This window comes from Rana temporaria, chromosome 3 (genome assembly GCF_905171775.1).
Source record: "Rana temporaria chromosome 3, aRanTem1.1, whole genome shotgun sequence".
Classification (NCBI taxonomy): domain Eukaryota; kingdom Metazoa; phylum Chordata; class Amphibia; order Anura; family Ranidae; genus Rana; species Rana temporaria.
Window position 1 is genome coordinate 194,258,005 of NC_053491.1, and position 144,179 is coordinate 194,402,183.

A 144,179-nucleotide genomic window follows, 5' to 3' on the forward strand; every position below is an offset into this window, starting at 1 on the left:
CATGTATTCAAGTTTTCATCAACGAATTCTGCGAACTCTGTATGGGTGAATTTTGGCATGGTCTTATTGACAAAGATACTCTTAATTATCTTATCCCTAAACACCCCAGGACCCCTACGTTCTACACACTGCCTAAAACGCATAAAAAACTCTCACAACCCCAGGGTCGGCCTATCGTGTCGGGGATCGGCTCTCTGACCAATCATGCTAGCAAATTTGTCGACTACTTCCTCATGCCCCATGTCATAAGTCTACCCTCCTACATTCAGGATACATCTGACGTTTTACGGCACATTGAGGGGAGCCAGGTTCCTCCGGACTCCCTCCTCGTGGCGATTGAGGTTGAGACATTATACTCGAGCATCCCCCACGAGCAGGGAGTCCTGACGGCCAAATCCTTCTTGATGGAACAGGATCACACTTCGTGGCCCCTAAATGAATTCTTGTTGAAATTGTTAACATTTATTCTTACCCGGAACTATTTTATTTTTGAGGATCAACACTTTCTACAATGCCAAGGCGTGGCAATGGGCACATCCTGTGCCCCCTCCTACGCCAACTTATATCTTGGGGCTTGGGAGAGGAGGACATTTGCTAATGAAGCTTATCATAATTTTTTACAGTCAGTACTGTGTTGGTACCGCTTCATTGATGACTTGTTCATTGTATGGACAGGCTCCCAGACTTTGCTTGGTGAATTCGCCCACACACTGAACAAAAATTCAGATAACTTATTCTTCACCGTCTTCTTTGACGCTAAACAGATTTCGTACTTGGACCTCCTGATTACAAAAAATCACGATGGCTTCCTGGGCACGGATTTATACCGTAAACCTACAGCGGGTAACACGCTGTTACACGCTTCTAGTGCACACCCCAAATCCCTTGTGCGCAATACTCCGTTTGCGCAGTACCTACGCCTGAGAAGAAACTGCGCACGAGATGAGGATTTCCATGCCCAGGCTGCCTCCCTACGAGAACGGCTGCTCTTGAGGGGGTATACTCCAACTACTCTAAGGAAAGCCTTTAATAGGGCCAACGCTCGCACTAGAACCTCTCTGCTCTACACCGAACCACGCATCCCCAAGAAACCAACCACGTAGGTCATTACTACTTTTTTAGCACACCATGGTCAACTGCGTAGCATCTTGAATAGGCTCTGGCATTTGTTGTCAGACCACCACTCCGGAACTAGTCTTCCGACGTGCTCAATCACTAAAGGACTGCCTGACCAGTAGCCATTACAAAGCTGCTGATGTTCCCCGTCTGGGACCTAGAGGCACATCACGATGTGGGCAATGCCCCAGATGCCCATGGATCCTGGAAGGACATAAACACAGGCTCCCCAATGGAGAAGTTTTCTCCCCTCAATTTTCAGCTAATTGCGGGACCACCCGTGGCATATACTTGATGCTATGCACTTGCCATGCGTTCTATGTTGGTAAGACCAATCGAGAACTTCGACAACGCATTGGTGACCACCTCTATTGTTCGACCAATGGGAAATTGACCACCATTGGCCGACACATAGGTCTTCACCATAAATATAATTCTCTAGTGGTGCAGTTCATGGTTCTAGAGGCACTGGCTGTTGACCCAAGGGGTGGGGATCGAGACAGAGTGCTACTACAACGAGAGGCGCTCTGGATCGAGCGGCTCAATGCCATGATACCACCTGTCCTCAATGAGGTAAATTCTTTCAAATCATTTCTGTAACCTAACCATCTAGCTTCTGCAGAATAAACTATATCCCTTTATGACTCACCAGTCCCAGTTCCTGGTTTCCTCTGCCTCTTTTTCCCTCTATCATGTATTGATTTCCATTATTGTTGTATTGCTTCTGACATTGTATTCAGATCCATGTCTGCTAAAGAATTGCTGCCTGCCCATTATTATGGGTATTTGTATGTTAAATGCCTTTTATTAATTTTCATGCAGGGTGCATGTATGCCCATATGAATCTTATGATGTCTATTGTTAACGTGTACACTGTATAATTATTTTGTATTAATTATTTGTCTATTAAGTTTACCAGCGCTGTCTGTCTCTGCCTACTCCTCTCGGCTCGGTGGGCGCCCCCCGCGGGCTCGTCTTCAATCGGCGGCCTTGTGCCCGCCTGGTCTGACCGTAGCCCCACCCCGGGGCTCGGTCGCACCTGCCCTTGCACTAGCACGGCTATGTCTGAGTTTAAGTGCATTGTGCGCATGTGCGCGCGTGACGTACAGCCGCGATCGCATCATGCGGGCGGTCTAGACACAGTGACGCCGCGTATTGGTGCCACGGCGCCTTGCGATGACGTCACTGTGTCAGGGACATTTAAGCAGGCCTGCCTTGGATGTGTTAGACACCAGGCCCTAGGACTCCCGCTGCTCCACCCAGCAACAAGTAAGTCCACTGCTCCATATATCCTAATGTCCTAGATGGACATCTATGCCTGAGCCTGTTACACCACTGGTCTCAGCACTGAGCTTACCTCTGGCCTTGATCCTTTGTTCCTTACCATGCCTGTTCCTTTTCCATAGGTTGCCCTTGTTGGTGGGACTGCATCAGACCTCACTTCTGAATCCACACTACTAACAGTATTATTATTGTGCGGCCTTTGCAACCACTCACCGCTCATTTGTACACATTGCAACTGGGTCCTAGGGCCCTCATATTTTAGTTATTACTTTTATACACAGGTATTTTTAACATCATCACTACCTTCAGTTTTTGTTTCCCCTTTTTTCCCTCCCTCTCTGGCCGGTCTCGCTACATGTTTATTGTCTTGTATTGTTGTTTTGATGTACCTTATGATTATGTCTGTCTTATTGATAACATGTTAATAAATTTATATATTTTTTATATAATTACTCTTTGAGTTTACCTGCTCATACAGTACCGATATAGTCCTCTTAGCCCTTCCTTTTTTGGTCTTTTGGGTCTTTGAGGTCCCTTAAGTCCTAATTCTATTCTAAGATGGTCAAACACAATGAGCTCCCCCGATTCAACGCCCAACAAAAGGTATGGGCCTGATCGTATGGGGCTTCCAACACCCGTTGGCTTCCTGCTGTTATTGCAGAGACTTTGGGACCCAAGATGTACAAAGTCTGCCTGGAAGATGGTTCCATTTGCAGACGTCATGCGGACCAACTGCGTCCTCATTCTCAACTGCCCGAATCCCTGATGCCGGCTTAGCCACCAGTGTCTCAAGGATCTGCTCCCAGCAAATTAGGATGCACGGAAACTGATGATTGGGGGGACTCTGAACTTTTGAACTCAGCTCCAACAGAGCCCTCCAGCTCTGGTCCAGAGGTCTGTTTACCCTCTGAGCTGGGGGATACCTTCTTGGCCCCCGCCGGGATCCCATTCCGGCCAGCCCTGTTTCCTCCAGTCCCGAATCGCTGGATGCCCGGCCTCAATGACACTGTCGCCCTCCTGACTGGTTTAAATTGCAAGAGCGATTACGAGACTTTCGACGGGGCCGACGGAAGTGATCCGATGACATATTAACCCCGCAACTGTCCCTGGAAGCTTGGTCTCCCATATGGATGTGGCAGAAGTCCTGTAATTCTCCTGTGTTTGGAGGACTGTTATTGGACAGTTATCATTTAATATTCTGTGCCTGTTATTGTTTTGTTGTGTTTTTTTTTGTTTTTTTTTTGTTTTTTTAGGGATGGATGGAAGGTGTTATACCTGAAGGGTTCCACATGTACTGGCACTTTAAGGTTGTCTCCACCTAGCAGTGATGACAAGGGTCAAGGGGCATAGTAGCCATCTTAAAGAGAGTACATGTAAAGAAGCTGATAAGATGTACTGTCCTGAGATGCATGTTGTATTGTACAGATGACCTGAAATAAACATCCATTGTTCCAGACCAGAGTCTTGTGTCTCTCACAACACATAGGATATAACAGTTGTAGAGGGTCCCTCCAGCACCCGAGCCCCAGGCCCCAGATCACCCCCCCCCCAGACTAGGGGGCACCCTCAAGAGCCATCAACAGCCTCCTGAGCACTCCTTCTCCATCTTCCAACTGACAGCCCCTGCTGGCATGATTCATGATTATTTATGAGGTGCCTTCTTCCTGACAGCCCATTTTGCTGGAGATTGACTGGGACCCTCATCAATCCTCAAGCAGATCCTCCTAGACTCCACCCTCTACTTCTGGAAACTTCTCCAAGCTTCCAGAAAGCAGGGGGAGTTACCAGAGATGCTGCTTGCTGTGTCATCTAGCCTCCCTGAGTCACTCAGCCCTGACCCAGGTCCAACCCTGGCATGGCTCTTAGATAGGCCAAATTTTCCTACACTACAACTATACACATTAGCACACTAGAGAGTGCTACATATGTTTTTCACTTACCTTGTTCTGAAGTCTCCACAATAATCAGGGAATACCTCAGACATCAACGGGGTTCTGGCACACAATGTGGGAGGATTACCTGGGTGCATTTCAAGTAAATACTGCAGCACACGTTCATCAAAACACTGGCGACAGAAAAACCTGTTAGGCTTCATATACACTGACAGCTCCTAGAAGCTCCTAAACTTGAGTTTAGGAGCTTTTGGCTTTTTTGCCAAAGCTCCTAAACACAACATAAAAGCCTATGTGTCAATGTACTTATAGGCTTTTAGCAGTGTTTAGGTGCTGCCGTGTTTGGGTGAGCTCCCTCTCCTTAACGTGGAAGAATCCCAAGACAGGGACGTTTTACAGCCACCATGGGAAACTGCAAGTCATGGCAAAATGTTCCCACAGTTGCGGTCAGGGTAGGCTAGTGTACATGTAGCCTATAGGTGTGCGCAGCCTATTGCATTAGTGTGTGCACCCCAAAGCTCAAATACACATGCCTTTCTCTGCAGCCTCAGCTGCACGGTATAGTGAATAAATGGGAAGTTCTCTGTGCTGAGCGGCTCCTGTTCATTTACCAACTGAAGCATAGTAAACACAGTTGAATAAATACAATGAGTGTGTTCACTGTGTTCATTTTGAAAAGAAAGGGGCAGTGTGCAGAGGGTTCATTCAGAATTTGTAGCATTTAGAAAAGAAAGGCAAATGAAAAGGATGGTAAATCATGTATTTACTAGCCCCTTCCTCCACTCTCCATCCTGAAACATTCCCCGCAGCAGCTGTGGGAAGAGGAGGGAAGCCAGCAGCACTGCAAGGCCGGGGGGAGGGGGGTTCAACATGGGAGGAGCCCGGGTGGTAGGGGGAATCAGCACTGCACATAGTGATTAGGGTGTTCCTGGGCACACCTGGCACACCCCCTGTGCACGTCTATGATGTAGCCTTAATGTTTGCCACAAATCTCCAACGCACCAATCTACAAGTACTGAACATCCTAGACTGATGATTTTGGGGTTTCTATTTTATATATTGTATTGTTGATCACCTCAAAATAGACAATTCTAATACCCTGTTTTACTCACTGAGGTTGTCAAACATATCAACCACAAGCAGTAGAGACACATACACCAAATTTTGAAAACTAGAAAAATTAATCCCCTTTATTGCAAAGCAATCACAATCTTTAAAAAATGGAGTTAAGAAGGTCCCATATCATAAAAACACATATTGTTGACCACTTTCTGAATATTGGATATGCCTCCAAACTCTACATGTATGCATAAGGACAGATGTATGCAGAAAAATATATAAATGAATGACCCATAAAGTAGTGTAACCAGTGGAAAAGCATGACAGTAATGAAACAATTATCATTTTGAGAAGCGCTCAGCAATAGCAACCTACATGTTTTGTTCACCACTAGTTCCTTTAAAACTATTGTAAAATCATTAGCTACATGCAGTGGAAAGAAAATATAACACCAATAACTATGTAACTATGAGACTCACTTTTTGACAACATTGCTTAATAATGTTTGCGGTCAGGAATAGATGAGAAATGTGAGCTGTCATATACCAATCCCAAATGACGTATAGTTAGCTTAAGCCAAACATTCGGTCAATGTTCAGTTCGCTAAACACATCAATAAATATTATTTGACTTAATCAAATTTGTAAAACGAAGCTATTCAAATTAGGCCTATCACTAATGTGTTTATTTTTAGGCCGAGAACTTGCCAAGTCTTTGATTGCACAAGAATGCTCGCAGCTCAAAGCATTTAACTCCTAAGTTATCACTGTTTATCAGTTCATGTTGTAGTGATCATGTAAAATTAATGGGTGGATTCAAAAAGAATTTGACCCTGACATCCAACGTCCCCTAGAACACACACATTTCAAGTGAATACAAAAATTTCAGTGCAGTGTTTGAGAAACAATTTAACTTATGTGTGCAGTTGTACCTTTATCAAAATGTCATAATGGCTTGCGGCCAGCAAGCTAACATTGTTAGCATTTTACAGATAATTTATAGATGGAGGGTATTACTATTTCATAGCTACTTGTGGAACAACTGTTTCTTCTAAGGTCAACGATCCAGTAAAAAAAGGGTTAACAGTCTCATTTTACACAGTATGCGTTGCCAACAAAGCTGCCATTTTTTTTCTTATGGCACGGCAGGAACTTTCTTTTAAAAATAACTTCACCTATGAAACATTCATTTCAATGTGTGACAAACCAGACTTTACTTACCTGCACATAGCAAGTACATAACAATCATTTATGGAAATTAAAGGCTTCAAATAAGGTATTTAAAGTGCTAAAGGGATTTTTCCGTCCTTGTATCTGCAATTGTTTAAGTTGTTTATGAATAACTGATCACAAGCAAGAGACATAATAAAATATGAATTACACTATTCTATTTGCTAAATGCACATTCTCTACTATTTTAGTAAAGTCCCTCCAGTAGAAACAGCAATCGCAGCAATGGCAGCTTCCATATTTCTGCTTTCACAGACTCTTTTTAACTCGTTAAAAAACGAATGCATAAGCAAATAATATACAGGTGAAACACAAAACATTGGAATATCGTGCAAACGTTCATTTATTTCACTAATGAAACTTAAAAGGTGAAACTAATATATAAGATAGACTCATTACATGCTAAGCAAGATAGTTCAAGCCGTGATTTGTCATAATTGTGATGATTATGGCTTACAGCTCATGAAAACACTAAATCAACAATCTCAGAAAATTTGAATATTGTGAAAAGGTGCAATATTCTAGGCTCAAAGTGTCTCACTCTAATCAGCTAATTAAGCCATAATACCTGCAAAGGGTTCCCGAGCCTTTAAATGGTCTCTCTGGTTCAGTAGAAATTACAATCACGGGAAAGACTGATGACCTGACAGTTGTGCAGAAAACCATAATTGACACCCTTCATAAGAAGGGAAAGCCTCAAAAGGTAATTGCAAAAGAAGTTGGATGTTCCCAAAGTGCTGTATCAAAGCACATTAATAAAAAGTTATATGGAAGGGAAAAGTGTGGAAGAAAAATGTGCACAAGCAGCAGGGATGACCGCAACCTGGAGAGGATTGTCAGGAAAAGACCATTCAAAAGTGTTGGGGACTTTCACAAGGAGTGGACTGAGGCTGGAGTCAGTGCATCAAGAGTCACCACACACAGATGGATCCTGGACATGGGCTTCCAATGTCGTATTCCTCTTGTCAAGCCACTCCTGAACAACAAACAGCGTCAGAAGCGTTTTACCTGGGCTAAAGAAAAACAGACCTGGTCTGTTGCTCAGTAGTTCAAAGTCCACTTTTCTGATGAGATCACATTTTGCATCTCATTTGGAAACCAAGGACCCTGAGTATGGAGGAAGAATGGAGAGGCACACACTGAAAGATGCTTGAAGTCCAGTTTGAAGTTTACACAGTCTGTGTTGATTTGGGGAGCAATGTCATCTCCTGGTGTTGGTCCACTGTACTTCATAAAGTCCAGGGTCAAAGCAGCCATCTACCAGGGGATTTTGAAGCACTTAATGCTTCCTTCTGCAGACAAGCTCTATGGTGATACTGACTTCATTTTCCAGCAGGACTTGGCACCTGCCCACACTGCCAAAAGCACCAAAACCTGGTTCAATGACCGTGGGATTACTGTGCTTGAGTGACCAGCAAACTCGCCTGACCTGAACCCCATGGAGAATCTATGGGGCATTGCCAAGAAAAAGATGAGCGGCATGAGACCGAACAATGCAGAAGAGCTGAAGGGTGCTATTGAAGCATCCTGGTCTTCCATAACACCTCAGCAGTGCCACAGGCTGATAGCTTCCATGCCACGCCGCATTGAGGCAGTAATTGCTGCAAAAGGGGGCCAAACCAAGTACTGAATACATATTTATGCTTATACTTTTCAGAGGTCTGATATTGTTCTATGTACAATCATTGTTTTATTGATTGCATGTAATATTCAAATTTTCTGAGGTTGTAGATTTGGGGTTTTCATGAGCTGTAAGCCATAATCATCACAATTATGACAAATGAGTCTATCTATTAAGTTACAATAGTGAAATAAATGAACTTTTGCACAATATTCAGATTTTTCGAGTTTCACCTTTATAATTAGTGTGAGATGCCTGGGTTTATGACAGCTTTAATTTAAAAGTGTGTATGTGATTATCTGTGCACAAGTGTGTGAATATTTGTGTGAATAAAAATAATAAATTGTGTGAATAATAAAGTGTGAATAATAATAGCCAATGTCTGTAATCTAATGTTGTATGTGTTTTTAGCAATCATCAAATAATCTAAAAAAAAAAAAAAAGAAACAACTATCAACCATATATAAACAATACAACAGTAAGAGTCCATTTAATTGTGAATGTAGTAGTTCCACATGACTTGGGATGTATGTCACTCCCAGGCAAGTGCTGCAAGAATGTGCAAGTAGACAAACCTCCACCACAGTGAATTCCTTATGGGCAAACTCTCACCTCTCTGTATTGACCCCCACAACAAAGGATAAGGTGCGCTGCAGCACTAGATGGACTCCTTTCCTTCTTAGCCAGCAAAGACTATGACTCTTGGAGAAATTCAGCAGCTCAGGTGGGTAGATGGATGGATGATTCAGTGTGCATTTACATATTAAAAGACAATGAGAACCTATATAGTGCTCACTGTTATTTTATTTAAATAGCTGGCCCCCTGATGATGTCATTATGACAAAAGCCCTAGGGGCGTGGCCAAGGTATGGCTTCACGGCACTGAGAGAGAGAAAGCAAGCTCACAGTGGAAGCTTACATTGAAGCATCCGACCCATTGCAATCCACCCTGACTGCTGCAGATGGTAACTTTTTCAAGCTGTATAGGGAATGTCTGGTCATAATACATGTGAGTAGCTTTCTATTTTTATGCTTTAAATAAAATAACAGTGAGCGCTATATAGGTTATCATTGTTTTTTAACATATAAATACACACTCCATCATCCAGTACTCATTGTTATTTTATTAAAAAAAATATTGTACCTCAATGTAGGGAAGGCATTAGGGTAAAAAAAGTTTTAATATGGATTAATAAATGAAATGATATGTAATACATATAGTTCAAGAATCAGGGTATGTAATGGAATGAGTACTTTGTCAGAAGTATGTAAGCCATCAAGTGCAGGGGTCAGGTGTGTGTGTAATGCATTGAATGCAGGGGTCAGATGTGTGTAATGCATTGAGTGCAGGGGTCAGGTGTTGTTACCTACAGAATGCAGAGATCACGGTAGTGTAAATTTTCAGTTTTAAATACATTAGAAAACCGAAAAATTAGAAAAATGTACACACGACCGAGTTTCTCGGCAAAAAACAGCAAGAAACTTACTGGGAGATATTTTTTTGCTGAGGAAACCGGTCGTGTGTACATTTTCGTCGACGAAACTGTCGAGAAACTAGACGAGCCAAAAAGAGAGCAAGTTCTCTATTTCCTCGACAGGAGTCTAAAATTGGCTCGTCAAGTTCCTCGACGGGCTGGTTTTCAAAGAGAAACTTGAACGTCTGTATGCTAAGAAACCCGCGCTTGCTCAGAATAAAGTATGAGACGGGAGTAAAAGTAGCATTTGTAATGGAGATAACACATTTTTCAAGCTGTAACAGACTGAAAAGTGCAAATCGTCTCTTTACAAACTTTTACTTAACACGCAAACACATGAGATTAGCAAAACCAGCCCCAAGAGTTGTGCCAGTGGAATCGAACTTCCCCTGCCGTTGTATGTGTTGTATGTCACCGCGTTTGAGAACAAGGAGATTTTGTCTTGACTGTGTGTACGCAAAGCAAGCTTGTCCAGTTCTTCGACAAGCCTAACAAGGAACTCGACGAGGAAAACGATGTGTTTCGCCCGTCGAGTTTCTCGGTCGTGTGTGCGAGGCCTGAGGCGCTGAGCTGGCAGGGCGTCAAAAAAAGTCCTGCAAGTCCAGCTGATTTGCAGCGTTGAATACATCGCTCCTAAAGCGCCCCTTCCCATTGAGGCGCTTTTTTAACGCCAAAGCGTCGGAAAAATGCCCCAGTGTGAAAGGGGTCTTAGCGGAGCTTTACCAGCGTTTTTCGGGTGCTGGCAGTGTGAAACGGCTCTGAAAGCACTCAGGCTTTCACATTGGGATTGCAGATGAGGCTTCTTTCAGGCGCTTTTTTTGTAACGCCAAAGCGCCTGAAAAACACCCATGCGTGAAAGGGGTGTTAAATGCTTCTCAATTACATAAGCATTTTCTTTGCGGTTTATTGAATGGTTTGTTCTTTAGTCCTATTATAAAATATTTTTAGGTCATATAGATTTGTTATTTGACCTAATTTTTCTATTTTTCAAATTTATTTCAACTGAAACAGTAGCTAAAAAAAAAAACTAATATTTCCATTCACTCTGTATAAATGATGACTTAAAAGGCACTTGTGCAATTAAATTCAGAAGCTGAATTGTCGTTATCTGACCTAGTTATCAGATTCTTTGTGGGTGTTTGACTTTTCCTAGTCAAATACAAAAAGAAGACCGGCATTTATGATCAGCACAAGTAGCAGCTGCAAGCCTTCGGATGTTTCTGTAACTGCTGTACAAGTTCTTAATACAAGCAGAAAAGAGGCTCATTAATAAATACTTTGTCATCACAGGATTTATTGTTTTGCCAAATCCACATTCTTGCACTCTTAGGACCATATATAAATACTTCCGGTTTCTCCGGTTCCTGTAAGCATTCCTGCTTCACATCTACAAACTGTACAAGAATAAAGCAGCAAGCGACAAGACTGAGGATCGATAAGAAGGTGAAAGTCTGACCTTAGAATGGCTTAACAAACCTGGCAAAGGATATAAAGGAAAAAATAAATAAAAACTACAGAACAACTAAATGGACAGCATTGAAGAACAGAAGTTGGAAGGACAGTGCAAAATTAACCAAACTGAGTGACTGTTCCCTTGCTGTTACATTTCAGAATGTCACGTACCTTGTGATTCTAGAACATGAGATTGGCTGCTACATGTGCTTGCCTGTTCCTGATGCCTCTGGCTTTCATGCAAGGTGTAAGCGACTGTATGGTTAGTAAAAGGGCACCGTGTCATAACCTTTTCAATTTTGAAATCAAGGTAAGTGAAAATAACTTCCATCTTTATTCCTCCACTTCTCGTATTCTTTTGCAGATTTTGTTACTTGGTTAACATTGTGTACTTTTGCTTTCAGGTCATGCCTACCCCAGCGAAGCGACTCCTCATTTTCAACAACCACTTTGATCAACTCAGTGTAAGTTCGATTTCCTAATAAGTGAACACAATTGAAAAGACAGGTGATTTCTTATAATGGAGAAACACAATATGGCATGACTGCTATTGTTTCTAATGTTTTAATGTATTTCTTACACATCCCAACTACTGATGTGTGCAAATGTCTATTACAATTAGTGTTTTATAGCGTTTAGGCACTTATGTGATTCTGTGATATGCTCCCTAGTCCCTACATCAAGTGAAGGTACTTTGTGGATTGCCTGTTTAAATATGTGCGAATTATACAGTGCCCATTGAAATTTTTGAGAAGTGATTGGAAATAAATAGAACTGATTCACATTGACAAGCAAAGGTGTTGCATGACCACTATACTTGCCATAAATTTGCATATCATTTCTGGGAACACGTTGCAATTTGTCAGATGAATACTTGCATGTAATGCTTGTATTATCTATATGCATTGTAATATAGATACTTGGTTCCCAGTTAGTGTGTCTTCCACTTGTTTCTGAGCAGTTGCTTAGTACACGTGTGCCAGCTGAACGGTATACATTCTATTATATACATATAAAAAACAATAAAAAGCAGTTTAACTAATTGAAACCACTTAAATATTTCATTCATTTGTATGAATATTGATTCTTTGGTGCTTTCTTCCATACTCTGTGGCTCACTATTGCTTGTTGTACTTAAATGCTATTCACAAATTGCCAATGTCTAGGAAACAGAACAATATGAATTCTGGTGTTTTTCATTTATATCTTCTTCTTTTTTTTGAGGTTATACTGGTAGAAGTGGGGAGGACTTAAAAGGAGGTCTGTGGCTGGTTATCCAAAAAAAGCCATTCATTATTACTGAAATCTTAAAGGCTAGAATAAGTAGCTCAGAAAGAGTATACAAGTAAATCAAAAAATAAACTTCAAAGCTTTTAACAGCTATTAAAACATACTTTTTAACAGATCTGACTATGGAATGTGTCTTCTTTTGCTGATGCCTGGGGTGAAACACTCAATCCACCTGTAGTGTTTAGTCTCAGGTGTGGTTTTGTTTGTGTATTGATAGCTATATCAAAGTGCTGTATTTTATATGCTTATTAACTATACCTGTTTAGAGATCCTGCCTTAAGTTGGAGTGTCCTTAGCTCAATTTAGTGCATTTGCAGCTGGGTTGTAGCTAACTTGTGTTTTGTTTATGTTTTTTTGTGCTTAGGGTTTTTCCAAAGCTTTGGACATTGGCTATTTCTGCCTGCTGCTGTGGAATTGTCTCCAGTAGTTAGTGTGAGAAGTAACAATGTATTTTGGTTGTGAGTGTTTAAATTAAATTGCTTTGGCCAATCAATGAATGTTTTGTTTCGGAGATGAGAGCTGAAGGAAGTGGCTAAATATTTGGAGCAAACTTCTAGAAGGGTATTTTCAAACCCCTTATGGGCTGATGGCTGGACAGAATGCCACAGTGAGGAGGTCTTAGCCCCTGTCAGGGGCCTGAGTCAAGGCCCAAAAAATCCAGGAAATTCTGTGTTAAAGTAGAACTATAGGCAAAACATTTGTTTTTATTTTGGATAAAGCAAGGGAGGGTTATAACCCCGTCAGATTTTTTTTGTTGCCATCGTTGTCCCATTGCAGAGATTTCTATTCACTTCCTGTCCCATAACCAATCAGGAAGTGGGAGGAAATCCCTGCACATTAAGGGAATTCCTTGGGGGCACCCAGGTCACCAGAACTAGTGTCCCCATTGTAAGATTTCCCCTCTATTACTTTTCTGGGGACAGCCCAAAATGTTTTATTTTATTTTATGTTCACCTTCCATGATAATTGTAAACGGGAATAATAGAGAGGGTGAATCTCAGACAGCAGGAGCTCAGACAGCAAACAAAAAAACTGACACCTCTTATATACCATCTCTACTGTAGAAAAAATAAATAAAAAAAAAAAGTTTTGCCTTTAGTAATAGTTCAAGGAAAGAGAACCAGGAAGATGGCTGACTGTCTGGAGCCTCTTTAGAGGAGTATGCTAAACCATGATTAAGCACTGATTGCAGTGTGAAACGCGTAGGCTGCTATCTCCATTTTTTTGCTGTACTTTGTAGTGCATTTGCCATCTGTTTTAAAATAAAGACAACCTAAGGTTTTTTTTTGGAAGTGCGGCTGTCCATTCTTCTAGCCTCTACATTTAGAGGAGTATACTGCGCTGAAGAATGTCCACATGAACTTGGGAGTTGACAGATAGACATTGTATGGAGACCTCATTACTGATCTCTCATTACTCACTATCTGTGGCTGCTTGCATAGGGTTAGATTCCTATTAAGAGGCTGCTGTTAAAGGAATGGGGCTAACAAATGTTGTTCCTAAAGGATCTATTATAATTGGGAGGATGCTACTGAGCAAATTAGGGCCATCAGTAGTTGCTGTTAGTGGATATGTTAGTACTGGAACCACTAACTCTGTTACTTCTGGGAGGCTGCTACAGAGACATAAAAGCACCATTCGTTTTTTTTTTCTTTTTATAAAAAAAAGTCTAGGATATTTTGCGATTTTTGGATATTTTGTGCCCCTAGCCCTCCCTCTACAGGTTCATTGTGCAAATAAATATTGAAAAGACTAAAGTGATTGCCACTCAGCTGTTTGCTTTACTCCACAAGAAGCCAAGAAGATGTTAATATGATAGCCACACTGCCTTAAGGGAAATTCCACGCTGCCTAGGTGGGAGGAGTGTTACACCTGTTTTATGTACAGATTACTATTTTTATTTTTTTATTTATTGACAGGTCATTGTTAACAGTTATTTTTACAAAGCTTAATAGGTGAAAGGAATCCAGGGTCACAGCATACAGAATGTTTTTTTCTGCCGTAGACTGCATTTTGTAATCTTCATCAAAGCAAAGTGGCAAGGGGACATACCTGTGTTTTCAGCTTAGCTTCAGGCCATATCAATTCTTAATGCTGCATGATTGATGTTGGTGCATTTAAAAGTGTGGCTTTAAGTAACAACTTTTAAATGGATATTATATTTGCTCTACCGATTTCAGTTACCCTATAATATATTTTAATTTTTAAGTCATATTTAATTGTCCTTTTAAAATATTTCAGCTTAACAGCATCAGTAGCAGAGTACATGTTAAAAGCTTTAATAATGCAGAGTGACAAGAGGACATGCCTTCTTTGGCGTCAGTTTCACCTCAGGCAACATCAAGTCATTATATTTTACTGATGTCAGTACATTCATGCAACAGAGATTAGGTTAATGTTCAAACTATATTTGGAGCAACTACTGTATATGTGTTTTGTCAAAGAGGCTCTCAGTATTGGAAATTAGTCAAAATTCAACTGTAATTTTGTAGACATTTTGTGGCTGGTCAGTGTGTATGTGTGGGGTTTCAGCCAGTTGCAGAATTAAACTGTGTGATCCAGGGGAAAACTGAGACACTGGTGCACACCAGGAAAACATACATCTTGGGGCACACCTAGCCGATTAGTCAAATTGTTCCACATGAGACAACTACACTTTTTATCCAATAACTATGCATTTATTTTAGATACCATAACATGTCACAAAATAATTATATTTTTCATTGTATTTAACACATAATAGTGCAAATTTGTGGCAATGCTGCATACAAAGGGGTGGAAATGTTGGTTCCTCGACAATATTCATGTAATGGGGGTTGCTAGTCAGCAGACAAGCAAAATGGGCACTAGCTAGATCAGTTCAGTGACTTTCGCACATTGGAGCTATAACTGGCCACTAGGAGCTTTTACTCACACTACCTTGTTCTCACTCCTCACTTCCCTGTGGCCCCAGTAACAATGCAACAGTGAAATGCCAGATGCTAAAGGACCCAGAAATTCTGGAAAAACTCCACAGACAAAATTGCAGCCAGAGGAGGCTGAATACCTGTCTCCAAACCTCTTCACTGAAGTTGTGTACACTCCCTCCCTAGATAGCATGCCTTGTTCACTGGGCAATGCAAGAGAAGCAAGGGAGATGGTCTGGGACACCGCTGTGGTATCCAAATTCCAGACCATGCTACAGGCTGAGCCTTAGGCCGCTACAGACAGACTAACATATAGCCTCACACATGAAACCCATAAACCAAGAGCCTGCACAGACAAAGTGAAATCTAAACTGGATAATGTTATCGTGGTGCTGGATTCCCAAGAGAAAAACTTGGACATGTTGGGGTTTATTTACTAAAGACTGTCCACTTTGAAAGGAAACTTTCCCCAGAACTTAGTATATGAGGTAAAGCTCTTCTGACATCCATTATTCAACCATGTGCAAGCAAAAATGCAGTTTTACTTTCCTTGTACATGATTGGGTATTCCTTAAAAGGTGACATTTCAGTACATTCACTAAACTCTGGGAAAAATTGTCTTGCAAGGTGCACCTTTTTCTTGTAAAGTGAACAGCCCATTTGCCTTTAGTAAATGGGCTCCAATAAGTAATAATTTCTCCTTGACCCTTACTAAAATTGAAGATCATTAAAATAATGTTAGAAGGGGAAATTTAAGAATAAGGCCGCGTACACACGGTCAGTCAAAACCGATGAAAACGGACAGAAGGTCAGTTTCATCGGTCCAAACCGATTGTGTGTGGGCCCCATCGGTCAGTTATCCTTCGGTCAAAAATTTTAGAACTTGCTTTAAAATTGAACCGATGGACACCTAACCGATAGCTCAAAACTGACGGTTAGTATGCAAAAGCATTGGTTAAAAACCCGCGCATGCTCAGAAACAAGTTGACGCATGCTTAAAAGCATTGAACTTCATTTTTCTCAGCACATCGTTGTGTTTTACATCACCGCGTTGGACTCGATCGTTTTTTTAACTGATGGTGTGTAGGCACATCAGACCATCAGTCCGCTTCATCGGTTAACCGATGAAAACGGTCCTTCGGACCGCTCTCATCTGATGGACCGACCGTGTGTACGCGGCCTTAGAGGTCTCTCAGATTCCATAGATGATCTCACTTCCGCTGTTCAAACAATAAAAATACCCATTGAAAGCCTAGAATTTGATCAGATATAAAATTAGTAAAGAATTCCGTGCTTGGGATAATGTGAACTGCTGCATACCTATAGAAAGCTTTCACCTAGGTGAAATCTGATAAGTTAAAATAGGAAAAAAACTGACAAAAATTATGTGCATAGAAAAACAGTAAACCTGAAATGATTATAAAGTGACGTGTGCTAGCAAAATTGATGGGTAAATTAATTAATTGGTTATTAAATAATAATATCAACTGTGCGTATATAAATCAAAAAATCTATGTTCAAAAAAATCTCCAAAAGTGACATGTGCAGGGGTGAAGCACTCTGGTGAGGGGAGGGGAGCACAGAATAGTTACTGCCAGCACAAATTATTTTCACAGACTGTCACTATTTGGATGAAGCCCATGTCTCTTTTGGAGATTTTTTTGAACATGGACATTTATTGATTTATATACGCACAGTTGATATTATTTATTAACCAATGAATTCATTTACCCATCAATTTTACTAGCACACGTCACTTTACAGTATATTAACCATAATGTTTCAGTAGATGCTTTTTACTAGCACAAGGTATAGTTAATGTGTTTTTTTGCCAGCACAAGTTACTTTATATTAATTCCAGGTTTACAGTTTTTCTATGCACATAATTTTTGTCAGCACATATCACTTAATATGCAATTAGAGTTTATTATTATTTTTTGGGTTTTAATTTGCACATTATCAAATCATTATATATAAGCAGGGCTCCCCCCCCCCCTCGCTTGATACCCATATTTTCTCCAAAGAACAATCCCAACCTCCCTTTTTTCCTGTTTGATCAGATACACCTTGCCCTTAGACAAAACAGACAAGAGGGACCCCCTAGGGACCTAGGGACATTGCAGTAAAGTCCACCTTCTGTCAGACATTGGAAATCAAAATGCTGGCAGCAAGGGATTGCAGGCATCTTATATCTCCAGGATACCCATTTGAAAAATATGCAGATTTAGCACCTGTTATCATATTTAAAAAAATGCATAGAACTCAAACAATACTTGAATGTGTTGCAGACATATGACACTTCTTGAGATTCTTCCTGCATACTTGCAGTATTTGCCACAGTCAATTCCAAACCAATGATTTGTCTGCCAAAGTCTACTCTTAAAGAAAGAGATTCCTTGAAGCAGGTTAAAGCACATCTCCACCCTATACCCACTGTGTCCTGCTTAATTTACCCTATCATTGTGGTAAAGTTTTATATTTCCTGAACCCTACATGTGGCCTGTATAGGCTGCTATGTTTTTGTTTATATTTTCCTACTGTTTGGAAGCCATGATTGTTATATATGTCTGTAATCCAAAGAAGATTTTCTTCTTATATCATCTGTATACAATTCCTATCCTGTTGCATTACTAAACTAGCCTAACAGTAGGGCCTGGACTGCCTGGACTGGAACTTTTGCTATCTTTGCATTCTTTTAGAGTATTCGCATTTGATATAAACTTTATTTATTTTTTTGAGCCCAGCATTGTCTCAATTAAAAATACCACAATCAATTCCACCAAACTATTATAAATGTCAATTCGTGCATATGATGTACCAGCTCCTTACCAAATTGACTGACCCACAGAACTGAATTGCGTCTAATAAAGCATTATTTTATTTATAACTCTATGTCTTCACTGTTGAATAAGATTTTTCTCGGATGTCCCCACCATAGGTGTGCACAGTCTATTGCATTAGGGTGTGCACCCCAAAACTCAAACACATATGCGTGTGTGTTCACGTGTATACTGTATTTACTGACATGTCAGTAGGGCAGTGTATGGTGCCAGTAGTTTTAATGAATTTTTTTTTATTGTTTTTTTTTTACAATTTTATAGGAGAAAAAATATATTATTGAGTGAAATATCAGGGGTCTAAACAGGGGGAATATTCACCACATGGGGTGATTAGGGTGTGCCCAGGCAAACCTGGCACACCCTGTGTGCACGCCTATTGTCGCCACATATATCCGCCCCCCCAAAAAAAAAAACATATAGTGTAGTATATTCTCAATCAATGAAACATTACTAATGGTGCTCACATGTGTAAGTGACACCATGCCATACAACACCACATGTCTTGTGTCTTCTTTTTACCCTCATTTGCTTACCTTCTTACCAGACTCATAATCTTTAATAATTTATACCCCAATTAAACCTCCTTTTACAGTCCCACTAATAATCTTCAATATTCCTCACATGTAATCTCCAAAAAAATAAAAAAAACTCACAACAGTGTAATACGTTCATAATCCTTTAAATCACATACATTAACGGTGCACACATTTTATGGGCTTTCAATTGTGCAAAATCTAACTCCTGAGATCCTCCTCACCATGAGAACTTTCTACCACACTCCAAACAAAGGGTTCAGTGATTGTGCTTGTACAACTTTCTCAAATTTCTTCTTGGTGATCTCACTTGTGACGCTCCCCATGCACAGTTAAATATCAAGCATCAGATTCCTTCTGTACAGTTTTCACAGCAGCCAGCTTACCACTCATCTTGTTCCTTGCCAAGCTGGTATGTGGCCATGCTCCCACTCTAACGATCAAAGCATACATGTTCCCAGAGCAATCTTCCATATCATAGATTGTACCTAAATGTCTGAACACTGTCTATGACCAGCTGGAGACCTGTGCATGCTGCAAAGGATAAAACAGGTATGCAGACTGACACGTGGTGAGGATGATCACAGGGGATAGGTTTTGCACATAAAATGTAAACAGTATTCATGTATGTGTTTTGAAGTTTTATGAACGTATTACACTAGTGTGAACTTTTTTGAGGAATTATGCATGAGGATTATTAAAGATTAACAGTGGGACTGTAAGAGAAGGTTTTATTGGGATGTTAAAGATTTTAAATCTGATAAGAATGTAAGCAAATGGGGGTATGAAGAAGATACAAGTCATGTGGTGTTGTATAGCATGGCGTCACTTACACATGTGAGCATAAATAAGCAAATATTATTATTATTATTTATTGATTGAGAGCACACTACACTATATGAGTGTTTTTTTCTTGTTTGGGGATATACTGTATGTGAGGACATCTGGGAAAAATCGTATTCAATAGTGAGCAAACAGAGTTTTGGAAAAAAAATGCTTTATGCATGAAGAGACATTTATAATAGTTTGTTGAAATTGATTGTGGGATTTTTTGTTGAGACATCGCTGGGTTCACCGGACACTTTTGCTCCTTGTTCATATGTGAGTGGGGGTGCTTTACAGACCATGTTCTTAAGATACACCATAATCTACCATGCACCCCTTGAATAACTTCAGACCAGGCTTAGAAAGTTTTAGAAACTTTTACTAAGAACTTCTCATAGCAAAGATATTTCCAAACTCTAACTTCCTAAACTAAAGCTGCCCAGGCGTACCTTGACAAGTCCACAATTGGCATTGTCCAGACACTTAGCAGCATCTTCCGTAATCTGGTGTTCAGTAGGACATCTTGGTGCAGCGGTCCTTCTTGATATCCCATGTCGATTGCAGCTGGGAACGGGCGGGGGGGGGCCTTGGGGCCCAGCTTTCCCACTTTTTATATGGGAAGGCAGGGCCCAAAAAGCTAAGGAAAGGAGTCAGAACCTAGTTAAAGGAGTTCCCCAAGCTAACACTTTTAACCCCCGCTGTGCCCGGGCTGTAAAACTATACAAAATAAACTTTCACTTACCTGCCTACGATCCCCCGTTGTTCCGATATCGCCGTCCCGTTCTCCGGTCCCGGTCTGTTCCACTTCCTGCGGGTCGGTGACTCACAGTGCGCTCAGCCTATCAGCGGCCGCAGCAATGTCCCGTCGCGGCCGCTGATAGGCTGAGCGCACTGTGAGTCACCGACCCGCAGGAAGTGGAAGAGACCGGGACCGGAGAACGGGACGGCGATATCGGAACAACGGGGGATCGTAGGCAGGTAAGTGAAAGTTTATTTTGTATAGTTTTACAGCCCGGGCACAGCGGGGGTTAAAAGTTTTAGCTTAGAGAACTCCTTTAACCACTTCCCAGCCTTGGCAGGCTAACTTATGCCACGTACACACGATCGGTTCATCGATGAGAATGGTCTGATGGACCGGTTAACCGATGAAGCTGACTGATGGTCAGTCGTGCCTACACACCATCGGTTAAATAAACGATCGTGCCAGAACGCGGTGACGTAAAACACAACGACGTGCTGAAAAAAACGAAGTTCAATGCTTCCAAGCATGCGTCGACTTGATTCTGAGCATGCGTGGATTTTTAACAGATGGTTATTTAACCAATGGCGCCCACACACGATCGGTTTGGACCGATGAAAACGGTCCATCAGACCATTCTCATTGGTTTAACCGATTTAACCGATCGTGTGTACGCGGCATAACTCACTGCAACATAATTCCACTTTTGTAGGCAACCTGCCAAAACATCCCCTTTCGTTTTTGCAAGCCATTACGGCTTGCAGACAATACTGGTAAAACAACAGTGTGCACAATTATTAACAGGGATGCAAACATATCATCTTTATGTTAAAGTGACAACATTTCAACATTTTACAGTAAACATGAGTTCATTGCTGGTAGGTACCACACACAGAAGGCTGGATTCAAATACAAGGTTCACTCTCCTGACACCAGGTGCTTCCTTCCAATTTGGCACACCATGGGTTAGGTGCAACTGTGCTATACGAGTTCGACCTGGTCCGTGAATATGTGCCGGCCAATAATAAGTTCACGATAAAGCCGGTGGTACTCCGCCTCTATGAACTCATTCTGATGACAAAATTCTGCTCTGGTATCCTTAGTTTCTCCCATATGGCTTGACTGTAGATTTTCGGTCTTTCTTCCTCTGATTAAGCAAAGCCTTTGGGATGTATGGAAAAGTGTATCCATAGCGGCTCGCAACATAATTGTTAAAATATCACTGCAGCGGCGTCTGGTGATTTTGCTACGGGCTGGTATTGACCCTTGAGGGAGGTAAGTGTCTGCAGGATGGTGTGAAAAGTCCTTAAAGTAGTTAGAACAGGGGAGAATGATAGAGGAGGTGGCAGCTCCTCCTCACTGCTTTCAAATACAAGTATCCCATGTCAATTGCGGCCAGCAGTGGGCATTGGCAGGGGCATCGAAACCAAGCCTTCCCCCTTTGTATAACACAGGATGGGAAGGCAAGGCCCAAAAATCCCAGGAGTCTGAACTTAAACTAACATAAACCCAAATTTTTAGGCAATCTGCCTGCAGGTTAAAAAAGCATGCTTTCCACGTTATTCTTCTAATTGTTGCTTAATAAATAAGCTGTAAATATCTGCCCACTCATTGCACTGCATTAACCACTTGCCGACACGCAACAGTACTTTAATTTGCCGGGTGGTACAATTATGTACATGTACATCATTTTGCGTGGTTGTGCCTGCCATGGGTTAGAAACGCACATCCTGTGACCGCTGTCTCCACACAACACAGTTGATTACAGTTACAGGTAATTGGTAACCAGATATCATGTGATTGCTATGATTGATCATAGCGATCACATGATAATAATGTAAACAACCTGTCATGAATGGCATTCCATTAATGAACAGCTTGCTTACTGTTGTGATCTGTGATTAGCCCACAGAAATTACTTGGTACCTGGCTACATGTACCATGTGATTAGCTGTAGCCAATTGTTGTAATATATAGATGAGGAGTCATATTTATTGCTATTATTGGTTTTGAGGCAAGAGTACGCTAGCTGATATGGAATGTAAATTCTCCTAATCCAAAAGGAATTTTCAACTTGGTTTATCCAGAGAGAGGCATTTATTGGACTTCAGAACAACCAACAGAGGTACAAACAGGGTAGATAACAGGGTACTTGGAATATTCATGCAACAATCAGACACCTTCAGAGAACCCAGTTTCTCCTGTCATAACCTAGCCAAAAGAACCTTCCCTAATATACACATTTTCCGCATTCAGTAAAATATCAAGCAATGTGATTGGTCAGTTTTGTAGCCCCTTTGATCTTCTGGGTGACAGGTAATGCCTCTTGGACATTTTGGCTAAAATGCCATTTTAGTCCCATTTTAATCATCTGCAATTGTTTAAGTTTTAGTCGTATTTAGTAGACAAAAATCTCCAGTACATTAAAGTCGACTAAAATCACTTTAGTCAACTAAGATCATTTTAGTCTACTAAAATCTAATGGGTTTAGTTAAATTGTAGTGCATTATTTAAGCATTTCTCTACAATTTCCAAACTCGTTATATACTCCTGGAGTGAAAAATCGAATATGTTATTATTTATGGTATTAAGGTTTGAATATGCACTACATTATAAGTGTGAAATGCAAGATTTCGGTGGGTGTAAAAAGATGTCTGTTTGCCGACTTCAGACTGTAGGCTTAGTGTGGGTGAGTGCAGGGTGTACCAAAATGGCCGTCATTGAATGTCACTACCGTTACGAAATCTGACGGGTTGCCTAATCTGAGGGAACACGAGCAAGGGAGGGGGAGGGGCAGGAGAGTGGAGGAGGGATGAGTCACAGGAACGCTGCAGGGCTGGATGAGGGAGGAGACAGGAGGGGACTGCAGAGAGACCCATGTGTATTCATTGAGAGAGGAGACATGTTCAGACAAGCAGTGGTGTGTGTATGTGTGTCTGTCTTTCTGTATGTGTGTGTGTCTGTCTGTATGTGTGTCTGTGTAAATCCAGGAAGTGAACAGGCAGCAGATTCAGCTGCCCACGGTTAAAATGGTTGAAGCCAGACTTAGTGGAGGGAGATTTCTGCAGCATATTTGGCAAGTACAGAATCACAGTATATATAAAATAATATGCAAAATGGTTGGAGGGAAGCTTCAGTTTGGCAAATATGTTTTTTATTACAAATAACGTGAGCAGACTGCAGTTCCTCTTTAACATGTGTGATGATATCAGAGTTAATCACTAATTTGCATCATAATCGTCAGAGTTGAGAAGTGTCAAGTTAAACGATTCAAATGCTTACCATTGGAGGAATATGATCGAAATAAAAGAAGTGTAGAGGACAAAGGAGATCATACTATGGAACTTGCAGTTTTAGAGAACACAGAGGGCATTCAGATAAATGGGGTCCCTGTGAAGGGCATAATCAGGGGGATGGGTAGAGATCATGATGCCAAGTTTTAATTACTCTGTGGAATATTGCTTGGACCTACCCAAAAGGAAATGACCATCATAGGAGTACAAATATAATATTAGTGGATGATGAAGAGTGATAATAACTATTATTGTAAAATGAATCTCCGCCGCAATGCGGTTATCTACCAGAGGGAAACATTTATTGGATTCCAGAACAGTCCAAAAGGTACTTGCATAAGATTGAAAAATCCAGCAGAGTATTTGTAAGTATTACAATGAGCAGAGGCCCTCAGATTCCTATTCAAAACATTTATGCCGCGTACACACGGTCGGAATTTCCGATGGAAAAAGTAAGACGGAATTTTTTTATTGGATATTTCGACCGTGTGTATGCCCCATCAGACTTTTCCTTCGGAAATTTCCGACGGACTTAGAAAGAGAACATGTTCTTTTTGGAATTTGGAATTGGAAATTCCGTTCGTCTGTATGGAATTCCGACGGAGAAAAAAACATACATGCTCGTAAATAATTTGACGCATGCTCGGAAGCATTGAACTTCATTATTCTAGGCTCGTCGTAGTGTTGTACATCACCGTGTTTTCGGCTGCAGTCGGAATTTGGTGTGTCCGTGTGTATGCAAGACATCTTGAGTGGAATTCCGTTGGGAAAACCCGTTAGGAAATCCCACTCGTGTGTACGGGGCATTCGCTTCTTTCTGTCATGACAAGTATAGAGGCAATTAATCCATCCAGCATATACTGTATATATCCTATATATATTATGCACGTAGGTTGCTTCAATTCATGCAATAAGGTGTGTTATATTATAGACTTGTGCTTTCATAATTATGATAAATTAATGAATTTAACAGCTAAAAAACTTTCGGTGTTTATATATATATATATATATATATATATATATATATATATATATATATATATATATATTTACACTTACAATATACTACACCAATCACAGATCACAACCATAAGCAAGCTATTCACGAATGGTTCACAAAACTATTGGTTATACCATGATCTTTAATGTATAAGCAATAACAGTAAAAAAATGAAAAAAAAATCCCTAACCACCTCCAAAGTAGTACTGTGTCATTATGATGTCACTGAGCAACTCTAATGACATGATGTAAAAAAAGAGAGTACATTTTTTTTTAAAAGTAAGAAAAATAAAAAAATATGTTTAAAAAATTGAATAACAAATTATAAAAAAAATTTGTTGTACCTGATTTCAAGCATCGGATGTATCTTTCGTGAAACTTTAGAAAAATTTGATGAGGCAGAAAACGCTCATGTTATTACAAGAATGCAGCACACAATATGTGCATCTTGCAGTTGTTCGCTGTTTCCTAATGATAGTTCCGGAATAAAACATTAGTTTGAGCTCTCATTTCTCCCATCATCATATGGCAGGCACATAGCACAAACAGATGTAATCCAGCTTTAGTGATCTAACTTGGCAGCTCCCCAACTGCAGATACTGTTAACAATTAACCTTCAATTCAGCTACTGTGAACTAAGGAGCAATCACTTAGCAGCACTGTTCATGGTTCATGGTTCATGGTTTGAATCCCAACCACTGCAATACCTGCACAGAGTTTCTGCCCACACTCTGGTAGGTTCATTGGCTCATATCTAAATTGGCCCCAGCATGTGTTAATGCCAGTTAGGGACCTTAGATTGTAAATTCCTAGAGGGCAATGACTGATGTGAAGATATAATATATGCTACAATATATGAAAATTGATGGTTCTATATAAGTACCTGTAATAAACCACAAGCCACAGTTTGAAAGTTGCTATTAACACAGTACTCTCTCCCAAACCATATATGACAATGGAGGGCATTTGATTGACCAACCACCAATATTCAGCACTGTTACATCATGGCAGGAAAGGTTGTTGTGAGTCATGCTCCTCATTACCTTAACGACGTACTTGCTGGACACTTATATTATACCCCCTTCCTGACCAGGCCCATTTCCAGCTTTCAGCGTTCCTCACACTTTGAGGTTGGGTTCAAACCACAGCATGGAGCGGCTCACAGCACAAGTCCGATGCGTCGCTATTCACTGTTTCGGGGTTCCGATTTCAGCCTGAATTTTGTGATGAAATGGACCCAAAGATGCCCAGGGCTCCTGTGCAATTTGCACCGGAGTCTCTGCAGAGATGTGTGAACTGGCTCCATAGAGAGCCGGTCACAATCTCCTGCTATGCAAAAAAGGGGAGATTGGCAATAGTGTGGACCCAGCCTGAATGACAATTGCGCGGTCATGCAACACTGTACCCAAATGAAATTTTTATAATTTTTGTCACAAAAATAGAGATTTCTTTTGGTGGTATTTAATCACCACTGTATTTTTTATTTTTTGCTAAACAAACAAAAAAAAGATGTTAAAAAAAAAGGCAAAACGTTTTTCATATTTTGTTATAACATTTTGCAAACAGGTAATTTTTCTCCTTCACTGATGTGCACTGATGAGGTTGCACTTATGGACACTGATAGGCTGCACTGATGGGCACTGATGATGCGGCACTGATAGGCACTAACAGGAGGCACTGATGAGCACCGATAGGTTGCTCTGATGGGCACTGATGAGGCGGCACTGTTGGGCACTAATCAGGAGACACTAATGAGGCTGCACTAATGGATGCCACTGATGGGCACTGAGAGGTGGCACTGATAGGCACTGATGGACACTGATAGGTGGCATTGATAGGCTGCACTGATGGGCACTAATAGGTGGCACTGATGGGCACTGAGAGGTGGCACTGGTGTGCACTGATCAGGAGGCACTGATGACGAGGCACTGATTGGCAGCACTGGTGGGCACTGATAGGTGGCACTGATTAGCACCACTGGAGGGTACTGATTAGCAGCACTGGTTGGCACTTATGGGACCGATGTCCCCCTAACAGAAGCCAGATACTGGCTTTATTCTTTTCTTCACGCTGACAGCGGTAACCAGCGGTAACCAGCTTCTGTTTACTTCCGTGATCTGTTGTCATCGGCTGACCAAGTGGTGAAGGGTACACTGTGACTGGCTCTTTACCCTGCTCTGTGATCAGCTGAGTGCGAAGCACTCGGCGATCACAGGGCGTGCGGGTGATGCGAGAACGGGAGGGTGAACATGGACGCCCTCTCTGTATTTGAGGTCCACGCTGTAGCTGTCTTTCGGCTTTAGAGCGGACGTCAAGTGGTTACAGAAATGTATTTATTTGAGAAAGATGCTGACCCAAGTAGCAGATAAAAGATGGGAAGGGGATAAGAGTATGTTCCGCTGGTGAGGGAGGCAGTAAAGTAAACCTGCACTAAAAAAGTAAAAAAAAAAAAGGCACTATTTCACTGAAAGGTTAAAGTGATACTAAAGGTTCCTTTAGATTTTTTTCTAAAATAACAAACAGGTCATACTCACCTCCACTGTGAAGCTCCTTTTGCACAGTGGCCCCGAACATCCTCTTCTGGGGTCCCTCGGTGGCTCCTCCCTGCATTAGATAACTCCCTTAGAGAAGCGCTCTCTCGAGGGGGGTTACCTTGCGGGCGAGCTCCTGAGTCATATGACAGCCAGTGTATGTCTCGGCCCCGCCCCCGGCACCCGCATCATTGGATTTGATTGACAACAGCAGGAGTCAATGGCTGCGCTGCTATCAATCTATCCAATCAAAGCCGGGACTCCGTAGAGAGGAGAATGGCAGAGACGCGCTGAGGAGACAAACGGGCTCAGGTAAGTTGCCAGGTACAATAAGGTGAAAAAACACAAACCTTTACAACCCCTTTAAAGTCTCTAGCAAGAGCAAAGTTGCAATGGTGAGTCTACAGCAAGAGCTCTTCAGCATGATAATTCCGCCACAGTGACCCCTGTGGTGGGATGAGAATTTCACATCATAACTAAACCAGAACTTACAGCAGAATGAAGTCTGTCCAGTCTAGCAAACTTGCAGCTGAATTGCTTGTTATCTGGGTCATTAGAGTAGTTTTCATAGCCAAGTCTCATGTACAATGAGCAACATATAAACAAGTCACAATTATTTAACCTGATTAAATGTAAAATTAACCGCAAGCTAATTACAACAGGATATAGCTTAGCTACTACCAGAGTTATGAAAAATCGAATGATTTGAAATAACTTCCAACAGTTTGAACCACTGAAAAACATTACCACAGGAAAAGCAAAACTCTCACTAGGCCTGACAGTGCTAACTTGCCAAGACCATGACGCAACACAGGGTTGCACTAAAATTAGAAACAACTCAGTTATAAATATTTGTGTCCACTTGCCAAGCCCATTCAACTGCAGAGTTCCAGTATTGCAGTTTGACGTAAGAGCAACAAAGTTAACTTTATTATAACACCTCCAAATACGGAAAGGTTTTTTCACAGTAAGAGCTGTGAAAATGTGGAACAGACTCCCTCCAGAGGTGGTTTTGGCCAGCTCAGTAGATTGCTTTAAGAAAGGCCTGGATTCTTTCCTAAATGTACAGAATATAACTGAGTACTAAGATTTGTAGGTAAAGTTGATCCAGGGTAAATCCGATTGCCTCTCGGGGGATCAGGAAGGAATTTTTTCCCCTGCTGTAGCAAATTGGATCTCATGCTCTGCTGGGGTTTTTTGCCTTCCTCTGGATCAACTGTGGGTATGGAGTTGGGTGTATAGGATTTTACTGTGTTTTTTATTTTGTTTTTTTTATTTTTTGTGGTTGAACTGGATGGACTTGTGTCTTTTTTCAACCTGACTAACTATGTAAACATATTGGCTATAGAAAAGCATCAACCACAAATTTAAATGTTGCAAAGGAAATTAAACATGGTAAAAATGTGTTTGCCATAATTAACCCTGTCTGGACTGTGCTGGCAGATATCTCATCATTTATAAAATAGATCTGAAAACTGTGTGCTAACAAAGGGTTAAACGTTTTGAAGTTGTGCTACCCCATTGTATGTTTATGAGAACTGGAAAACCCTTCAATGTCAGCCTCCCCCCCAGCCCCACCTATATACTTACCTGAACCTGATTTTGATCTAGTCCTGTGCCTATCTACAACAGCGCTGCTCTGCTCTCTCCTCTCTCACAGGAGGCTCGGCAGCAGCGGGAGCCATTGGCACCTGCTGCTGTCAACAAAATCCTGTGAGAAAAGAACAGAGGGTGGGGCCAAGCCGTTCTGTGTGTGTCAATAGAAGCACGCAGTGTGGCTGGGGATAGTGCCCGCACAAGTGAACCCATAGTAATTGGCTTGCTATGGGGGCACTCAGAGAGGAGGAGGAGCCAGGACCACCGGCAAGGAACCACAGAAGTGGAGGATTGGGGCTGCTGTGTGAAAAAACATTGTACAGAGCAGGTAAATATGACATGCTTGTTATTTTAGAAAAAAAATTATGCCTTTACAATTATACCAAATATGACCTGTTGTAGAGGTAATTTTTAGATAGTGAGGGTGTACCCAAAGGGGAATATAACAGTGGAGGCCTTCTTTGCACACTATTTTTATTGGATTCAGTGATTTTTCGGGGGGGGGGGGGGATTTGTATTTATGCCCTTTGTCGTTTTGTACACTACACAGTGACTATATTTACATTTGCTTGCACGTTGTGATCATTTGTCTGGATTACATTTTCATTGAATTGGACTTGCACTTTACCATTTAATATGCAGTTATTTTGGGGACTTTTGCATATTTTGGGGATTTTCACATTTTTGGTTTGATCACACATGTATATCATTTCTGAATAATTTTTTTTTTTTTACTCTGTGGGGTTAAAAAATACAACAATTTTCACATAATGTCTGCATATAAAATAATATTTTCTGCAGTTGTCGGAGCCATATCTGAACATGAAGGTTTGTTATATTCAGAATTAGTCGCACTCTCATGTCTCCCTGTGCCACCACACCAAGTGTTTCCTCTGAACCTGGTGATTCTGTCACTCAAAGACAAAACTGATAAATCAGATTTTGCAGAAGTAGAAATTGTGGAAGGTTTTTGCCATGATATATTACATGAGTGGATCCTTCTTCAAACTGTTCTTTTTTTGACCTGTAATCTCCTTTGTAAATCAATTTTACATTTCATCTTTTGGTGAACCTCTTCAGTATTCTTACTTTTGGATGACCTTCCTTTGAGACATGTTAGCACAAATGGTTGGTAACACATTAATTAAATGCCTATGCAAAATGTATCAATACAAGTTTTCTCTCAAGTTTTTTGGAAATGTTGATACTTCAACGTAGGTCCCAGTACTGTTTGATGACAAATGACTTTTCTTTGTGTTGAGTTCTGTTTGCCACCTGGTTATGGTATCTACAATAAACCTTATAGGGAAAAAAGGTATAAATATTTTTACCATTACTATGGGCCAGATTCTGAAAGAATTACGTTGCTCCACGGCAGCGTAACGTATCTGATTTACGTTACACCGCCGCAGGTTTACAGCGTAAGTGCCTGATTCACAAAGCTCTTACCTGTAAACTTGCGGCGGTGTAACGTAAATCTGCTTGGCGCAAGCCCGCCTAATTCAAATGGGGCGGGCACCATTTAAATTAGGCGCATGCTCCGTCGGGAAAATTACCCAACGTGCATTGTGCTAAATGACGTTGCACGGACGTCATTTGTTTAGACGTTAACGTAAATGGCGTCCAGCGCCATTCACGGACGACTTACGCAAACGACGTGATTTTTTAAATTTCGACACGGGAACGACGGCCATACTTAACATGGCTTAGAACAACTAGGGCTCAGCCCTAATTTTACGACGTGTATCTCGACGGAAACGACATAAAGTTAGAGCGACGGGTAACGCGGACGTTCGTGGATCGCCGTAACTAGTCATTTGCATATTCCTGCGCCGAACGTACTGCGCATGCTCCGTCGGGAAAATTACCCGACGTGCATTGCACTAAATGACGTCGCACGGACGGCATTTGTTTAGACGTTAACGTAAATGGCGTCCAGCGCCATTCATTTACGACTTACGCAAACGACGTGATTTTTCACATTTCGACGCGGGAACGATGGCCATACTTAACATGGCTTAGAACAACTAGGGCTCAGCCCTAATTTTACGACGTCTATCTCGACGGAAACGACATAAAGTTAGAGCGACAGGTAACGCGGACGTTCGTGGATCGCCATAACTAGTAATTTGCATATTCTACGCCAACCACAATGGCCTCGCCACCTAGCGGCCGGCATAGAATTGCATCCTTAAGATCCGACAGTGTAAGTCAATTACACCTGTCCGATCTTAGGGCTAGCTATGCGCAACTGATTCTATGAATCAGCCGCATAGTTAAGACGGGCAGATCACAGAGATACGACGGCGTATCAGGAGATACGCCGTCGTATCTCTTTTGTGAATCTGGCCCAATGTTTGTATTTTTGGTTTTCATTTATGAAATAGTGGTATGCTTGCGTTAAAAAGGCTCCATGTTTACATTCCTTATATGTTTACATCTGTTGTTCTTACTTTGATAAATTCAACACGTATACCTGTATATTGAATGTAAAAAGACTCCTGGTTGTCAACTTCTGAAAGGCAAGTCTGTACATCATGCTAGGTGACTGTTAACCTAGTAATGACAACAGGATTAGGGCAATGTTACTGGAGGACATTGTTGTATTATATCTTATTTGGTGCCCATTGATTTGGGGATGGCATGAAGAATGGAACTATGCTGCTGGAGGACAATCCTCTGATATTACTGCATGTACAATACTATAGTCTGTGCTGTATTTTTTACTGATACTTGCAGTTTGTGTGGCTAGTGAAAGTGAAATGTGAGGCCCCGTACACACGGCCGAGGAACTCGACGTGCCAAACACGTCGAGTTCCTCGTCAAGTTCTGGGATGAAGCCGCCGAGGAGCTCGGCGGGCCGCCTTCTCCCATAGAACAACGAGAAAATAGAGAACATGTTCTCTATTTTCTCGACGAGCTCCTCGGCGGCTCCATCGAGCCAAAAGTGTACAGACGACAGAGTTTCTCGGCAGAATCCGGGTTTTGACCGAGTTTCTCTGTGAATTCTGCCGAGAAACTCTGTCGTGTGTACGAGGCCTGAGTCAACCTGCATTCATAGTGATTTCCTAAGACCCAACAGTCATTTTTTGTTTGTGTCACTGGCAGGTGTGGTTGCTATGTTGTTGCTGTTCCCCCTTTTTTGTTCTTTTGGGCTGTTTCTTTGCTTTTCTTTAATAGTTGTTTAATTTTTTTCCTAACTTTAGGTAAAAATAAAAATAAACAAAAAAATTAATTCTTTCAATGCAGAAGAGCCTGATTCTGCACTCTCCAGCTTTAGTAAATAAACCCCACTATGTCTCTTCTACATTAAAGTTTCTTTCCTGTCTGTACACCCTGTACATGGCCAAAGTTTGGTACCTGGAAGTCAACCGACCTAAGATTTCAGAGGCTGACGGGGACCTCTAAAACACTGCACTGTTGGAGAGAAGGTGCCACATTAGGAAAAATACACTGCTCAAAAAAAATTTAAGGAACACTTTTGAATCAGAAGTTGAACTATGCTGCTGGAGGACATTACTCTGATATTACTGCATGTACAATACTATATTCTGTGCTGTATTTTTTACTGATACTTGCAGTTTGTGTGGCTAGTGAAAGTAAAGCCAGGTTGGCTTTGGCCAATTATGTGAGGGAGTGAGTATTACCACACTACCAAGAAGTGGGGGATGGGGAAAAAGAAAGGGGGTACGGCTGCGGCACTGAAAGGTGTATCAGACCATAATATATATAAAGAAAAGGGTAGTGCTGAGCTGTAAATAGGGAATGGGGTTCAAGTGTAGAGGAAGTGTAGCAAATCCTTATATGTAAAAAGATACAGTCTGACTAGTGATCAAAATGACAATGTGAAAAAATATTGACATCAAAATTAACGTGCTACAGTGCAGCTAATCCAGCTGACAAAAGTAGGGTAATAAAACGTGACAGTGCTAGTATCATACAGTGTAATACAATAATAATTGGTGTACTGTTAACCAATGGGGTGTACAGCGTGCATAACACAACACACAACAGTGACTGAAATAAGGCTAAGTTAAATGTCCATGCAACAAAAAGCCTATAAGCATAACGAAGGAAAAATCCAAAAATAAAAGTGCAGGTGTAGATGCCAAAATAACGTAAAGGTTTCCGGTGTTCTCTTCAAACCAAGTGAGGATGTCCCCTTACCTTACTGCTGTAAGGTAACAGCATATCAGCCCAAATACACTTTCTGGTCGTGTCCGCATAGGATGTTATCCAGATGGACTGTAATTGAAGAGATAGATCCCTCTCGGTAGTCACGTCCGAGAAATGACAGTGACTCGCACCCAGGGAGATAAAGTGCCAATAGTGCAGTATTGTTTTAAAAAGGTTTATCAACAAAATAATACACTAGGGTACTCACATAGCTGTGATAAAATCAGGCATGTAAAATGAAAGAGTGCGTTCGCCGATGTCACCTCCGGCACCTCTTGGTGGACTCTTGGTTACGCTCATACGTGTATTCGTCACCTCTCGTGACTTCCAAAAGTGTACCGGAGGTGACGTCGGCGAATGCACTCTTTCATTTTACATGCCTGATTTTATCACAGCTATGTGAGTACCCTAGTGTATTATTTTGTTAATAAACCTTTTTAAAACAATACTGCACTATTGACACTTTATCTCCCTGGGTGCGAGTCACTGTCATTTCTCGGACGTGACTACCGAGAGGGATCTATCTTTTCAATTACAGTCCATCCGGATAACATCCTATGCGGATACGACCAGAAAGTGTATTTGGGCTGATATGCTGTTACCTTACAGCAGTAAGGTAAGGGGACATCCTCACTTATTTTGAAGAGAACAACGGAAAACCTACCTTTTCTTCACGTTATTTTGGCATCTACACCTGCACTTTTATTTTTGGATTTTTCCTTCGTTATGCTTATAGGCTTTTTGTTGCATGGACTTAGCCTATTTCAGTCACTGTTGTGTGTTGTGTTATGCACGCTGTACACCCCATTGGTTAACAGTACACCAATTATTATTGTATTACACTGTATGATACTAGCACTGTCACGTTTTATTACCCTACTTTGTCAGCTGGATTAGCTGCACTGTAGCACGTTAATTTTGATGTCAATATTTTTTCACATTTGATCATTAGTCAGACTGTATCTTTTTACATATAAGGATTTGCTACACTTCCTCTACACTTGTACCCCATTCCCTATTTACAGCGCAGCACTACCCTTTTCTTTATATCTATTTTGGCCAATTATGGCTCAGGGGGTTTAGTACACGCCCCACACTATAAAAGGCCGCCTGAAGGTCAGCCTTGTGTAGTGTGTTGCGGTGGTTAAGAGAAGACAGAGAGAGAGAGAGAGTGTCATTTTTTGTAGGTAGATAGAGCAGGTAGGAAGGCAGACAAGTCAGTTAAAGCTACAGTGTGTAGAGGATATATATGCATCCCAGGTGTTGTATATATATTTATACACTGTATAGTTTAGCTAGATCCGCTCTTCCTAATTTACTGACAGGCAGGCAGGTGATTGTGCTACCTGCAGTATTCTCACATGGTGTACTGTCTGTGTCCTCTGTAGTGTGCACCTAAAGCTACGTGGTGTGTGTACTGTCCGTGTCCTCTGCACATTGTGCACCTAAAGCTACGTGGTGTGTGTACTGTTTGTGTCCTCTGCAGTGTGCACCTAAAGCTACGTGGTGTGTGTACTTTCTGTGTCCTCTGCAGATTGTGCACCTAACGTAAAGCTGGTGTTTCTCATATTTACTCCTAGAAGCAGGGATCTGCTCATACTAATACTACAGGCAGGATATATTGCTGCAAGTACTTTCATGTGGTGTACTGTCTGTGTCCTCTGCAGTGTGCACCTAAAGCTACGTGGTATGTGTACTGTCTGTGTCCTCTGCAGTGTGCACCTAAAGCTACGTGGTGTGTGTACTGTCTGTGTCCTCTGCAGATTGTGCATCTAACGTAAAGCTGGTGTTTCTCACATTTACTCCTAGAAGCAGGGATCTGCTCAAATTAATACTACTGGCAGGGTATATTGCCTCAAGTACTTTCATGTGGTGTACTGTCCGTGTCCTCTGCACATTGTGCACCTAAAGCTACGTGGTGTGTGTACTGTCTGTGTCCTCTGCAGTGTGCACCTAAAGCTACATGGTGTGTGTACTGTGTGTGTCCTCTGCAGTGTGCACCTAAAGCTATGTGGTGTGTGTACTGTCTGTGTCCTCTGCAGATTGTGCACCTAACGTAAAGCTGGTGTTTCTCATATTTACTCCTAGAAGCAGAGATCTTCTCATATTAATACTACAGGCAGGGTATATTGCTGCAAGTACTTTGACGTGGTGTACTGTCTGTGTCCTCTGTAGTGTGCACCTAAAGCTACATGGTGTGTGTACTGTTTGTGTCCTCTGCAGATTGTGCACCTAACGTAAAGCTGGTGTTTCTCATATTTACTCCTAGAAGCAGAGATCTTCTCATATTAATACTACAGGCAGGGTATATTGCTGCAAGTATTTTCACGTGGTGTATTGTCTGTGACCTCTGCAGTGTGCACCTAAAGCTACGGGTTGTGTTTACTGTCCGTGTCCTCTGCACATTGTGCACCAAACGTAAAGCTGTAGTTTCTCAAATTTACTCCTAGAAGCAGAGATCTTCTTATATTAATACTACAGGCAGGGTATAATGCTGCAAGTACTTTCATGCGGTGTACTGTCTGTGTCCTCTGCAGTGTGCACCTAAAGCTACGTGGTGTGTGTACTGTCTGTGTCCTCTGCAGATTGTGCATCTAACATAAAGCTGGTGTTTCTCATATTTACTCCTAGAAGCAGGGATCTGCTCATATTAAAACTACAGGCAGGGTATATTGCTGCAAGTACTTTCACGTAATGTGCTGTCTGTGTCCTCTGCAGGCCATTAGTATGTCTGGAAGGACAACAAGGAGAGACAGAGAGTCACGAGCCGATAAAAGAGGGCAAGCAGGCTCTGCGTCTAGAGGCAACAGTGCTGGTCGTGGACACGGTGCATCCTCATCAGCACGTGGCCCTGGGACACGCTCGTCCTTTTTTCCGGCAGCTGGCTGGGTTGAGCCGCAACATGCCGAAGACTTGGTAGAGTGGATGACCAAGCCGTCCTCATCCTCCTCATCCTCTCTCACCCAGGCTCAGGGTACTTTGTCTGGCAAAGCAGCTGCCAAGGCGGCCTCTTCCCTCTGCTCAATGGCATCAGTCACTCCTTCCCTAGCCCCACCATGTCCTCCTGAGGAGTCCCCCGAACTGTTTGACCACAGTGTTGGGTACATGCTGCAGGAGGATGCGCAGCGTTTTGAAGGCTCCGATGATGGTACACAGCTAGAGGAAGGTAGTAACGTGAGCCCAGAGAGAGGGGGTGCCCAAGAAGGACAGCAATCTGGCAGTCATGTTTCCCCAGCTGCAGCATACTGCCAGGTTTTCTACAGTGATGAGGAGGGAGGGGATGATGAGGTCACTGACTCTACGTGGGTGCCTGATAGGAGAGAGGAGGAGGCACAGGCACATCTCCAATGAGGCAGGATGCCCTCCAGGGGCCAGGTTAAGGGCAGCACATCGACTGCATCACAACGCAGAGCTACGCATGTGCAGGGCACTGCTGTCTCACAGCGTTATTCCAAAAGTTCTTTGGTGTGGGCCTTTTTTGAGACGAGTGCATCAGATCGCACTGCTGTTATTTGCAACATATGTCTCAAGCGTATCTCGCGTGGCCAAAACATCACCCGCTTGGGCACCATATGCTTGACCAGACATATGTCGACCTGCCATGCAGTTCATTGGCAAGCGTACCTCAAAGACCCACACCAAAGAACAAAGCAGACCTCTCCTTGCTCCTCATCAGCTGGGATCTCCAACCCCACTATACCCTCAGTCCTCTCTGAAGCCTGCACTGATAGACTAAAGGTGTAGAATTAGGTGTGTCACAGCCAAGTACTTGCATGCAATCTACTGTCGGTACACCGATGGCAGATTGTACCAGGCAAATTTCCCTGCCCCAGCTGCTGCAGCGCCGAAAGATGTTCTCTCCCAGCCATCCACATGCCCGGCGGTTGAATGCTAGCTTAGCTAAATTGCTAGCACTTCAACTGCTGCCTTTTCAGTTGGTAGATTCTGCCCCCTTCAGTGAGTTTGTGGAATTTGCGGTACCTCAGTGGCAAGTTCCCAAACGCCACTTTTTCTCACGGCTCTCTACCAGCATGTGGAAGGCAATGTCCATGCCTCGCTGGACAGGGCGGTCAGTGGTAAGGTGCATTCTACCGCTGACTCATGGTCCAGCAGGCATGGACAGGGACGTTACCTTTCTTTCACGGGGCATGGGGTGACTGCTGGCAGCTGGGAAGGACGCACGACAAGGTACAGTAGTGTTGGAGGTTGTTCGGCCACCACGCCTCCAAAATGGTACTACTGGTTGTGACACACCTCTCTCCTCCACCCCCTCCTCTTCTACTTCCTCTGTGGTCTCTTCCTGTGCTGATGTGTCTTCGGAACCAGCGGTGTTCCGTAGGCGTTCAAGGGGCTACGCAGGTACGCAGGCAAAGAGATGCCATGCGGTGCTTGAGCTGGTGTGCTTGGGGGACAGGAGCCACACTGGGTCAGAGGTTCTGTCAGCTCTGCAGGGGCAGGCTCAGAGGTGGTTGATGCCACGCCAGCTTAAGCCAGGAATGGTGGTTTGCGACAATGGCACCAACCTCCTCTCCGCCTTGCGACAGGGACAACTGACCCATGTGCCCTGTTTTGCTCATGTCCTTAATGTGGTGGTGCAGCATTTCTTGGGCAGGTACCTGGGCTTACAGGATGTCCTAAAGCAGGCCAGGAAACTCGGCGTGCATTTCCGACGGTCATATAATGCCAGTGCTTGGCTGGCAGACCTCCAAAAGGAATACAACCTGCCCAAGAACCGCCTAATCTGTGACATGCCCACCAGGTGGATCTCTACGTTGGCCATGCTGCAGCGGCTGCACACGCAGCAGAGGGCCATCAATGAGTATCTGTGCCTATATGGCAGCAGGACAGGGTCAGGGGAGCTTGTTTTTTTCCCCCACACCAGTGGGCCATGATCAGGGATGCATGCACTGTCCTGTCACCATTTGAGGAGACCACGAGGATGGTGAGCAGTGACAGTGCATGCATCAGTGAGACCGTCCCTCTTATTCACCTGTTGGAGCATACGCTGCGTGGAATAATGGACAGGGCCCTTGAGGCAGAACAGAGGGAGGAAGAGGAGGACTTCCTTACCTCTCAAGGCCCCCTTTATACAGACAGTGTTCCTGCTTGCCAGCCTATCACACAGGAAGAGGATGAGGAGGAGGAGGAGGAGGAGGATTGTGTCAGCATGGAGGTGGAGCCTAGCACTCAGCATTAGCAGCAGTCTTCAAGGGATCAATTACAGTCCCAAGAAACCCATGGACTTGTACGTGGCTGGGAGGAGGTGGCTGGGGATCATGTCATCCTCAGTGACCCAGAGGACTCCGCACCGAATGCCTCAGCAAACCTACGTTGTATGGCCTCCCTGATCCTGCAAAGCCTGCGGAAAGATCCTCGAATTGGTGCTATTAAGGAGAGGGATCATTACTGACTGGCAACCCTCCGTGATCCACGTTACAAGAGTAAGGTTGCGGACCTTATCTTGCCGGCACAGAGGGAGCAGAAGATGAAACATCTTTGGGAGGCCTTGCAGAAAGGTCTGTTCAACGCGTTCCCAGATACTGGGAGGTTACAAAATCCTGGTCCTGGACAACGTGTTGCTGAGGCTTCGGTCAGTCACAGAAGGAGCGGTGGAGAAGGTGGCGGTCTGAGCGATGCATTCAGACAATTTTTTAGTCCGCAGCCCCAAGGTATGACCAGTTCCAGCAACCATCGCCAGCATCTGTTTTACATGGTGCGGGAATACCTAGGGTCAAGATCAGACTTGGACACCTTTCCCACCGAAAATCCTCTGGCTTACTGGGTCTTGAGGATGGATCACTGGCCAGAGCTTGCACAGTACACAATTGAGCTACTGGCTTGTCCTGCATCCAGCGTTCTTTCAGAACGCACATTCAGTGCTGCTGGAGGCTTTGTAACCGATCACAGGGTGCGCCTCTCCACCGACTCGGTCGATCGACTGACCTTCATAAAAATGAATCAGGCTTGAATCACCACGAGCTACCAAGCACCTGATGCTGATGTAACTTGAATATTTTTTTTTAAATGTCAGATCCCTTCAAGACTGCCTATGCTGATGCTGAGTGACTATCCTGCTTTGCTGAGTGACTATCCTTTTCCTCCTTAATGATCATGCTGATAGCTTGTATGAACATTTTTGGTTCTGGGCACCGCCACCAGTGGCTAAGGCCCAATTTTTCTGCCCCTGTTTAACAGGGGCGTGTAATTACAATTTTTTATGCAATACTTTGCAGCAGGTTTATTCCTGCGCTCCAACTATAGTATCTGTGAGGGGTTGCAGTGTTGTGGCACCAGTACCAGTGCCCAAGGCCCAATTTTTCTGCCCCTGTTTAACAGGGCCGTGTAATTACAATTTTTGATGCATTACTTTGCAGCGGGCTCATTCCTGCGCTCCAACTAGAGTATCTGTGAGGGGTTGCAGTGTTGTGGCACCAGCACCATCACCACCACCAACAAAGACCCAATTTTTCTGCCCCTGTTCAACAGGGGCATGTATTTACAATTCTTGATCTAATGTTTCACAGCAGGGCCCATTCCTGTGCCCACCAAGAGTAACTGTGAGGGCTTACAGAGTTGTGGCACCAGCACCACCACCAACAAAGGCCCAATTTTTCTGCCCCTTTTCAACAGGGGCATGTAATTACAATTTTTGATCTAATATTTCACAGCAGGGCCCATTCCTGCGCCCACCAAGAGTAATTGTGAGGACTTACAGTGTTGTGGCACCAGCGCCAGCACCAAAGGCCCAATTTTTCTACCACTGTTCAACAATGGCATGTAATTAAAATTCTTGATATAATAGTTCACACAGCAGGGCATTCCAGCACCCACCAAGACTAACTGTGAGGGCTTACAGTGTTGTGGCAATACCTAGGGCCCAAATTTATGCAGAGTATATACGGCAGGCCCCTACTTTCAAACATCCAACTTACAAACGACTCCTACTTGCAAACGGAAGGAGACAACAGGAATTGAGAGAAAATCTACCCCTAGGAAGGGAAATTCTCTTCTGTAAGAGGTGTCTCCTGTCCACTGATGCTTTATTACCAATCCTTGTTTCACAAAAAAAAACGAATTTACAAAAAATCATTTGTCATTGGGACAGAAAGTGAATTGAAATCTTCTGAACAGATGCACACAGACAGCAAAACACATGTTACAGGGGTGATAACCCTTCTCTATGTTTTCAGAAAAGCTTAAAAATAGATTTTATGGCTGGAGCTACACTTAAAAAAAGTTACAAAAAAAAAATTACAAACAGATTCTACTTAACAACAAACCTACAGTCCCTGTCTTGTTTGCACCGTCTGTATACTGCTGTTTAAAGTATATAGGGCCAAAGGGGCTTGTAATGACCTGGGGGGAGGGGGGGGATCCCATGCTATTTTCCTCAATGATTTTCATCCATAATGCAGGGACCAGACATTACATTAAAGCCGCAAGCAGTTTAAAATTACTTTTTTCTTATAGTAATCTCATTGTGTGCAGGGACAGTTCTAAACACGTGCCACTTCACAGGCATACTATAGACACCCAGCAGGTACGATATTTAAAGGAATTTTTCATTTTTTTTTTCACTTTAAGCATCATTAAAATCACTGCTCCATAAAAAACGACCGTTTTTAAAACTTTTTTTCCATTGATACATGTTCCCTGGGGCAAGACCCGGGTTCTCGAACCTGTTTTACGACAATAACTTGCATATTAGGCTTTAAAATGAGCACTTTTGAATTTGAATGTTCGAGTTCCATAGACTTCAATGGGGTTCTAAATGTTTGTGCAAACGTTCGGTCCGTTCGAAGGTTCTGGTGCGAACTGAACGGGTGGGGGGGGGTGTTCGGCTCATCCCTACTTTTTACAAGGCTACTTTTATTGACATAGAAATTGTTCCATTTCTTGAGATGAATGAATATTGGGTTGGTCATTTTTATTCTAGTTGAATTGCAGTGCATCATCATTAAAAATGGACAATACTTTGGGGTTGATTCACTAAAGACAAATCCAGTTTGCACTACATTTGTAAGTGCAGTCACTGTAGATCTGAGGGGAAGCTCTGAAATGAGGGGAAGCTCTGCTGGGTTTATCATCCTATCATGTGCAAGCTAAAATGCTGTTTTTTTATATTCCTTGCGTGTCTCCCTCATATATACAGCGACTCCACTTTCAAGTGAACTTTCAATGCACATTCAAGTGAACTTTCAATGCACATTCAAGTGCACTTGCAGTGCACTTGTAGTCCAAAGTGGATTTGCCTTTAGTAAATAACCCCCTTTGTTTCCTCATGCTTTTCCTGGAATACGCAGTCTTCAAAGTAGTGTAGCCCAACAGTGCTTCCTTACATAAATAATGCCCAGCTGTGTCTCATCAAATTCCGTTCTATAGAACACGCTTTAAAATATGTGCAGCTACATACTCAAAACCTTTAAAGAAAGAGAATAAAGTGTCATTTTTTGATTTACAAATTCACCCTGCCAGCTCTATCCCTCTCGAATTAAAAATAACTGGTTGTTAAGTAGCAGGCCAGGAAGCCGGCCGTTATGTCCTTAACAACCAATGACTCATCAGCTGTCAGCTGGTTTCTCCACTGACATCTAAATGCAAACAAAAGAATGCCAATAATGAAAAAAAATGAAAAAAAATGCGTGTGGTTCCCCCTATCCATACCAGGCCCACACCATTTTTTTTTAAACGTGTGGGCCCCCCCAAAAATCATGCCAGACCCTTATCTGAGCATACAGCCTGGCAGCACAGGAAAGGGGGGGACAAGCGAGTGACTCCACTCCTAAACAATACCAGGTCACATGCCCTCAAAATGGGAGGTGCCTTGTGGTGGGAGCTCTGCCCCCCCAAAGCACCTTGCCCCCATGGGGATGGGGACAAGGGCCTCTTCCCCACAACACTGACCGGTGGCTGTAAGGGTCTGCGGGTGGGGGGCTTTTTGGAACCTGGAAGACTGGAAGTCCTTTATTAAAAAATGTAAATCTATCGTCAATCATGACGCCCTCCACACCGCCGACCCGAAAAAATAAAAAACCTGGTCCCGACGAAGGCTCTCGCTGTCTGCCAGCTCCGCCGTCTTAAATAACTAAGGGTCATGCCATCATCAACCAAGAGCATGTTGGGTTGGTGATGTCACAAGGGGTGGTGACATTACAGGGTGGCCCCACCCCTTTAATTATTTAAAGTGACTCTTAAGTCCCCTTTTTTTCTCTTTAAAAATAATAAACATGTTATACTTACTTGCACCATGAAATGGTTTTGCACTGTGCAGCCTGGATCCTCCTCTTCTCGGGTCCCTCGCCGGTGCTCCTGGCTCCTCCCTCCTGTTGAGAGCAGCTTGCTATGGGAGTAATCAAGCCGAGCAGCAGCTACGTGTGTCCATTTAGGCACAGAGCCATGGTAGGGCCCCGCCCCTCTTTCATGATTGGCTAACTGACTTTGATTGACAGCAGCAGGAGCCAATGGTGCTGTTGTTATCGTGCACATCGCTTAGCAAACTGACACTGTTATACAAGCAGTTTACATTGTACTTTGTAGCAAAGTGTAATTTCTTCAATGTTGTCACATGAAAAGATATAATAAAATATTTACAAACATGTGAGGGGTGTGCTGACTTTTGTGAGATACTGTATGTATGTATATATATATATATATATAACACACATGTGTGTTTGAGCTTTGGGGTGCACACCCTAATTCAATAGGCTGTGCACACCTATGGTAGGAGCACAGTCACATACAGTATGGAATGGATGGGAAGATATTCCGCCCTTTGTCTGGAAATCGGACTCATATTTATTGGGTTCCCCAGTGGTGAGGTATCCCGCTTGAATCCTTAGCTTTGAAACACTGTTATTGTTATTACAATGGTATCAAACATACCTCATGGCATATCAATAATGGGAAAAAAAACAATAATTGTGAAGACTAGCTGCAAAAGAGAGAAACACCTTTGTTTATCCTGTGGGAGGTGGCAAGGACATTAGCTACAGCAAGGAAACCTTTCAACTTGATCCTCTAAAATATAGGAAGCTGAAAGATGATCCACTCCACCTGTTTCTGACCAGAACCACATTTATTGTGAAGTTGGCTGTTAATTTTACAATGTATATACCTGATTCAGCTTCTACCTTATGATGTCTTTTCTTTATATTGTTATTTTTCCCTTACAGAACACTGAAAAAATATGTCTTTTACAAAAAGTGTTGGAATTTTATATGCTAGTAAATGAAGATGTATGGACCAAGGAACTACCAGAGCAAGATATATGTGAGATGCATGATCTTCTAGTATATTTTAAAGACAACTGTATAAAATGTGTAAGTTCAGTTATTTAACTTGCTGCCATACTGTGCATTTTCATGTATTCTGTTTTATTGCCTGCTATTACAATGAATCCTTGCACTGATTTATTTGTAGGTAGACTTGATGTTTTTGACACTGCCCTTAGGGGGATCTGTTGTCTTTTTTTCTGCCTCTAAACACCCCTGCATATTAGCTTATGTGTCCATGCACATATAGGCATTTAGAGGAGTTTACAGGCAAGGGCGTTTAGAAACAGAAAACCCACTGTCAGCACATCCAGGAGCTATGGTGTCTTGGCAGAAAAAACAATTGGTCCATCTAAACCAGGGGTCTCAAACTGGTGTCCCTCAAGCTGTTGCAAAACTACAAGTCCCATGAGGCATTGCAAGGCTGACAGTTACAAGCATGACTCCCAAAGGCAGAGGCATGATAGGACTTGGAGGGCCGCCAGTTTGAGATCCCTGATCTAAACACATGTTAACACTAGGCGCATTTAGTGCTTGGGCATTAATTATTTTTAATAGTCAGAATACATTTTTTTTCTGGCCAATGAAGTTAATTAAAATCCAATCGCCTGACGTGCTTAAACATTTACAAGCGCCAAGCATTTTTTTCTGCCAAAACACTGCCACTAGGAGGAAACATGTCTACAAGAGATAGCAAATACTATACGTCCAGTGTGAATGAGGCCCTAAAAATTCACAGCAAGGCTTAACCAAATATTAAACACATGAAAAAACTATTTTGAAGACAGGGTTCATGGATCTAGTTTCCTCTTATTGCTAGTGAAGGGCCTTGCCAAATGCAATGGGTGGATAATGGTAAAATGACCCAGTAGAAAACAATGTAATAAAACACAGTAAAGAAAACACCAGTAAAAACCACCAAAAGATGTAGTAAATGATATGGCCTTTCTACTGCTCTTAGGCCCTATCTACACCACTGCCCAATGGAAGGTCAAATATGCAATCTGCTAACATTGGGATGCTTAACCACTTCAATACCGGACACTTTCACAAACCTTGCTACCCTGGCGAATTTTTAGCTTTTAACGCTGTTGCCTGCAACACTGTGTCCATATGAAATTGTTATTTGTTTCACACAAAGCTTTCTTTTGGTGGTATTTAATCATCAATGGATTTTCATTTTTTGGAAAAAAAAAATGTTTCTGTTATAAATAATTGTAAATAAATATTCTCTCTTCATAAATGTAGGCCAAAATGTATTCTGCTACATTTCTTTGACAAAAATAACCCAAAACATTGTATATTATTTAGTTTGTAGGAAAGTTATAGTCCACAAACTATTGAATATATTGTATATCTGAAAATTGATCAATCCTGATGCACTGACGGCCTATCTTAATTCTTGAGGCCCAAAAATGCCAGGACATTACAAATATCCCCTAAATGACCAATTTTTGAAAAGTACAAAGTCCAAGGTATTTAGTAGGAGGCATTGCAAGTTTTTTTAAGTTGTAATTTTCTGTCACAATATTTTGGAAAATGAAGAAATTAAAAAATACATTTTTTTCCACAATTTTTTTTTACATACCGTCATCAGTACAGTACAGCGTCATCATATAGCTGGTGTGGCAGTGATCAGGTGCACTGACTGGTGACAGCTAATCACATGATACAGATGGGCTGTGATTGGCCTGTCTGTACCATGTACCATGTAAACCATTGAGATTAACACAATGGTACACAATGAATGACATGAATGGCCACAGGGATCACATGGTACCCGCAATGAGCCAGTATACTGATCTGTCATCCGCTGTGTCTAGTAGACACAGCAGGTGACAGATCTTGCTGTAATGCAGCTCGTGGGGTGCTTTTGTGAGGCGTAATCCTAGGAGGACGTCATATAGCAAGAGTTAAACTAATCAGTGTACTTGGTAAATCCCTTTTTAAATTTAGAAACCACGTTGGCCTTGCTCTAATCTAACGGTACTGAGACAGCCATTAAAGAGTCTCTAAAAATCAGAAGCAATGGCTTTAAAATATCAGAGCTCAACTCTTTGAGGACATGTGGTTTCAAGCCATCTGGTCCAGGTGCTTTATTCATCTTTATTTTGTCTACATTTTTCTGTACTATATCAGTTTTGAGCCATTGGGTGTCTTTCTTTTCATGCTCTTCTTGCTTCTTTGCTGATGCCTGTGAGGAGTTTTTACTGTTCCCTCTCATTGCTGCTTTCTCAGAACACACTTTCTGCAGCTTGGCTTCCCCCCTGCAGAAGCGGCTGAACCCCCCACCCTCTGGTCCTCAGTCAGTTCAATGCCCCCAGGGGCTTAATCAGTCCTTGTCAAGCTACCTTCTTCTCCCATGCAGGCTCCTGGCAGCTCTCCATCGGTAGCCTTGCAGCTTCCAGGTTTTCCCACAGCCAACTGTCCCCTCTTCTCTCTCCTTGCACTTTTTGTAGGCCTGGTGAGTGGGGTCAACATCCAGCTGACAGTGCAGCCATTTAGGATCCTCTTCTCCTTTCTCCCTGCTGTGCTATCCTATTATGGTAGTGAAAGACAATAGCTGGTGGGGAATGCCTGGAATGTGTAACTTATAAGGACCGTTAGCCAGGGCTACAGTGATATTGGGATACCTCACCACTGGGGAACCCAATAAATATCAGTCAGATTTCCAAACAAAGGGCGGAATATCTTCCCATCCATTCCATACTGTATGTGACTGTGCTCCTACTGTAGGTGTGCACAGCCTATAGCATTAGGGTGTGCACCCCAAAGCTCAAACACACATTCTGTTTAATACAGAAATGTTGGCTTGCGGAAAAGTATGTCCATGTACAGTATAGTATGCACTCAATACTTGGTGGAGGCTCCTTTTGCATGAACTGCTGCATCAATGCGGCATGGCATGGAGGCGATCAGCCTATGGCACTGCTGAGGTGTTATGGAAGCCCAGGTTGCTTTGATAGTGGCTTTCAGCTCATGTGCATTGTTAGGTCCGGTGTCTCGCATTTTCCTCTTGATAATACGCCACAGATTCTCTATGGGGTTTAGGTCAGGCGAGCTTGCTGGTCAATCAAGCACAGTGATACCATGATCATTAAGCCAGGTATTGGTACTGTTGGCAGGTGCCAAGTCCTGATGGAAAATTAAATCAGCATCTCCATAAAGCTGGTCAGCAGACGGAAGCACTATGTGATCTTTATACCATTCCCATTGTTAGATAACAACCTGTGTCTTAGTGCCTGTGATTTTTAAAAGAAAAGCAGATTTCTACCTAAATTTCACAGTGTCTTCCGGCGCTCACGTGACTTCTGTCTCTCTTCTCTCCCTGTCTGACAGCTCCGGTGGGCGGGGCCAAGAACTCACGCTGATGTCAGCCAGGAAGGCAGGGAGGAGAGGAGGAGAGAGCTGGGAGTCATGGGAGCACCAGGAGGCAATGTGAAATCAGGTAAAAATCACCTTTTTTTTTTTAAAAGCACAGGCACTAGGACACAGGTTGTTATCTAACAATGGGGATGGTTTAAAGATCACATTGTTTTGACAGGCAGGGAGAGGAGGAGGACAGAGGGAGACAAAGGAGAGGTGCAGATAGCAGCGGATGATAGAGGCACGTAAACTAATCACAGTGTCAGGGCTCAGCAGCCATGATAAACTGTGGTCAGTTTACCGGGGGGTGGCCATATCTAGGCAGGATCATCCGGGTATTTCAAGAAAAACAGGGGGCCAAATTACACAGCCCAAGCACTGTGCTGTGTAACATGCTTTAAAGGAACAGGATCCACTTGTTTAGGGTAACAAACACTTTAAAGTGTTCGATCGATGTATCAATCACCCATACATGAATATCCACCACCAAAGGAGATATTGCGCTTACCGGAACACATGAACGCACTGACACTTATGTAGATCAGGAGTATGGTAGTTAGAAGGCAGCTCTGAGGGTCTTACGTCTCAACCTGACCACGGGATCACCACTCACCATTTTTTATGTTGATTCCTTTGTGTTTTTCAAAGCTGAGCCACAGCTTGTACATCTGTCTGGGACAAACAGTTTCGGAATTTCTGAACCAACCATTGCATCAGGCAGATGTTTCTCAACTTCCAAGTACTTCTTTTGATTTCAGCTTTGGAAAAAATCAAGGAATCAACAGAAAAAATGGTAAGTGGTAATCCCGCCATGAGGTTGAGACATGGGACCCTTAAGCCGTGTACACAGGATCGGTTTGTCCGATGAAAACAGACTGATGGACTGTTCATCGGACAAACCAATCGTGTGTGGGCTCCATCAGTATTTTTCCATCAGTGTTAAAAAATAGAACATGTTTTACATTTTTCCTATGGATAAAAAAACGATCGAAAAATCGGATCGACTGTGTGGAACTCCATCAGATAAAAATCCACGCATGCTCAGAATCAAGTCGACGCATGCTCGGAAGCATTGAACTTCATTTTTTTCGGCTCGTCGTAGTGTTTTACGTCTCCGTAGACAAGACTGATGAAAGTCAGCTTCATCAGATATCCGACGAAAAAATCCATCGGATTAGATTCCATCAGATATCCTATCGTTTGTACAGGGCTTTAGAGCTGCCTTCTAACTACAGTACCATACTTCTGATCTACATAAGCGTTATTGACCCAGTGCTATGGTATCTGAGTCCATACGTTCCAGTAAGCGCATAATCTACTTTGGTGATTGATACATGGATTTTTATTGCTGTTATCCATAAACATTGTGATTGCACCAGGATTCTTCTCTTTTTTTGGGTGGAATTATTTTTCACTATATGAACTGGACAACATTTTTTTTGCACATTGCACGTTGTGGTTTATACTGAGATATACATTTGTGAGATGTATTAAGTGTTTTTCACCTCACTTCTTAGAGCTACACTTTTATAATATATAAAATAAAAAATATACGCTTTTAGCAATTTATCTCCAAAATCAATAAATAAATATATTTATTCTTCTACTAACACACTATAAATTATAATTAATACTTATATATAAACATTAAGGCCCGGATTCACATAGAGCGGCGTATCTTTGTGCCGGCGTAGCGCATCTCATATGCGCTACGCCGACGTAACTCTGAGAGGCAAGAGCAGTATTCACAAAGCACTCGCTCCCTACGTTGCGCCAGCGTAACGTAAATTGGCCGGTGTAAGCTCACCTAATTCAAAGTAGGAAGGTAGTGGGCGTGATCCATTTAAATGAAGCTTGACCCCATGCAAATGAAGGCCCGACGAACGGCGCATGCGTGCGAATGCTCAGAATCACGTCGAATTTACTCCCTAAGATACAATGGCTCAATGCCTACGACGTGAACGTAACCTACGCCCAGCCCCATTCACGTACGCCCCTTGCGGCCAGCGTAAATATGCGCCCAGGCTCCGACGGCGTAGGAAACTTACGTCGGTCAAATGAAGCCAGATTTCAGGCGTATATCTAGCATTGAGAATCAGGCGCATAGATACGACGGCGCATCTGTGCACTTACGCGGCGTATAGAAAGATACGTTGGCGTAAGTGCTTTAAGAATCCGGGCCTAGCTTTTTCACCACTTTCAACCAGCAGTTTAACATTTACTGACCTCCAGCTTTGTTATTCCCCCACAATGTACCCATACATCATGGGGGGAACTTCCGTATGCCTCCTGTCTCTCATGCTGTGTTTTTTTTGTCAGCAGGCTTGCAGCCAATGATTTTGGCTGTGAATTTTGATTTTGGCTGTGAACCTGCTGATAGCTGTGGCCATCCGCAACACAGAAATCTGTGTAAGTTAGTAAACACAGAATACAGATCTGGCTTCTTCTGCTTTCTAATCTTACTTATCGTTCAGAGCTGAGATGAGGAAGCAAAGCCAGCCGGTCTGTCAGTAAAATCAGTACACATACACATAACCCTTCAGTTGCCCTCCTGATCACCCCTGCCATCCAGCCAGTGTCATTGGTACAATTACAGTGTACATTATTATAACTGTGTTAGTCACTAGCGATGTCAGATACTGTCAGTTAGTGTTCCTCCCAGCCATGTCAGTTAGCACCAGTTACTCAATGACTACAACACTATCACAGTCGCGTTAGAAATGTTATAGGCAGTCAGAAAGTCAGAGCTGCGTTAAAAGCTGTGTAAATTCCAGTATATGTATACCATAGTTTGTAGACACCGTAACTTTCACACAAACCAATTAATATACATTTATTTAATTTTTACCAAAGACATTTTGAAGACATTTTATTTTATTGGATATGTTTTTTAACAGAAAGTAGACCAAATTTTTTTTAAACCCAGTGGTGATCAAATACCACCAAAAGACCAATCACTGCAGCAGACAGAAAAAAATTATATAAATTCCATTTGGATACAGTGTTGTATGACTAAGCAATTGAATTTAAGATAGCAGAGTTCTGAACTGCAAAAATGGTCTGGTCATGAAGGGGGAGTTCAAATAAGTCTCTCTGTGGAGTCTATACCTCTTTTAATACCAACAAAAAAATGTTTTGCTTGCTTTAGAAACTGCAGCTTGACATTCCATGCTGCTATAATCTACTAGAACACTCAGAAACACCCTACTTAAGAAAGTAGTCTTTACCCCAAAATGTTGATTTCCACCTCCACCTGATCCTGAGTGTCCCTATAACAGCTGAAGGTTTTTCCTATCCATGTGTATTTATTATGATTATTATTATACAGGATTTAAATAGCGCCAACAATCGCTTTACAACTTGAGGGTAGACAGTACAAATACAATACACTTACTACAGTAGGAATCAGAGGGCCCTGCTCCTTAGAGATTACAATCTAAGAGAGAAGGTCAAGAGGTAATAACTGTGGGGGATGTGCTGATGGAGAAGATAAATGTACAGCCCTAGATTCACGTACGGCCGCTCTACGCTGCGCGGGCGTAGCGTATTGTATTTACACTACCCCGCCGCAACTTAGAGAGGCAAGTGCTGTATTCACAAAGCACTTGCGTTCTAAGTTACAGTGGCGTAGCGTAAATGGGCCGGCGTAAGCGCTCGTAATTCAAAGTAGGCTGGTAGGGGGCGTGTTGTATTTAAATGAGGCTTGACCCCATGTAGATGCATGGCTGAACGAACGGCGCATGCATGCTCAGTATCACATCGTATTTACGCCCAAAGATACGTCGGCTCAATGCCTGTGACGTGAACGTGACTTACGCACAGCACTTTTCACGTAGAGACATGCTTTATCTTTACGCCGGCGTATGTCTTACGTAAACGGCGTAACTAATTGCGACGGGCGTACGTACGTTTGTGAATCGGCGTATCTTGCTAATTTACATATTCAACGCTGAAATCAAGGAAGCGCCACCTAGCGGCCAGCGTAATTATTGCAACCCAAGATACGACGGCGTAGGAGACTTACGCCGCTCCTATCTTGGCCAAATCTATGCGTAACTGATTCTATGAATCAGGCGCATAGATACGACGGCGGCCATTCGGACTTACGACGGCGTATCTGGAGATACACCGTCGTAAGTCTTTGTGAATCTGGGCCACAGTTGTTAGGTGGGGGCCAGATAGGCTTCTCTGAAGAGATGAGTTTTCAGGGGTCGTCTGAAAGTGAATAAGGTAGGAGAAAATCGTAGAGCATTCCAGAGAATGGGAGAGGCTCTGGAGAAGTCCTGAAGGCAAGCATAGGATTAGGTGACAGCAAAGCTTATTAATTGCTGTCTTTTAGTCCGGATCGCCTCCCTGTTCTAATGAAAATTTATATTATGCTTGTAGCTGAGAGTTTGCTTTTGAATAGGTAGAGGAACTGTGGGGCGATCTTGCGAATGTACTATAATTTATGGTTGTGTCTTTATATGATGCTTCTTTTTATGAATATATGAAATTTGAAAAGCTAGCTGTCTGGAGTGCTGCCTGATAATTATTAAGAGTTCAATAATTTATTTTGAAACCTCTCATGTATTTAGAATTTTTGCTATTTTCATTTCCTTTTTAACATGTTTTTGTTATATTCTTTGTAAAGTTTCAATGATAAAAGTGTTACTTTGCTTGTATACATTGCCTTGAAAAAGTATTCATACCCCTTGAAATTTTCCAAATTTTGTCATGTTACAACCGCAAATGTAAATGTATTTTATTGGGATTTTATGTGATAGACCAACACAAAGTGGCACACAATTGTGAAGTGGAAGGAAAATAATACATGATTTTCAAAATGTTTTACAAATATATATTTGAAAAGTGTGGCGTGCATTTATATTCAGCCCCCTTTCTTCTGATACCCCTAACTGAGGTCTAGTGGAACCAATTGCCTTCAGAAGTCACCCAATTAGTAAATAAAGTTCACCTGTGTGTAATTTAATCTTAGTATAAACATAGCTGTTTGGTAAAGCCCTCAGAGGCTTGTTAGAGAACCTTAGTGAACAAACAGCATTATGAAGGTAAAAGAACACACCAGACAGGTCAGGGATAAAGTTGTGGACAAGTTTAAAGCAGGGTTAGGTTATTAAAAAATATCCCAAGCTTTGAAAATCTCACAGAGCACTGTTCAATCTATCATCTGAAAATAGAAAGAGTATGGCACACCTGCAAATCTAACAAAGACATGGCCGTCCACCTTTACTGACAGCCTGGGCAAGGAGAGTATCAGACAGAGGCCCAAGAGGCCCATGGTAACTCTGGAGGAGCTGCAGAGATCCACAACTCAGGTGGGAGAATCTGTCCACAGGACAACTATTAGTCATGCACTCCACAAATCTGGCTTTTATGGAAGAGTGGCTAGAAGAAAGCCATTGTTGAAAGAAAGCCAAGTCCCATTTGCAGTTTGCGAAAAGCCATGTGGGGGGACACAGCAAACGTGTGGAAGAAGGTGCTCTGGTCAGATGAGACCAGAATTGAACTTTTTGACCTAAAAGCAAAATGTTATTTGTAGCAGAAAACTAACACTACACATCACCCTGAACACACCATCCCCACTGTGAAACATGGTGGGGGCAGCATCATGTTGTGGGGATACTTTTCTTCAGCTGGGACAGGGAAGCTGTTTAGAATTGATGGGAAGATGGATGGAGCCAAATACAGGACAATCTTAGAAGTGTGCCCTGTACACACGATCGGTCAATCCGATGAGAACGGTCTGATGGATTTTTCCATCAGTTAACCGATGAAGCTGACTGATGGTCAGTCGTGCCTACACACCATCAGTTAAAAAAACGATTGTGTCAGAACGCGGTGACGTAAAACACAGCGACGTGCTGAAAAAAACGAAGTTCAATGTGTCCAAGCATGCGTCGACTTGATTCTGAGCATGCATGGATTTTTAACAGATGGATGTGCCTACAAACAATCATTTTTTTTCTATCGGTTAGGTATCCATCGGTTAATTTTAAAACAAGTTTCAAATTTTTTAACAGATGGATAAATAACCGATGGGGCCCACACCCGATCGGTTTGGTCTGATGAAAACGGTCCATCAGACCGTTCTCATCGGATTGATCGATCGTGTGTACACGGCATTATGGTCTGAAAAAGACTTGAGATTCATCTTCCAGTAGGACAACAACCCTAAACATACAGCCAGAGCTACAATAGAACGGTTTAGATCAAAGCATATTCATTGTGTTAGAATGGCCCAGTCAAAGTCCAGACCTAAATCCAATTGAGAATCTGTGGCAAGACTTGAAAATTGCTGTTCACAGACGCTCTCCATCCAATCTGATAGAGCTTGAGCTATTTTGCAAAGAAAATTGGCAAAAATTTCACTCTCTAGATGTGCAAAGTGTCAGGCTTGGAGCAAATAACAGTTCAGGTGTGCCAACTATGTAAACAGTTCAAGAACAAGAGCACATACCATTAACAGGTCTGACATGAGCAGGTCAGCTGGGACTTGTAGTTCATCGCTGCAGATAAAGGTGGACATTAGCTGGTGCTTGTAGTTCACCGCTGCAGATGGATGTTGGCTGGTGCTTGTAGTTCACCTCTGCAGATGGATGTACTACAGTAGAATCAGGCAAAGCGTAGTCCAGGCAAGCTGTGTCATACACAGGTAGATCAGATTTCAAACGGTACCGAACCAGAAGCGAACAAACAGGGTCAAACGAGCCGGGTCATACACGAAATACACAGAGCAGACTGTCAGGCTGATTCAAACAGTGGCACACAGTGGCACACAAAGGTAACGCTATCACGAGCACTGATTGGATGATGATACAGGTGATTTAAAGGTGAGCTGGCCAATCACTGTTGTTTCCCAGGCAAAGGCTGTGTCAGGTGAGTTGTGCTGGGTCCTAAAGGCAGCCCTCAAAATTTCCACTCGCCTACTAGCATTTGGCGAGTGGATTTAAGCTGGGGGCGAGTGATGACAGGGCTGCATGACCAATCTCCCTCCAATCTGTGCCTACACTTAGAGTCCAGATGAGATTGGCGGCCGAAGAGGAAAGGTGCATACTCGGGAAAAGTAGTCTGGTAAACCGCGCACAGGCAGAGCAGTACACAGGTGCTCTCCTTACAATTCTCATTAAGCCATGGGACCTAACAGTATGACCTCTCTGAGCCTGCCCCCCCTCCCCCGGGCCCCGACCAATGTAGCTGGAGAGCAGAAAGTAATGATTGAGGTGGAGGATTGCAAAAATTACCACTCCGGTTCAGCGCTCACTGAAAGTTGCCCTGACATGAGAGCGGCAGCCTTCTAGTTTGTGCAGTTTTCTTCTCCTTGTGCTCTATGTAAGTGTCCAACAGTTTAGCCTGAGCACTGTGAACAGACTGGTCTCAATGTGTGCTGTGCGCTGTCAGTGTGCGCTGTCCTATGGTGTCAATGGCTGTGCAGTTGTGTGGATCTTAGCGCTGGATTGTACTCCCTCCCGCTGTGCTGCAGCTCCTCTCCTCTCTGCCAGCCTGAATAAAAGGGGAAGTGGGGACATGCAAGCGTGGAGCCGCACACACAGGCTCCTGATGATGAGATGAATGGGAGAGAGAGAGAGGATGGATGGGAGTTGCAGAGGACACAGCAAGAGAATGGGGAAGAGACCCAGTTCTAGTGCCTTGTCCCTCTGGTCTGCCCCCAGTGCCCTGTCCCTCTGGTCTGCCCCCAGTGCCCTGTCTATTTTGGTAAAGTTGTTGTTGGTAATATTTAATTTTGTAACTTGATTCTGCATAAAACATTGTCATTCCATGAGATAATTTACAAGGGCGTGTTTACGGGTGCAATTAGGCGCAGGGCAGTGTATGAATTAGGTGGGAAAACTGGTGGCGAGTAACTCTTGAGGCCTGGCTAGTAGCTCAGGACTTGAAATTTTGAGCCCTGCTAAAGGGATCCTAGTACTGACACAAAGCTGGTAGAGACATCCCCAAAAAGACTTGCGATTGTAATTGTAAGGTGGTTCTACAAAGTATTGACTTTATTTGTAAAAAATATTGAAAACCATTTATCAATTTCCTTCCACTTCACAATTATGTGCCGCTTTGTGTTGGTTTATCACATAAAATCTCAATAAAATACATTTACATTTTTGGTTGTAACGTGACAAAATGTGGAAATTTCAAGGGGTATGAATACTTTTTCAAGGCGCTGTATTTGTTAAATGCTTGTTTGTTATTCATAATAGTTTTTTTTTAACATTGGACATGGGCCACATTGGTTTTGCTTAGCCTTTAAAATGTATTGCTCATGGGAATGTATTTTTCAAGAAGTTTGCATTTAGTTGATTTGTAACATTCCTAATTCAATATAATACCCCCACCCCCAGTCTTGGAGAGCATCCTTCGTCATTGAACAATCTGCTCTTTAAAGAAAATGTTTTTATCTTTCCAGTATGCAGTTTGTTTTTACAACCTACGTTAAATTAAATCACTTTATGGTCATTGTTACCCAGATGTTTTAATTAAAATATATCTAAAATATAGTATATGTGTATAGTGTATTTATGTTTTCAGACAGCAGGTAAAACTTTGGATTCCTTTTCACATGTTCACTGATTTATTTACACACACAACTGAATGTGTCAGAGAAGTGACTCATCCCCTTTCTCCCCCTCCTGGCTTGTTCTGTTCAGAGGGGCTGTATAGAGTTTAGTCAGAAAGAAAAAGTCTGAAGGCAAACAGCTTATGCTGCATTAACTTTTTTAAAGATCCATAATGCTCTGTCAAACCAATAGTAAATATGTGTTAAATACCTTAAAAAAAAAAACAGATATAAAATAATAAAAAAAATAAAAATATATATTTGACTAAATCCATTTATGTTTTTTCCTTATGTAGTTTAAAGTGGAGGTTCACCCTAAAAACAAGTATTCACCATTAAATCCAGCATACTGCCGACATGTACAGTATGCAGTTTTTTTTTTTCCGCTTTACATACTGTAGTATAGGTATTTCTTCCCCCAGCTTCTGGGTAGGGAATCCCGCGGGACTGGGCGTTCCTATTCGGGACTAAGTGATTGACTGATGACAAAAGCTTGCCCCCCGGCGCAAAAGGCACGTCACCATTTTCCGAAAAAAGCCGAACGTCGGTGTGCAGGCGCCGTATAGCGCCGACTCGCAGTTCGGCTTCTTTCGGCAACTCGTGGCGCGCATTATGCGCAGTGGAAAGCTTTTGTCATCATGTCAATCACTTAGTCTCAAATAGGAACGCCCAGTCCCGCGGGATTCACTACCCGGAAACCGGGGGAAGAAATACCTATACTACGGTATGTAAAGCAAAAAAAAAAACAGCATACTGTACATGTCGGCAGTATGCTGGATTTAATGGTAAATACTTGTTTTTAGGGTGAACCTCCACTTTAACTTTAACAATATAGGCCCAGATTCACGAACGACTTACGCCGACGTATCTTCTTATACGCCGTGTAAGTTCTAGGATGCGCCGTCATATCTATGCGCCGTATTCTTAAAACCAGATACGCCTGAATTCTGCCTCCATCCGTCCGACGTAAGTCTCCTACGCCGTCGTATCTTGGGTGCATATTTACGCTGGACGCTAGTGGCGCTTCCATTGATTTACGCGTCAAATATGTAAATGACCTAGATACGCCGATTCACGAACGTACTTGCGCCCGTCGCAGTAAGCTACGGTGTTTACGTAAGGCGTACGTCCGGTGCAAAGTTATCCCTCATAAAGCAGGGGTAAGTTATGTTAGGGTATGGACGTCGAAACAGCCGTCGGATTTTACGTCGTTTGCGTAAGTCGTACGTGAATGGGGCTGTGCGTAGGTTACGTTCATGTTGTACGCATTGAGCCGTCGTATGTTAGGGAGTATATGCGACGTGATTCTGAGCATGCGTGCGCATGCGCCGTTCGTTCGGCCATTCATTTACATGGGGTCACGGTTAATTTTAATACAACACGCCCACTACCTTCCAAATTTGAATTAGGCGGGCTTACGCCGGCCCATTTACGCTACGCTGCCGTAACTTAGGGAGCAAGTGCTTTGTGAATACTGGTCTTGCCTCTCTATCTTACGTCGGCGTAGCGCATATGAGATATGAGCATCACCGTCAGTCTGGGGGGAGTAGAGTGTTAAATGTATTAGCAGATTTGAATACAATAACAAATTGAGGCCAAACTCTAGCTTACACTTTATAAGAAGTTACAGCAACAGTTTATTTGTCCTTTTGGGATAAAATTCTTACATAAGTAAATAAAAGCTAATACATTAAATCACCTGTGCCATTGGTAAATGGATTGTCTCATCTAAGAAAACTGATACAGGGGCAGATTCACGTACAATTGCATTAGCGCAGCATATCTGAGATACACTACGCCGCCGTACCTTACCTGGCTTTGTTTCGAATCCAGAAAGAATTTGTGCCGTAAGTTACGGCGGCGTAGTGTATCGCTCGCGGCGTAACAGCGGGGAATTCAAATGAGGCGAGTAGGGGGTGTGTTTCATTTAAATGAAGCGCGTCCCCACGCCGAACGAACTGCGCATGCGACGTCCCTAAATTTACCGCTGTGCATTGCGCTAAATGATGTCGCAAGGACGTCATTGGTTTGACGTGAACGTAAATGGCGTCCAGCCCCATTCACGGACGACTTACGCAAACGACGTAGAATATTTAAAATTATACGCGGGAACGACGGCCATTAACATTGAGTACGCCACCAAATAGCAGCTTTAACTATGCGCCGGAAAAAGCTGAACAAAAACAACGTAACAAAATGCGACAGCCGCTTGTACGTTCGTGGATCGTCGGAAATAGCTAATTTGCATACTCGACGCGGAAAACGACTGAAACGCCACCCAGCGGCCGCCGGAAAATTGCATCTTAGATCCGACGGCGTACTAAGGCGTACGCCTGTCGGATCTAAGACAGATGCCGTCGTATCTGTTTGGTGGATACCAACCAAAAGATACGACGCGCCAAATTTTCAATTACGTGGCGTATCAACAGATACGCCGGCGTAATGTCTTTGAGGATCTGCCCCACAGTCTGCTAGAGAACTTATGCTTTTGAAAAACAACAGACTTGCTGGCTGGATCACCAGATGAAAACAAAGGAAAGAAAGTCTAAAAAGGAAACTAATATAGCCATCACATCTAATGCCGGGTACACACGAGAGGATTTATCCGCGGAAACGGTCCTCCGGACCGTATCCGCGGATAAATCCTCTGGCGGATTTTGATCTCCTGGTTGTACTAACCAGGAGATCAAAATCCCTGCGGAATTCCATCCGCGGTGACGTGTCGCGCCGTCGCCACGATGATGACGCGGCGACGTGCGTGACGCTGTCATATAAGGATATCCACGCATGCGTCGAATCATTACGACGCATGCGAGGGATGGGTTCGGACGGATCGATCCGGTGAGTCTGTACAGACCACCGGATCGATCCGCTGGAGCCGATTCCAGCGGATAGATTTCTTAGCATGCTAAGAAATTTTTATCCGCTGGAAATCGGTCGGCCCGAAAAAAATCCGCGGAAAAATATCCGCTGGGTTGTACACACCAGCGGATCTATCCGCTGGAACTGATCCGCAGATCAATTCCAGCAGATAGATTCTCTCGTGTGTACGGGGCCTAAGAATTGGTAAACTGCAATATATTAAATGCTTGCTTTTGGGTTTAATACTGCTTTAAAGTCCACTGTTTGAAAAGATGTACACTCACCAGCCACTTTAATAGGTACACTTTGGTAATTATTCGTGGCATGGATTCAACATGGTGCCAGATTTGCCAGCTGCACATCCATGATGCAAATCTTCTGTTCCACCACATCCCAAAGGTGCTCTGTTGGATTGAAATCTGGTGACTGTGGAGGCCATTGGTGTAAAGTGACGTCATTGTCATGTTCAAGAACCAGTGGTGAGATGATTTGAGCTTCATGACATGGTGCATTACTCTGCTGGAAGTAGCCATCAGAAGATGGGTACACTGTAGTCATAAAGGGATGGACATGGTCAGCAACAATACTTAGACCGTGGCATTTAGAAGTGTGCCAAGAAAATATCCCCCACACTATTACACCACTAGCCAGAACCGTTGATACAAAGCAGGATGGATCCATGCAATTCTGACCCTACCATCTGAAAGTTACAGCTGAAATTGAGACTCATCAGACCAGGCAAAGTTTTTCCAATCTTCTATTGTCCAATTTTGGTGAGCTTGTGCGAATTGTAGCCTCAGTTTCTTGTTCTTAGCTGACAGGAGTGTCACCCGATGCGGTCTTCTACTGCTGTAGCCCATCTTCTTCAAGGTTCGATTTGTTGTGGGTTCAGAGATGGTATTCTGCATACCTGGGTTGTAACGTGTAATAACTACATAGAATGCTTTAAGATAAAAAACCTTAAGGCTTTAGAACAACTTTAGATACTATCACCTTTCCTTAGTTAAGCAGGAACAAAAATTGTCTCTGGACAGCCGCACTCTGAACAAGTTGTAGCCTTTAAAAAAAAGGGACAGCACTACAAGTCACAGCAACATAAAATAAAACCTGACACTGGCACGTTTCGCACTGAAACTAATGCTTAGTCATATGACTAAGCACTAGTTTCAGTGCGAAACGCGTCAGCAGTCGGGTTTCATTTTATGTTGCTGTGACTTGTAGTGCTGTCCCTTTTTTTTAAAGGCTACAACTTGTTCAGAGTGCGGCTGTCCAGAGACAATTTTTGTTCCTGCTTTGCTAAGTGCATTGCCTGCACCTGAGTCTGCAACGGAGGATATTCATCTGGGTTCCCACCTGGAGCAGCTACTCCCTTTCACCTTTCCTTAGTTAAAGGAGTTCTCTGACCTAAAACTTTTAACCCCCGCTGTGCCCGGGCTGTAAAAATATACAAAATAAACTTTCACTTACCTGCCTACGATCCCCCGTTGTTCCGATATCGCCGTCCCGTTCTCCGGTCCCGGTCTCTTCCGCTTCCTGTGTGTCGGTGACTCATAGTGCGCTCAGCCTATCAGCGGCCGCGACGGGACATTGCTGCGGCCGCTGATAGGCTGAGCGCACTATGAGTCACCGACACACAGGAAGCGGAAGGGGCCCGGGACCGGAGAACGGGACGGCGATATCGGAACAACGGGGGATCGTAGGCAGGTAAGTGACAGTTTATTTTGTATATTTTTACAGCCCGGGCACAGCGGGGGTTAAAAGTTTTAGGTCAGAGAACTCCTTTAATAATTTTCTACATTGCAAATGTGTGTACATTTATTTATTACTCTATTATAATAAATACAAGCATACTTATATTTGCAGTCTAATAAATTACATCATACTGCTAAAAAATGTGTGTTATTTCAATTGTGTTCAACTAATTGCTAGTAATTAGAAATTGTGTTAAATAATATAATTCTATATATGCTTGAAGTCAAAATGAAATAATTCACTGTTTTAATAAAACTGTTGACTAGGAGTGTTTAAATTCTAATCAGCTTTACAATCTTATATTAAAGGAAGCATGTCAAGAAATATTCAAAAATACAACACAGCCAATGAAGGTAAGTGATGAAACACCCTGGTTACAGTATAACTTTGCAAAGATTGCACAGTGATATATTCTCTTACCAGTGGCTTTGTTATATTCTGAGTAAATAACCCAGAGCATGTTTTCAGATCAGGAGTTTTAACACGAATAGGACTTCTATTACAACATTCCCACTACTCCTAGAATACACAGGGCCAGATCCACGTACCCTGGCGCATATTTCCGTCGGGCGTAGCATATCTCTGATACACTACGCATCCGTAACTTACTTTTTTTTTTGTATCCTCAAAGAATGCGCGCCGTAAGTTACGGCGGCGTAGTGTAACTTTGGCGGCGTAAGGGCGCGCAATTCAAATGGATGTGATGGGGGCGTGTTTTATGTAAATACGTCTTGACCCGACGTAAATGACGTTTTTTTTCAACTGCGCATGCGCCGTCCGTGGGGGGTATCCCAGTGCGCATGCTCGAAATGAAACCGGAACAAGCCAATGTTTACGACGGTGACGTCATTCTACGCAAAGCCCTATTCGCAAACGACTTACGCAAACGACGTAACATTTTCAAAATTAGACGCGGGAACGACGGCCATACTTAACATAGGATACGCCTCATATAGCAGGGGTAACTATACGCCCCGGAAAAAGCCGAACGCAAACAACGTAAAAAAAATGCGCCGGCTGGACGTACGTTCGTGGATCGCCGTATCTAGCTAATTTGCATACTCAACGCGGAATTCGACAGAAACGCCACAGGAACTTTAAAAATTACGCAGCGTATCAATAGATACGCCGGCGTAATTCGTTTGTGGATCTTGCCCACAGTCTATTGCATCTCCTTCATTTCTTGGTATCTTTGTGACACACGTGACCTTGATTGCAGCTTTTGCCAATCTCATCTGAAAAATAGACTTGTAATAGCAAGTCTGTTTTTTATGCATTAAAACAAGGTATTGATAAAGCTGAAATCTACATAGAAGAAAAAGTCTTTATTTCACCCTACTTGTTGCCGTGTTCCATAAAATAAAAGAATGGGTTGAGTTTTTTCATTGGGACGGCACCTATTTCCTGTGAAATCCACCAGCCGGGACAGCCGTTTCTATGAACAGTCGTATATCTGTCCTCTTGTGGTTGACGTCACTGGTATTAACAGGCAGATACAAGCATGGTGTGCTGGCAGAGTTTACACAGTCTCTTGCTGCCCAGCACTGCACACATGTCACAACTCTGCCCCACCTGCAACTCTACTTTTATCTCTTTCATTTAACCACTTAAAGGGGTTGTAAAGGTACAATTTTTTCCCCTAAATAGCTTCCTTTACCTTAGTGCAGTCCTCCTTCACTTACCTCATCCTTCCATTTTGCTTTTAAATGTCCTTATTTCTTCTGAGAAATCCTCACTTCCTGTTCTTCTGTCTGTAACTACACACAGTAATGCAAGGCTTTCTCCCTGGTGTGGAGTGTCGCGCTCGCCCCCTTCCTTGGACTACAGGAAAGTCAGGACGCCCACTGACACACAGTTCCTTTCTCTATCTGCAACATAGAGAGCGTCCTGACTCTGACTCTAGTATGGCCATCATTCCCGCCTTGCATTTTGATTTTTTTACGTCGTTTGCATAAGTCGTTCGCGTATAGGGATTTGCGTAGAATGACGTCACCGTCTTAAACATTGGCTTGTTCCGGTTTCATTTCGAGCATGCGCACTGGGATACCCCCACAGACGGCGCATGCGCAGTTTAAAAAAAACGTTGTTTACGTTGGGTCACGACATATTTACATAAAACACGCCCCCATCACAGAGATTTGAATGCCGCGCCATTACGCCGCCAAATATACACTACGCCGCCGTAACTTACGGCGCAAATTCTTTGAGGATTCGAAAAAAAAAAGATAAGTTACGGCGGCGTAGTGTATCTTAGATACGCTACGCCCGGCGGATTAATGCGCCGATGTATGTGAATCTACCCCAGTATGTGCCAGTGGAGATTTCCTCCACCTGAGGCGCAAAGGCATGAGCATGGGACTTGTATGCTGTATTGATATGCCTACACAATACAAACTCCATGTGAGTGCATTTATTTTTATATTTTTATATATTAAAAGTATTACACTAGGGCACATGCGCTTTATTTCTTTCTTTTGTTTCTGTAAGATTGAGAAAGATCTGGGATAACCCTGGGCACTGCAGCTAGAAAGAAGGTGCAGTACACATCTAAAGGTGTGACCACACTGATGCACTGGTGCATCTCATATAATTTTAATATCATCAAAATGTTTATTTCAGTAATTCAATCCAAAAAAGTGAAACTCATATATTTTATATAGATGCGTTGCACACAGAGTGATATATTTTATGCATTTATTTTTGATGATTATGGCTTACAGCTAGTCAAAACCCAAAATTCAGTATTTCAGAAAATTTGAATATTTACATAAGACTAATAAAAAAAAAAAAAGGATTTTTAATACAGAAATGTTGATTTTTAATACAGGAAATTCTAAAGCACTTCATGCTTCCCTCTGCTGACCAGCGTCATGGAGATACTGATTTTATTTTCCAGCAGGACTTGGCACCTGCCCACCAATACCTGGTTTAATGATCATGGTATCACTGTGTTTGATTGGCCAACAAACTCGCCTGACCTAAACCCCATAGAGAATCTGTGGGTTATTGTTAAGAGGAAGATGAGAGATACCAGACCCAACAATGCAAATGAGCTGAAAGCCACTATCAATGGATATACTTTTCAGTAAGCCAACATTTCTGTATTAAAAAATCTTCTTTTTTTATTGGTATTATGTAATATTCAAATTTTCTGAGATACTGAATTTTGGGTTTATGCCGCGTACACACGGTCGTTTTTCGGCATGAAAAAAAACTACATTTTTAAAAACGTAATTTAAAATCATAGGGCCAGATTCACAGAACAGATACGACGGCGTATCGCCTGATACGCCGTCGTATCTGTTGTTCTATCTATGCGACTGATTCATAGAACCAGTTACGCATAGATATCCCTAAGATCCGACAGGTGTAATTGTTTTACACTGTCGGATCTTAGGATGCAATACCTCGGCCGCCGCCGGGGGGAGTTCGCGTCGTAAACCAGCGTCGGGTATGCAAATTAGTAGTTACGGCGATCCACAACGGTTTTTCGCGTTCGCTACGTTGTTGCTAGTCAAGTTTCCCGTCGCAAAGTTAGTCGTCGTTTTTGCTGCCTTAACTTTACACAGCACACGTATGTGCTGTATAAAGTATGGCCGTCGTTCCCTCGTCGAATTTCAAATTTTTTTCTTCTTGCGTAAGACGTCCGGGAATATGAAAGTACGCTACGCACGTCGCCGTTCGAAAAAATGATGTCACTTCACGCAAAGCACGGCGGGAATTTCAAAACGGAGCATGCGCAGTAGGTCCGGCGCAGGAGCGCTCCTAATTTAAATGGCACACGCCCCTTTGAATTACGCGGGCTTACGCCGGAGGCCGCCGGTGTAGGTTTTCATTGCAAGTGCTTTGTGAATCAGGCACTTGAGATGAAAACTTGCGGCGGTGTAACGTATCTACGATACGTTACGCCGCCGCGATTCTACGTGAATCTGGCCCATTGTGTGTGGGCTTCACATCGTTTTTCGGCTTCTGAAAAACGACAACAAATTTTTTCGAACATGCTGCATTTTTTAATGTCGTTTTTTAAAATGTCGTTTTTCGGGTTGTAAAAAATTATCGTGTGTGGGCTTCACATAGTTTTTCGGCTTCTGAAAAACGACAAAAAAAAAATTCGAACATGCTGCATTTTTTAATGTCGTTTTTTAAAATGTCGTTTTTCGGGTTGTAAAAAATGATCGTGTGTGGGCTAAAACGACGTTTTAAACCCGCGCATGCACAGAAGCGAGTTATGAGATGGGAGCGCTCATTCAGGTAAAACTACCATTCATAATGGAGTAAGCACATTCATCACGCTGTAACAGACAAAAAAGCGCGAATCGTCTTTTACTAACACGGAATCAGCTAAAAGCAGCCCAAAGGCGAATAGAACTTCCCCTTCAGAGTGCCATCGTACGTGTTGTACGTCACCGCGCTTTGTTCATAATTTTAAAAAAATTATGGTGTGTGGGCAACATCGTTTTTAATGAAGAAGTTGGAAAAACTTCGTTTTTTGGACATGCTGAAAAATTTCGCTTTTTTTCATGCCGAAAAACGACCGTGTGTACGCTGCATTAATCATCAAAATTAAAAGAAATAAATGCTTGAAATATATTATTCTGTGTGTCACGCATCTAAAATATATATGAGTTTCAATTTTTTTATTGAATTACTGAAATAAATTTATACTGTATACTGTAACAATATTAAAGAAGGATAAATATAAACATTTCCATGTAAGCAAAATTCCTAGTAATCAATGTGATTCATATCAAGTTTAATAAGTAGGTGGAGCCACAGCCATCAAATCACAGCAGACAATTCAATAATAAAATAAAAAATTCATAAATAAGACATACGGGATCAAAAGGGAAAAACTATGAAAAGCATAAACAAATCATGCCTGTGTCACACGATTCATATTAAAAACTATAAAGTTACACTAGATAAATCCCAGCTATCAAAAGCCCAAACACCCTAATGCAGTATGGAACAAATAATTAAATCCACCACATCAAGAACTGTTTATTTTTATGTTATAGAATATATACCGTATTTATCGACACATAACACGCACAGACGTATAACACGCACCCCAACTTTAAGAGGGAAGTTTCAGGAAAAAATCTTTCCACAGCCCCCTGCGTATAACACACAGGCACAGTTTACCCTCCATTTTTAGGGTAGAAAAGTGAGTGTTATACGCCAATAACTACAGTAGTCGTTAGATAGAACGTGCAACAAATGAAGAATCTCACCATCAGGAATGAACCAAAAAAAAGCAAATAGAATGTTTTCACCTAGACAACATAAGGGGTAGCAGTATGACATTGTTGTAACTTTGAACAGGTGTAGAGAAGAGAAGACAGCAGATAAACAGTACAACTTATGTTGGAGGATATGTTTAATCTCTGTGTATCATCTAGGTCCAGTCACTTTACTGGGTATATGTAAGGGTTTACAACCACTTTAACAAAGAACATCACTAAGATAGCTGGAAACCACACAGCAACTGTTAGGACAATAACTACCTTAGTCAGGGGAGAGATAAAATATTGGTGTTAGCAGGGGGAGTGCACTTGTAAAAGCTGTGGGGGAAAATTAATAATTGTTATCAATTGTAAGAGAGAAAATAAAACATTGGTGTGAGTAAAGTGGGTTGAATAATGCATTAGTGCTTGAGTGTGTAAGAGAGGGGAAGAATAACTTGTTCTTCCACTTCTGGGAAGAAATATGCCACTCAGCAAGAAAATCACCCCCCCCCCCCCCAGACAGTAACAGACCTGATCTGGGTCTTGTTCCAGCACTTGACTCCAGGACACAGCAGGGATCCATGGAATGTCATGGTTTTATATATACAGTATCTTACAAAAGTGAGTACACCCCTCACATTTTTGTAAATATTTTATTATATATTTTCATATGACACTTTGCTACAATATAAAGTACTGTATATACTTGAGTATAAGCCGACCCGAGTATAAGCCGAGGACCTAATTTTACCACAAAAAAACTGGGAAAACGTATTGACTCGAGTATAAGCCGAGGGTGAGAATGCAGCAGCTACTGTAAGCGGAAATAAGGGTCAACAATGCCCATTTGCAGCCTGACATCACTGTGCCCATTGCAGCCTGACCTCACTGTGCCCATTGCAGCCTGACCTCACTGTGCCCATTGCAGCCAGACCTCACTGTGCCCATTGCAGCCAGACCTCACTGTGCCCATTGCAGCCTGACCTCACCGTGCCCATTGCAGCCTGACCTCACCGTGCCCATTGCAGCCTGACCTCACCGTGCCCATTGCAGCCTGACCTCACTGTGCCCATTGCAGCCTGACCTCACCGTGCCCATTGCAGCCTGACCTCACCGTGCCCATTGCAGAATCCGATCTGTGTACACAGACGGCCGCCGTGCAGTTTTAAAAAATCGCGCTCCTCCTTGTGCTGTTCCGTGATAGGTGGAACACTCCGTCTCCCAGAAAATACTGTGTCCAGTGTTCAGCCTATCACGATCGCCCTCTCGTTCGTGATAGACGAGAGAACGAGAGGGCGATCGTGATAGGCGGAACACTGAACACAGTGTTTGCTGGGAAACCGAGTGTTCTGTCTATCATGGAACAGCACAAGGAGGAGCGCGATTTTTTAAAACTGCACAGCCGCCGTTTATGTCACAGACTTGGGTACACAGATCGGATTCTGCAATGGGCAGGGTACTGACTCGAGTATAAGCCGAGGGGGTCAGTTTCAGCCCAAAAAAAGGGCTGAAAAACTCAGCTTATACTCAAGTATATACGGTAGTTAGTGTACAGCTTGTATAACAGTGCAAATTTGCTGTCCCCTTAAAATAACTCAGCTCACAGCCTTTAATGTCTAAACCGCTGGCAACAAAAGTGAGTACACCCCTAAGTGAAAATGTCCATTATCTTCCAGCACTCCCTTAACCCTCTTGGACATGGAGTTCATCAGAGCTTCACAGGTTGCCACTGGAGTTATCTTCCACTCCTCCATGGCAACATAATGGAGCTGGCGGATGTTAGAGACCTTGCGCTCCTCCACTTTCTGTTTGAGGATGCCCCACTATTGCTCAATAGTGTTTAGGTCTGGTGACATGCTTGGCCAGTCCATCACCTTTACCCTCAGTTTCTTTAGCAAGGCAGTGGTCGTCTTGGAGGTGTGTTTGGGGTTGTTATCATGTTGGAATACTGCCCTGTGGCCCAGTCTCCGAAGGTAGGGAATCATGCTCTGCTTCAGTATGTCACAGTACATGTTGGCATTCATGGTACCATCAGTGAAATGTAGCTCCCCAGTGCTGGCAGCACTCATGCAGCCCCAGACCATGACACTCCCACCACCATGCTTGGCTTTAGACAAGACACACTTGTCTTTGTACTCCTCACCTGGTTGCTGCCACACACGCTTGACACCATCTGAACCAAATATGGTTATCTTGGTCTCATCAGACCATAGGACATGGTTCCAGTAATCCATATCCTTAGTCTGCTTGTCTTTAGCAAACTGTTTGCAGGCTTTTTTGTGCATCATCTTTAGAAGAGGCTTCCTTCTGGGAATGACAGGCATGCAGACCAATTTGATGCAGTGTATGGATAATGGTCTGAGCACTGACAGGGTGACCCCACACCCCTTCAACCTCTGCAGCAATGCTGGCAGCACTCATACATCTTTTTTCCAAAGACAACCTCTGGATATGATGCAGAGCATGTGCACTCAACTTCTTTGGTCAACCATAGCAAGGCCTGTTCTGAGTGGAACCTGTCCTGTTAAACCGCTGTATGGTCTTGGCCACCGTGCTGCAGCTCAGTTTCAGGGTCTTGGCAATCTTATTATAGCCTAGACCATCTTTCTGTAGAGCAACAATTCTTTTTTTCAGATCCTCAGAGAGTTCTTTGCCATAAGGTGCCATGTTGTACTTCCAGTGACCAGTATGAGAGAGTGAGAGTGATAACACCACATTTAAAACACCTGCTCTCCATTCACACCTGAGACTTTGTAACACTAATGAGTCACATGACATTAAAGAAGGAAAATGGCTAATTAGGCCCAATTAGGACATTTTCACTTAGGGGTGTACTCACTTTTGTTGGCAGTGGTTTAGACATTAATGGCTGTGTGTTGAGCTATTTTAAGGGGACAGCCAATTTAAACTGCTATACAAGCTGTACACTCACTACATTACATTGTAGCAAAGTGTAATTTCTTCAGTGTTGTCACATGAAAAGATATAACAAAATATCTAATAAAAAAAAAGTGAGGGGTGTACTCACTTTTGTGAAATACTATATATATATATATATATATATATATATATATATATATATATATATATATATATATATATATATATATATATATATACAGTACAGACCAAAAGTTTGGACACACCTTCTCATTCAAAGAGTTTTCTTTATTTTCATGACTATGAAAATTGTAGATTCACACTGAAGGCATCAAAACTATGAATTAACACATGTGGAATTATACATAACAAAAAAGTGTGAAACAACTGAAAATAAATTTCATATTCTAGGTTCTTCAAAGTAGCCACCTTTTGCAGCAGATACATCTCTAGAACTGTTAAGAGGAGACTGTGTGAATCAGGCCTTCATGGTAGAATATCTGCTAGGAAACCACTGCTAAAGAAAGGAAACAAGCAGAAGAGACTTGTTTGGGCTAAAGAACACAAGGAATGGACATTAGACCAGTGGAAATCTGTGCTTTGGTCTGAGTCCAAACTTGAGATCTTTGGTTCCAACCCCCGTGTCTTTGTGCGACGCAGAAAAGGTGAACGGATGGACTCTACATGCCTGGTTCCCACCGTGAAGCATGGAGGAGGAGGTGTGATGGTGTGGGGGTGCTTTGCTGTTGACACTGTTGGGGATTTATTCAAAATTGAAGGCATACTGAACCAGCATGGCTACCACAGCATCTTGCAGCGGTATACTATTCCATCCATCAGGACAATGACCCCAAACACACCTCCAGGCTGTGTAAGGGCTATTTGACCAAGAAGGAGAGTGATGGGGTGCTGCGCCAGGTGACTACCTCTTGAAGCTCATCAAGAGAATGCCAAGAGTGTGCCAAGCAGTAATCAAAGCAAAAGGTGGCTACTTTGAAGAACCTAGAATATGAAATATATTTTCAGTTGTTTCACACTTTTTTGTTATGTATAATTCCACATGTGTTAATTCATAGTTGTGATGCCTTCAGTGTGAATCTACAATTTTCATAGTCATGAAAATAAAGAAAACTCTTTGAATGAGAAGGTGTGTCCAAACTTTTGGTCTGTACTGTAGATATATCTATATCTATATATCTATAGATATAGATATATATAGCTATAGATATAGATAGATAGATAGATAGATAGATAGATAGATAGATAGATAGATAGATAGATAGATAGATAGAAAGATAGATAGATAGATAGATAGATAGATAGATAGATAGATAGATAGATAGATAGATAGATAGATAGATAGATAGATAGATAGATAGATAGATAGAAAGATAGATAGATAGATAGATAGATAGATAGATAGATAGATAGATAGATAGATAGATAGATAATTGTGCTGTTATTGACCATAAACGATTTGTGATATAAAATACACAATTAAAAAAGTAAATACTGTATGTAATAACTCTTTTTTGGAGTCTTTAGAACAGCAGTGTACATCCTGAGGCCCCATACACACAAGAGGATTTATCCGCAGATACGGTCCAGCGGACCGTATCCGCGGATAAATCCTCTCGAGGATCTCAGAAGATTTCTATGCAATGGCGTGTACACACCATCGCATTGAAATCCGCGCTGAAATCCTCTGCAGATGACGTGTCGCGCCGTCGCCGCTATTATGACGCGGCGACGGGCGCGACGCTGTCATATAAGGAATTCCACGCATGCGTCAAATCATTACGACGCGTGCGGGGAATCCCTTTGGACGGATGGATCCGGTAAGTCTGTACAGACGAGCGGATCCATCCGTTGGAATGGATTCCAGCAGATGGATTTGTTGAGCATGTCAGCAAATATCCATCTGCTGGAAATCCATCCCAGGGGAGATTTATCTGCGGATAAAGATCCGCTGGCGTGTACACACCATAGGATCTATCCGCAGAAACCCATTTGATGGGATTTATCTGCGGATAGATTCTATGGTGTGTATGGGGCCTCAGGCTCAGAAACCCAGTGGTGGCCCAGAAGCTGTTGACAGTGTGCCAGTTAATATCACATGTACAGTACCTGACCTATTATTGTCCGGGAACAATAGGGTGCTCAATATCTGGTACAGCTTTTATAAACCAAATTAGGGTAGGATTTGATTATGTAGCTGTTCTTTGAAAGTATATTATTGATTAATATAATGGTAATCTTTCCTATATTTTGCAGAAAGGTTGCAGAGGAATATTTGAAAGTAGAGAAAAATCTGAGAAGGTAAGCACTATCGAAAATTTTGGCTAAGGTATTTCATGTTCAAATGCCCCTGCGCTTTAAATGCCTTATTCATCAATATCTGGATCAAGGTCATATTTATAAGGTTGAGCAGAACTGTAGTTTTCTGGGATTATCATGATAACTTTTTCCCCATTCACACCTAAACGTTTTGTAGATTGATGCTACCAAATGTTCAACATTAAAAACCCTATTGTTTTAAATAGTGCTCAAGTGCCTGTCACCCAAGAATTACAGGAGCATTTTTTAAACAGATTTACAGATTTGGGTGTTTTTGGCCTTGTAGATCTCAGTAGAAATGTCTGAAAAATGCACGAAAATGCGTGCTACATATGTTTTTTCAGGTGCTTCCATTATCAAGGTGTAGGGCAGTGGTTTTCAACCTGGGGGTAGAATGACAATTTGCCAGGGGTCACTGAATCCTGGGCTGTTCCTGAAGCAAGCCTTTTCGCGTCCATCCAGCAGGGCTGTTTCCCTGGAGCTTGTGGAAGCCCAGCTTGGCCATTCTTGGAGCCTGCGGCCGCCCACTCAGCCTCTTCGCATTCTGTTCCCGGCATGGTGGAGGGCAGAGACTAGTCGTCAGCTGACTGGTGAGGAATGTGAAGTGGGAAGGGCTGGAGGAGATCTTATCTTCTGATTTCGGCATAGGTGTCACTGGTGTGAGACACAACAGAGCTGGAGACACAGTAACACTACCTGTGATTATAGTTGCCATTAAAAGTCCCCTCTACAGTTCTCAGATCAGCTGATGACCTTGATCAAGAGCACCTAAGTTGACTGATCAGAACTCACCTCAGCACTGCCACGGATCCCAATTCCCCACTGGCACTGCCACTCATCCCAACTCCCCACCCCGCGGGTTAGGGGCACAAATTACTTGTCTTACATTGGTGCTGACAACCCACGCTATGAAAATTATTTTACTGTTAGGGGTCGTGTAGTGAAACAAAAAATCACATACACTACTACCCTTGACTGTAAATCTACTTTACGTTGTTTTGGATACAGAGTGGAAGGTTTGGAACCAATGTAAAGTGTTTTTTGTGCTGATCACTTTCTGTTTGAGTAAAAATGCCATTAGGTAATAAAACACATTACAGACTTGGGGTTTTCCTACTACAATTGATGACACCGGACAACAATTTTATTTTTTTATGTTTTGCTTTCTGAGAAACCTTTGGTGATTATGATAGAACACTTCAAACTGACCACAAATCACGTAGGAAGCTTGAAAAATATGAAATTAACTTTTAATGACTATAATCACACAATGTTTCTGACCAACTGCATGAATTTAACAGGGCTAATACGTGTATTTTGCTGCTGATTTTCATTTGTACTCAGTATCTGGTGCATCTCTCTGCAGTGTCCAACAAAAGCTGTCATTGATGAATTTCAGTTGCCCTGATACAGTTTTTACATTAAAGCAATGCATTGACTGTTACTGACTGCACACAGATTTTCAGGAAAGAAGTCCAAGTGTGAATGCAGAAAATGTATCTTTACAGACACTTTGCACTTTTTGACAACCAACTGAATGTATTTTGATGCTCTGTAGTTTAGTTGCTAAGAAAACTCTTATTGACATCTTTGAATGCTTTTTCAGGTGATTTTCTATAGCCCCACTAGAAGAGCTCTAAACCACATTGACTTTGGAATGAGCCGATGGTTTGGTCTGAACTTTCATTGTTTGCACATTTGGATGACCACCCAAACTACTGCCTGTTTGGCCCCCTGTTCAAAGGAACCATTGCATTATATATAGAAGCAATATTTTTACAACTTCTATATTTGACAACTTCCTGCTGTCAATGATTCCTGAGGAAGCTACATCCCTATGAACCATTGACATCACTGGGAATTCCCACCCTTTTAAGCAAAGGGGCAGAGATAATAGTTGCATCACTGCCAAAAAATGGCCAGTTGAAATGATACAGTATATGTGCTAGCAAATTACATTCATTGCCAGTTAAAAAAAAAAAAGAAGAGCACAGACCCCTCCAAATATTCCCCAAAATACAAAGAAGACCCTTGGAGGGGCCTCTGTGATTTTTAACAAAGAAGCTGCCAAATCACATATAATTTGCTAGCAATATTAAACACTTTTTTTTCTTTTGAAATTACAGTACTGCTGTACATTAAAGATGCACCCTTCATAGGCAGGATTATGACAACTTCAGACATGTTATTTAAAGAAATGGGACACTTTTAATGTTTAATTGTAATTATTTAAAAAAATCACCGCTCCTGGGTGAACGGAATTTATTTTATTTTATTGTTGCATTGGTACATACTCTCCAGCATAGCCAACAGGTATTGAAGGGTATACATTGCCATTGTGTAATAAGACTGCCTTAAGGCATAACACGGATGAATCAACAAAAATAAGGTATTCTAGTGGGTAATGCCCACAACCTAAAACTGTGAATAAACTTTAATTGTCAGTATAGAAAATTAGGTTGTTAACCTAGGCAAAGAAATTTGTTAAATCATCTTGGTGGCTTTGAAAGACATAAATGTACCTGGTGATGGCAAACGCCATTCTTGCAGTCTTTGACCCAGTAGTTCTGCTTTTGGTTCTGACTGTATTATAAGATGAAGCTCACTAGACATACACAGTTCATAATCAGGATAATTGGCACTGCCCCTGCTTGGCTGATGCATTGCCGCATCTTTTGTCTGTTTCATTTAAGCAACATTTCTCTGGTGGCTTCGGTACTTGAATATTGTTGTCATTTGGCACTGGTCTCATGGCTGAAGGAAGATTGGGGTATTTAGCTGATTTCTTATTTTTAGCAGAGAAACCAGTATTTCCCCATAAGATGGACAGTGGGATATTTAGAAGAAAACTGTGTAACTTTGAGTTTCCAAAGCTAAGAAAGGATTTCATCCAGCAAATAAATGTCTCAATATAGAATATGCATAGGAAGAATGATTGAAATGATTCCAATCAGAAATACAGGAGAATGAAGCACTTCATTAATTTATGAAATTGAAAGGTTTTTGTGGTTGGAAGATGGCAGGCTTCACAGTGATCATACAATTATATTCAAGGAATAAAAGTGGGATCAAAAACAAAATCTGTTTCTCTTTCCCCTTTACATAGACCAGCAGCATTCCTCTATTCTATTGGACAGAGAGATTCTGCAAAATTTAGTAAATGTGACGTGGGACCAGGAGATCTGGTGCATTTATTGTGGAGATGCCCAAAATTGCTAAGATACTGGGATGATATTTTTACTAAAATAAATTAAGTATACATTATAATATATTCATTGGTAACGCCCCACTTACATTTTTGGTTACATTGATATCACTAGTTTAGATAACCCAACTTTTACTGTGGTGCAGATGTCTCTTTTTAGCCCATAGAGTATTAAAATGTTGATGGTTAGCTAATAATACTTCCACTATATTTAATTGGATTACAAAAGTATTTGAAAAAATTCCATACAAATAAAGATTCCATATAATTTAATATGGAATTGATGGCATGATATTGGAGAAGGGTGATGAACACATTACATGTGCTAGGACAAGGGATCGTGAATGCTATAACCCTGAGGAATTGTGAATGCTATAACCCTCCATTAGGTTAGAAAGAACTAAGAGGTACTGCTTGGTGAAGTGGATAGGGATTTACATAATGTGGAATATTACTATTCAAAATTACCAAGTTCCAATGTAAAATGCACAGTGTGTATATCTATCTTTCTGTGTATGGCTTGAATGTTCTTAGGTTGATTATTTGTTTTGTGAATGGAAGGCCCTAGAGTTAATGCCCTCACTCTGGTGTTCACAAAAATATATAACATGTGTGGCCCAATAGCTGCTCCCAATCTGCCCAGATCATCTTTACCCAATAACCAGAAACCTACTGCAACCATGAGCTTGTTTTTTTTTTTTCTTCTTCTTCTTTTTAATAGGTTTTTATTGAAAAAGGTTTTAAAGTACAAAGGGAGAGGAAAAAAAAAAGAACAAGAAAAACCTGCCACTGCAGGTATACAGCAGGGAAAATAATAGAAACAACATAAACAATAAGGGTATGCGCCTTGCAGGGAGAAGAAGGAGTCTATAACATTATTATAAAACTGTACATGACAGAAAACAGAGCTTAGAATATTGCAATCACCAGGTCTTGTTTGTGAACCATTGTGTCCATGGAAGCTATGCCTTCTCAAAGACCTTTAAAGGAGTAATTTTTTACAGCTAATAGTTTCTCAAACGTATAACGCAAGTTGACAGTTAAGAGGACTTTAGAGAGTTTTGGCGCCATCTCTCTCTTCCAATGTCTTTGTATTACAAGTCTGGCAGCCAGTAAGATACTGCCATGAGCTTGTTTTAAATAGTTTACTCCTTGGATGTACCACACTCATCCAAAAAGTCAAACTCATTAAAATGTGGCTTTTTAAATCTTTGAAAAAGTGTTTTCAACCTAAGGTACTCTTCTTTGGCTATTAGTAGAATTCATTTTATTACAAAAAGATTTGTTTGTATTTTTCACTTTAGATTTATACTTGTGATATCTTAAAGGCTAAGTTCACCTTTACATAAAAAAATTATAATAAATGCAAATCCCTTTGCAGATATAAAAATGTGCATTTATTATTTTTTAAAACAGGAACCTGGAAGGCATTGCACCCACCATCTGCAGATCGCAGGTGCCATGTCAGGCTCTTGCACACACTGCCTACAGCTCTATTGCCTGTACCTTTGTATGGGCTGTCATTGCAGAGCTGTAAGCAGTGTCAATGAACTACTGGCGTGCTAATCAGCACACTTACAGTTCATTCAAATTACAAGTAGATTTTCCAGTGAATGATGGACCTTGTACTTTATTCATTCAAAAGAAACTGTGAGTGAATGATGCAGCTGTGATGGTCGAGCCCTGCACAGCTGCACTACTTTTAAAAAATGAAAGTGGATGTAGGGAGAGAAACCCCTGCCCACTGTCACAGGGAGGGGGAAGTGGGGGAAGAAGGAGCTAGAACATGTTACATGTTCCACTCTGAAAATGGATGGAACATGTAACCTGTTCCAAAAGTCCTTGAGGCCCCGTACACACGACAGAGTTTCTCGGCAGAATTCACCGAGAAACTCGGTCAAAACCCGGATTCTGCCGAGAAACTCTGTCGTCTGTACAGTTTTGGCTCGATGGAGCCGCCGAAGAGCTCGACGAGAAAATAGAGAACATGTTCTCTATTTTCTCGTTGTTCTATGGGAGAAGGCGGCCCGCCGAGCTCCTCGGCGGCTTCATCCCAAAACTCGACGAGGAACTCGACGTGCTTTGCACGTCGAGTTCCTCGGCCGTGTGTACGGGGCCTTAGGCTTTTGAACAGTCCAATATATATATATATATATATATATATATATATATATAAAAAGTTTTTTATACCTGTCTATTTCCCTGGTAGGTAGATTCACCCTCTCTATTTGTTCTGATGACTATTGTCACCAAGACAAAAAGTGATGGGAAATCCATGTTAATGTTTTCAATAGAACAAGGGGTGAGGGTAAATCTTTACATGGGAGTGCCTCAGATAGTGACAGCGTTCTCTCACTTGGCAGAGATTTCCCTTCAATTCCTGTTGCACTTGCAGGACAAAAACAGGGACCAAATAAGTTTTAGCTATACATACACTTTATTGGCACACCAGATGTCACTGTTCTTTATGTTCAATATGGTCATAGTGAACCATATAACCATTTAACCATATAACATGGTTATTTGTTCTAGTGCATGAGAAGTTTTACAACGGTACATTTACTGATTCTGACGTAATCGGCCAGATTAGGCTATGATCCTTCCTTGTTTATGAGTAGCTTTAGAGATTATCTGTACTTGCCTTAAAACTAATGGATAATCAGAAATAAATTTCATTTCCAGCCAACAGCACTGACAGACAGTCAGTTACTAACTAAACATTCTACAGCTTTATAATTCCTTAGTAGCTCTGAGAGTATCAGAAAATATCCTCTAGGTCACTAGGGCAGAAACAATAAAACTCATGGGTTATGAGGTTGCATTTCATAAAACCCTTTAACATTTACATTTACATCCAGTGTATTAGCCCTCAATATTAAATGAAGCCTAACTTACCATACCCTTGACTTCCAATAGATAATTGACCGGTCCCTTAGCTGTAGCCACTGATTGAGAAAAGTTTTCCAGCATGTCCTTTTTTACAAAAGTAAATCAAGTGATCAAATTCTTTTGAGCGGGGATAGCCGCACATTAATAGAAATTCAACCAGTCCTGTAATTATACAATTGAGATTTTCAGTATTTTATTGTAAATAATTTGGAAAAATAATTTTTTTACTTTAACATTATGGAATATTGAGATCAATGACTTGAATCTTGTGTCTGGCAGGGTGTCTGGATCACCACAGTAGCTTAACAGAATTAAAAATCTATTGACAGTTCCCATATACAGTATGTCATTTAAGTGTGTATTTTTAGTTGTTTGTCTGAGGTTCAGTTTTAAAGGATGCCTCAAAGCTCTCATATAGATCACTTGAGTTTTAATTTTTTTAGACTTGAGTTCATGTAATGGCCTAATTAGTTTGTTTGTAAGTAATCTATTTCCTTTACTATTACATAAGGCAGACAAAAAGTATCTATATCATATTGTTTTTTTTTCTAGAAATGTTACCAAGCAAATGATAAGAAGAGAAAAGGAAAAAAGGTAAATTATGACAAGACACTAACATATTATATTTTCACAGATAATAAATATTCTGAAATGTTCAGAGCATATAAATAATTGCAGATGTGTTAAAAAAAGAATCAGTTATAAAGTACTTTTTGTTTTATAAGCCAGAGGAATAGCCAAGAGAAGGAAAGATACCATTCTGTAAGAGCTGAAATTCTATGGTGGAAGATGGTGTATTCAGGGTGATGTGCATTGTTAGTTTTTCGCCACACATAGCATTTTGCTTTTAGGCCAAAAAGTTACATTTTGGACTCATTTGACCAGAGCACCTTCTTCTACATGTTTGCTGTGTTCCCCACTTCTCGCAAACTGAAAATGGGACTTCTTATGGCTTTCTTTCAACAATGGCTTTCTTCTTGCCACTCTTCCATGAAGGCCAGATTTTTGGAGTGCACGACTAATAGTTGTCCTGTGGACAGATTCTTCCACCTGAGCTGTGGACCTCTGCAGCTCCTCCCGCCTGTCAGTTTAGGTGAACAGCCATGGCTTGGTAGGTTTGCAGTTGTGCCAAACTCTTTCCTATTTGGGATGATGGATTGTAAAGTGCTCCGTGAGATGTTCAAAGATTTGGATATTTTTTTAGAACCTAACCCTGTTTTAAACTTCACCACTTTATTCCTGACCTGCCTGGTGTGTTCTTTGACCTTCATGATGCTGTTTGTTCACTAAGGTCCTCTAAAATAACCTCTGAAGGCTTCACAGAACAGCTGTAATTATACTGAGATTAAATTATACACAGTTGGACTTTATTTACCAATTAGGTGACTGAAGGAAATTGGTTACATTACATTTTAGTTAGGGATATCAGAGTAAAGAGGGCTGAATACAAATGTTATTTTAACAAATGACAGTTGTTTATGATACTCTGTGCTTTAGCAAACTAAATGCCCTTTAGTTAGAATCGTCATCTACAATAAAATAATATATTTTACTTTATTGGGTGAGCTTGAGCGATTGTTTATTTTCACTGTAGATTATTTACTCTCTCTCCAAAAATCCATTGGTTTTCTGTAGGAACCTCCAAAACCTAGTAGATTCTGGTAGAACAGCATAGTTGTCCACTGCTCTATATTCTTGACGTAAATCCCCTCCAATCACATCAATGTATTTCATTAAAAGGTTTAGATATCAATAGATTTCTTCTGAAATTTTGTAAAGTTTCAAAATAGATGACAGTAATCTTCTCTGCAAAAAAAATCCCCTGCATATGTCACATTCTAAATATACAGTATACAGCTATTAAAAAAAATAAAGACCTAACTCTCAAACTGTATCCTGTATGTTATCCTATTAACGATGAAAACTGTAGACTGTAGGTGTTAAAAGCTTAGGCAGATGCAAAAGGAAAAATGACAAATTTGTTTCTGTGGTAAGTGTGGGTAGGGATAGTGGAATCGTTTGATAGGTGACCTAGACTCACAGTTGTAAGTTATCTCCGTAGGCTAAGTATTGTTGGCAGTGCAGACATTTTCCTGAGGGTACCAGCCCAAAGGGGAGTCAAAAAGCTTTAATTTCTAATGTAAATCTGATTTTCCTTTGTTTTTTACAGAATATTTGCAGGAAAGTATCACAAGACGAAAAACAATCCAATGGGGTAAGTGAAATATTAAATGAATAAAACGTTACATTTAGTGCTGTATATTTAATTTTTGTTTTAGTATACAGATAAAAGTGTTCTCCTAAAATTTCCTAAAATCATGTGTATTTCAACTCTGTGTTTCAGTACATTTTCCTAAGTTTTACAAACGTATACAGTACTTTTACAACTCTGAACTCTGGACACAAAAACTTTTATTTTGTTTTCTTAAATCTTAATTTCGTTTTTTATACATATAGTTGAACTTAAAATAACACAAATACAATCTTATTTACATATAAATGATAAATCAGCACCTAGAAAAAAAAGCACTAAAGGACACATTTTCTCTCTTTTCAGGGTACACAGATTATATAAATTGTGTATTTGTTACCAACACTTTTAGCCTCAGTTTACACTGAGACTATTCACTAGCGCTGCACTTATTATCCACACAATCAATCTTGTCAAACACTTTCTCTGCATCCAAGGACAGAATCAGGCAGGGGGTTCAATGTACTATCACCAATTGATAAGGGAGATATTTTTTTTTGAGATTTATCTCTACTTTTTCTGCCTGGGATATAACCTACTTGGTCTCTGTATATTATTGCTGATAAATATGTCTTAAGTCAAAAATCTTTGCAAGGAACTTAATATTTGGATTTAGCAAAAAGACTGGCCTATAGCACAATGTAAGGTCCTTCCCTTCTTTGGCCAAAAAGTACCACATTGGTGGCCAAAGCGTCTCTAGGGATATATCCCTTCCTTGTCAGGGCACTCAATGAAGTTGGACAAGAAACGGTTTAACATAAAACCGTATGATTTTTTTTACTGTTACAGCAGTAAAGATGTGGAACTTTTCCACAATTAGTGGTGTTGGCAGGAAGTGTCGATAATTTCAAAAAACGTTTAGATGTGTATCTTATTAAACACAATATACAGTGATATGGAAAGTTACAGTATATAGACATAATTACACACCCACACAGGCTGAACTGGATGGACTGGTGTCTATAGTCAACCTTGCCAACTATGTAACTATGAATTATAATACAAAGTCATATAAAGTAAGAGGGCATCAGAATATATATATATATATATATATATATATATATATATATATATATATATATATATATATATATATATATATATTATATTATACACCTTAATGAAACCAAATGGCCCAGGACTCTTCTTACCAGTTTGAGATTTTATATATGAAAAATTAGTTCTCCCAAATGTATGCTTGAGGGTTCTGGCCACATTTATTCCCCTGCTCGTAAAACCTGTGTGCTAAGAATATTCACCTACACTGAACCAGTAAACCAAACAGTGGCGGTGCATCCATAGAGGGCGCCGCCCCCTCTAGCTCCTGCACCGCCACTGAATACAATACACAGATTCATGCATTGCATGAATCTATGTATTGTTGCTGCCGCCCACTATTCAGATGTCCGGCCCCCTGGTGAGCGCCGGCCATCTGAATAACGGCAGCTGATAGGCTTTGCGATTACAGCCTGAGGGCTGTAATCAGCTTCAAAATAGTTACCAGGGGACGCACAGGGGGTGCGTTCCCTGGCTAACACTGACAGGCATCTCAGTCAACCATATTCACCGGTTTAACGGTAACCTGATTGGCTGAAGCATCATCGAGGGCGGGAGAAGACATTGAGGGACCGTGGAAGGAGGATGGCTGACCCCAGAAAGGTAAGTGCCAGGCGGGGGGGCAATCTGGCAGCATTTACAGGGCACAGTGGCTATAATTGATGGGCACAGTGGTGACAAATCGATGTGCACAGTGGTCACAATTGATGGGCACAGTGGCGACAATTGATGGCACAGTGGTAACAATTGATGGCACAGTGGCTGCATTTGATGGCACAGTGGCTGCGTTTGGCATGGCACAGTGGTGACAATTGATGGGCACAGTGGCGACAAGACAGTGGATGTGTTTTTGATGGGCACAGTGGCTGTGTTTGATGGGTACAGTGGCTGTGTTTGATGGGCACAGTGAGGCTGCAATTGTTTTGTTTTTTCGTTTGTTTGCGCCCCCCAAAAAAATTGAGCACCAGCCGCCACTGAAACCAAGCATCTGTTTCAGCTGAAACCTAAGATTCACTAAGCTTTGCCCATTTTGAATTTCACCCCATTTTATGATGATGTTTAAAAAGAGTAACTTGATGTAATAGCTCATACATATCAGACCTAAACTGTTTTTTCTTTAAGCAGAAGCCTATGTAATGAATGCACCCCCGACTACGGCTTCCCATGACACACTTTTAGATACCTCTCCAGAAACACTTTTAAGAGTGGAACAAATTTTCTCAGTAACAGCCGGGTCTTCCAAAAGACTTCTTTAGTAAAAAAGGGGTTTTATAATACGCTCCATTGGAGTATGATTGTATAGTGATAGGGTAAATCCTCAATGTTGAGCCTCTGTTTAAGTAACGTTGATTAATTAAAAAAAAAATTATATTTGAGAATATTATTGGTGCACCATTGAAAAAATAAGTATAGTCCTTTGCTATAGCATACAGGACCCACCAACTCTCCACCAATCTCACTTGTTGAAAAGATTTGCAAAGATGTTTTCTTGCAGCCCCTGACAGAGTTGCCTTTCCATAGGTAGTAGCCAGTAAAGTATTCAAGCTCACATTAAAATCACCTCCTACTACTAACAACCTGAAGGTAAATTCACTTACTAAAGCCAATCTGTCCTGATTTAGGGGCATATATGTTGGCAAACATAATGAGAGACCCATAAAGTGTGCTCCTAACCATCACACGTATCTTCTGAGCCTGCAAGATGATTTAGAGGGATTAAAAGAAAACATTTATGTATAGCCATTGCCACCTCTTTTACTAGAGAAAAGAAAACAAAGGCGCACCAGCCTAATGTATTATCGTTAAAAGATTGTAATAAATTAAAATGTATATACAGGGCCTACTCACAAGTGTAGTAGAAAGAATCGCAATAAGGCTTAATCAACATTTTTTTTTTTAAAGTGTATTTTGTGCATGTACTCGAGAGAGGAGCCGGACTGCAGGAGTTTGGGAGTAGGCAGGCTTCCCCTAGCGGCAATCTGCCACCTTTCTCCATGCCCCGGGTGGCAATGGCGGCTGCGTGAGGGGGTCCTCCCACACAGCCCGCCCTACCTGCTCCACTTTGAAGCCCAACGGGGCAGAGGGACTCCCTATAAGGGAGTGAGAGGATCTAGCCCGCTCAACCAGCCCCGTTAGTCCTTCGCTTCTCTTTTTAGAGACCGCGTGGTCAAAGTGCGTGCATGTTAACCCAATTTCGAGTGCGTGTAAGTGTGGTGTTTTTTTTGTGGGAGGGGGGTGGGCGTACTAAGCGCAGGCTTACCTCGCATAGCACACCCACCGGGAGCCGGGCTGAGACCACCAAACTCAATTCACATGCAGCCGAGACCGGGATCTGAACCCCTAGCTGCAGAGGTGAATGGCTTGTCAGCGCAGTGCCAATCGCGTTGAGCCACCGCAGCTCCTGGCAAGGCTTAATCAACATAAGCTGCAGTGAGAAGACCTCGAACCACACTCTGACCGGTCATGGAGAAAGTGAAAGGGGCCACCACTTCTGACACGTTCCGAAGCTCTAAGCCTCTTCATCAGAGCCCAGCTGGCTTAGAGCTTCGAAACGCAGCAGCCGGCGGTGACCCCTTTCACTTTCTCCATGACTGGTGGGAGTGTGGTTCAAGGTCTTCTCACTGCAGCTTATGTTGATTAAGCCTTACTGTGATTCTTTCTACTACACTTGTGAGTAGGCCCTGTATATACATTTTAATTTATTAAAATCTTAGAAACAGCAGCAGTGGCTGGCCTCTACTACAGGAACCTTCTGCAAAAAAGGAAATGTTTTGTCCTAGATTACTGCACAGAGCAAAAAAACAAAACAAAACACAACGTACACAGAGATTTAAATGCCTCACGTATTTAGAAATACTGCAGCTTTAAAAGGCTTAAATTGTAGCCCAAAAACAGAAACCAATTATATTGCAGCTTACCAGTCCTCAGATGTGGTGGCTGCATTTGTTAATTTTCAGGCTTTTTTCCTTTTTTTCACCTGTGATCCTGCAAGTAACATATTTCCTGCCCTAAGATGACAAAGCCCACTCACTCCACTGTATCTATAAAGGAAGAAATAAACACCTTAGGACTACAATACTGTCTTCCTCTCTTCATCTCCATTACATGGGAGGAGGGGTAATTAGTAGTTTATGAGTTTAATTCACAGGAACTTACAAAGGACACTTCTATTTTGGCAGGATCAAAAGGTATTCTCTGTACTTGCTGAAAATGTTCTGAAAATGTGCCTAAAAATGAAAACTAATGCAGCCACCACATCTAAGAACTGGTAAGCTGCAATATATAAAATGTTGGTTCTTGGGTTTAAATACACTTTACTGCTTTATCTTATACTTTGGTAGATAAAATAATCATAAATGAATTGCTGTAAAAAAATAGCTTTGTATTCTGTTTTGTTTACAGACACATTGTACAGAGCTAAAACAGTCAAAAAAGGTAAGTAAAACCAAATATGCAGCTTAAAAACTGTAGAAAACATTGTGGATGCTAATTGTTTATATTATTTTATTATATAAAAGGTTAAGTTATATAGGATTGCATTTCCACTTTTACTAGCAAGGCTACACTAAATTACCAAAACTGCTAGTAGTTAAAGTGGAACTTCAGTCATTTTTTTAACGTTCCATCTATTAAATCTTCTGCCCTTGTTGTTTTAACATTGGATAGTAAAACATTTTTTTTCTGCTAGTAAATACCTTATACAGCCCACTTTCTATTTCTTGTCTGGTCATTAGCCTAGGCTTATGACATCATGCACAGCTCTCTCTCTCTTATTCTTGTGAGTATTTTCATAGAAGGGAGGGGGTGTGAGGTCACCTGCAGTCAGGTGACAGATGCACACCATTGGGGTTAGGAATGCATCACTAAGGTAGTGGACCCTGTGGCTGACTGCTGCAGATGGAACACTGGGTGGCTAAGGAAGGCAGGTCACTGGAGCACTAACATGGATCCCACAGGGAGCTAGAGCCTAAGATTCCCCAGGGCGCAGAGATCCAGCAGGTGTTCACCAGAGCCTCTAGTGGTGAGGATGGACTGGGCTGCAACTGGATCCAGGTCGTGGCCCCCAGAGTCCCCCAGCTCACGCTCATAGTAGGCTATAGAGGATAGAGGAGAAGCAGCAGCTCAGGATACAATAGATAGTGATGGGATAAGCCAAAGGTCGGGGTGACTAGCAGACAAGGATAAACAAAGGACATGCCAAAGGTCAAGGTCACAAGCAGACAGGGAAAATCAAGAACAAGGTAAGATCGGTAAAACAGAGACAGACGTAGCACACAGCAAGCAGAAACTCAAACACACAATGGCTTAACAAACACTGTTGATGAGCACGGCTGGCCTGCGGTGCACAGGTTATAAAAGAGCTCCCTGATAGGGCCTGGGGTGGGGCCATGCTAGAGGAGAGATTACTTAAGCAGGCAGGTGAGAGTGGCTGGCCTCTAAGGTGAATACATGGAGGAGGTAAGCTGACAGACAAACATTTCTGCATATCCATGACAGTATGCATGAGTCATAAGAGGGCCAATGAGAGCTGCAGGGCTGCAGAGTTAGAGGTGTGCCTTAGCGATTCTGTGTAAATCCAGGAAGTGAACAGGCAGCAGCTTCAGCTGCCCACAGTTAAAATGGATGCAGCCAGACTTAGTAGAGGGAGATTTCTGCAGCATATTTGGCAAGTACAGAATCACAGTATTTATAAAATAATATGCAAAGTGGTTGGAGGGAAGCTTCAGAATGGCAGATGTTTTTATTACAAGACTGCAGTTCCTCTGTAATATCTGATACTTAGGGATGAGTGAATCTGCCTAGGTTCAGTTTCCAAGAGGTTCGTCAAATTCAGCATGACGTCTGTGAACCCCAAACTTGGTGTTGCACCCCACTAAAGTCTAAGGGAGGTAAATCTGTTTAATAAATTATGGCCATTTTCAAAGCTAATAAGCAAGCTATTGTAAGAAAAAATAGCATGGGGAGCTGGGCACTGCAGGAAATGTATATGCATATCATTTAAAAAAAATATGTTTAGAGAGGAGGTATTTTCATTTAGCTTCAAGGGCAACACTTAAACTACACAAATTCTTTAAATAACATGCTTAGGGGATGAATAGGATACCTCAACATTGAGACAATGTATTCTGCAAATCTGGAAGCTTTGTACTGTCACTTTACAAACCAAATTTGGTTGCTCCCCTAATATTTCACCCAGACCCTTATCCAGGTATATCACCAGGGTGGCCATGAAAGGGGGCAGCGAAACTGCTGCATTAGTTGCACCTCAACTCTATGCCCATGTCCAACCTGAATCTCATCCCTCCTGCTAGTTCTTAATTACAGAGGCAGCAGAGGGTTCAATTAAAACACAGCCCAGTAGATTTTCATTTTAGCCTGGATGGGCCTTAGTCATAATTATCTATTAGAAAATAAAGCTGATTACAATACCCTAGACTGGTGTGAAGGGAAACCCATCAATCAGTTCTATAAACAAGAAATTAAGGGCCAGATTCTAATAGAATCGGCGGCGGCGTAGTGTAAGCCATTTACACCATGCCACCGCAACTTACTGGAGCAAGTGCCGTATTCTCCAAGCACTTGCTCCGTAATTTGCGGCGGCGTAGTGTAAATGGCCCGGCGTATGGCCGCGTAATTCAAAGGGGGCGGCTTGTATTCAAATTAAGTGCGCCCCCGCGCCGATCGAACTGCGCATGCGCCAGGCAGAAAAATAGCCCAGTGCGCATGCTCCAGCTCACGACGGAAAACGTCAATGACGCCGACGTGAGCGTCATTGATGTAAAGTCGTATTCGTGAACGACTTAGTAAAACGACGTAACCGACAGAAAAAGACGACGCTGTCCCGAGGCCATACTTAACATGACATACGACGGACCTTCGTAAACGTACCCCTCATATAGCAGGGGTAAGTTTACGCTTACGGAAACGTCGTAAATTCACTGCGTCGACCGCGCGTACGTTCGGGAATCTCGCGTAAATAGCTAATTTGCATAGACGACGGGGAAAAACGACAAAACGACACCTAGCGGCGGGAAAAAAAATTGCATTTAAGATCTGACAGCGTAAGAGCCTTACGCCTGTCAGATCTAATGGATATCTATGCGTAACTGATTCTAAGAATCAGTCGCATAGATACGACGGCCCAGATTAGGACTTATGACAGCGCAAATGGCGTTGCGCCGTCGTAAGCCCTTTGAGAATCTGGGCCTAAGTCTACATATACAGGAATTAAGGAAACTTTGTAAAAACATATAAATAAAACACACCTACAAACATTACCTAAAAACAGCTGCTTAAAAAAGCTCTTATACTGGGTTTAGCTAAATGCCAATCTCCGAAGCTTTAGCTAAACCCAGTATAAGAGCTTTTTCAGTTCCATTGTGGGCTGGATCAGTTTTTTCCCATAGTCAATATGGCGTTTTTCTATTGCCACTTCCTTGGTTATTTATAGCGGTGAGTCAGTGTACAGCCCATCCCCATTGAAAACGTCAATCTATGCCGAAACGTGTCTATAACGGCATACAGAGACATCACCGCGTTCAACGCAAGGAGGAAGGGCTCCTATAGTGCCGGCCGGCATTTGTTTTTAAATGCTCGTTATTTTTGGATGTTTGTAGGTAAGATTCTTATTTTTTATTAAAACCCATTTAAAACGTTATCACGCTATGGTCCGCTCTTCTTAATTCAATTTATCATCCACTGACGAAACGTACGATATGGGCTAGCTTTCTTATGATCTGATGACACTCTGTTGAGGCCTTTGGAATACTCAGTGTCTACATGCTGACGGAATACCATTATACTGCTGGTTTTATCTGCTATGTGGTAAGCTGCTTTCCATGGGGTGGCAGTCTTCACGGATGCTGAGTGCACTTGGGTGTTGTTCGTCTTGATTTTGGTTACCGAGAAATGTATTCAGCATTAATTCTGGACATTATAGTTTTTTCCTTTTAAAGACATTTTTATTTATTTACCTATATGGTTACATTTCACTTTTGTGACCTGTAATTTGTATTTTTGCACTGTTATATTTATCTTAGCCTTGCTTGCTAAGTATACATTTTTGGTTGGCGCAGTTTTTCCTCATATTTATATTGTCTGTGTTTATATCACCTAATTGCAGCCTTCTGGTTTATCATTTCCTATTATATTTTTTATTGGGTTAGCGCAGTTTTTCTTGCACTATGATTTGAGAGTACTTTGAGAAAATTTTTGCAAACTTAGAAAATATCTTCTCTGTGTGTGATTGGTACAAAAATAAAAGTGACTCCTGTATCTTGTGGAATTTTTTAGAGTCACTTAATCCACATAAATCTTTGTAAGTATTCATGGGAAGGGAAGGAGCAATTATCTCAGCTACAAATTGCAATAACAATCCATCAACGGCACATATTGAAAGTTAAATTCAAACTATCAAAAGATGTATGCTCTGAAGCTGCATCCAACCCACGCTCCACTATGTTGGTGCTCGGTAACAGTCCTTTCATCAAGATGAATCTAAACCAAGAATGTAAACAAGCCAGAATTCAAGATAATCCTTAGATGTAGTTTATTGAAGGGTCAAGTCACCCATAAAACAGATATAGCTTATGCATTTCAACCTGAAAGGGTTTTACATATACAGTAGATATCCTTTAAAAAACACTGCTGATTAAATTACCATTGCCACAAAATGGTGGAAAGAGTAACCAATCAACTAGCTCTATAAAAAAAGACTCATATAGGAAATAAGCAAACTTTGTAAAAAAATATATAAATAAAACACACATATGAAAATGACATTAAAACAGCTGATTAAAATTCCCTAGCCATGCAATAGTGGTAGAGGCAACCAATCAATCCGCTGTATACAAAAGAAACAAAACTTTCTTATAGGAAACAAGGACATTTTGTAAAAAAACATCAGAACTCGGGCCCGCCCCTGGCTGCCGTGTCACTGGATTTGATTTACAGCAGCGGGAGCAAATGGCTCCTGCTGCTGTCAATCTATCCAATGAGGACCCGAGACAGTGGCTGGAGTTACTCTGCTCGTCTCCATCACTGGAACAATTGAGCTACAGCACAAAAGGTTCTATGCATGAAGGTGAAAAACCATGAGGGTTTATAACCCATTAATATGTAAGTTTAAGTCCCAACTGTTGCTAAGCCCCAAAGGTATTCTGCTATGTAAAATATAATCTCTGTAACAATATATAAGTAATGCGGCAGAGGCTTATTAGAATATGATGACCCTCAATTGAAAGAGTTTTCAAAAATGGCTTTCATGTAAAGCTCCTCCAATCTCCCAGCACCATTAGGCAGGTATCACTAGATTACCAGATTAATTTCTGGCTCCAAGAGCTTAGATTCACATATCAAGCATGTAAAGAATAAACATACCACCCATAGTGTAAAATCGGATATTGAAATCTGCTAAAAATTACAGTTACTGCATCCAAAAAGGTAAACAGTGCTGTATTCAACACAAATTCGGATGTCACCAGAAGCAAAGATGGCTGCCTTCTGGCGCGCATGTGTGGGGAAGTATGGCCTGGCTCCGCCCTATGCATTTTGTCATATGTGACGTCATTAGTAATTCAGGGTGCATGCCAGTAACCATGCACTTTAACACATATAAAGACCAGAAGAAAGAGGATTGGCTCTGATTGGGCAAGCGTACAGTAATCATTATGCAAATAGACAGTTACTATAGGAACTCTAAGTGCCTCTGAAAATAAATCTGTCGTATCTCCAAGGTGCCTTATAATCTCATTGCCCCCCTCCCCCACACTATAGAAGGAGCCCTTCGGTGACCAAAAGGAAAAATTACCACCAGAAATTAATCTAAATAACAAAAATAATTTAAAAACAATCCCCATGTGCACATTATGACATACAGGTAAATTAATTAAATAATATACACAGATCCTAATTCTATTGTAAAAAACGTAATACAATATTGAACATATACAATCTCTCAAGAATATACAGAAAACAATTACGGCCAGATTCACAGCCGAGATACGACGGAGTATCTCAGATACTCCGTCGTATCTCTCAGAGTTTCTATGCGACTGATTCATAGAATCAGTTACGCATAGATATCCCTAAGATCCGACAGGTGTAATTGTTTTACACTGTCGGATCTTAGGATGCAGTACCGTGGCCGCTGCTGGGGGGAGTTTGCGTCGTAAACCAGCGTCGGGTATGCAAATTAGGAGTTACAGCGATCCACAACGGTTTTTCGCGTTCGCTACGTCGCCGCTAGTCTAGTTTCCCGTCGCAAAGTTAGTCTTCGTTTTGGGTGCCTTAACTTTACACAGCACACGTATGTGCTGTATAAAGTATGGCTGTCGTTCCCGCGTCGAAATTAAAAAATTCACGTCGTTTGCATAAGCCATCCGGGAATACAGAATTACGCTACGCGCGTCGCCGCTCGAATAAATGACGTCACTTCGCGCAAAGCACGGCGGGTAATTCAAAAGGGAGCATGCGCAGTAGGTCCGGCGCGGGAGCGCACCTAATTTAAATGGCATACGCCCCTTTGAATTACGGGCTTGTGCCGGAGGCCGCCGGCGTAGGTTTTCATTGCAAGTGCTCTGTGAATCAGGCACTTGCGATGAAAACTTGTGGCGGTGTAACGTATCTACGATACGTTACGCCGCCGCACTTCTACCTGAATCTGGCCCTACATTACTAAGTTAAAAACTAGATTAATATAAATATTTTCATATGTAAAATATTTTTTTATTAAAATATATATATGTTTGTTAAAAATACATCTCCAATATTTACTGACCTGCACAAGACTGATACTACTTAATTCTCATGGGATAAATATTAACTGGTATTAATACAATAGGACATACGGTGTATAGGTTCTTAAATCAGAAATCTATTTATTTTCTGAGCGAGATGTTTCTCTCCTAGCATTATATTGTTTCCAGTGGGAAACATAGTTTGCTATTACAATAAACATGGTCCCAGCAGGATTTGTTTATGATGGATGGAGTAATGTTTAGACTAGTGCTGTCAAACGATTAAAATTTTTAATCGCGATTAATCGCATTAATGTCATAGTTAACTCACGATTAATCGCTCTAATTTATGACGAATTTCCCCACAAATATCGCACAATTCTGCAAGTGATTATAATTTATTATCGCTGTTTTCTATCTGATCTAAAACCATTTTTGACATAAAGGGACACTTTTGGACAATCTACAGTTTTTCAGGCAGAAAGAATAGTTTTTATTTTATAAAAGAACATGTAGGGCACTGGGCAGACCACTAGGGACAAGGGGGGTGTGTATTTTTTACATACAGTACTGTAATCTATAAGATTACAGTATACTGTATGCATTGTGTTTGTTTACTTTTTTAAATTTGGCGCCGTTCTCCGCTCCCGTGCGTCGTAACGTCGCAGGGAACGGAGCTCGGCGTCACACAGGCACTGTGAATCGAGCGAGGACCCGCCGAGCGAGGAGGACCCGCCGAGCGAGGAGGACCCGCCAAGCGAGGAGGACCCGCCAAGCAAGGAGGAACCGCCAAGCAAGGAGGACCCGCTCGATCACACAGCGGGTGGCATCGCTGGATCCAGGGACAAGGTGAGTAACTTGTCTGTGAATCCAGCGAAAAGGTAAGCCGCGCCGCGCCGCTGCACACTCTGCATGTCCACCCGAGGGCTCCTGCGTTAATCGCGCGACAAAAATATTGACGGCGTTAACATGGGTTTGCGTTAACGCCGTTAATATCGCGTTTAACGCACAGCCCTAGTTTAGACACTATGGGGGTTATTTACTAAAACTGGAGAGTGAAAAATCTGGTGCAACTCAACATAGTAACCAACTAACCAATCAGCTTCCAGGTTTTATTTTCAAAGCTTATTTGAACAAGCTGAAGTTAAAAGCTGATTGGCTACAATGCACAGCTGCACCAGTTTTAGTAAATCTCCCTCACTGTGTCCTTTGAATCCCTTGTTATTATTTGTCACATGTTCTTTGAGACAAATGCCGATGTGGTGGGGCCCGCATATTGTAGGCCACAAGGGCACTGTAATATGAAAACCACATTTTTGGAACTGCACATTATAAATGATTAGAGGAATAGCTTGACGAAGTTTCTTCTGAAACCAACACTTTGGGAGAATGTTTGTAGTATCAGCTTGCTGATGTCTTCTATGAACTGTATGCCCTGGCTACAGGTTTAAATCATTGAACATTGAACATTGAATAGAGGGAATGAGCTACAATGAAGGAGGTTGATACCCACAAAAGGTCCATTGCAACGTTGTTATTCACTAAGCCCAAAACCCTTTAGTCTAGTTAGAGTGAAATAACACAGCTGTGTGCTTATAAAGGATTGCAGTTTGACCCACCTCATCTTTCTCACCAAACAAAATGAGAACGAGAAATTGTGATGTTACTGTAGTTTTTATAATTGTTAATCAGCTGTCATCTACCTTTACAGAAAGTTTGCAAAGGAATGTTTGGAGATAAAACACAATCAAGAAAGGTACGTGATAAAAATTACACCAGATAAATGCAATGTGGGCAACATTTAAAAAAAAAAAACAGGGTTACTTTGATGCTGAAACCCACTGATCCGTAAGAGACCAAATGAGACACAGGAAACAGGCTTGAGTGTGTTCATAAGATCTCTGATTATATTAAAGCGGAGTTCCGGCCACAATTTCACTTTTTAAATATAAATACCCCTGTAATACACAAGCTTAATGTATTCTAGTAAAGTTGGCCTGTAAACTAAGGTCTGTTTTGTTAGGTTGTTACAGCATTTAGACACTTTATAAAATAGAAATTGACTGGGGCCATCTTAAGTGTGGGCATCATGAAGCCAGACTGTATGACTTCCTGGATTTCAGCCTTGCAGATCTCGAACATGCTCAGTGCTGCACAAGCAGTGTCAGATCAGGTTTCAGCACCTGTGCTGTCCAAGTCACATGATTCTTTGAGACTGGGGAGTGCACAGACTCCTGGAAAGTTACACACACTACATTCCCAGGAGTCTGTGCAGTGTAGGTTAGGAAGCTTAAGCACCTAGGTGCAGGAAGTGGGAAGATTAACTATTCTGCCTAGCAACAACACTTTGAAGGCATCTAAAAAAAAAAAAAATTTCGTAAAGGACTAATGACATTTTTTTAAAACTACTGATGTAATGTTATATTTATGGGTGGAACTCCACTTTAAGTACAACAGTGGCTTATATACAAGTAAAAGAAGGGAGGGGCTGTATTTTAATGTATATGTTTTCTAAAGCACACCACCACCATGTGCAAAGTGTAGCGTTAAAGCAGAAGGTGAGGAGGCAATATGTCTCCTCACCAACTGTCAAATGCAGGTCATCAGCCAACTTTGGTGCTCTTCATCAAGGTCATCTGTTGATCTGAGAGCTGTAGTTGGGACTTTTAATGGCAACTATAATTACAGGTAGTGTTACTCACTGTGTCTCCCGCTTCATTGTGTCCAAATTTGTGGTGTCTTGCAGCAGTGACAATTATGCCGGAAACCAGAGATAGGGTGTCCTAAATCCCCTCCCACTTCACACCTCACCAGTCTCTGCCCCCCAGCCATGCCTTGAACTGGGCAGCCACAGGCTCCAGGAACAGCCGAGCTGGTCAGCCACAGGCTACAAGGAAAGCCCTGCTGGGCAGCTGCGAAAAAGGCTGGGAGAGTGGTGCAGGATTCAGGAACAGCTCAAGATTTAGTGACCCCAGGCAAATCGTTTTTTGACCCCCGGGGGGTCATGATCCCCAGGTTGAGAACTACTACTCTAGGAAGACAGGTGTTTTAATGTCATAATTTAGTGAAAATTAATTATGATAGTTTGGATAATTTTAGCTATGGCCCAGAACTATAAACTATAAATAAAATTATAAACAAAATAAAATATGAATTTATCATGAGCGTTCACATTCTTGTGCTATCCATATGTGCAGGAGTCTATTTATTTTATTTTCCGTATATTTTGTTTTTCAGTGCAGTAACTACAAAAGGAATATGGATTTAAATGGAACAGCAATAATAAATTGTCAGCTGAGCCGTTTAAAACGTGAAAAGAGAAAGGTAAGTTATGCTCCAGTATTTTATTTATTTATTTATTTTATGTACTTATATTGCGCTGTCAATTTACCCAGTACTTTACATATATATTATACATTCACATCAGTTCCTGCTCTCAAGGAGCTAACAATCTAAGGACCCTAACTCACATTCATACATACACATAGTAGAGCCAATTTAACCACTTAACCCCCGGACCATATTACTGGTCAAAGACCGGAACACTTTTTGCGATTTGGCACTGCGTCGCTTTAACTGACAATTGCGCGGTCATGCGACGTGGCTCCCAAACAAAATTGGCGTCCTTTTTTTCCCACAAATAGAGCTTTCTTTTGGTGGTATTTGATCACCTCCTCGGTTTTTCGTTTTTGCGCTATAAACAAAAATAGAGCGACAATTTTGAAAAAAATGAATATTTTTTACTTTTTGCTATAATAAATATCCCCCAAAAATATATATATATATAAAAAAAAAATATCCTACATATTTTTCGTAAAAAAAAATCGCAATAAACGTTTATTGATTGGTTTGCGCAAAAGTTATAGCGTTTACAAAATAAGGGGTAGTTTTATGGCATTTTTTTATTAATATTTTTTTTTAACTAGTAATGGCGGCGATCAGCGATTTTTTTTCGGTACTGCGATATTATGGCGGACACTTTTGACACATTTTTGGGACCATTGTCATTTTTATAGCGATCAGTGCTATAAAAATGCATTGATTACTATAAAAATGCCACTGGCAGTGAAGGGGTTAACCACTAGGGGGCGGGGAAGTATGTTCCCTGGGTGTGTTCTAACTGTAGGGGGGGTGGACTCACTAGGGGAAATTACTGATCGCTGTCCATATATTGTATGAACAGACGGTCAGGCATTTCTCCCCTGACAGGACCGGGAGCTGTGTGTTTACACACACAGCTCCCGGTCCCTGCTCTGTAACGATCAATCGCGGATGCCAGGCGGCGATTGTGCCCGCCGGGCACGCGCACGGGAGTCAGGGATGAGCGGGGGGCCCTAGTGGCCGCTTTAGGCAGCGACGTATAGCTACGTGCTCTCGCGCAGGGGAGCCGACCTGCCGCCGTAAAACGACGGCGGCTGGTCAGCAACCAGGCCCGGATTTACTCCCTGTGCCGCCCCAAGACCGGGTCCTTCAATGACGCCCCCCCCCCACACACACACGCGGGGCCAAGTGATACAGTCGGCGGCTATAGCCACCGACTGTATAACGGGAGCAAGAACTAACCCATATGCGATAGAGCTCGCATCCATATTTAGCACTATAACATTTAACTGGCTGCTTGCTTCTTCTTGGGCCTGGCACAGTGGCACACACACATGCACAACATGATGATCAATCATGGTCATCAATCATACCTGCTAGTGTGTAATCCCGGCTGGCTGCTTCTTCTTTTTCTGGTGGTGGTGGTGACGTCACAGTCTCAGACTCCCGCTCCCGGCCTGGGGGAGATACCGGCCTCTCACAAAGGGTCTCTTCTCCTTACGTGTCACTGTCCCCAGCGGAGTGTTTCCTTACATCTCAGGTGTCAATGTCCCCAGCGGAGTGCTTCCTTAAATCTCAGGTGTCACTGTCCCCAGCCAGCGGAGTGCTTCCTTACATCTCAGGTGTCACTGTCCTCAGCGGAGTGCTTCCTTACATCTCAGGTGTCAATGTCCCTAGCCAGGGCCGGCCTTAGGTGTTCAGGCGCCCTGTGCGAGCTAACCCTGTAGCGCCCTCCCAGACCGCTACGCAATATACTACCCACAGACCACTACACAATACACACTGGCCACCACACACAGACCACTACACAATACACACTGACACTACAGCATTGGTGCATTTTACTATAGGAGGCATTGGTGGACTACAATGCCCAACATTTTAGTCCCACCAATGCCTCCTATACTAAAATGCTGGGCCTTGTAGTCCACCAATGCCTCCTATAGTAAAATGATGGGCCTTGTAGTCCACCAATGCCTCCTATAGTAAAAGCCATAGCATTTTACTATAGAAGGCATTGGTGGGACTAAAAGGCCCAGCATTTTACTATAGGAGGCATTGGTGAACTACAAGGCCCAGCATTTTACTATAGGAGGCATAAAACATTACACACTGACTTTCTGGCTGCTTTCTCCCTCTTCCCAGACCAATACCTACTCCCCCAGGCCAGCAGCAAAAACTCACGAGGGAGAGGAGTCTCTTACATCTTTTTTCTTCCTACTGCCGACACCTGTCACACTGCACGCCCGTGCCACCCCGACAGGGACATGTTCATGGATCCATTCCACTGGAGAGCCTGAGGAGGCGGACCACGAGCGTACAGTCGTATACAGCTTGCAGCGAAGGCCTGCCCCGCTCCCTGCGATTGAGGATAGGCCAGGCCAGCCCCGCCTGCCGCACATGACCACTTGACCCAATCACAGGGCGCCAGGGGAGAGAGGAGGAGGTGAGAGAGGGTGGGGTGAGGATGAGAGAGAGAGGGGGATTAGAGAAAGAGTGGTGGGTGGGAGAGAGGAGGTGAGTGAGGGGCTAAGTGAGAGAGTGAGAGTGAGTAAGGGGGTAAGCTGACACAGAGGAGGGGGGTGACAGAGGAGGGGTGTGACCTGACACAGAGGAGGGGGGGGGGTGACCTGACACAGAGGAGGGGGGTGACCTGACACAGAGGAGGGGGGTGACCTGACACAGAGGAGGAGGGTGACCTGACACAGAGGAGGAGGGTGACCTGACACAGAGGAAGGGGGGTGACACTGAGGAGGAGGGTGACCTGACACAGAGGAGGGGGGTGACCTGACACAGAGGAGGGGGGGTGACACAGAGGAGGGGGGTGACAAAGACGAGGAGGGTGACCTGGCACAGAGGAGGGGGGGTGACCTGACACAGAGGAGGGGGGTGACCTGACACAGAGGAGGGGGGTGACCTGACACAGAGGAGGGGGGGGTGACCTGACACAGAGGAGGGGGGGTGACACAGAGGAGGAGGGTGACCTGAAACAGAGGAGGGGGTGACATAGAGGAGGGGGGGTGACACAGAGGAGGGGGGTGACCTGACACAGAGGAGGGGGGTGACACAGAGGAGGGGGGGTGACACAGAGGAGGGGGGTGACACAGAGGGGGGGGTGACACAGAGGATGGAGGGTGAAACAGAGGAGGGGGGTAAGCTGACCGAGCAGATGAGCCCTCAGGAGACAAATCGAGTAGCAGGACTCCACACATGACCAGCTCCGCAGGGCCATTCACAGACCCCCATGTCTGCTTCCTGGCCTGCCCCGCACATCGCACGTCCCCCGCGGCAGGCGGCGAAAATTAGTACATACAGAGCGGGGGGCGGCCGCGAAAAGCCAAAGAAGTCGCAGCTGGAGTGGCGCCGCCCCTTCACCCACTGGCGCCCCGAGGCCTGGCCTCGGTGGCCTTGTGGGAAATCCGGCCCTGTCGGCAACCAGTTAAACAGGCGCCAATTAACCTACTAGCATGTCTTTGGGGTGTGGGAGGAAACCCACACAGGCACAGGGAGAAAATGCAAACTCCAGACAGGTAGTGCCATGGTAGTATTTCCTTTTTTTCTAATCTCCTGTCTACAAGGCTGAATTTTTGCTGTGGCTTTGACACCACTTTTCCCCCTAAGTTCATTATAACTTTTGTCTACCAGCATTGCGCAGCTATAAGATCATTTGTTTATACAAACCACACATTTCCTTTGATTTCAATTGTTCATATTTATAACACACATATAATAGTTAGGCTAAGGATTTCAATAGTGTAAATAAGATGTATGACCTTTCAAATGTTGTTTTATTTTAGCTAAGCATTAAAAAGAGATCAGCTTGAAGTAAAAATAAAGTTAAAGTGATTGTAAAGTCTTGTTTTTTTTTGTTAAAACATGTCATACTTACCTGCTCTGTGCAGTGGATTTTCACAGAACAGCCCAGATCCTCCTCTTCTTGGGTCCCTTTTCGTTGCTCCTGGCCCCTCCTTCCTGTTGAATGCCCCTACAACAAGCAGCTTGCTATGGGAGCACCGAGCCAAGTCACAGCTCCGTGTGTTACGTTGTCTGATACGCCGGCCTAAGTCTTTCTGAATCCTCCTATATATGTTCTAAAGCAGAAATATATTAAATAAGAATATTTAGGTGTTCTAAAGAATGTCTTCGGAGAAGTGACAGTTGAGAGCAACGGTTTTGAGGAATGCAATTGAATTGGTGATGGGTGATGGTGGAAGGGACAAAAATAATAAAGGATGCTATGCTTGCCTTCTATGGAAAATTCAAAAGAATTTACAAAAGCGATGTTTACCCAAATCATCACTGCAATCTAAACACTAGCAGTTACCACTGTTGCAAACTATAATTTAATGTTTGGAAATCTGAATGCAATGTGTATGGGAAAGGGAATGCAACAATAATATTTGTATAACCCTCATGATATGGGTCTAAAGCCTCGTACACACGCATGGTTTTCTCGGCAAGAAGCAGCAAGAAAACTGCTGGCAGAGCATTCTTGCTGAGTAAACCGTGCCTGTATACGAGGCTTTGAGGTTTCTCATCAAGAAAACAGCCCAGAATCTCGAAGAGAAAAATAGAGAACCTACTCTCTATTTTATCGTTGTGAGATTCTCTGCAGTGTTTTCCTGCCGAGAAACCCGAGCGCGTGTATACTTACCTCTCCATGGAAACCCGTGACTTTGACACATGCGCGGTAGCTTCCAAGGCATAGGTAGGAAGCAAGATGACGTCACCGCGTTCGTGCCATTTAAAAGACGAGAATCTGGGCCGTGTGTACAGGGCTATACTCTATGTGATGGACAAATGTATTTGAAGTAAATTATGAAAGATTATTATTAATTATAAAATCAATTGATCAATCAAAAATGTATTATTAAGAATTAATTTTATAAAAATGTATTAATTAAAAAATTATTATTTATTGGTACCTGCATGTGGAATACATGTAATGATGCGCACATACACACATTCTCAAATGTGCACAAGTAATGGATTACCAAAAAATTCATAAATTACTACACCATAGTGGTAACTGGGGAGAGCCTAAAAATGAGCCAACCATGGGAGGGGGAGGGAAGGAAAGAGAAAAAGGAAGGAGTTACCTAGACTATTTCATAACCAATTCTTACTTATGAATGCCCGCAACCCCCAAAGGAAGACCAAACCCGAGGGGATTGCATATATAAGTGGTTAGATATATAAAAAAAATAAAAAATTTAATCGAATTATCGACTAATTTCGATTAATTATAACGCACATACAGATCCAACTACTTTTAGCTGATCTCCTTGCAGGCTGATTTCCAGTGCAGCTACCAACCTCTGGAAAAATAGATAGCAGGATACAAAAAACACACAAAGGCAGCGCTCGATGGGAATAGCATTAAAACTTTTATAGTTTTCAAGTAGGTAACAAAAAAAATATTGCACTTGAGATAAAATCAATGTAGCTACATAAACTGTAAAAATGGTGCGAGTAATACCAAACGGTAGCCAAAGCAGTCATAAAAACATGTAGCTAAGTATTATACTGGTATAAAAATGTGTACAACGATGCTACTGCTGAATCCAGATAAGGAGAGGTTAACATCAGTTTGTCGGCATGTAGATGTCCCGTGAAGGGAACTATCACAACTCCCAGTAGATGGCTGTAGAATCCCACATTGATAGAGGGAAGTGTAGCCCTTGCGTGTGGCAGATAGTAAGGTCCCGCCAGCATGCAGATATGAAGGCACAGCAAAGGAGCCCTTTAGATGGACACGGCAAGCCCCGCCGGTGTCCATGATGTCACCGGATCTCTGACAGAACTCCCTAAAGGCCGGAAGCCGGCAGGGAGGTGAGTACCAATCAAAAGAATTTTGATCGATCAAAAAAATTTTGATCGATCAAAAAAATTAAAGGTTAATCAATGAATTAATAGTTAATTTCCACAGCCCTAATAAAAAACTAAAGTTGTACTACTCTTAAATATACATATGAGCATATTTATATAAGCCCATACATATTCATCTAGGTAAGATATCAGATGATACCTATACTAAAGGACAGTGGCAATCTCAATCCCTTCATTTATACCTCCTGGCGAGAGAACATCCAGGCTGTAGATCCAGTATGTTTCTCTCACAAACACTTTTTTTTAATGTTCCACTGCAGAGAGGGATCTGTAGATTTGCTTAATGACCCATACTCAAAGTCCCTTTGTGGACCCATGGTGAACCTCTGCAGAATGTCACGGGACATGAGGGTCCTTACCCGCCTCAATGAAACGTCTATGCTCGCCGAACCTCTGCCTCAAGAGTGAAATGGTTCGGCTGTACCGTCTGATTTTTTCTCAGGCGGTAAGAACGGTAGGCATGTGCAAAAGGGAAAATTTTGTTTCGTTTTGTTTCGTTTTAATTCGTTATTTAATTAATTTCGTTAAGTTAGGTTCGTTACATGTGTTAAATTCGTTTTCGGAATTCGTTCGTTTTCGACCGAATTTCGAAAAATCCGGTCGAATTCGAAAATATTTCGACCGTTTTCGGAATTCGTTCATTTTCGACCGAATTTTGAAAAATCCGGTCGAATTCGAAAATATTTCGACCGGATTCGAAAACAAATAGTCTCTTTTCGAATATAATTTGTTTTCGAATTCGATTCGAAAAGATTTTTTTTTTTTTTAATTCCGATCGAATTTCGTCCGCGGGTTTTCGATTCGGAATCGAAAACGTTCGTTCGGATTCGGTAAATTCATTAATATTGCAATTCGGGAATTCGTATGCATCCGAATGTCCGAATAATGAAAAATTTGTCCGAATTTCTATTCGGAACGAAACGAAATGCACATGCCTAAAGAACAGTAAGATAGAGAAACACCAGGGAACATTGGGAAGGGAAGGACGTCTCCTCCTGCCACTTCTGAAAGCGATCCAGCAGCTCAGTTTGCTAACTGTTGACATTTGCTGGTGTCCTCAAACAAACTGTTTAACCATCAAATGGCGAAAGTCATAACTGATCACATGTGCATCATGGTAAATAGAGACAGAAGCACCTTCCTTGGCTGAAAAGGGTAGGAGGGTTTAGTTCCCCTTTAAGTAACAGTGTTGTAATAATGTTTTTATTGTGATCAGTCTAAAGTTATGGTTAGTGTACAGCTTTTCAAAAAATATTTCAGATTATAACATACAATTAAAGGTATAACAGTGTGCTATGTATATAAACTTTAATATAATTTTTTTTTTATTCCAGACACCTTCAAAAGTACAGGAAAATTTTTTCTTTGAACTTGATATACTCCAAGAGTTTTTACGTTCAGCAGAAAGAACTGTTTCCAGAGAAGCCAATCATAATGGAAGATAAAGAACCTTCACAATATTTGTGTTCTACGTGGCAGTAGTAATGGAATGCAAAAAAAAAAAACGGTGCCAAAAGGATTCCAATGTGGTATATCAATAACATGGAAATGAGGCTTGAAGTAAACCTCCAGCCAAATCGTTTTTTGTTTTGGATAGAGTGGAGAAAAAGGAGAACCTCTGCGAGAAGTGGGAGAAAATCTCTGTAAGGTGACAACAGTCACCAGGACATGAAATTAGGGTTAATCTCCCTCATTGAGTATACATAAAGTAGTAAATACATAAAAGACGTTCTAACCACGAATCTACATAAAGGTGTGACTATCGTTCTACTTTAAGGCCCAAATCCATGAACATAAAAAAGTCACCCTTACAGTGCAACCCCCCACACACACAGCAAGGGTTAACTGTTTGTTGTCTAAGTGTAGAGGAAATAGAAGAAACTACTTATCTTAATCCTCACTCCAGCAGGACCCCTCCAGTGCTGCAACTGGTCTCCTGCAGCTCAATTGTAAGCTAAAATCAGCTCCGGTTACACTCCTGCCTCTATGTATAATACAAGGTTTGTGTCCCTGTATGGTATGTAAGGATGCTGAGGTTCCTCCCACTGATATGAGAGTTGGACAAAAAAGAAGAGGGCTGGAGCTGGCTGGAGCAGGATGTAGGGTAAGTGATAGGTCATGTAAACATCTTACACATAACAAGCATGTAACCCATGTAGTGTGGGAAGAGTCTACTTTTTTTTTATTATTATTATCATGGAGTTAGGCTTTAAAGTAAAGCTATTACAAACCCTGGCAATTCAAACTAAGAATATGATAAAAAAAAAAAGCTGGGGCTGTCTTGTGGTGAAAACCACATATCAAAAAAAGCCCTCTCCAAAGATTAGCTATCGCTCTAGAAACAAAAAAAAATAAAAGTCCGAAGCTACAAATACTGTAGCTGCTGGCTTTTAATAATAGGACACTTACCTGTCAAGTGATCCATCACAGTCCTCACCCGAGCTGGCTCTTCAGGTCCCTAGGGCCAGAATCTTTAGTGTGGCAAGCTGACTGTGACAGCTTGTAGATTCAAAGCCAGATTCTCACTGCCCATGAACAAGCCGCTCTGTGCTTTGTGAATGGTCCCGTAGCTTTCTGGGACCTGTGATGTATCCCAGAAGGCTGCGGAGGAAAGGGAGCTGAACTTCCTTTCGAATCGCAGTGGCGATCCAACTGGAAGTGGGAGCATGTACCTGTTAAAACTAGGTACCCGATCCCCCAAAAAGTGTCAAAACTTTAAGGGGGTGGGGAGGAGGCAGACAAGCGTAACTTCCTTTTTTTGGTGAAGTTCTGCTTTAACAGTGAGGCCATCAATCAAATTAAAGAACCAATATGGTAACTTGGGAGAGAGGAAGTCTTTAAAGTTAAGATGTGCATATAATGTTAATTACCTATAAGCCCTTTCACACACACATATGCTTTTATGATGTGATTTTCATGTGTTTCCGCTGCTTTTTCTGGTTGTCTGACTCCCTGCATGCACCCGTGAAACATTTAACTCAAAAAGCGCACCAAAAACACAATTACATTTTTGACTTCCATTAATTTTAGTGTGGAGATGCGTTTTTTTGCTTTTTTTAAAAGTGCACCAAAGATGTAACATGCAGGACTTGTCAAACGCTCCGCACCCACAGAGCACTGATGTGAAGCATTTCATAGTATTTCTTGCATTTTTATTGCACTCTTAACAAGCTAAAAGTGCAGCAAAAGTGCACCAGTGTGAAAAGGGCCTTTAGGCTGACCATATACAGGTATTACACCATTTTCTTTCCTTCAACCACGGAGTGAATGGAAGAAACTCATTTGATTCCCCCATCAACACAATCAGTATTGATGGAGGACTCCCTCCCACTGTGTTATCGTAATTGGACAGTGGAGGTTTTGCTGTCGTCAGAATACAATGAGCACTGCTGCTAGCTATAGACTTCGGCAGTGATCATACAAAAAAAAAGAGGCAGGCTTGTTGTACAGAAGTCGAACGATAGATCCACTTCAGTACAAACAATTTTCCCATCGATGTATTAAATTTGGTTTAATCTCTGTATTTACTTATCACTTGACATGCCGTTTTCGCTGGGGTTAACATTTGATAATGCGTCTTGTCATCATATGCTCAATTTGTATTGCCAAAGTTTGTGCCAGGGTTATTTTAATGTAAATCCATCTTCATGCACCTACCACCTGTCCAAGGAAACAGATGACTGCACAAGAGTGTTGTACTGAAGATGTTGACTACTCCACTGGACGATCTGATTAAACTGAATTCTACAAAATTGATACGCCTGAAAACTGTTTTACAACATTACCTTAACTTCTGCCATAATCCATAAGGAAGCTCAATAAGTTATTTTACAAGCAAAATATGTTAAAGTGATGTTGTTGCTTTGTTGTTACATTCCTGCAATGCTGTATTTAAGAGCTGTTTATCTACATGGACAATTGGACATCCATTTTGCAGAAAACCAACACATGGAGCAAAATGAAGACTAATCCAGCATTAGAAGAAGCTATTTTATTCACAATTTATATGAAAATAATTATTTATATTTATTATCAGTATTACAATATAGCCCCATATTTTATTACATTTAGTTGTTATTTTGTGATACACCAACAGCACTAGTGATGGGGAAATCTACTTGGTTCAATTTATGGGAACCTTGATTGGACTTTTAAGACAATAGGCAATGAATTGACAGATAGGGATGAGCCAAACAGCCCCTGGTTCGGTTCCCAGCAGAACAAAAAATTTGTGCGAACACCGTTAAAGTCTATGGGACACGAACATGAAAAATCAAAAGTGCTAATTTTAAAGGTTAATATGCATGTTATCGTCATAAAAAGTGTTTGGGGACCTGGGTCCTGCCCCAGGGGACATGTATCAATGCAAAAAAAGTTTTAAAAACAGCATTTTTTTTTTTCGGGAGCAGTGATTTTAATGATGCTTAAAGTGAAACAATAAAAGTGAAATATTCCTTTAAATTTCGTACCGGGGGGGGTGTCTATAGTATGCCTGTAAAGTAGCACATGTTTCCTGTGTTTAGAACAGTCTCTGCACAAAATGAAATTTCTAAAGGAAAAAAAAGTCATATAATACTACTCACAGCTATAATGAATTGTCGGGTCCCGGCAATAGAGATAAAAGTAATTGAAACAAACTGCATGGGTTCCCACCCCCAGTCCATTACCAGGCCCTTTGGGTCTGGTATGAATATTAAGGGGAACCAAAATAAGTCCTTTATTAAAAAAAAATGAAAAAGAAAATTCCAGCAATGTAATCCATTCTCGAGCGATACGGAGAAAAAAACTGTTGACTCGATCCTGCCCACATTGCGTCAGAGGGGGATGGGGTCACCTGTACATGTCACTGGGTAACCCCGTGTTTCCCCGTTGCATCAGAGGGGGGTGGGTCACTCGCGCACGTGATGGGTGGCCCCGCACTCAGCTATATAAGAGCGGTCACGGCGGGAGAGCGGCATTCCGCCGGTGTCTCCCATGGAGGCAGGATCGAGTCAGCGTTTTTCTTTTTTTAATAAAGGACTTGTCCCAAGCTGTCTACTGTGGTTTTTAACATTTTTGGGCCTGGTAATAGACTGGGGGGAACCCATGCCATTTTTTTCAATGACTTTTATCTGTATTGCCGGGACCCGACAATTCATTACAACAACACCCCAAATTGTTATGTTGACTCGAACATCGGGCTCATCCCTATTGACAAACAAAGGGTACAAGAAGACACTGACAAATGCAAAACATTTTTTTTTTAATAAAGTTAGATAGGGAGCGTGTCCTCTATTTAATGCAATTTGACTTACCCAATCTTCTACTACTGCAGGCTCCTCTGTGCTACTAGACTACAAACAAGTCATCAAAATATTTTACAGACTCCATGTTCAGTATGTAAGCACTTTTTATTAGCCCACAGTTTATTGAGGAGAGACCAGGCAAAAAAAAATCGTTTTTTACACTATTTTATGGGGACAATAACCACAAATATTATGGCTTGAAAGAGCACTGGAATGTGCCAAAATAGGAGACAAAGAGCATGATACAGCCTGCAGCAAACACTAAAAATGTTACAACTGAAGAGCTGCATAAACATTATGTGTGACACCTTGACAATGATGGAGCAGAATATACACTGCAATGATCCTGCAGCAAAATTCCTAAAAAAGTGCTGCTACCCCAAAATAGCCCTTAAAGATAAACAGGATGAGATAGAGACTTATGTGCTTGGATAGCCCCGGTACTCTGGCATTCAAACATCCAATGGAAGAGAAAAAAATCCGGCACCACTATGTCTCAAAAATAAACATATACGATTTATTAGATACATCCATTGAAAGGAAAATATACCTGTAATTATTGACGTGTTTCAGCCTCTTACATAGGTCTAAGTCATAACCACAAAACATTCATGGCTGCCCATCAGCTCGACTGCTTACTAGGCAAGCTGGAGTCATTATTCCATCTTGAAACCTAGTAGTTAAATTGGTCCTCCATTGTAAGTATCTACATATGTACTTGACCTCATATACTCATTGGGGTTGCACTCCCTGTGACTGATGCCTGCAGCCAGGACTGGGTGATATTCATGAAGAAGGACCCAAAAGCTTCAGTTAGGCAGCCACCACCACCACTAGGGATGAGCTTCGAGTTCGAGTCAAACTCATGTTCGACTCGAACATTGCCTGTTCACTGTCCGGCGAACATTTGGAGTGTTCGTGGCAAATTAGAAAAAAAGCCGCAAAACACCCCTGTAAAAGTCTAGAAATCTAAAGTGCTAATTTTAAAGGCTTATTTGCAAGTTATTGCCATAAAAAGTGTTTTGGGGGACCTGGGTCCTGCCCCAGGGGACATGTATCAATGCAAAAAAAGTTTTAAAAACTGACGTTTTTTTCGGGAGCAGGATTTTAATAATGCTTAAAGTGAAACAATAAAAGTGAAATATTCCTTTAAATTTCGTACCTGGGGGGGGGGGTGTATAGTATGCCTGTAAAGCAAGCGCTTGTTTCCTGTGCTTAGAACTGTCCCTGCACAAAGTGTAATTTCTGAAGGAAAAAAAGTCATTTAAAATCACTCGCGGCTATAATGAATTGTCGGCTCTGGCAATACAGAGAAAAGCCATCCATAAAAAAAAATAATGCGTGGGGGGTCCACCCAAATTCAATTACCATGCCGCTTCAGGTCTGGTATGGATATTAAGGGAACCCCACGTCAAATTGTATAAAAAATGACGTGGGGTTCCCTCCAAATATCCATTCCGACAATTCATTATAGCTGCGAGTGATTTTAAATTACTTTTTTTTCCTTCAGAAATTACAGTTAGTGCAGGGACAGTTCTAAGCATGGGAAACAAGCGCTGTTTTACAGGCATGCTATACACCTCCCCTAGGTATGAAATTTTAAAGGAATATTTCACTTTTATTGTTTCACTTTAAGCATTAATAAAATCGCTGCTCCCTTAAAAACTGCAGTTTTTAAAACTTTTTTTGCATTGATACATGTCCCCTGGGGCAGACTCGGGTCCCCAAACACTTTTTAGGACAATAACTTGCATATTGGCTTTTAAAATTAGCACTATAAATTTTAAAACGTTCGAGTCCCATAGACTTTAATTGGGGTTCTAAAGTTCACACAAACTTTTTGTCTGTTCGCAGGTTCTGATGCGAACCAAACTGGGGGATGTTCTTCTCATCCTAACCACCACTGCTCCTCACTGACAGGAGAATCCAAGTCAGGTTGGTCATGAAAATGGTTATTGCCACTCTCTGGAAAAGATGTTAGGAGATTCTGTCTGCCATGTATCTGATAAGAGAAATGACGAGGTCAGCCTCTCTTGTATCTCCAGATCAGACCCCCACTGGAAGTTGGAACAGAGGGTACTTTAGTTTTAGTCCCATTTTAGTCTTCTGAAAGTGTTTTAGTTTTAGTCTGAAGCCCTGTACACACGGCCGGGAATCTCGTCTGGAAAAAAACGTCCATTTTCCTGACGAGATTCTTGGCTTTCTTGCTCGCCGAGTGTACACACGGGCCATTCAAAAGAACCACCATTCTTTTGAATGGCAAGAATGTGGTGATGTCATCGACTACGACGAGCATGCGCTTGTCACATTCGATGCCGTTGCCGCCATCTTGCTACACCCTACACTATGCCTGGCAGGGAAAGGGTTAACACTAGGGGGCGATGAAGGGGTTAAATGTTCCCTAGTGAGTGATTCTAACTGTAGGGGTAGGGGACCCATAAGTGGAGGAGACCGATCTGTGTTCCTCTGTACTGGGAGCACACATTGGTTTCCTCACCACGGACAGGACGTGGATCTGTGTGTTTACACACACAGATCCACAGTCCTGCTGTGATTGCGGGCAATCGCGGGTGCCCGGCGGACATCGCACCTGCCGGGCACGCGCACCGGGTCCCGGGCAATGCCGCGCACCCCCTGCACGGCCGGGAAGCCCAGGACATCATATGACGTCCACCCAGGATGGGAGATCCCATCTGTGGACATCATATGACTATGGGCGGGATGTGAAGAGGTTAAATAACCTGTGTGGCACCAACAGGAATTGTGCATGTGCATGCACAGGTGAGCATTCTTGTGCGCATGCACGCACCTGATCACCGTTCTGTGGGAAATACCACGCACATGCATATATCTATGCACAACATGTCTCACAGGGATTCCTTGACAGTGTCACACGCACATCCTCTAGGTGTTTCGCTTTTGCTCCCCTGTTATGGCAGGGTAAGCTATTCCATTTTAACCCATACAATGTGAATCCAAAAAAACGTGGGCCAACCAGTAATGGTCCCTTTACTTGATGGTCTGAATCCAGGAGTTCTTTTGCAGGCACCAGAACATGAATGAACCCAGCTGCCACAAATTTCCAAGGCAGTGGAAACTGAGTTTTTGGGGTTGCTGAGGACAACAATGTGCTCTGTTATCACACAACCAAATCCCTATGTGACATCTCCCATTGTTTGCTGCAGGATGGCCAAGGTCGAGTTCTAGCATATGGGCATATTGCAAAACGGGATTGGCAAGCAGCTGGTGTTGCCACATAATTTCAGACAGCGAAGCAGTGGCTATGTACTGTATGTAAATAATATTCCAAAATGCTACTGCGCTTAGGAGGACCTCCCTCGCCTTTCCAGAATAAACAAATGATTAAAATTAAAGAAAAGTTGCTACCATACCATTTAAAATTAGCACACAAAAAAAGAAAAAAAATGTTTCTTCCAGGCAGGGCTATTAGAGAAACACAACAATAATAATAACATACATAAATCACTCAGTGATAAGTGAAATCAAGAGTCCACCTTTATAGTGAAAAAAATATATAAATTAAGGTCCAACAATTTAAATCATTCATGTAAGAAGTCCCCTTTTAAACCATACAAGATTGCAATATGTGCTTATTATTTTCCACATTCGCTTCACCACAGTGAACAAGTGAGACTCGCTCCCCTTATGGTTCAACACTCACCAACTCCTTTTGCCCATCATTTTACTGATTGGCAAAGCAGGCACTGGAAAATCTTTTCCATATAAACAGATCCTCATAAGAGTCCAGATACCACCATAGGTTGATATGCTCACTTGTGCTCAAAGTGAAAAATAGTCCACATAGCGTAATTCCATTTAAATAGCTTAATTTAAATGAAAATACCCCAAAAAACATACTCACAAAAGTACAAGAGCATAATGCCCATCCCATCACATCATATTCAATGTTAGCCAGCACACAATCCAGGATTTTGTGTAAACAGATCCCTGCTTCTCACCACACTTTTGGTCCTCCCAGTTCACTTTACCTCCGGTTGGCATGTTGACATCACTTCCAGTCACCATATGGTTCTGCTCTGAAGTGTTTTGTCATTATGACTTCATCTGATACCCCCTCAACCCCTGTGACTCCTGTCCAATATGGGCTGCAGATGCACAGACTGTTTGCCCCCTACTAGCTGCAATCGTACAATCTCTCTCTCTTCCTTTAGACCAGGGTGCCAACCTTTTTGAAGAGTGGCGGGCCACTTAAGCGACTTAGTAACTAGTCGTGGGCCACAATGAGCAGAGTGGGTGGAAGACAGGTCTGTGTCCACTCTGCATATGTAAATCAGACACAGACACAGCTCACTCTACTCTATGAGCCCTCTGATCCGATCAGATGAAGAGGACAGATCCACTTCTGTTTTTTTAGCAGATCGAATTGGAGGTAGGCAGGTGTAAATGGAAACAAGTCTGTTTACATCTGCCGCTCCATAGAGTTGAATAGAGGGTCCGATTGGGTCTGACCAATCGTGTGAAAGGGGTCTAAGGCAGTCTACCCACACCGCGGGTGCAGCACAGTGCACCTGTGGCTTTCCTGTGGGTTAGCTACACTTTGCCATAGAATTTTTTTATTTCCTGCAGGAGTGGTGCACTTTCTGAAAGTGCTCCAAACCCGCAGGTAATACCAGAAGATTAAAAGCAGCCTAGTAGCCACTGCAGAACAGATATGCCCATATGTACACTGTGATTTTAGTAATAAACATACCTTTAATAACAGTCTTCCATTCAGATATCACCGGCTGTTACTGTCCCAGGCAGAGTCCATTTGTTATCACTCTGCCTATGATAGGAGCCCATGCTATACAGGAACCATTGGCTTATGCTCCGCAGCTGCTTGCTTCCTATACCGCTGCCTTTATTCACAACACTGATGCTCCGGCATAGCGGGTCGGCAACCTGCAATCTAGGCTTGCCAACCTGCCATCCCAGAGCAGGAGGTCGCGGGCCACATCAGAAGGCTTTGCGGGCCACTGGTTGGGCACCCCTGCTTTAGACCTTCCTTGATGATAACAGGAGAGTACCTACATTTATCAGCAGCTATGGCAATAGGGGGATTAAGGATGTGGTACTTTGGTACACTTGACACTGTGGTGATTTTGTGCAGTAAACAGGACTGCAATATTATGCAGTGATGTACTACTAACAAAGGACAGCTTTGCGTCTGTCACAAATAAAGATGGGAAGTCCTGAAAAATTCTTATTTTTTTTTCCATTTATTTCAAAGCCATTTTTTCAAGTGTGAATATGTTCTTTTAAAATGATAAATGATATATATATATATATATATATATATATATATATATATATATATATATATATATATATATATGACATGGTATTCCAACTATTTAACATGAAGACCTTAATGAAAGATTTACGAGTCTTCATGTAAAGTCTTACATTATTGCAAGTTCTGGAGTACAATTCAAGTAACACTGTACTTCTCAATGCAGCTCTCAAACAACAGGAATATGCATTTCTGCAGGTGAAAGGCTCCAGTTTAGTTTGCTTCTGGGCTCCATTTTGTACCTCCTACAGTAGGGTGATTGTTGGCATACAGTAGATGATGGTTTCTGTCCTCTCAGGCCTTAATTGACAGGTAAGAGGGTAAATTTGTCTGACAAATTACTTTATTTTTATAACCTTTAAAGTGGTAGTAAGGTTGTTTCTTGTACATTTACCTACAGGTACGCTTTTAATTAAGCTTACCCATAGGTAGAATGAATATCTCCTAAACCTGCATTGTTTAGGGGATATTCCATGGAGCAGGAGCTGGTGATGTCACCAGTGCATGCGTTCTGAAGAAACGGCACACCACACCGTTCCTTCAGAGATCTGTGCCATAAACCGGGACTCCCATGTGTATGCGATGCATACTAGCGCATTATGACATTGCCTTGCAGGGTACATTTTTTTATTTATTTTTTTACTAAACTTTACTACTTTTTTAAACAATTTCTATTAATGTTCTTCACCATCACTGCATAATGTTTACCTATAATCTGGTCAGTAAATTGGTTTTTCTTTTCCTCCTCTCAGTAAAATGGCGAGACCAACATCTAGAGTTTGGAAACCTTTCCCCAGTGCAATTTCTGCTAAGGGCAAAGCTGCAATTTTTAAATATTGTGGGAAGAAGTATTCTTTTCTAAATGCTACAAGGATGACAAAACACATTCTTGCATGTCAGAGGTGCACTAAAGACATTAAAAATACTTTATGAAATGAAATGATGATCCTAATGAAAGTGCAAGTATCTTTTCCCTCCAGATTTCTCACTCCAGAGACACTTATTTTTTCCTGCTTCTGGATCATCACAACGTGTTTCTTCACCAGCAGCATCTTCAAGTAAGGAAGTGCTGCAAACCACTGCCTCCCAAAAATATACAATACCTTCATTTATAGATAAGATTACACCTAAAAAACAGGAGACCATTGATCAAGCTTATGCTTCAGGTTCATAACTGAAAATGCATATTGACAGAAAGCTTTTAAATTATTATGAGGGAAAAGAGGGTGGTTACCTTAAATGTTCTTAACAGTCCTTGTTATTCCATTTGTAATACAAAAATAAAAAATGTAAAAGCAAGTTTAGTTTATTTACTGAATAAGCTGTAATTTTATTTTGAGCATAATACTTATATATACACACCATTTCACCTTCCCAATGTAACAAAATTATTTTCAATTTGTAAAACTACAGCTCCAAAATTTCCAGAAATTTACATCACTAGTCGCAAACAAGTTCACACTGCTGACCCAGTGAAAAAAAAGTAGAATGAGAAAAAATTGTATAGTAGCTAAAATCACACTTAGCTCTTTGTTCTTTGAAAGAGAGATCGTGGGGCAAGACCCAGAAACTATAATTGCTTGAAACTCAGTATTCCTATTTAAATGATGTAAAAAAAATATATATGAACAAACAAAAATAGTGATATGCTAAAGTAAACAAATGCTCCTGTGTGCAATTTTAATAAAGCATATTATCAAAATGCAAAATTACATTTATTATAGTTTATTTAGTGCCATATCTTTCCATGATAACCAGTAAATGACAAGTATGATTCATGGCATTGCACAAATGTCTATCTTTGACATCTATGAGAATATTGGAGTTTTGCACATTGATCCTTGGTTGCTGTTGATTACCTTTGTTGGACGTTTGCTGAACATGATGAACTGTATTTTATAACCACAGAGGGCTTGACGGACTTGTACTTGCACAAATTTATAAACTGTATTGATTGCTGTTGATTAAAACAGATGCACATCTGAAAAATGTTAAGAATTATATTGGTCAGTACTGGTTAGCATGGAATAAAATTTACAAAATTGTATGGATTACAATTAATATACTATTGTAGCACCCTGTGGTTTAGTCAGGGAGCTCCTCACTCAAGAGTAGTTACCTTGGTTGATTGATAGGGATCTATTGATTTCTCCCTAAGCTTGGCCTTGTTGCACTTTTCTCTTCTACCACTAGGTGGCCAGGTACTTGGTGGTACTAGATACGAGAAGGGCAACCCAAGGTCAGGTTATGGGTATGTGGGTAAGAAAATGTATAAAAAATTATCCCGCGCTGCCCCTTTAAATCTAGCAGCTAACACGGGAATCAGATAATGGCTAGAAAAATTTGAGAGGTGTGGATATACTGATTGGTATATCCTTAGTTTTCAGCATGAGGTGATAGGTCATTTGGTTGCTCCATTTTTCCTGCTGACTTAGTGATGCACAGCCAATATTTTTTGTCTCTGACGTGGAGTTTTCATTGGATTGCACGTTCTCCATGCATGTTCATATATACTGTAGGACGCGCATCCTTCTGGTAAAGCGTGGAGCGCACGCCGTTCTGCGCCTGATGCCAAGTGACATCAGCACACGCACATATACTCCACATTGATACTAGCATATTCTCCATAGCGAGGTGTGGGACATCCATGGTTCTGCCATATTGAGGCGCGGAGCGCACGCTGTTCCGCGCCTGATGCCAAGTGACGTCAGTACACACACACATACTCCACATTGAGACCAACAAATTCCCCATAGCGAGTTGTGGAACACACGTGGTTCCGCCGTATTGAGGCATGGAACGCATGCCGGTACACCATTTTAGTTCACAGGAAGTGACGGCTAGATCTATCAGGGACACATTGTGGGTTTGGCTCTCATTATTGGGGTCAAATTTCTTATATATATTTGGATGGCTGAGTGGAGGGAGATGAAATGCGTCGGGAAGGACTCCACTACCGCCACACACAAGTAAACCAAAGCGCTTGATTTTCAAATGTGAGTTTTATAGCTACATTATCTCTTTTCATTATATACAGATTCAGGCTATGTGGCCCTTTTTTGTTCTCCTTTCTTTGAACATTTATGCTGTATCTGTGAGAACCTGATCATCGTCTCCCACGTAACCATTTCCTATTGAGTTCGCCATTCCAGGGATAGTCTGATGTTTTTGGTCCAGTCATTAATGCTTTTTCAAGCCTCCAGCCAGTTTGTTGCCTGTCAACACAAGCTTCTTTGACTCATAGAAACAGATGTTCTTTTGGGTTCAAATTATTTGTAAGTCTTCATCTTATTGATGGTGGTTCCCCTTATTTCAAACATTTGTCTGCGTTCACTGTTGGGATGTCAGCATGATGTGTTGAACTTTTAACTCACTTTAAGCTCACGTCTTGATACACAGTGGACATTCAAGTGTTATTTACAGTATATTGACTATAAAAAACATTCTGTATATATTTGCACTTTATAAGGATATTATAATCACATAGTTACATAGTTTTTTATTACATAGTTTATTTACAGCCTCTAGTGAGACAGACACCATCATATCTTAAGGACACGTGTGCCACCATTAGACTATTGGAAAGCATAGACATGCAGGGTGATTTCATTATGGGCACTGCTGGTGTCGCCTTTTTTTACACCTGCATACCCCATGAAAGGGGGATTGAGGCCGTTCAAACTTTTTGGGACATGAACCATCCCTTGCTGCTTTCCAAAGTGATTATATCAACAAACTTTTGGAGTTCGCAACTAAACATAGCTACTTTTGGTTTAATCAACGCTACTATCTCCAACAAAGAGGTGTAGTGATGGGAGCAAAGTTCCCAGACTCGCAAATCTGTTCATGGCTAAGTGGGAGGTGGATGTTGTCTATACCCAAGACACTCCATCTTTAGTCTTGTGGGCCGGATACATCGACGATATCCACCTCCTATGGAATGGCAGTACAGATTAATTGAAACTATTCTTTGTCAAATGATAGAGGTATTTTTCTGACATATGAGGCAAGTAGAAACCAGATCCAACACAATCCAACATAAACAGATCAAAAAATTATGAATAGGCATTGGAGCATACTTAAGAATGATCATAGCCTTAATACCTGATCAGGCAAGGGTCATCTTCAGAGGGGTTCCTTCCTTGCAGAGTAGAATTGCACCAAATATTATCAATCCACCAGTTCACTAGTCTTTTTTTCACAATCTGGTTGGTTTTTTTCCATGCAAAAAATGTGTTGTGTCAGCATAACTCATTGGGGAGTCGCAAGACTGTTGAGTTCAAATCTTCCATAATCAGTAAAAAGTAGCCCATTAAACAATTTTGTACATGCATGACTAAATATAGGGCCAGATTCACATAGAATTGTGGCGGCGCAACGTATCGCATTTACGTTACACACCGCCGCAAGTTTTACGGGCAAGTGCTTGATTCACAAAGCACTTGCCTGTAAACTTGCGGCGGCGTAGCGTAAATCCGTCCGGCACAAGCCCGCCTTATTCAAATGGGGCGTGTATCATTTAAATTAGGCGCGTTCCTACGCCGAACGTACTGCACATGCTTCGTTTTGAAATTTCCCGCCGTGCTTTGCGCGAAATTACGTCGCACCAATGTAATTTTTTGAACGGCGACGTGCGTTACGTCCTTTCCTATTCACAAACGACTTATGCAAAAAAAAAAATTAAAATTCGACGTGGGAACGACGGCCATACTTTAACATGGCAAGTCTAAATTTAAGCCAAGAAATAGCAGCTGTAACTTTACGCCGGGAAAAGCCGACTAGCGACGACGTAAGAGAAGGCGACGACCGTGCGTAACTTCGTGGATCGCCGTAAACAGCTTATTAGCATACCCGATGCGGAAAACGACGTGAACTCCACCCAGCGGGCGCCAAAGTATTACACCTACGATCCGAAGGCGTACGAAGCCGTACGCCTGTCGGATCGAAGCCAGAAGCCGTCGTATCTTGGTTTGAGAAAAGATACGACGCAGCAAATTTGAAAGTACGCCTGAGTATCAGCAGATGCTCCGGCGTACTTCTTCTGTGAATCTGGCCCATATTGTCTATTTGATTACTTGCCCTTGCAGGAAGCAATATGTAGGCTGAAAGATCCAACGTTTTTCAGTTAGAGACGGGCGAACATATCGCCTTAATCAAAAGTGGAGACACTAAACATAGTGTACCCAGACACTATAGACAGCACCATAATCGCAACCCTAAGGGAACACAATTTGTGGTTATAGACAGGTTTATCCCCCCTTGGAGAGGAGGTGCAAGGACCAGAGGTGTCTCATGACTCGAGACCTTCTGGATCTACGAGTTACAGTCCCAGTCCCCGTTCGGGATGAACGTGGAGTGGGACATCAATGCTTTTATTAACACATCTTAGAAGCAATATTTCATTATTCAATCTTCCATTTTTTTGTCCATTCTTAACAACTATAATTTCATTTTTAAATTTATATATATAATTTTATGTATATTTTGTTGGCAATATTTAATTGTATTCATCATTATTTACAGCTTCTTTTTAATTACTATTGTTGTACATTGTTGTTAGCTTGCACTTGTGCTAATGCACACATATGTGTCCCCATATGAGAGTCCAACTCACAGGCGTGTTTTGAACACACATTACTCATTACAGTTCAAATATTCTAAGATTTTACATTTCTCCAAACATAATTTTTCTTCATGCTTTTAGGGGAATTTATCAATTCTAATTTTATGGGAGTGGAATTTGGTCCAATCCCATAAAAATGCAATCTCTAACCACATATCTATGAGGCTGGGATCACGTAAGTTTTCTCCAGCAGTCTATAGCTGGCTACACACAGATTTAAATGTGGCTAGTTCAGTGGGGGTTGGCTGAATTTTGATCAGTGTTTGACCATCTTTGCTAGACAGAAGTTGATCTTTTGAAGGGACGAAAGGAAGTCAAAGTCAAAGGGACAGGCAGGAAAACTTTTCTCGATTAATCTACCTTGTTTATGTGGATGGAGAAAACGGTTAGTTGTTTTTTTCTTTCTGCCTTTGTGCACTTCAACATTACCTGGGCATCAGATGGGTCAGCAGAGGCAGACTGGACATTAGATAAGATAATGGCAGATGTAGGTAGAGTAGTAAACAGGACTTCTGCCATGGCAGCCTGAGTAGCAAGCAATAACTTACTATTGCAAGTAGAGGCCCTGGATAACCGACTGGGTATTAGATGATACCTTAATAAATTCAATCTTGCCATCAGACAGAATTCAGTGGAGGCAATCTAGGTCAGCCCTCAAATTTTCCACTCGCCTACTCACATTTTATGGAAAATGATGGCTGGCGAGGAGCTGGGCTGCCTGGGAGTGGGGGCATGCACCACAACTGGTGGCGAGTACTAGGCCTGGTTAGTAACTCAGGACTTGAAATTTTGAGCCCTGACCTAGGGAACAGATTGACGTTGTGTGTACTGCTGTAATGACCAGCTTCTGTTGAAAGGTCCTGCTTGAAAACAAGCATTCAAATCAGTGTATTCTGATTAAGGGAGTCCCCCTTGTCAGAATACAATAACTCAGTTTGTGTTAATGTGGGAATCTTGTCAGGTTTTTTCTTGTTCAACCCACTGGTTAAATGAAAAAAAACTAAACATGTATTACCTGCTTAAGTCTAGACAGACTAGACAGCCAGTCTAAGCAGCAGATTGAACCTCAGCAGAGGCAGACTGTTTAGAAGTCCGGATGTCAGCAACAGCAGATTGGCAGGTAGTAGAAGAAGTCTTGACCTTTCCCTTATGGAAGAGGAATGGGACAATATCCTGCACAACATCCATAAAGGCACGGTAAAGGTTACAATTCAAGAATCTGATTACAAATTACTGGCAAACTGGTACCTTACACCCTTTGACTAAGCAAATTTTCCCTCACATCATCATCACCTCTGCTGGAAATGTGGAGTCGAACGTGGGTATCTAACACACATCTGGTGGTCCTGTTCGAAAGTTCATCCCTTTTGGAAAGAGATACATGAAACCATATCAAATTAACACATTTGCTCTAGATTTTACACCCATGCAATATCTTTTACACCACTCCTCTTCCACACTCTACGTATCACAAACCTGCGTTACATCAGAGGGGGCGGGGTCACCCGCACATCACTGGGAAAGCCTGTGATTTCCCTTGCGTCAGAGGGGGATGGGGTCACGTGGCGGGGTGGCCCCGCCCTCACCTACATAAGATCTGTCACTGCTGAAGCCGCGTCATTCGCTGGGCTGTCTCCAGTGGAGACAGTGATGCGCGCGCTGGATGGACATCTCATCGCTGGATCCTGGACCTGGATGAAGAGGAGATCTTCTCATCACTGGGACCCTGGAGAGGAGATCACCCATCGCAGGATACCGACAGTGTTGAAATGGAGACCGAGAGTGGATTACCACCGCAGGAATTTTTTCATTTTTAATAAAGGACCTTTCCCAACGGTGTCCTGTGTTTTTTTTTTACAATTATTTACACTGTCTATGTGAAATGAGTAGAGGTACAATGTAACCCATTACCAATTCACATAGGGGGGCAGGATCTGAGGATCCCCTTAAACAGTTGTAAACACATACTAGGTGCACCCTAACTCCTACAGCGCCACCTGTGGTTAACTCCCAAACTGCAACTGTCATTTTCACAATAAAGAATGCAATTTAAATGCATTTTTTGCTGTGAAAATTACAATGGTCCCAAAAATGTGTCAAAATTGTCCGAAGTGTCCGCTATAATGTCGCAGTCACGAAAAAAATTGCTGATCGCCGCCATTAGTAGTAAAAAAAAAAAAATTAATAAAAATGCAATAAAACTATCCCCTATTTTGTAAACACTATAAATTTTGCGCAAACCAATCGATAAACGCTTATTGCGATTTTTTTTACTAAAAATAGGTAGAAGAATACGTATCGGCCTAAACTGAGGAAGAAAAATGTTTTTATATATGTTTTTGGGGGATATTTATTACAGCAAAAAGTAAAAAATATTGCATTTTTTTCAAAATTGTCGCTCTATTTTTGTTTATAGCGCAAAAACTAAAAACCGCAGATGTGATCGAATAAAGGGGTCTTCCAGATTCCGATAAGCCCCCCGCCCGCAGACCCCCACAACCACCGGGCAAGGGATGTGGGGGTGAGGCCCTTGTCTCCATCAACATGTCACAGACCCCCAAAGCATCCTCCAATGTGAGGGCATGTGGCCGCTGGTATGGTTCAGGAGGGGGGCGCTCTCTAACCCCCCTCTTTTCCCTGTGGCCCTGCCAAGTTGCGTGCTCGGATAAAGGGTCTGGTGTGATTTTTTGGGGGGAACTCCACGCCATTTTTTTTTTCATTTGGGTGGAGTTCCCCTTAAAATCCAGACCAGACCCTGAAGGGTCCTGGAAGGGATATTTGAGGGGGAATCCCATATAATTTTTTTTTATTTGACGTGGGGTTCCCCTTAATATCCATACAAGACCTGAAGGGCCTGGTAATTGAATTTGAGGGGACCCCCACGCATTTTTTTTTATGAATGACTTTTCTCTGTATTGACGGGAGCCGACAATTCATTATAGCTGGGAGTGATTTTAAATGACTTTTTTTCCTTCAGAAATGACAGGGACAGTTCTAAGCACGGGAAACAAGCGCTACTTCACAGGAATAATATACACACACACACCCCCCCCCCTTTTTTTGCATTGATACATGTCCCTTGGGGCAGGACCCAGGTCCCCAACCACTTTTTAGGACAATAACTTGCATATTGGTCTTTAAAATTAGCACTTTAGATTTCAAATGTTCGAGTCCCATAGACTTTAACGGGGTTCTAAAGTTCACACAAACTTTTGGTCTGTTCGCAGGTTCTGTGCGAACCAAACGGGGGGGGGGGTCTTCGGCTCATCCCTAATTACCGTATTTGCATAAGTACAGTCAAACAAAAGGCCCCGCTCCCCGTATTGCGTAGGCGCGTCACGAGTCACGGCGTTTCCGAAAGAAGCCGAACATGAAGAAGCTCTATACGGCGCCTACGCAGTCAGCTCTACACGACTCCTAGTCGGTGCGCAGGCGTCGTATAGAGCCGACTCACAGCTCTGCATCTTCGGCTTCTTTCGGAAACACTGTGACTCGTAACGCACTTACGCAATACAGGGGCGGGGCCTTATCCGCCGTCAATCATCTGGGCGACCTCCCAGAGGACATTCCTCCTCAGCATAGAAATGCCTACTCCCGCGGGGAGAAGTACCCGGAAGCCATATTGCAAATATAGATTATACGGTATGTACAGCGTAAAAAAAAATGCGGACTGTACATGTTAGAAGGATAAAGAAGTTGGTCTGTTATTTGGGTGAACCTCCGCTTTAAGTTTGTTTATCTAGGTACTGCACTATTGGAGGCTGCTTTTCTCTTTCTGTGAACTGTTTGGACCCACTTTGGAAGGAGAACCAGGTCACTCTTAAAAGAGAAGTATGGGTTTGGGGTTCTTTCCTGATTTATACTTACTTAGGTGGATGCAGCATCGGTCTGATGCTGCATCTGCCCCTGGCGCCTCTGCACTGAGAACCAACTGATCGAACACAGCCGATCGCTAAGTTCTGACAGTTCAACAAGCAAACAGCTGCTGACTGTCAATCAGCAGCTCTTCTCTCTGCTTCTTCTCACTTGAGCGCAGGGCTGTGGAGGGGGCAGGAGCGGCCGGCTCAGACTCTCAGCAGCTCGCTGAGAGGCTGATTTGGGTATCAGTCCAAGCACCTGGTGGATCCAGACTTCCATTGTTGGGATGACGAGGTGCCTGGACTGATTTCTGTGACATCAGCAAAGAGCGGACTTCAGCCCGCTCTCTGCTGAAAACGGGTCACAGGAGTGCAAAACTAATTGCACTCCTGTGATCCATAGGAGAAGTACAGCCATACAAGCTTTGTGGCTCTGAAATGAAGATGAGCATGCACCTGGTGAATGGAGCACAGTTTGTGAAATGGCAGAACACTTTGGGGTTTATTTACTATAAGGCAAATCCACTGTACACTGCAAGTGCACTTGGAAGTGCAGTCGCTGTAGATCTGAGGGGACATGCAAGAAAAAGAAAAAATAACATTTTTGCTTGCACAAGATTAGATGATAGAAATCAGCAGAGCTTCCCCTCATTTTGATCTTCCCCTCATATCCACAGGGACTGCACTTTCAACTTAGTGCACTTGCAGTGGACTTGTAGTGCTCAGTGGATTTTCCTTTAGTAAATCAACCCTTGTGTGTTGTATTTACGAAGCACTTTATTGACTAAAAACTTTTGATTCTTTGCAAAATCTATAAAAAGAATCACTACCTGAACACAGTTATAAGAGGACCTTTTATTAGTATTTTTGCACATTATAATCATGTACCAATTATCTTCACTGGTTTATTGCTTGCACTAGCAGTTTATCCTTTATGCTATGAAATGTGGTTTCTTTAGTTATTTATTTTTATGGTTATATGTTGTACATTATTGAATTAACTTGGGCAGCACTACCACATATTTAATATTTATTTTCTATGTGATTATTACTATGATTTCACTGTGCAGATATCTGACAGTGAAATGTGTCTAAGATCTGAAATCTGTCCTCAAAAAAACACAAACATGTGATGAAAATGTTCCTAAAGCCTGTGTCTATGCATAATAATGCTCTGGTTTTCGATCCGTATGGTGAATATCTTATCTTGTACTATGTCAGATGAAAGATCTGCTTATGTATGTCAAGCATGCGGTTGATAAGACGCTAGGAAATGGCAAAGGAGTTAGAAAATTCACTGCTACCTTTTTGGAGTTGTCAGTAGATTATTAAAATAAATATTAATACTGATAGTATAGATTATTAAAATAAATAGTAACACTGTGATACTTTAAACCAAATAGTAATGATCTCAGTTATTGGTAAATTGATCAAAATACTTACCATTTAAAAAAAAAATTACAGACAAGACTTTACTGGAAGCTGCTGGTAAAAAGCCAGTTACAGTAATTATATTGCATGCCCCAGCAGCAAAAGCCACATGTTAAAAGGTGTCGCTTGTAGACAGGAAACAGCAATATCAAAAGCATACCACAATAAGACATCAAGTCATTTTGAAGAATACTGAAACATTTATAGCTGCAAGAAAGACAGTGCAATATTTGTAAAATATGCATTTTATTTTATTTCCTATGGTCAAGTCAACAACTTGACCATAGGAAAGTTTTACTCCCTTCATGACAAGGAATTTTTTTTCTATTCAGCGCTACGCTAATTCAACTGTCAATTGCTCGGTCATGCAACACTATACCCAAATGAAATTAAAATAATTTTTTTCACACAAATAGAGCTTTCTTTTAGCAATATTTAATTACCACTGTTTTTTTTTTTCTTGCTATATAAAGAATAAAATACAGAAAAAAAAAATCTTAGTTAAAAAAATTTAAATTTAGCAAACAAATCATCCTTCTTCATAAATTTAGGCCAAAATATAGTCAGCTACATTTCTGCAGGACTCGGCAAAGATCGTACAAGCTCGGCTGGTGATGTCAATCTCAAAGGTTTTAAATGCCCAGACTCATCTGACCTTGCCCCAACAATCAGCACCATGGGTTCTTCTAAGTACTTGTCTGGAAAACTGAAACTGAAAATAGTTTTTGCCATGGCCTTCACAATCTCCTGACCTCAACATAATTGAAAATCTATGGATAGACCTTAAAAGAGCAGTGCGTGACAGTCTAGAAATCTCCAAGAACTGGAAGACTTTTGTAAGGAAGAATGGGCAAAGATACCTCAAACAATAATTGAAAGACTCTTGGCTGACTACAAAAAGTGTTTACAAGCTGTGATACTTGCCAAAGGGGGCAGTACAAGATATTAACTCTGCAGGGTGCCCAGACTTTTGCAGACGCCTTTTTTTGTTTTCTGTAATTTTGAAAGTGTAAATGATGGAAATAAAATCTAACTTTTTTTGACATATTATAAGAATGTCTAATCTGTAATTTGATGCCTTTTGGAGATTTTTCCATCTTTCGTTGGCTTCGTTATGCACATTAATACAAATTTTTACCTGGGGTGCCCAAACTTTCGATCCCCACTGTATATGTTGTGCACTAAAAATACACTAAAATCATTGTTAGCAGATACAAATACAGAACATTTTACAAAATTCCTGCTAAATTAACACCAAATAAAGCAGCTTTACCTGTATTAATTTAATAAATAACAGATATTTGTACATTTTAAATTGCATCTTTTGGTGAAATGGTGGAAATCGCTGGGCAAGCAGACAGAAGCACATCAGGCTGGGCAGCAGACAGGAACACATCAGGCTGGGCAGCAGACAGAAGCACATCGGGCTGGGCAGCAGACAGAAGCACATGGAGCTGGGCAGCAGACAGAAGCACATCGGGCTGGGCAGCAGACAGAAGCACATCAGGCTGGGCAGCAGACTTCTCAGGCCGGGGAACGGGCACCACTACCTCAGGCCAGGAAATGGGCACCACTATCTCAGGCCGGGAAACGAGCACCACAACCTCAGGTGGGGACACAGGCACCGAATCTTCAGGCGGGGACACAGGCACCGGATCTTCAGACTGGGACACTGGATCTTCAGACTGGGACACCGGATCTTCAGACTGGGACACCAGGACTTCAGGCTGGGACACCAGGACTTCAGGCTGGGACACCGGGACTCCAGGCTGGGACACCGGGACTTTAGGCTTGGACACCAAGACTTCAGGCTGGGATACCAGGACTTCAGGCTGGCATACAGGAACTTCAGGCTGGCATACAGAAACTGGGGTATCAGACTGGACAGCAGACTGGTCAGTAGGCACTGGTACATCAGACTGGGGCACAGGAACTTCAGGCGGAAACACTGTCTGGAAAGCAGGCTGAGGTTTGGCAGAATCAGGTGGGTTATCAGGTTCAGCTGGCATGCAAGCAGACTGGAGAAGGTTGTTTGGTGTGGAGGCAGGTTGGGTTACTGGCAGGATCGTTTTGGTTGGAAAAAAAAATTGTCCTTTCTTGGGCTTAGCCACTGAAGCTCTGTAGGTAAGGGGTGCAGTAGACTGGAAAGGAGGATTGGGATATGGCAGAGAAGCCCATGTGTAGTTATGCACTTGGCTTTGTATAATGCGAAAGAAATAGAATGGCACCGCTATGGGGAGGACCTTGAAGAGACAAAGCAGTTTGGGCAATAGTGACATCTTTATAGCCTTTATACAGCCTTACTACAGCCAGGAAAAGCATAGTGACTGTCAAGTGGTCATTAGAGTCATTAAATGGGTCAACATGAGAGTATAAGAGTGATGGACCACTGGTGAGCTTGATTCCAAGATATGGAAGACACAAAGATGGCCACTGGGCCTGTAAATGTAATACTTCAGTGGACGCCAGGGATACATTGAGGGCCATGAACTTCTGTTGGTTAACTTCAAGACAGGATAAAGTTGTGAAGTGATCCAAACAACAACACGAATCAGGTTACGCAGAGTAGTGTAGGGTGAAACATTAAACATTAGGGAATCATCCGTGAAAAGGCAGAGTTTGTGGTGACAGGAAGCCATTTCAATGCTTTTGATATCGGGGTTTGCTTAGATAGCTAGGGCCAAGGGTTCTATAATGAAAGCAAAATTGAATGGAGAGGAGAGAGTTCCTATTAGATCAAGAACCAGAATATTTAACCTAGGCCTGGGGATTATTATAAATGGCTGAGACACAACAGAGAACATTAGGACATAATGAAGATAGGACCAGGAGACGGTGTCAAAAGCCTTTTCGATATCTATGAATAGCAAATGCATGGGGATCTGTCATTTGTGAGCTAGATGTTGTAAAAAGAGTCACTCAACTGACTCTCTCTACATTTTTTTAGGCATTTATACATCTCCTAAAGCCCCTGCCTTGGTACCCCTTAGAGAGTATTGCTGCCTCCTATATAGTCTGGTGTGTGTGACCTATTATATATTATTGTTTGTGCTGCCAATACTTTGTGTCCCATGTGTTTTCATGCATCCCAGATGTCTGTATTTGGCTGAGTGAATATTTATTGCAATTAACTGATAGACAGAATATGTAAGTGGTTCCATCCTGGCTTTACTTCTCCTACGAATCACAGGAGTGCAGTTTGTTCTGCAATCCTGTGACCCGTTTTCGCAGACAGCGTGCTGAAGTCTGCTATCCGTTGACGTCACACTGCCATTCTGGGCTATGGAAAGTGTTCATCCCAGGAGTGCCTTAGGGCAAGCAGCCCCCTGGAGCTCACAGACCTATTCCCACACAGGGAAAGATAATCTCCTCTAGGATCCAGCCTATTTAACGGGAACCCATTCACCATCTGGGCACACCTCCCCAAGGATTGGATAGGCCATACTAAATATTCAGGCCAGGTATTTGAATCCTCCCACTCTAATCTCCAGAAACTTCTCCTAGTGTTAGTGGGAGGTAATCAAACTCCCAGCCTATGGAGCCTTGAGCAGACCAAACTAAACAATTCCAGCTAACATAGCTACAGCAAAATTCCAAATTAAATGTACTTAACAATCTGTGTAGGAGGGCGTTACAGTTGTAAAACCTTGCAAAAACATGATCCGTTAATAATGATCATACAACACTATACCACATACAGACTTATAGTCATGTGAACACGCAACATTGGAAATGGTAATTAAATTAATTTTCAGCCAGCAAATGGAGCTTCTTGTCGCATGCTTTATAGCCTGGCTTCACTTTGTGCCTAATATTGTAAATTACATATGCAACTAGCAGGTGTAGCTCTTAGCTCATTAGACCAGTCATTCACATTCATATTATGCAAAAGAGTCAATGTTTGCCGTGTTGACCCTTCTTTTTTATGACCTCTGCAATTCACCCAGGCATGCTGTCAATCAACTTTGGGGCCACACCCTGACTGATGACAGCCCATTCTTGCTTGGAGTTTATCCTTCATCAGAAAAAATACTTTACCCCAGTCCTCAGCAGTCCAATCCCTGTACCTTTTGCAGAATATCAGTCCCTGATGTTTTTTCCTGGAGAGAAGTGGCTTCTTTGCTGCCCTTCTTGATACCAGGACATCCTCCAAACGTCTTTGCCTCACTGTGCGTGCAGATGAGCTCACACCTGCCTACTGCCATTGCTGAGCAAGCTCTGCACTGGTGGTAACCCAATCCCGCAGCTGAATGAACTGTGGGGCACGGTCCTGGCGCTTGCTGGACTTTCTTGGGCACCTAAAAAGCCTTCCTCACAAATCCAGTAGAAATATTTTTTATGGGATTACGTTCATTTTCATAGCAAAGAGGGTCTTTGTAATTAATTGCAATTCATCTGACCACGTTTCATAACATTCTGGAGTACATGCAAATTCCCATCAGAAAAAATGAGGCAGCAAACATTGTTAAAATGAGTATTTGTGTAATTCTCAAAACCTTTGGCCACGGCTGTATGTGGGTCAAGACCAAGGGCCCTTCCTTTGCATGCCATCCCTGATTGAACTTTCATGAGACCCTGTTATATTTCTGGATTTATTAAATATATAAAACATGTGTTTTATATATATACACACACATACACTATATAATACATTTACACAGACATGCACATATATTCAGGGAGACACTGTATTTGCAATCGCAATTAGCAATGTAAGCAGGGCACCTGAGCAGTCACCTCTAGTGTTCCTTGTGCAACTATTCTCCAGCCAGAATCTTCTTTGCTCCCCAGTTGAAAGACTGCCAGCCTGACAGAAACAATGCAAAATCCACAAACCAAACAGAAATAAGCTGAAATTGGAAAGTAGAATTGATATTGTAGCAGTTCTTACTCAAAGCTTGTACATAACCACCTGTTCTATATCAAACTTACATTTTCAACATATTATTATAACTTTTTTAGACTATGTGCTGATATTTACACTAACCCAAGGAAAGGCAGAGATAAAAAAAAGGGAATAAAGTTTACCTGTCATATACTTTCAGAGAAGAATAGTGGGAAAAAAGGATAGATGGACTTTTCTGGTGCCAAAACACTATTACTTAAAAATATGACATCTACAATTTGTGTGCATTGCCTCCCCTTACTTGTTTCCTGCAGGAGCAAAAGGCCCCCAGTGCTAAACACATGCACCAATTTTTTTTTCAGATGCCTCAACACATTTTTCAGGCAAGCTCGCCGCTCCAGGAGGAGTAGGGGAGACATTTTAAAAATATAAATACAAATACCAAAGGAAAAGGAACTGTTACCAAAATCCTGCAGATGTGGGGGCAGATCATTCCAGTACAGAATTTTTTGCATAAAAGCTCTTACACATTCCCCTGTTTCAATGCCTCACTGGACATTGATGCATAATAAAGCCTCTGCTTTTTTTTTTACTGACATATTTACCCCCGCACCTGCCCCGGGGGGTGACATTGCAGAATTTTGGGTCACGGCTACCCCTTCCCTTTGGTGTGCGGACCCTCAAAATATATGTCTGTAAAAGTTTTCCCACACTGCTCCTGAAGAAGCGGGGTTTCCTGTGAAACACGTTGATGTGTATTTTATGATATTGGATCGCATCCCCCAGCAGTAAAAACGTCATCTGAAGAAACATATTTTGGTGCATGTGTTTAGCACTGGGGGTGATTTGCTTCTGCGTGAAACAGGTAAATGGGGGGCAATGCATATAAATTGTAAATTAAACAATTTTAAGTGTTTTTAACATTTATTATATAATAATTAAGCTGTGAATTTTTTTATTGTAATAGTTTCTTGGCACCAGAAAGGTCCATCTTTCCTTCTCCCCACTGTTTCATAGTTTTCACCAATCCCATGTGCATGCATTTACCATATAATTGACAGTGCTTACAGTGAAACAATGATTTTTTTTTATAAACAGCACACGTGAGATAAGTTCCCTCTAATGATTAGAACCCTATGTCAGGATGGTTGCTGCTTACTGTATAATAAATGGCACTTTCATTCATGCTGGATACTACAAATGGCACCTTTCCTTTGGTGCTGCAAATCACAGTACTGGCAACAGTACAGTGTGGGGGCAATTTCATTTAGCTCCTCTCTTCCTCTCACCTCGTCCATTCTCAAATGCAGGATAGAAAATTACTTGCAGCCTATTGTACCTTATTTATTCACGAGTATATCTTACTACTATATAACACATTTTGGAATTGAGGATGAGGTACGATGGTGAGGTATATTTTAATGGGATGTTGTTATACTTTACCTGGGTATTTTTAATAATTGAAATAAAGTGACCTATAGAGGGATATAGTTATATTTTTTGCCATTTATACATATTTTGGTATGGGTTTACATTTTTAGTATAGATTTCTGGTCTGTCATAGTCTTTGAGTACACATTTTTCTTTTGAGTTGTTTCTAAACTTTGTTAACTGGAGACTCCAGAAAGAGAATGGTGGGTTTGTAGGTCCATTTATTCAGGTTCTGTGTACATTCTTCAAATGCCTGTTCACAGAATACAACGTGTGTTTTTTGAATGAACAATTGGAGAAGAGGGGAGAGTAAATGACAGGATTTATCCTTGTCTATTCATGGGAAAATGTATTGTGCTATAGCTATCAGTCAAAGCTCCTGAAGAAGTAAGCTGTTTGTAGTATTACGTATGAATAAAGCTGTCACCTTTATAGTGAAAATCTTTTAAAATATTGCATGCTCCATGCAGAGGGGGGAGGAAACTTCACCCCAAAAAGACAAAGGAGAGTATAGATAACACAGGCATTATCAATCTTAGTACTCAACAACTTTCAAATGAGGAATTAACACTCCTGAACAAGGGTCTGAAGTTTGTCCCACCTCGAAATTTGGACAAATTTCAGACCTTCATCGATATACAGAAGTATACTCGAAAACTTTACATCAAAAGATACATTTTGAGTAATCCCACTAGGCAACTAAATAGGGAATCCTCTGCCATTATGCATTCCGGGATGGCTAATGCCTCCTTGTTCAACCCTCCGAGCACTCAAGATCCAAATTTAAATGTATTCAGGGACTTACTGCTAAAAGATCAAGACAAACGTAATATCAAACCTGTACAAGCTCAGCATGACCTTAAACTAGGCATGGAATCCCTGTGTAACAGGAAATATATCATTGTACGTCCGGCGGACAAAGGAGGGGCTGTTGTCGTTTTAGACAAGACCTCCTAACTTGCAGAATTGACAAGAAGTTTGTCTGATACTGAGACTTACTCCATCCTCGCCATGGACCCCATAATACAATTTAGAATGATATGATATGGGTATTTTGAACAAAAAGGAAAAAGATCAACTAGTTCCTCTGGCACCAAGATTGCCAGTGATGTATATACTACCCAAGGTAAATAAGACTCTGGTGAACCCCCCTGGAAGACCCATCATCAGTGGTATAGATTCTATAACATCTAGAATTGGCAAGTATGTGGATCATTACTTGCAACCACTGGTGATGGGTACTACCTCTTTCTTGAAGGCTACGAAACATGTGATCAACAGACTCAGTAACATTGAGTGGAAAACATTGTATGTGCTAATCACAGCAGATGTCGCTTCTCTGTATACGAAACATGTGATCAACACACTCAGTAACATTGAGTGGAAAACATTGTATGTGCTGATCACAGCAGATGTGGCTTCTCTGTATACGTCTGCGCTCTGTATATGTCTGTATACGTATACGTCTGCGCTCGTATACAGAGAAGCGACATCTGCTGTGATCAGCACATACAATGTTTTCCACTCAATGTTACTGAGTTTGTTGATCACATGTTTCATAGCCTTCAAGAAAGAGGTAGTATCCATCACCAGTGGTTGCAAGTAATGATCCACATACTTGCCAATTCTAGAGGTTATAGAATCTATGACATGAAGCGGTACAATTTTTTCTTTTTCGTGATTCCAATCTTTCCATAACACACAGTAATTTTGTAAAGGAACTATTGGACTTCGCAATGAAACATAACCACTTCTGGCATAATGGCACTCATTATTTGCAAACAAGGGGCGTTGCCATGGGGGCTAAATTCGCCCCCAGTATGGCTAACCTATTCATGTCAAAGTGGGAGGAGGATGTAGTTTTTTGAGATAGATCATCCAGACTTATCTTATGGAAAAGGTTTATAGATGATATATTGTGCGTCTGGGATGGTGATGTTGAGTCTGCCGACGCTTTTATTTCATTTTTGAACCTAAATGATAGAGGGATCGTGTTGACTCATGAGCGAAGCCCTATTCGTATCCATTTCTTAGATCTCGACATTCGCATTGAAGAGGGTAGAATTGTTACATCTACTTTTTTCAAGCCGACAGACAGGAACGGTTATATACCACTTGACTCATGTCATCACCGTTCCTGGCTGTCAGCAGTCCCTAAAGGTCAATTTCTATGTCTTAGGCGAAATTGTACAAACTTACTGGATTTCCACAGAGAAGCCAAAATCCTTAGCTCTAGGGCCCAGATTCTCAAAGAAGTTACGCCGGCGTATCTCGAGATGCGTGGCGTAAGTGTAAATATGCGCCGTCGTATCTATGCGCCATACCCACAGAACCAGATACGCTCCAAAATAGGCTTCTTCCGACCGGCGTAACTTTTCTATGCCGGCGTAGCGTAGGCGCATATTTACACTGGGAGCATCTTGCGCTCCCATTGATTTCCTATTCAAATATGCAAATGAGGGAGATGCGCCGATTCCCGAACGTACGACCGCCCAAAGCAGGCTACGCGCGGTGCGCGAAAGCTGTACGTCCGGCCTAAACTTGCCCCTCATAAAGCAGGGGCAACTTTGCACCAGACGTGTGCAGGTCAGCTGGAGAGCAGCTTCAGCAGCACCGTTATGGACGAGCTGAACAACCACACTTGCAGGACAAGACATCTGTATGCCAACATGCCAGGGGCATCCATGGTCATAGCACTACTAGTGTGCGCCCAGGCACGTAGGAGGAGGAGGATGTCACAAACCAGCATGAGCAGATGTGTGCACCAGGTTGTCCCCGCAATCCTCAGACGCATGTCCCACCACATCATCAGACCCACCCAGGAGCACCTGCGGAATAAGGCAATGGCGGATTTTGTCAGAATTGCAGGATTCCCACGCACCGTGGGGGCCATTGATTGCACTCATGTGGCACTACAGCCCCCCCGTGACACAGAGCACATATACCGCAATCGGAAGCACTGGCATTCCATCAACATACAGGTGATAGTCGATGCCCAAGGCCTCATATGGCACGTCCGTGCCAAACACCCAGGGTCCAGCCACGACAGCTACATATACCGTCAAAGCACCATCCCAACAGAATTTGAACAGAACGTGTACGGAAACAGCTGGCTGGTTGGTGAGTGACATGGGAGTCACGAGGGCCACATGCACGACTAACATCCTCCTGTCTTTTCCCTTCCAGGTGACTCTGCATATGCACTTGGGCCCCATCTCATGACTCCATTCCGGAATCCCCAAACCACAGGAGAGCAAAACTACAATGCTGCACACATACGTACCCGTGGAGTGGTGGAACACACATTTGTCATCCTGTTTCCAATGCCTGGATAAGTCTGGGGGGACCCTGTTGTATTCCCCAAACTTTGTGTGCCAGATCATCGGGGCATGTTGCATTCTGCACAACTTTGCCGAGAGAAAGGGCCTGGAGATTGACATACGTGATGACCTGACCCCCGAACCAGACAGTCCCCCCTAACCAAGGGTACCCCGTCTGCTGAGGGACCAGCAGTCAGGAGATGCCTCGTGGAACGCATCTTTGCACGTTAAACACACACATTCATCATGGCACAAGGAGAATGCACGCATGCACACCACTGTGGTCCCTAGCACACACCCCACATCCTCATCACATTGGATTAGCCCAAGTCCACCAATCAGGACTTGGGAGCAGCAACGCCACGCCAAGGCTCCAATTATGTCGCTGTACATTCATACCACATTCACACGGCCGAGGGTGACACCCCTTTGCCGGCAGGAGTGTCCCCCCCCCCACATTCACACACCAGTCACACTAATCTGCACCCCTCACCATGTGCATTATTCCCCCAAAAAAAACCTCTTAACCAGAGAAATAAAATAAATAAAACACTCTTAACCAGAGAAATTAAATAAATAAAACACTCTTAACCAGAGCAATAAATAAAAAAAAACACTCTTAACCAGAGAAATAAAATAAAAACTAAACAAAATTAGTTGCCCTGGCTGCTGCCACGCCCACGGCCACTGCTCCGCAATTGCCTGGTTGACGGTGGGGGGGGACATCAGATGGAGGAGCATCCACCATGGCTGGAGGCCTGCCCTCTAACGCCATGGCGATGCAAGTCTGAATGCTGTTGGTCTCTGCCTGCATCTGCTGTGAGCGTAACCCCCTCAGCCTCAATGGCAGCTGTGTGGCCCTGGACAGCCGCCGACAGGGTCCCCACCTCTGCCACGAGGGTAGCCGTGGTGGCCTGGAGATCCCCCAAGCAGGTGATGACAGCTGCTGTATTGCCTGCCACGTCCTGCAGACCATCAGTGATGTGTCCCCTGGAGGCCAGGCTGTCGGCCACTCGCCTCATGTCTTGGGCCATCTCACCCATATGGCGGGTCTGCGTGTCCTGGGCAGTGGTCAGGGTCACTGGCAGGTAGTCCGGAACCCCCCTGGTCTTCATGGTTGCCTTCCTGGGGCCAGGAGAGGCTTCAGGCCTGGCATAGGGGGAGGGACTTGAGGGAGTGGGTGGGTTGGGGATGGATCCAGAGGGACTTGAGGGAGTGGGTGGGTTGGGGATGGTGCCAGAGGGATTTGAGGGAGTGGGTGGGTTGGGGATGGAGCCAGAGGGACTTGAGGATTGGAGGCTTGACGTCCGGGAAGGACCAGCCGAGATGGACGACTCTTCGAGATAGAGGGACACCTCCTCACCCATATGTTCAGCTTCCTGAATGACCTCATCACTGGAGGTCTGGCCACCAATGCCTCTTGGCTTCCCAGGGGGTCAGGGGCAGAATCATCAGGGGATGGTGTGGGACGGGCAGAGGCACCAGATGGCCCCGTTCCCTCCTGGACATCTGCGGATGACACAAAACATTCACATGTTGGTGGACCCACACACTTGTCACATATTCCCTTCCCCCCCTCACATGCTACACACCAGATAGAGTAGAAAAAACACACTAACCTGGCCTCACGGGCGGCTCAACTGAGTCGTAGCCCTGTACTCCCTCCACTTGCTCCCTCTGAAGGCAGCGGGCAACAACCTGCTCGTCAGGAGTCAGACGGACCCTAGAGGGTGGTCCACCACCAGTGCCCCTGGCATGCCTTGCCATAAGGGCCATCTTCTCCTTCACCCTCCTTTGAAGATCATTCATCTTCTTTGTGATGTGTTTGGGCCTCCTCACCTCATTGCCCACGGCATTGACTTGGTCGGTGATCCTCTGAAGGATCTCGTCCCTTCTGCACTTACTGGTGTCCTTGCTATGTGCCCCATGGAGGCGATCATAGTACCTCTCCATGGCAGCAAGGATAATGCCCTTCTCCTCTGGGGAGAAGTTTTTTTTTTCTGGTCCCAGAATGCTGGGCAGACATGTCCACAATCAGAGCGCAAAAGTATATCCACCAATCCACCAAACCAAACCAAACAGGTGTACTTTTGCACTCGACGGGCACATGTCTGGGCGTATTTATGCCCTGGGCGTAAACGGTGGGCCGGCGTAACTTAGGAAATACGCCGGGCGTAGTTGTGAGCATGCGCAGAGGGGCGCGGAACATACGATCACGTGACGGCGCATGCGCCGGTCTTTCGGCCATTCATTTGCATGGGGTCACGGTTCATTTAAATGGATCACGCCCACTTCCTTCCTACTTTGAATTACGCCCTCTTACGCCAACGATTTTACGATACGCCGGCGCAAAAATGCACGCTTCTGATTTGAGAATACGGAGCTTGCCTCTCTAAGTTACGCCAGCGTAAAGCAGTTGAGATGCACTACGCCGGCATAAAGATGTGCCGATCTACGAGAATCTGGGCCTAGGGTTTTTAGCAAAGGGCTATGATGGGGCGAGCCTTGATCTCACCATAAGAGAGGTGGGGACAAGAGATTGCCAAACACTCTTCTCTGAGAGACCACCCGAAAGGGACACCAGTGAGGATTTTGGATTAGCCTTTTTAACCACCTTTTCTAGCCAACATTGGGCCATTAAACGCATCATTAAGAGACACTGTCCGGTAATTAAAAATGACAAAATATTGGGACCACTTTTGTCAGTTAATCCTAGAGTCCTATTTAGGGGTGCTCCAAATTTAAGACACTCGGTTGCACCAAATGTACTGGACCCACTTACACGCCCAGTGTTCTTTGGTGATTTCAAAGGTTTCTACCCCTGTAGGAAGTGTAGGGCCTGTACCATTAATGCCCTTTGGGGTAGAAGATTTACGGACTTTACTTCCACCAAGACAGGTGTTACGTACCCAATAAAATCCTTTACTACTTGCAGCACGAAATGCGCTGTATACCTATTAAGGTGCCCCTGTGGGCTTGAATATGTTGGCCACACTGTCCGTAAGCTCCAGGTTAGATGGGGCGAGCATATCTCTAATATCATAGCCGGTTTTGACAAACACATAGGGCCAGATCCACGTAGAACGACGTAATTTTAAGCAGGCGTATCGTAGTTACGCTACGCCGCTGCTACTTTGATAGGCAAGTGCAGTATTCTCAAAGCAAAGTTGAGGCGGCGTAGCGTAAATAGGCCGGCGTAAGCCCGCCTAATTCAAATATGGAACATGTTGGCGGGTTTTATGTTAATGTATTGTGAACCCACGTAAATGACGCTTTTTACGAACGGCGCATGCGCCGTCCGTGAAAGTATCCCAGTGCGCATGGTCAAAATGAACCCGCAAAAAGCCAATGCTTTCGACGTGAACTTAAATGACGCACAGCCCTATTCGCGAGCGGCTTACGCAAACGACGTAATAGACGGAAAATTCAACGCTGGCCCATCCATACTTAACATTGGCTGCACCTCATATAGCAGAGGTAACTTTACGCCGGAAAAAGCCTAACGTAAACGGTGTATCTGTACTGCGACGGCTGGGCGTACATTTGTGAATTGGCGTATCTAGCTGATTTACATATTCTAGGCGTAAATCAGGGTACACGCCCCTAGCGGCCAGCGTAAATATGCAGTTAAGATACGACGGCGTAGGCGACTTACGCTGGTCGTATCTTAGCAAAATTCTGGCGTATCTGATTCTTTGAATCATGCGCCAAGATACGACGCCTCAGACTCAGAGATACGACGGCGTATCTGGAGATACGCCGTCGTATCTCCTACGTGGATCTGGCCCAATGTGTCTAAACACTATGGGCCAGATTCACGTAGATCAGCGGATCTTTAGATCCGCTCGATCTACCTGATTTAAGATCCGCTCCCGCAAGTTTGGGAGGCAAGTGGGTAATTCACAAACCACTTACCTCCAAACTTGCGGCGGCGGATCGCAAATCCCCCGGCGGAATTCAAATTCCGCGGCTAGGGGGAGTGTACTATTTAAATCAGGCGCGTTCCCGCAACGATTTAAATGAGCATGCGCCGTCCGCGGAATTTCCCGGGGTGCATTGCTCCCACTGACGTCACTAGGACGTGAGCGTAACTTGCGACGAGCGTGTTTCTGAATCGGCGTACGCAAACGACGGAAGAAAATTCAAAATTGACGCGGGAACGAACGGACGGGAACTTAACATTGGCTGCGCCTCATAGAAGCAGGGGTAAGTATACGCCGGGAAAGCCGCTACGGAAACAACGTAAGAACACTGCGTCGGGTCCGCGTACGTTCGTGAATTTGCGTATCTCGCTGATTTACATATTATTCAACGTAAATCAGCGGGAACGCCCCCGGCGCCATTTTCAAATTGAAAATAAGATCCGACAGTGTAACACAGTGTAACACTGTCGGATCTTAGCCATATCTATGCGTACCTGATTCTATGAATCAGACGCATAGATAGGACCAGTTTAAGTCAGAGATACGATGGTGTATCAGGACATACACCATCGTATCTCTTTGTGAATCTGGCCCTATGATTTGAAACACAACAGAGACCCAACAGGAACGGTGTTTATGGCCCTGGAAAAATATATGCCTCATTGGTGCGGAAGTAATGGTAAAAGGACAATTTCTAGAGCTGAAACTAGCTGGATCCACAGACTTGAATGTCATGTCCCGGGAGGCCTTAATGTGGAATGGGACATCAACTGCTTTATTAATAATGGTTTATGTCCCTTCACATAAATAATGGTTCCATGTCCTTTTTTGTATTTATTTTTATTTTATTTATTTTTTTATTTTTATTTTTTATCTTTTTTCCATGATGGTTTTCCTTTGGGGGATATTTCTCTTATGAGAACCCTCTCTGGGAGGCGATAGTCTCTAAATAATTTTTTTAGGATTTTTGCAATATATATTTCTCCTAAAAATGTAGAGCTTGTATTCATTAATTGCTGAACATATTATTTGTAGATCTTTATTCTTTTGGCCCGTAAGGGTTTTAATAGTAATAGTATTATGGAAGGGGCATGGTGTTGTAATCTGCAGTGATGCACACTGCTCTTTTTGTGCCTAGCAGTATTCTGACTATTATCCACAAGCTGTCACTGTGTTTTTCGCACTAATATACATCCTTTTTAAATGACTGTATTATGTTAATCATCCACCAGATGTCACTGATGATCCTGATAATTTTCCGCATTTCTGTGCACATCTGACTTAGCTCTGAGGCGGCCCTGCTGTAGAACCAATGGCCATGCTCCGTTGTAGTTCAGGATGGTATAAGAGGCGCATGTGCTTGCCCCTGATGACGTCAGTGTGACGAACCGATCGCCGGGCAACACGCACACGTTTTTCTCTTCCCCATAGGCAGCCTGACGCCAAAACGGAGCTATTTTGTTTTTATCTCCTTGCAAGGATATTTATCACCTCTCACTGAGTACGAGAGTCTGTATTTTACTGTCACTAATAAATCCTCCTAATTTTTAAACGCCTGCACTATGGAATTTTTTTTTTGTTTCTTTTCCATTGCGGAATATTCCCCCCCACTTTGAGTGTGTATCTCATCACTATCTTATCACTATATACACACACCTGTGGCACTCCTGGAAGGACCTGTGAGCTGTGGTTTGGAGCCATTGAAAGCGTGAGTGACAGAGGATCTTCTCAGCTGCTCTACAGGATAACTTCATCTTACAGCCCTGTTTTGACCCCCCTGAGAAGGGCGGTCACAGGCTTTTTGGTAAGCCTTTAATTTTACTATCAGGTGATGGGCTGATCTCACGTCTCTCTGGAACTATTCAACACACATTGGATGCTCATAACTTCCTTTTGAACTTCTCTTTTGGACTTTTATTTGTTGACCCATTGGACTCATTGGGCCAGATTCAGGTAGGGAGCGTGTATTTGTGTGCGGGCGTAGCGTATCCTATTCACGCTACGCCTCCACAACTTTGACAGGCAAGTGCAGTACTCACAAAGCACTTGCTCCGTAAGTTGCGGCAGCGTAGGGTAAATAGGCCGGCGTAAGCCCACCTAATTCAAATGTGGAAGATGTGGGCGTGTTTTATGTAAATTTATTGTGACCCCACGTAAATGATGCTTTTTCCGAATGGTGCATGCGCCGTCCGTGAAAGTATTCCAGTGCGCATGCTTCAAATGACGCCGCAAAGACTCATTGGTTTTGACGTGAACATAAATTACGCCCAGCCCCATTCACAGACGACTTACGCAAACGACGCAAAAACGTTTGACGCGGTCCCGACGTCCATACTTAACATTGGCTGCGCCTCCTATAGCAGGGGTAACTATACGCCGGAAAAAGCCTAACGAAAACGACGTAAAAAAATGCGCCGGGCAAACATAGGTTTCTGAATCGGCGTATCTACCTAATTTGCATATTCAACGCGTAAATATACGGAAGCGCCACCTAGCGGCCAGCGTAAAATTGCAACTTAGATACGACGGCGTAAGAGACTTACGCCGGTTGGATCTTAGTCAAATCTATGCGTAACTGATTCTAAGAATCAGGCGCATAGATACGACGCCGCACACTCAGAGATACAACGGCGTATCTGGAGATACGCCGGCGTATCTCCTACCTGAATCTGGCCCATTGTGTTTTCACTGATCATTCATCATGTTACATTTAATATATGTAATTTGCATATATCTTAAGATCTTCACTTCATTGTTTTTGATTGCCACCCATTTTTCATAATTTATGTTTATTGATTCATTCACTTTGATTTAATCTCCAGCGCTACACTGTTTGTATATATATATGTTTTTTTTGGACTTGTTATCAAGGTTTTAGTGTTTAGCTGCAGGAGACCCTTAGGGATTATTAATATTATTTTTAGGGATTATTAATATATTTTTCACCTTATTTCACTTATTCTTCACCAAGCGCAAATTTTCCTCCTTCCCTCCTTCCCTCCCTCCTATACACAGTATATAAATAATAAGTCTTGTTTTTTCACAATTTTAATCCAACCTGTCCATAGTGTCATTATGGGTTATTGAACTTTGCTCCTTCCAAGTTTATTAAATAATTAAATTAATGGAGATAACATATGGGCACTACAGACAAGTGATTTTGAACTTTTACAGAAGAGATAATAAAAAATACAGCGATTGTCAGTTTTCTATAATATACATACTCTTCCACTCTAAAGCCACTCTAGAGCTAAGAGATGGGCTAAGAATAACTCACATTTGCAAAGGTATTACTAAAACAGAAACTGTAATCTCCAAACTATGACCACCACATTGCTATACGTTGTGCACATTGTTGATTCACATAGGAAAAACATGTATTTAATATATTGTCTTAAGTTATACTTTCTGAGAAACAAACATATCATTGGTTATCACGTATAGCAAGTATATGAAAAAAGAAACTTACATATTGTTTTCACAGGAATAGTGTGGTTTTGCTATGTTTAAATAACGTTTTCTAAATGTTAAGGTGCACTCCAGTCAAATATGATTAAAAAAATTGCAGAGTCAGAGTCTAGGCACAGAAACTCAAATTTTGTCCATGGTAGTTAGATAGGGTTTGTGACACACAAGTCAAAAATGTAAATGTTACTTACCATGAGAGACCTGATGCTGGGACAATACACACAACCACTCTATTCTGGCAGGAATGGATGAGAGATAGACACTGAGCTCCTGATCCACAGTCCTATGTTGCTCCCTGTATTCTCTCTTGAAGTAGGTTTGGCTCGGAAAGCTCAGTTTGCACAAATACATTGGAGTACCATAACTCCAGCATGAGTTAACGGATGCAATAATAACCTCTAGCATCAGTGTCAGTAAACACAATATTAATCCCCCCCATTGGTGTCAGTGAATTCAATAATAACACCCAGTATTATTGTCACTCAGTGAACGCAATAATAACCCCAGCATAAGTGTCAGTGGACATAATAAAAACCCCCAGCATAGGTGTCAGTGGTTGCAATGAAAACCCTAAGTATTAATGTCAGTGGACGCAATCATAACCCTAGCTTGGGTATCAGTGGAGTCATTAATAAAACCCAGCATTGGTGTCAGTGAACGCAATCATAACCCCCAATATTAGTGTCAGTGGATGCAAAAATAACCCCCACCATAGGTGTCAGTAGACACAATAATACCCACAGCATAGGTGTCAGTGGACACAATAATAACCCCCAGCATTAGTGTCAGTATTTTTAACTCCCCTCCCCCCATATTTGACAGTGGGAGCGAAGTTTAAACTCCCTGCATTGTCAGTCACTCAGTTGCAGTTAGTCAGTCAGTTAATAATTTTAGGTGAGATGACTTGTGTTGTTGTGGTGGTGACCTCACTTGCTGAACAACCAACCGAGGCATCACGCACCACCGCTCCTCCTTCCCACTGCTGCATAGCACACGGCCAGGGCAAATCTTCCTGGGGTGAGATGCACTACCCAGACCTCTGCCTTAGCATCAGGATGTGCAGTCCAAGCCACTTTATCCCTTCACACCTCCAAAAATAGTCCCTGCGTGACATTTCCCACACACTTTCTATTACAGGTAAGTTATCTTTTTTTTAAACTGGCTCGATTCAGCAGAAAAAATAAGTTTCCTCTAACTGCCTGCCTTAGTTGGGACAGTTTTAAATGCTTTTAAATGCCAAGGCACCCTTGAGGACTCTTGACAGCTCCTAATTGAGAAAGGCTGTTGCAGAGCATAGAATCATGTGCAAAAAGATGTGAAGCCCCATTGGAAAATTCTGAGATAAGCTTCCTATATCTGATTGCAGTGGCTTTAATAAAAAGTGAGATTTGGCTAAATTAAGTAGAGTCTCTAGCTTAAAGCACAGTTAAAGAGGGACTTCACTGCCTGCTATTTTTCTGACCTGTTAGGCTAGATTGTCCTCAATTTACACACTTGCTTACTTAGTAAATCCAGCATTGTCCTGCTGCGATCCGCTGCTTGGGTGCCACAGCCCTAATCTTGTTCCACCATATTCTTGGAAGGCAGGGAAGCCTGAACCAGAACAAGCAGCTTGCTCTTGAAGAAACATACCAGCGATACCTACCAGCTGCTGTGTGTCCCTGCTCCTGCAGCTTCATGGGATATGTGGCATGATATCCTGGAAGGCCGAGGGAACAGGGACATGTCATTCTTTCCAACGTGAGAATAGCGGCTGGGGCTAAACAATAAAAAACTAAAAAGTAAACAAAGAAAATTGCCTATTTATTTTGTGGAGGGACGGCAGGGAGCCAAAGTGGATCTGGGAAGTGAAAGTTCAGTTTCATTTGAATTTCTTAAAAATGTTATGAGTTATCCTTTGAAAATGTATCCAGTGGCACCTTAGAATTATATAAATAAAGTGAAGAAAATTCTAGATTTTCCTAGCTTGTGACGGAAAATATTGATTATATGAAGACAGGAGGCGAGTATCTTATGCATGATCTTTCTTTATTCATGCTCACAGCAGAAATCCAACTTTTAGTAAAATCAATAGAAAAACGTTTCTTTAAACTAAAAAACAAGAAACTACACCCCCGGCAGCCCTCTAGCTGGATCTGCCAATCACGGGGCAGGACAGTCAGTATATAAGGGGCTGCTCCCTTAAGAACCTCCTCTTTCTTGAGGCGAACTGTAGAGAAAACTGGCATCAACAACAGTCCGAATCTTTAACCTTGGAATTGGACTTCCGGTACAGGAATCAGTCGACGACAGTCTGATATCCGGATGTCATGGGAGCCCCCATCTCAGGTCTGCGATGGACGAACGGTCCAAATGTTGAACAGGAACCATGATCTCAACAGGAGATCAAACGGAATGTCCGGGAACAATCAGCCACCGATCTGGAGTACGTGTGGTTCAATAGCCTAAAGTAAATGAGAGATAACACCGTGACAGGGATGGGTTGGGAGGGAAGATACTCGCCTCCTGTCTTCATATAATCAATATTTTCCGTCACAAGCTAGGAAAATCTAGAATTATATATCAGACAGGAGGCTCATATCTTATGCAAGTTTAAAGCTGATAACAATGTATACATGAAATTAAAACCGATATACTTCTACAACACTGACATAGATACGTGTTCCTCTGGTCTGAAATAGAAATGACGGAAGGTGGTCGCAGAGGACCAGTCTGCTGCTAACAATAGGTCCGATAGGGAACCTCCCGAGGTGAGGACTTTAGTAGCCATCGCCCCTCTGGAGGAGTGAGCACCAAATAGGGTTGTGTCAATCCCTGCCATATCCATGACAGAACGTACCCATCTGGCTAGTGTAGCCGAGGAAACTGGAAGGTGGGGTTTGACGTAAGAGATAAGAAGTTGCGAGGATTGCACGGAGCGTAACGGGCTCGTCAAGGACTCATAAGACTGTAGGCAGCGAACCACACAAAGGTGTGGGTGCGCAGGGAAGAACGGATAGAACACCGACTGAAGGCCCGTCTTAGTCCTACGCACGACCGAAAACCTAACCCCTTGAGGCGAGAATTGTCGCCTGGACACGTCCAGGGCCCTGACGTCGGACACCCGTTTGATAGAGATCAGGCATAGGAGGACGGTCAATTTAAAAGACAGTAACTTCAAAGACAGAGAGTCCACAGGAGAGTGGTATGCTGAAATCGCAGATCGATATACATTAAGGGAATTATAGGACCTCCCGGATTCATAAGAGTCCGCCAGGTAGTTGACCACTAGGGACACAGGTGCTTGAACGGGATCAACCTGTCGTTGATCACACCAACGAACCCAAAGTCGCCAGGCTGATCGGTATGCCGATCTAGTCCCGGGGGCCCAGGCCAAGGCGAGGAGATTCCTAGCCGCTCCCGAAAGGACGCTGCTTGCAGTGGACACCCCGAGAAGGGTATGGTCCGTGAGTAACGGATGTAGGTCCCCGTTTGGACCGGTGAGAAGTTGAGGGGAGTGCGGGAGAGGCCTGGGGAGATCCACTGTCATCCCCAGGAGGAGTGGAAACCACGGTTGCGTCGGCCACCACGGGGTGATCAGCACGACCGACGCTCTCAGGTTCGTTACATGAAGAAGTACTCTGAGGATCAGTGAGAATGGGGGAAACGCATAGTGCGTCCCTTGGGGCCAGGTCTGGCGGAGGGCGTCTACCGCGTGTGCCTCCGGATCCGGTCTCCAGCTGTAAAAGCGCGGGAGCTGACGGTTGAGACGGGAAGCGAAGAGGTCCAAGGCTAAGGGACCCCATAGGCGAGCGAGGGCTAGGAATACTGAACGATCCAGTCGCCAATCGCTGGAATCGGACAGGTAACGGGAGTTCCAGTCTGCTATCATATTGGAAGCACCCGGAATATATTCTGCGATCGGAACGATGTCGCGTTCCAGGCAGAAATGCCAGAACTCCTTCGCAAGTTCCGCTAGGATCTTGGATTTGGAGCCCCCCAGGCAATTGACGTATTGGACTGCGGTGACGTTGTGGTGACGTTGTCCATATAAGGCCGCCAGGAGTTCCAACGCGTTGATGTGAAGCAGAGATTCTTGTGTGGACCACGTTCCTCCCGTGGAGGATGACCCGCACCGAGCGCCCCAGCCATGTCGGCTGGCATCCGACTCCAGAATGAAGTCTGGATTGGAACTGAAGATGGTCTTGCCGTTCCATTCGACGGCATGACGTAACCACCATCGAAGTTCCACTATGGCTTCCGCGTCCAAATGGACCTCGTCCGCATAGCGGAGTCCCTGGCGGAGGTGAAGGGTCTTGAGCCTCTGCAGGGCTCGATAATGAAGGGGGGCAGGGAAGATGGCTTGGATCGATGCTGACAACAGACCGACGAGGCGGGCCAGTCCGCGTAAAGACACTCTCTGCTTGCTGAGCACGAGACTGGTCAGTAACTTGGCTTTGGGTAGCCGGAGGACCGCTTGGTTGGTGTCTACCAAGAACCCTAAAAACTCCATCTCCTGAGATGGGGTAAGGACCGATTTCTCGTGATTTATGAGAAACCCCAGGTCTTGGAGCAGATTGACTGCCCAGGATGCGTGCAGGTTTGCCTGGTGGGGGGAGCGGGCCATTATAAGCAGGTCGTCTAAGTAGACGATCAACCTCACACCCCTGCTCCGAAGGGATGCTATCACCGGTTTTAGTAATTTGGTGAAGCACCATGGGGCTGAGGAGAGACCAAAAGGGAGGCAAGTGAACTGCCACACCCTGTCCCGCCACAGGAAGCGGAGTAAGTGTTGGGAGGCTGGATGGATGGGAACCGTAAGGTAGGCGTCTTTTAAGTCCACCTTGACCAACCAGTCTTCGGGGCGTAAGAGATCCCGTAATCAGTGTATGCCTTCCATCTTGAAATGTCGATAGACGACATGCTGATTGAGGTTTCTCAAGTTTATGACTGGTCTGAAACCTCCGCCCTTTTTTCTGACCAGAAAAAGGTTGCTGAGGAAACCCGGGGAAAGTGGATCCACTTCTACTACCGCTAGTTTGGACTGGAGATCCAGTAATTCGTTGTCCATCAGAGTGGTGTTTGGGATAGAAAACCGAATGGGGTGAGGGATCCGATCCATCTCTGGCAGGGCATATAGCTCTATCTGATAGCCCGATACAGTGTTGAGTATCCACGCGTCTGCCGTAATCGCAGACCAAGCGTGGATAAAATGCCTCAACCTTCCCCCTACAGGTATGTGGGAAAAATGTAGGAGTGTTGTACTCACCGGAAGCTGGTCTGGAACGGGGGTAACCTCTACCGCCTCGGCCTCTCCACGGGCGTCCTCGGGGAGGGAAGAAGGGCGCCGGTTGTGCCACTGGTATTGAGTAGGGCTGCGGGGCTTGGTATTGCACGGGAGCCCTTTGGTATGGCCTGGCAGAGGAGTAACGGCCGGCAGAGCGGCCTCTATATCTGCCGGCCCTGGAAAAAACTCTACTGTTAGTTTTCTTTAGTGATGTCTGGGCCTTATCCAGGCTGGAATAGAGGCCTACCATTTTATTTATGTCCTTTATGAGTGAGTCTCCGAACAGCATGCCTTCAGCTGACGGACCTGGCTCCGACTCGGCAAGATGGGAAAGCTGGGGGTCGAGTCTCATGAGTATTGAGCGGCGGCGCTCCATGGAACATGTGGTGTTAGCTGAACCCAGGAGGCAAACCGCTCTCTAAGTTGGGACAAATCGACAGGTTGTCCAGAGGCGGAAGCCTGTTCACTTAGATTTAGGATCTTAGTGACGGGGCCAAAAAGGTCTAAGACCCTGTCCTGAATCGTTTTGAAGGATCTCTCTATCCCTTTTTTAGAGTATTTCCCATTCTTCGTGAGATATCTTAGGAGTATGGGGTCTACTTCAGGAGTGCTCACTACTTTCTTGGCTATACAAGGGCAGGGACATTCCGCGCGTAACTTATTTCTGTTGGCCTTGTCAACTGACCTCCGTGCCCAGTATTCAATATATTGAGACACCTCGGGGAGGGGCGTCCAGTCACCGGAGCGGGGGTGACTAATGGCTTCCGGATCAAAAAATGGTTCTCCGTGGGAGTCCAATAGAACCTCACCCTGGGTTACAGGGTTGGAGTCGTGCTTAGACGACAAATGCCCACTGTCCTCATAATCCTCATCATCATCATCTTCTCCAGACTCAGAGGCGTCAGCCGCCTCGGACTCCGCGGACGACTCAGGAGAGGAGTCCACAAATTAGTCCGGTTTTGTCCGCCTGGCGGATCGTTGCCTCTGTGAATTTATCTCCCCGAGGCTCAGGGGTCGTTCAGAGTCTGGGAGAACAGTGGGTCGACAGTCCTGGGATGGTACTGTCTGGGGCATGATTATTACTTCCCCTGCCGGGGAGTCGTGGGCCACATCAACGTGGCGGCGTTTCTGTGTCGCCTTGCCCTTCTTTATGGGCGGTATGCCGGTGTCAGAAGTCCCGGACAGATGGGGTACAGGTGGGGGGGACACCACCGAGGCCATGGCAGCCTGAACTGATTGGTTGATCAGTTCTTGTATCTGCGCTGCAGTCATAAAGATAGATGTGTCCTGTGGAGTGTCAATTAATCCAACAGGTACATTGATAGGGGAGAGGTCTCTATCTTCTGCCATTGCGAACTAACGCTGATACTAGGCAGTCTATGAGCTTTGCAAAATGAGTTATTAGTAATATGATAAGTAATGCACTAGGATGTTAGCAGTACACAGGATATAGGCAGTCCTATGAACTGTGCAATGAGCAGTATGGATAAAGGATGCAATATGTGCTAACTATAGGGAAGCTAGGGATGCAGAAATATCGCGCCTATGTGAGGGAATAAATTCCCCAAGCTGACAATACCGTTAGGGTCCGTGCTCTCTCCTCGCCGCTCACCTACACACTGGTAGAGCGGTGCGGAGAAGCGGAGCACGGGGAAGAGGGAAGAGTCTCGCGAGATTCTATCGCTCACGCGATAGGCTGAGGAGAAATCGCGTCACGCCCCCCTAGCAAGAGCGCGCCGAAAGAGGAACGAGGCGCGAATGCGAGGGAAGGAGGCGCAGTTAAAATGGCGCCGAGATCTCGCGATACCTGAGAGGATATCTGAGGTAAACGAGGAGAAGCTCGGGACCGGTCAGAGCGCCCGGAGGATGCGCGCTGACCGGAGCCCAATCGAAAGTGGGTAAGGAAAACACAACATAGAATAAAACAATTAGGAATAAACTAAAG

General features: G+C 42.6%; 1 protein-coding gene across 1 annotated transcript; it reads left to right on the top strand.

The window, feature by feature from the left end:
* Positions 1-10,867: 10,867 nt before the first annotated feature.
* On the top strand, positions 10,868-102,531 carry LOC120931996. Its single transcript, XM_040344044.1, has 11 exons — positions 10,868-11,438; positions 11,533-11,592; positions 43,030-43,176; positions 59,986-60,030; positions 70,060-70,104; positions 76,769-76,810; positions 78,387-78,431; positions 82,926-82,958; positions 90,972-91,016; positions 92,498-92,584; positions 99,805-102,531. Exons 1-11 carry the CDS (start codon positions 11,316-11,318, stop codon positions 99,913-99,915), a joined length of 783 nt encoding a protein of 260 aa, XP_040199978.1. The 5' UTR covers positions 10,868-11,315; the 3' UTR covers positions 99,916-102,531.
* The last annotated feature ends 41,648 nt before the right edge of the window (positions 102,532-144,179 follow it).

Bases quoted from the DNA above. Each gene is read 5' to 3' on its own strand.
- LOC120931996 (XM_040344044.1), top strand. From the start codon at position 11,316: ATGAGATTGGCTGCTACATGTGCTTGCCTGTTCCTGATGCCTCTGGCT. The intron at 11,439-11,532 runs GTAAGTGAAAAT...TTTTGCTTTCAG, and splicing joins TTTTCAATTTTGAAATCAAG to GTCATGCCTACCCCAGCGAA. The intron at 60,031-70,059 runs GTAAGTGATGAA...TATATTTTGCAG, and splicing joins ATACAACACAGCCAATGAAG to AAAGGTTGCAGAGGAATATT.